Below are 144,179 nucleotides of genomic sequence, written 5' to 3'. Positions count from 1 at the left end.
AGAAGGTCCATGGGATACAGTAAACTTGAAGTGTTCCATCGGAATCTACAACTAGTGTCACAGGAATGGTTCAAAATATAGACAGTAAGGAGAGTCGGTCTTCTAGTACTTAAGTCGGCATTGTGCCATTTGTATTTATTTCCAATGCAATTTCTGTGTTTCAACGTCAATAAGAAGGTCAGAGGGATTCAGTAAACCTCAAGAGAAGCATCGGAATCTATAACTAGTGTCACAGGATTGGTTCAAGACAGTCAGTAGGAAGAGTCAGTCTTCTTGTACTTAAGTCGGCATTGTGCCTTTTGTGTTTAATTCCAATTCTATTTCTGTGTTTCATCGTCAATAAGAAGGTCAGAGGTATACAGTAAACCTGAAGTGAAGCATCGGAACCTATAACTAGTGTCACAGGAATGGTTCAAAACATAGACAAAAAGAAGGGTCAGTCTTCTAGTACGGAAGTCGGCATTGTGCCTTTTGTATGCAATTCCGATGCAATTTCTGTGTTTCATCGTCAAGAAGAAGGTCAGAAGGATACAGTAAACCTGAAGTGAAGCATCGGCATCAATAACCGGTGTCACAGGAATGGTTCAAAACATAGAGAACAAGAAATGTCAGTCTTCTTGTACTTAAGTCGGCATTATGCCTTTTTCAATTTAATTCCGATGCAATTATTGTGTTTCATCGTCAATATGAAGGTCAGAGGGATACAGCAAACCTGAAGTGAAGCATCGGTATCTCAAACTAGTGCCACAGGAATGTTTCAATACATAGTCAGTAAGAAGAGTCAGTCTTCTTGTACTTACGTCGGCATTGTGCCTTTTCAATTTAATTCCGATGTAATGTCTGTGTATCATCGTCAATAAGAAGGTCAGAGGGATACAGTAAACCTGAAGTGAAGCATCGGAATCTATAACTAGTGTCACAGGAATGGTTCAAAACATAGTCAGTAAGAAGAGTCAGTCTTCTTGTACTTATGTCGGCATTGTGCCTTTTCTATTTAATTCCGATGCAATATCTGTGTTTCATCGTCAATAAGAAGGTCCAAGGGATACAGTAAACCTGAAGTGAAGCATCGGAATTTATAACTAGTGTCACAGGAATGGTTCAAATCATAGTCAGTAAGAAGAGTCAGTCTTCTTGTAATTAAGTCGGCATTGTGCCCTTTTCAATTTAATTCCGATGCAATTACGGTGTTTCATCCTCACTACGAGGGTCAGAGGGATACACTAAACCTGAAGTGAAGCATGGGAATCTATAACTAGTGTCACAGGAATCTTCCAAACATAGACAGTAGGAAAAGTCAGTCCACATGTACTTAAGTCGGCATTGTGCCTTTTTGTATTTAATTCCGATGCGATTTCTGTGTTTCTTCGTCAATAAGAAGGTCAGAGGGATACACTAAACCTGAAGTGAAGCATCGGAATCTATAACTAGTGTCAAACGAATGGTTCAAAACATAGTCAGTAAGAAGAGTCAGTGTTCTTGTACTTAAGTCGGAATTTTGCCTTTTGTATTTAATTCCGATGCAAATTCTGTGTTTCATCGTCAGTAAGAAGGTCCAAGGGATACAGTAAACCTGAAGTGATGCATCGGAATCTATAACTAGTGTCACAGGAATGGTTCAAACCATAGTCAGTAAGAAGAGTCAGTCTTCTTGTAATTAAGTCGGCATTGTGCCCTTTTCAATTTAATTCCGATGCAATTACGGTGTTTCATCGTCAATACGAAGGTCAGAGGGATACAGTAAACCTGAAGTGAAGCATCGGAATCTCTAACTAGCGTCACAGGAATGGTTCAAAGCATAGACAGTTAGAAGAGTCAGTCTACTTGTACTTAAGTCGGCATTGTGCCTTTTCTATTTAATTCCGATGCAATTTTTGTGTTTCATCGTCAATGAAAAGGTCCAAGGGATACAGTAATCCTGAAGTGAAGCATCGGAATCAATAACTAGTGACACAGGAATGGTTCAAATATAGACAGTAAGAAGAGTCAGTCTTCTTGTACTTAAGACGGCATTGTGCCTTTTCTATTTAATTGCGATGCAATTTCTGCGTTTCATTGTCAATAAGAAGGTCACAGGGGTACAGAAAACCTGAAGTGAAGCATCGGAATTTATAACTAGTGTCACAGGAATGGTTAAAATCATAGTCGGTAAGAAGAGTCAGTCTTCTTGTAATTAAGTCGGCATTGTGCCCTTTTCAATTTAATTCCGATGCAATTACGGTGTTTCATCGTCAATACGAAGGTCAGAGGGATACAGTAAACCTGAAGTGAAGCATCTGAATCTCTAACTAGTGTCACAGGAATGGTTCATAATATAGTCAGTAAGAAGAGTCAGTCTTCTTGTACTTACGTCGGCATTGTGCCTTTTGAATTTAATTCCGATGCAATATCTGTGTTTCATCGTCAATAAGAAGGTCCAAGGGATACAGTAAACCTGAAGTGAAGCATTGGAATCTGTAACTAGCGTCACAGGAATGGTTCAAAACATAGTCAGGAAGAAGAGTCAGTCCTCTTGTACTTATGTCGGCATTGTGCCTTTTGTATTTAATTCCGATGCAATATCTGTGTTTCCTCGTCAATAAGAAGGTCCATGGGATACAGTAAACTTGAAGTGTTCCATCGGAATCTACAACTAGTGTCACAGGAATGGTTCAAAATATAGACAGTAAGGAGAGTCGGTCTTCTAGTACTTAAGTCGGCATTGTGCCATTTGTATTTATTTCCAATGCAATTTCTGTGTTTCAACGTCAATAAGAAGGTCAGAGGGATTCAGTAAACCTCAAGAGAAGCATCGGAATCTATAACTAGTGTCACAGGATTGGTTCAAGACAGTCAGTAGGAAGAGTCAGTCTTCTTGTACTTAAGTCGGCATTGTGCCTTTTGTGTTTAATTCCAATTCTATTTCTGTGTTTCATCGTCAATAAGAAGGTCAGAGGTATACAGTAAACCTGAAGTGAAGCATCGGAACCTATAACTAATGTCACAGGAATGGTTCAAAACATAGACAAAAAGAAGGGTCAGTCTTCTAGTACTGAAGTCGGCATTGTGCCTTTTGTATGCAATTCCGATGCAATTTCTGTGTTTCATCGTCAAGAAGAAGGTCAGAAGGATACAGTAAACCTGAAGTGAAGCATCGGCATCAATAACCGGTGTCACAGGAATGGTTCAAAACATAGAGAACAAGAAATGTCAGTCTTCTTGTACTTAAGTCGGCATTATGCCTTTTTCAATTTAATTCCGATGCAATTATTGTGTTTCATCGTCAATAAGAAGGTCAGAGGGATACAGCAAACCTGAAGTGAAGCATCGGTATCTCAAACTAGTGCCACAGGAATGTTTCAATACATAGTCAGTAAGAAGAGTCAGTCTTCTTGTACTTACGTCGGCATTGTGCCTTTTCAATTTAATTCCGATGTAATGTCTGTGTATCATCGTCAATAAGAAGGTCAGAGGGATACAGTAAACCTGAAGTGAAGCATCGGAATCTATAACTAGTGTCACAGGAATGGTTCAAAACATAGTCAGTAAGAAGAGTCAGTCTTCTTGTACTTATGTCGGCATTGTGCCTTTTCTATTTAATTCCGATGCAATATCTGTGTTTCATCGTCAATAAGAAGGTCCAAGGGATACAGTAAAACTGAGGTGAAGCATCGGAATCTATAACTAGTGTCACAGGAATGGTTCAAAACATAGACTGTAGGAAGAATAAGTCTTCTTGTACTTAAGTCAGCATTGTGCATTTTCTATTTAATTCCGATGCACTTTCTGTGTTTCATCGTCAATAAGAATGTCCAAGGGATACAGTAACCCTGAAATGAAGTATCGGAATCAATAACTAGTGTCACAAGAATGTTTCAAAACATAGACAGTAGGAAGAGTCAGTCTACTTGTACTTAAGTCGGCATTGTGCCTTTTGTATTTAATTCCGATGCAATTTCTGTGTTTCACCGTCAATAAGAAGGTGCAAGGGATACAGTAAACCTGAAGTGAAGCATCGGAATCTATAACTAGTGTCACAGGAATGGTTCAAAACATAGTCAGTAAACAGAGTCAGTCTTCTTGTACATAAGTCGGCATTGTGCCTTTTCTATTTAATTCCAATGCCATTTCTGTGTTTAATCGTCAATAAGAAGGTCCAAGGGATACAGTTAACCTGAAGTGAAGCATCGGAATCTATAACTAGTGTCACAGGATTGGTTCCATACATAGTCAGTAAGAAGAGTCAGTCTTCTTGTACTTATGTCGGCATTGTGCCTTTTCTATTTAATTCCGATGCAATTTCTGTGTTTCATCGTCAATAAGATGGTCCAAGGGATACAGTAAACCTGAAGTGAAGCATCGGAATCTATAACTAGTGTCACAGGAATGGTTCAAATTATAGACAGTAAGAAGAGTCGGACTTCTTGTACTTAAGTCGGCATTATGCCTTTTCAATTTAACTCCGATGCAATTACTGTGTTTCATCCACAATTAGAAGTTCAGAGGGATACAGTAAACCTGAAGTGTAGCATCGGAATCTATAACTAGTGTCACAGGAATGGTTCAAAACATAGACAAAGAGAAGGGTCAGTCTTCTTGTACTGAAGTCGGCATTGTGCATTTTGTATGTAATTCCGATGCAATTTCTGTGTTTCATCGTCAATAAGAAGGTCCAAGTGATAAAGTAAACCTGAAGTGAAGCTTCGGAATCTATAACTAGTGTCACAGGAATGGTTCAAAACAGTCAGTAAGAAGAGTCAGTCTTCTTGTAATTAAGTCGGCATTGTGCCTTTTGTATTTAATTCCGATGTAATTTCTGTGTTTCATCGTCAACAGGAGGGTCCAAGGGATACAGTAAATCTGAAATGAAGCGTCGTAATCTATAACTAGTGTCACAGGATTGGTTCAAACATAGACAGTAAGAAGAATCAGTCTTCCAGTACTTAAGTCGGCAATGTGCCTTTTGAATTTAATTCCGATCCAATTTCTGTGTTTCATCGTCAGTAAGAAGGTCCAAGGAATACAGTAAACCTCAAGTGAAGCATTGGAATCTATAACTAGTGCCACAGGAATGGTTCAAATCATAGACAGTAAGAAGAGTCAGACTTCTTGTACTTAAGTCGGCATTGCACCCTTTTCAATTTAAATCCGATGCAATTACTGTGTTTCATCGTCAATAAGAAGGTCAGAGGAATACAGTAAACCTGAAGTGAAGCATCGGAATCTCTAACTAGCGTCACAGGAATGTTTCCAAACATAGTCACTAAGAAGGGTCAGTCTTCTTGTACTTAAGTCGGCATTGTGCCTTTTCAATTAAACTCCGATGCAATTTCTGTGTTTCATCGTCAATAAGAAGGTCCAAGGGATACAGTTAACCTGAAGTGAAGCATCGGAATCTATAACTAGTGTCACAGGAATGGTTCAAAACATAGGCAAAATGAAGAGTCAGTCTTCTTGTACTTAAGTCGGCATTGTGATTTGTATTTAATTCCGATGCAATTTCTGTGATTCATCGTCAATAAGAAGGTCCAAGGGATACAGTAAACCTGAAGTGAAGCATTGTAATATATAACTAGTGTCACAGAAATGGTTCAAATCATAGACAGTAAGAAGAGTCAGTCTTCTTGAACTTAAGTCGGCATTGTGCCTTTTCTATTTAATTCCGATGCAATTTCTGTGTTTCATCGTCAATAAGAAGGTCAGAGGGATACAGTAAACCTGTTGTGAAGCATCGGAATCTCTAACTAGTGTTATAGGAATGGTTCCAAGCATAGTCAGTAAGAAGAGTCAGTCTTCTTGTACTTAAGTCGGCATTGTGCTTTTTCAATTTAACTCCGATGCAATTTCTGTGTTTCATCGTCAATAAGAGGGTCCAAGGGATACAGTTAACCTGATGTGAAGCATCGGAATCTATAACTAGTGTCACAGGAATGGTTCCAAACATATTCAGTAAGAAGAGTCAGTCTTCTTGTACTTAAGTCGGCATTGTGCCTTTTCAATTTAACTCCGATGCAATTTCTGTGTTTCATCGTCAATAAGAAGGTCCAAGGGATACAGTGAACCTGAAGTGAATCTTCGGAATCAATAACTAGTGTCACAGGAATGGTTCAAAACATAGTCAGTACGAAGAGTCAGTCTTCTTGTACTTAAGTCAGCATTGTGACTTTTGTATTTACTTCCGATGCAATTTCTGTGTTTCATCGTCAATAAGAATGTCCAAGGGATACAGTAAACCTGAAGTGAAGCATCGGAATCTCTAACTAGTGTCACAGGAATGGTTCAAAACATAGTCAGTAAGAAGAGTCAGTCTTCTTGTACTTAAGTCGGCATTGTGCCTTTTGTATTTAATTCCGATCCAATTTCTGTGTTTCATCGTCAATAATAAGGTCCAAGGGCTACAGTAAACCTGAAGTGAAGCATCGGAATCTATAACTAGTGTCACAGGAATGGTTCAAAACATAGAAAGTAAGAAGAGTCAGTCTTCTTGTACTTAAATCGTCATTGTGCCTTTTGTATTTAATTCCGATCCAATTTCTGTGTTTCATCGTCAATAAGAAGGTCAGAGGGCTACCGTAAACCGGAAGTGAAGCATCGGAATCTATAACTAGTGTCACAGGAATGGTTCAAGACATAGACAGTAGGAACAGTCAGTCTTCTTGTACTTAAGTCAGCATTGTGCCTTTTCTAATTAATTCCGATGCACTTTCTGTGTTTCATCGTCAATAAGATGGTCCAAGGCATACAGTGAACCTGAAATGAAGCATCGGAATCTATAACTAGTGTCACAGGAATGTTTCAAAACATAGACAGTAGGAAGAGACAGTGTACATGTACTTAAGTCGGCATTGTGCCTTTTGTATTCAATTCCGATGCAATTCCTGTGTTTCATCGTCAATACGAATGTCAGAGGGATACAGTAAACCTGAAGTGAAGCATCGGAATCAATAACTAGTGTCACAGGAATGGTTCAAAGCATAGTCAGTAAGAAGAGTCAGTCTTCTTGTACTTAAGTCGGCGTTGTGCCTTTTGTATTTAATTCCGATGCAATTTCAGTGTTTCATCGTCAATAAGAAGGTCCAAGGGATACAGTAAACCTGAAGTGAAGCATTGTAATCTATAACTAGTGTCACAGAAATGGTTCAAATCATAGACAATTAGAAGAGTCAGTCTTCTTGAACTTAAGTCGGCATTGTGCCTTTTCTATTTAATTCCGATGCAATTTCTGTGTTTCATCGTCAATAAGAAGGTCAGAGGGATACAGTGAACCTGTAGTGAAGCATCGGAATCTATAACTAGTGTCACAGGAAAGGTTCAAATCATAGTCAGTAAGAAGAGTCAGTCTTCTTGTACTTAAGTCGGCATTGTGCCTTTTCTATTTAATTCCGATGCAATATCTGTGTTTCATCGTCAATAAGACGGTCAGAGGGATACAGTAAACCTGAAGTGAAGCTTCGGAATCTATAACTAGTGTCACAGGGATATTTCAAAACCGTCAGTAAGGAGAGTCAGTCTTCTTGTACTAAGGCGGCATTGTGCCTTTTGTATTTAATTCCGATCCAATTTCTGTGTTTCATCGTCAATAAGTAGGTCCAAGGGATACAGTAAACCTGAAGTGAAGCATCGGAATCTATTACTAGTGTCAAAGGAATGATTCAAAACATAGACAGTAAGAAGAGTCAGTCTTCTTGTACTTAAGTCGGCATTGTGCCTTTTGTATTTAATTCCGATCCAATTACTGTGTTTCATCGTCAGTAAGAAGGTCCAAGGGATACAGTAAACCTGAAGTGAAGCATCGGAATCTATAACTACTGTCACAGGAATGGTTCAAATCATAGATTGTAAGAAGAGTCAGTCTTCTCTTACTTATGTCGGCGTTGTGCCCTTTTCAATTTAAATCAGATGCAATTACTGTGTTTCATCGTCAATAAGAAGGTCAGAGGGATACAGTAAACCTGAAGGGAAGCATCGGAATCTCTAACTAGTGTCACAGGAATGGTTCAAAACATAGTCAATATGAAGAGTCAGTCTTCCTGTACTTAAGTCGGCATTGTGCCTTTTGTATTTAATTCCGATGCAATTTCTATGTTTCATCGTCAATAAGAAGGTCCAAGGGATACGGTAAACCTAAAGTGAAGAATCGAAATCTGTAACAAGCGTCACAGGAATGATTCAAAACATAGACACTAAGAAGAGTCAGTCTGCTTGTACTTAAGACGGCATTGTGCCTTTTCTATTTAATTCCGATGCAATTTCTGTGTTTCATCGTCAATAAGAAGGTCAGATCGATACAGCGATCCTGAGGCGAAGCATCAGAATCTATAACTGGTGTCACAGGAATGGTTTATAACATAGACTGTAGGAAGAGTCAGTCTTCCTGTACTTAAGTCGGCATTGTGCCTTTTCTTTTTAATTCCGATGCAATTTCTGTGTTTCATAGTCAAAAAGAACGTCCTAGGGATACAGTAAACCTGAAGTGAAGCATCGGAATCAATAACTAGTGTCACAGGAATGGTTCAAAACATAGACAATGGGAAGAGTCAGTCTTCTTGTACTTAAGTCGGCATTGTGCCTTTTGTATTTAATTCCGATGCCATTTCTGTGTTTCATCGTCAATAAGAAGGTCCAAGGGATACGGTAATCCTGAAGTGAAGCATCGGAATCTATAACTAGTGTCACAGGAATGGTTCAAAATATAGACAGTAAGAAGAGTCAGACTTCTTGTACTTCAGTCTGCATTATGCCCTTTTCAATTTAATTCCGATGCAATTATTGTGTTTCATCGTCAATAAGAAGGACAGAGGGATACAGTAAACCTGAAGTGAAGCACCGGAATCTATAACTAGTGTCACAGGAATGGTTCAAAACATAGAGAGTAAGAGATTCAGTCTACATGTACTTAAGTCGGCATCGTGCCTTTTGTATATATTTCCGATGCAATTTCTGTGTTTCATCGTCAATAAGAAGGTCAGAGGGATACAGTAAACCTGAAGTGAAGCATCCGAAACTAAAACTAGTGTCACAGGAATGGTTCAAAGCATAGTCAGTAAGAAGAGTCAGTCTTCTTGTACTTAAGTCGGCATTATGCCTTTTGTATTTAATTCCGTTGCAATTTCTGTGTTTAATCGTCAATAAGAAGGTCAGAGGAATACAGTAAACCTGAAGGGAAGCATCGGATACTCTTACTAGTGGCACAGGAATGGTTCAAAACATAGTCAGTATGAAGAGTCAGTCTTCCTGTACTTAAGTCGGCATTGTGCCTTTTGTATTTAGTTCCGAAGCAATTTCTGTGTTTCATCGTCAATAAGAAGGTCCAAGGGATACAGTAAACCTAAAGTGAAGAATCGGAATCTGTAAGAAGCGTCACAGGAATGACTCAAAACATAGACACTAAGAAGAGTCGGTCTGCTTGTACTTTAGACGGCATTGTGTCTTTTCTATTCAATTCCGATGCAATTTCTGTGTTTCATCGTCAATAAGAAAGTCAGATCGATACAGCGAACTTGAGGCGAAGCATCGGAATCTATAACTGGTGTCACAGGAATGGTTCAAAACATAGTCAGTATGAACAGTCAGTCTTCCTGTACTTAAGTCGGCATTGTGCCTTTTCTATTTTATTCCGATGCAATATCTGAGTTTCATCGTCAATATGAAGGTCAGAGGGATACAGTAAACCTGAAGTGTAGCATCGGAATCTATAACCAGTGACACAGGAATAGTTCCAAACATAGTCAGTAAGAAGTGTCAGCCATCTTGTACTAAAGTTTTCATTGTGCCTTTTCTATTTAATTGAGATGCAATTTCTGTGTTTCATCGTCAATAAGAAGGTCCAAGGGATACAGTAAACCTGAAGTGCATCATCGGAATCTGTAACTAGTGTCACAGGAATGGTTCAAAACATAGACAGTAGGAAGATTCAGTCTACCTGTACTTAAGTCGGCTTCGTGTCTTTTGTATTTATTTCCGATGCAATTTCTGTGTTTCATCGTCAATAAGAAGTTCAGAGGGATACAGTAAACCTGAAGTGAAGCATCGGAATGTATAAATAGTGTCTTAGGAATGGTTCAAAACATAGACATTAGGAAGAGTCAGTCTTCTTGTACTTAAGTCGGTATTGTGCCTATTGTATTTAACTCCGATGCTCTATCTGTGATTCATCGTCAATAAGAAGATCCAAGGGATACAGTAAACCTGAAATGAAGCATCGGAATCTATAACTAGTGTCACAGGAAGCTTCCAAACATAGACAGTAGGAAGAGTCAGTCTACATGTACTTAAGTCGGCATTGTGCCTTTTGTATTTAATTCCGATGCGATATCTGTGTTTCATCGTCAATAAGAAGGTCCAAGGGATACAGTAAACCTGAAGTGATGCATCGGAATCTATTACTAGTGTCACACGAATGGTTCAAAACATAGTCAGTAAGAAGAGTCTGTCTTCTTGCACTTAAGTCGGCTTTGTGCGTTTTGTAATTATTTCCGATGCAATATCTGTGTTTCATCGTCAATAAGAAGGTCCAAGGGATACAGTTAACGTGAAGTGAAGCATCGGAATCTATATCTAGTGTCACAGGAAATGTTCAAAACATAGACAGTAAGGAGAGTCAGTCTTCTTGTACTTAAGTCGGCGTTGTGCCTTTTGTATTTAATTACGATGCAATTTCTGTGTTTCATCGTCAATAAGAGAGTCAGAGGGATACAGTAAACCTGAAGTGTAGCATCGGAATCTATAACTAGTGTCACAGGAATAGTTCAAAACATAGCCAGTAGGAAGAGTCAGTCTTCTTGTACTTAAGTCGGCATTGTGCCTTTTGTATTTAATTCCGATGCAATATCTGTGTTTCATCGTCAATAAGAAGGTCCAAGGGATACAGTAACCCTGAAGTGATGCATCGGAACCTATAGCTAGTGTCACAGGAGTGGTTCAAAGCATAGACAGTAAGAAAAGTCAGTCTTCTTGTACCTAAGTCGGCATTGTGCCTTTTGTTTTTAATTCCGATGCAATTTCTGTGTTTCATCGCCAATAAGAAGGTCAGAGGGATACAGTATACCTGAAGTGAAACATCGGAATCATTAACTAGTGTCACAGGAGTGGTTCAAAACATAGTCAGTAGGAAGAGTCAGTCTTCTTGTACTTAAGTCAGCATTGTGCATTTTCTATTTAATTCCGATGCACTTTCTGTGTTTCATCGTCAATAAGAATGTCCAAGGGATACAGTAAACCTGAAATGAAGCATCGGAATCAATAACTAGTGTCACAAGAATGTTTCAAAACATAGACAGTAGGAAGAGTCAGTCTACTTTTACTTAAGTCGGCATTGTGCCTTTTGTATTTAATTCCGATGCAATTTCTGTGTTTCACCGTATATAAGAAGGTGCAAGGGATACAGTAAACCTGAAGTGAAGCATCGGAATCTATAACTAGTGTCACAGGAATGGTTCAAAACATAGTCAGTAAACAGAGTCAGTCTTCTTGTACATAAGTCGGCATTGTGCCTTTTCTATTTAATTCCAATGCCATTTCTGTGTTTAATCGTCAATAAGAAGGTCCAAGGGATACAGTTAACCTGAAGTGAAGCATCGGAATCTATAACTAGTGTCACAGGATTGGTTCCATACATACTCAGTAAGAAGAGTCAGTCTTCTTGTACTTATGTCGGCATTGTGCCTTTTCTATTTAATTCCCATGCAATTTCTGTGTTTCATCGTCAATAAGATGGTCCAAGGGATACAGTAAACCTGAAGTGAAGCATCGGAATCTATAACTAGTGTCACAGGAATGGTTCAAATTATAGACAGTAAGAAGAGTCGGACTTCTTGTACTTAAGTCGGCATTATGCCTTTTCAATTTAATTCCGATGCAATTACTGTGTTTCATCCACAATTAGAAGTTCAGAGGGATACAGTAAACCTGAAGTGTAGCATCGGAATCTATAACTAGTGTCACAGGAATGGTTCAAAACATAGACAGTGGGAAGAGTCAGTCTTCTTGTACTTAAGTCGCCATTGTGCCTTTTCTATTTAATTCCGATGCAATTTCTGTGTTTCATCGTCAATATGAACGGCCAAGGGATACAGTAAACATGAGGTGAAGCATCGGAATCTATAAGTAGTGTCACAGGAATGCTTCAAATCATAAACAGTAGAAAGAGTCAGTCTACATATACTTAAGACGGCATTGAGCCTTTTGTATTTAATTCCGATGTAATTTCTGTGTGTCATCGTCAAGAAGAAGGTCAGAGGGATACAGTATAGGTGAAGTGAAGCATTGGAATCTATTACTAGTGTCACAGGAATGGTTCAAAACATAGTCAGTAAGCAGAGTCAGTCGTCTTGTACTTAAGTCGGCATTGTGCCTTTTGTATTTAATTCCGATGCAATTTCTGTGTTTCATCGTCAATAAGAAGGTCCAAGGGATACAGTAAACCTGAAGTGCAGCATCGGAATCTATAACTGGTGTCACAGGAATGGTTCAGAATATAGAGAGCAAGAAGAGGCAGTCTTCTTGTACATAAGTCGGCATTATGCCCTTTTCAATTTAATTCCTATGCAATTACTGTGTTTCATGGTCAATAAGAAGGTCAGAGGGATACAGTAAACCTGAAGTGAAGCATCGGAATCTATAACTGGTGTCACAGGAATGGTTTAAAACATAGAGAGCAAGAAGAGTCAGTCTTCTTGTACTTAAGTCGGCATTATGCCCTTTTCAATTTAATTCCGATGCAATTACTGTGTTTCATCGTCAATAAGAAGGTCAGAGGGATACAGTAAACCTGAAGTGAAGCATCGGTATCTCAAACTAGTGCCACAGGAATGTTTCAATACATAGTCAGTAAGAAGAGTCAGTCTTCTTGTACTTAAGTCGGCATTGTGGCTTTTGTATTTAATTCCGATGCAATATCTGTGTTTCATCGTCAATAAGAAGGTCCAAGGGATTCAGTACACCTGAAGTGAAGCATCGAAATCTGTAACTAGCGTCACAGGAATGGTTCAAAACATAGTCAGTAAGAAGAGTAAGTCTTATAGTACTAAAGTCGGCATTGTGCCTTTTCTATTTAATTCCGATGCAATTTCTGTGTTTCATAGTCAACAAGAACGTCCAAGGGATACAGTAAACATGAGGTGAAGCATCGGAATCTATAACTAGTGTCACAGGAATGGTTCAAAACATAGTCAGTAATAGGAGTCAGTCTTCTTGTACTTAAGTCGGCGTTGTGCCTTTTCTATTTAATTCCGATGCAATATCAGTGTTTCATCGTCAATAAGAAGGTCCAAGGGATACAGTAAACCTGAAGTGCATCATCGGAATCTACAACTAGTGTCACAGGAATGGTTCAAAACATAGACAGTAGGAAGATTCAGTCTACATGTACTTAAGTCGGCATCGTGCCTTTTGTACTTATTTCCGAAGCAGTTTCTGTGTTTCATCGTCAATTAGAAGATCAGAGGGATGCAGTAAACCTGAAGTGTAGCATCGGAATGAATAACTAGTGTCTTAGGAATGGTTCAAAACATAGACATTAGGAAGAGTCAGTCTTCTTGTACTTAAGTCGGTATTGTGCCTATTGTATTTAACTCCGATGCACTTTCTGTGTTTCATCGTCAATAAGAAGGTACAAGGGATACAGTAAACCTGAAGTGATGCATCGGAACCTATTACTAGTGTCACACGAATGGTTCAAAACATAGTCATTAAGAAGAGTCAGTCTTCTTGTACTTAAGTCGGCATTGTGCGTTTTGTAATTAATTCCGATGCAATATCTGTGTTTGATCGTCAATAAGAAGGTCCAAGGGATACAGTAAACCTGAAGTGAATCATCGGAATCTATAACTAGTGTCACAGGAATGGTTCAAAACATAGTCAGTACGAAGCGTCAGTTTTCATGTACATAAGTCGGCATTGTGCAGTTTGTATTTAATTCCGATGCAATTTCTAAGTTTCATCGTCAATAAGAAGGTCAGAGGGATACAGTAAACCTTAAGTGAAGCATCGGAATCTATAACTAGTGCCACAGGAATGGTTCAAAGCATAGACTGTAAGAAGCGTCAGTCTTCTTGTACTTAAGTCGGAATTGTGCCTTTTGTATTTAATTCCGATGCAATTTCTGTGTTTCATCGTAAATAAGAAGGTCCAAGAGATACAGTAAACCTGAAGTGAAGCATCAGAATCAATAACTAGTGTCACAGGAATGGTTCAAAACTTAGACAGTAGGAAGAGTCAGTCTTCTTGTACCTAAGTCGGAATTGTGCCTATTGTATTTAACTCCTATGCACTATCTGTGTTTCATCGTCAAGAAGTAGATCCTAGGGATACAGTAATCCTGAAATGAAGCATCGGAATCTATAACTAGTGACACAGGAATGGTTCAAAACATAGACAGTAGGAAGATTCAGTCTACATGTACTTAAGTCGGCATCGTGCCTTTTGTATTTATTTCCGATGCAATTTCTGTGTTTCATCGTCAATAAGATGGTCAGAGGGATACAGTAAACCTGAAGTGAAGCATCGGAATCTGAAACTAGCGTCACAGGAATGGTTCAAAGCATAGACACTAAGAAGAGTCAGTCTGCTTGTACCTAAGAAGGCATTGTGCCTTTTCTATTTAATTCCGATGCAATTTCTGTGTTTCATCGTCAATAAGAAGGTCAGAGGGATACAGTGAACCTGAGGTGAAGCATCGGAAACTATAACTAGTGTCACAGGAATGGTTCAAAGGATAGACAGTAGGAAGAGTCAGTCTTCTTGTACTTAAGTCGGCATTGTGCCTTTTGTATTTATTTCCGATGCAATTTCTGTGTTTCATCGTCAATAAGAAGGTCCAAGGGATAGAGTAAACTTGAAGTGAAGCATCGGAATCTGAAACTAGCGTCACAGGAATGGCTCAAAGCATAGACACTAAGAAGAGTCAGTCTGCTTGTACCTAAGAAGGCATTGTGCCTTTTCTATTTAATTCCGATGCAATTTCTGTGTTTCATCGTCAATAAGAAGGTCAGAGGGATACAGTGAACCTAAGGTGAAGCATCGGAAACTATAACTAGTGTCACAGGAATGGTTCAAAGGATAGACAGTAGGAAGATTCAGTCTTCTTGTACTTAAGTCGGCATGGTGCCTTTTATTTAATTTTGATGCAATTTCTGTGTTTCATCGTCATAAAGAAGGTCGGAGTGCTACAGTAAACCTGAAGTGAGGCATCGGAATCTATAACTAGTGTCACAGGAATGGTACAAACATAGACAGTAGGAAGATTCAGTTCTCTTGTACTTAAGTCGGCATTGTGCCTTTTGTATTTAATTCCGATGCAATATCTGCGTTTCATCGTCAATAAGAAGGTCCAAGGGATACAGTAAACCTGAAGTGAATCATCGGAATCTGTAACTAGCGTCACAGGAGTGGTTCAAAACAAAGACATTAAGAAGAGTCAGGCTTCTTGTACTTAAGTCGGCATTGTGCCTTTTCCATTTAATTCCGATGCAATATCTGTGTTTCATCGCCAATAAGAAGGACAGAGGGATACAGTAAACCTGAAGTGAAGCATCGGAATCTGTAACTTGCATCACAGGAATGGTTCAAAACATAGACAGTAAGAAGAGTCAGTCTTCTTGTACTTAAGTCGGCATTGTGCCTTTTCCATTAAATTCCGATGCAATTTCTGTGTTTCATCGTCAATAAGAAGGTCCAAGGTATACAGTAAACCTGAAGTGAAGCATCGGAATCTATATCTAGTGTCACAGGAATGGTTCAAAATATAGACAGTAAGGAGAGTCAGTCTTCTTGTACTTAAGGCGGCATTGTGCCATTTGTATTTATTTCCGATGCAATTTCTGTGTTTCAACGTCAATAAGAAGGTCAGAGGGATACAGTAAACCTGAAGTGAAGCATCGGTATCTCAAACTAGTGCCACAAGAATGTTTCAATACATAGTCAGTAAGAAGAGTCAGTCTTCTTGTACTTAAGTCGGCATTGTGACTTTTGTATTTAATTCCGATGCAATATCTGTGTTTCATCGTCAATAAGAAGGTCCAAGGGATGCAGTGAACCTGAAGTGCATCATCGGAATCTACAACTAGTGTCACAGGAATGGTTCAAAACATAGACAGTAGGAAGATTCAGTCTACATGTACTTAAGTCGGCATCGTGCCTTTTGTACTTATTTCCGAAGCAGTTTCTGTGTTTCATCGTCAATTGGAAGATCAGAGGGATGCAGTAAACCTGAAGTGAAGCATCGGAATGAATAACTAGTGTCTTAGGAGTGGTTCAATACATAGACATTAGGAAGAGTCAGACTTCTTGTACTTAAGTCGGTATTGTGCCTATTGTATTTAACTCCGATGCACTATCTGTGTTTCATCGTCAATAAGAAGGTACAAGGGATACAGTAAACCTGAAGTGATGCATCGGAACCTATTACTAGTGTCACACGAATGGTTCAAAACATAGTCATAAAGAAGAGTCAGTCTTCTTGTACTTAAGTCGGCATTGTGCGTTTTGTAATTAATTCCGATGCAATATCTGTGTTTCATCGTCAATAAGAAGGTCCAAGGGATACAGTAAACCTGAAGTGATGCATCGGAATCTATTACTAGTGTCACACGAATGGTTCAAAACATAGAGAGCAAGAAGAGTCAGTCTTCTTGTACTTAAGTCGGCATTATGCCTTTTTCAATTTCATTCCGATGCAATTACTGTGTTTCATCGTCAATAAGAAGGTCAGAGGGATACAGCAAACCTGAAGTGAAGCATCGGAATCTGTAACTTGCATCACAGGAATGGTTCAAAACATAGACAGTAAGAAGAGTCAGTCTTCTTGTACTTAAGTCGGCATTGTGCCATTTGTATTTATTTCCGATGCAATTTCAGTGTTTCAACGTCAATAAGAAGGTCAGAGGGATTCAGTAAACCCGAAGAGAAGCATCGGAATCTATAACTAGTGTCACAGAAATGGTTCAAGACAGTCAGTAAGAAGAGTCGGTCTTCTTGTACTTAAGTCGGCATTGTGCCTATTGTATTTAATTCCCATGCTATTTCTGTGTTTCATCGTCAATAAGAAGGTCAGAGGGATACAGTACACCAAAAGTGAAGCATCGGAATCTATAACTAGTGTCACAGGAATGGTTCAAAACATAGACAAAAAGAAGGGTCAGTCTTCTTGTACTGAAGTCGGCATTGTGCCTTTTGAATGTAATTCCGATGCAATTTCTGTGTTTCATCGTCAATAAGAAGGTCAGAGGGATACAGTAAACCTTAAGTGAAGCACCGGAATCTATAACTAGTGTCACAGGAATGGTTCAAAACGTAGACAGTAAGAAGGGTCTGTCTTCTTGTACTGAAGTCGGCATTGTGCCTTTTGAATGTAATTCCGATGCAATTTCTGTGTTTCATCGTCAATAAGAAGGTCAGAGGGATACAGTAAACCTGAAGTGAAGCATATAACTAGTGTCACAGGAATGGTTCAAAACATAGACAGTAAGAAGAGTCAGTCTTCATGTACTTATTTCGGCATTGTGCCTTATGTATTTAATTCCGATGCAGTTTCTGTGTTTCATCGTCAATAAGGAGGTACATGGGATACAGTAAACCTGAAGTGAAGTAACGGAATCTATAACTAGTGTCACAGGAATGGTTCAAAACATAGTCAGTAACAAGAGTCAGTCTTCTTGTACCTAAGTCGGCATTGTGCCTTTCCTATTTAATTCCGATGCAATTTCTGTGTTTCATCGTCAATAGGAAGGTCCAAGGGATACAGTAAACCTAAAGTGAAGCATCGGAATCTATAACTACTGTCACAGGAATGGTTCAAAACATAGACAGTTAGAAGAGTCAGACTTCTTGTACCTAAGTCGGCATTGTGCATTTTGTATTTAATTCCGATGCAATTTCTGTGTTTCATCGTCAATAAGAAGGTCAGAGGGATACAGTAAACCTGAAGTGAAGCATCGGAATCTATAACTAGTGTCACAGGAATGGTTCAAAACATAGACAGTAAGAAGAGTCAGTCTTCATGTACTTGAGTCGGCACTGTGCCTTTTGTATTAAATTCCGACACAATTTCTGTGTTTCATCGTCAATAAGAGGGTCCAAGGAATACAGTAAACCTGAAGTGAAGCATCGGAATCTATAACTAGTGTCACAGGAATGGTTCATAACATAGACTGTTAGAAGACTCAATCTTCTTGTACTTAAGTCGGCATTGTGCCTTTTCTATTCAATTCCGATGCAATTTCCTGTTTTTCATTGTCAATAAGAAGGTCAGAGTTATACAGTAAACCTGAAGTGGAGCAGCGGAATCTATAACTAGTCTCACAGGAATGGTTCAAAACGTAGTCAGTAAGAAGAGTCAGTCTTTTTGTACTTAAGTCGGCATTGTGCCTTTTGTATTTAATTCCGATGCAATTTCTGTCTTTCATCGTCAATAAGCAGGTCAGATGGATACAGTAACCCTGAAGTGAAGCATCAGAATCTATAACTAGTGTCACAGAAATGGCTCAAAACATAGGCAGTAAGAAGAGTCAGTCGTCTTGTACTTAAGTCGGCATTGTGCATTTTGTATTTAATTCCGATGCAATTTCTGTGTTTCATCGTCAACAAGGAGATCAGAGGGATACAGTAAACCTGATGTGAAGCATCGGAATCTATTACTAGTGTCACAGGAATGGTTCAAAACATAGACAGTAAGAAGAGACAGCCTTCTTGTACTTAAGTTGGCATTGTGCCTATTCTATATGATTCCGATGCAATATCTGTGTTTCATCGTCAATAAGAAGGTCAGAGGGATACAGTAAACCTGAAGTGAATCATCGGAATCTGTAACTAGTGTCACAGGAATGTTTCAAAACATAGTCAGTAAGAAGAGTCAGTCGTATTGTCCTTAAGTCGGCATTGTGCCTTTTGTATTTAATTCCGATGCAATTTTTGTGTTTCATCGTAACTAAGAAGGTCCAAGGGATACAGTAAACCTGGAGTGTACATCGGTATCTATAACTAGTGTCACAGGAATGGTTCAAAACATAGACAGTAAGAAGATACAGTCTTCTTGTACTTAAGTCGGCATTGTGCCTTTTGTATTTAATTCCGATGCAATTTCTGTGTTTCATCGTCAATAAGAAGGTCCACGGGATACAGTAAACCTGAAGTGAAGCATCGGAATCTATAACTAGTGTCAAACGAATGGTTCAATACATAGTCAGTGAGAAGAGTGAGTCTTCTTATACTTAAGTTGGCATTGTGCCTTTTCTATTTAATTCCGATGCCATTTCTGTGTTCATTGTCAATAAGAAAGTCCAAGGGAGACAGTAAACCTGGAGTGAAGCATCGGAATCTATAACTAGTGGCACAGGAATGGTTCAAAACATAGACAGTAAGAAGAGTCAGTCTTCTTGTACTTAATTCGGCAGTGTGCCTTTTCTATTTATTTCCGATAAAATTTGTGTGTTTCATCGTCAATAAGAAGGTCAGAGGGATACAGTAAACATGAAGTGAAGCATCGGAATCTATAACTAGTGTCACAGGAATGGTTCAAAACAAGTGTCAGTAAGAAGAGTCAGTCTTCCTGTCCTTAAGTGCGCATTGTGCCTTTTGTATTTAACTCCGATGCAATTTCTGTCTATCATCCTCAATAAGAAGTTCCAAGGGATACAGTAAACTTGAAGTGAAGCATCGGAACCTATAACTAGTGTCACAGGAATGGTACAAAACATAGACAGTAAGAAGAGTCAGTCTACATGTACTTACGTCGGCATTGTGCCTTATGTATTTAATTCCGATGCAATATCTGTGTTTCATCGTCAATAAGAAGATACATGGGATACAGTAAACCTGAAGTGAAGCAACGGAATCTATAACTAGTGTCACAGGAATGGTTCAAAACATAGTCAGCATCAAGAGTCCGTCTTCTTGTACCTAAGTCGGCATTGTGCCTTTTCTTTTTAATTCCGATGCAATTTCTGTGATTCATCGTCAATAAGAAGGTACATGGGATACAGTAAACCTGAAGTGAAGCAACGGAATCTATAACTAGTGTCGCAGGAATGGTTCAAAACATAGTCAGTAACAAGAGTCAGTCTTCTTGTACCTAAGTCGGCATTGTGCCTTTACTATTTAATTCCGATGCAATTTCTGTGTTTCATTGTCAATAAGAAGGTCAGAGGGTTACAGTAACCCTGAAGTGAAGCATCGGAATCTGTAACTAGTGTCACAGAAATGGTTCAAAACATAGACAGTAAGAAGAGTAAGTCTTCCTGTACTTAAGTCGGCATTGTGCATTTTGTATTTAATTCCGATGCAATTTCTGTGTTTCATCGCCAATAAGAAGGTCAGAGGGATACAGTAAACCTGAAGTGAAGCATCGGAATCTATAACTAGTGTCACAGGAATGGTTCAAAGCATAGACAGTAAGAAGAGTCAGTCTTCTTGTACTTGAGTCGGCATTGTGGCTTTTGTATTTAATTCCGATGCAATTCCTGTGCTTCATCGTAATTAAGAAGGTCCAAGGGATACAGTAAACCTGAAGTCAAGCATCGGAATCTATAACTAGTGCCAATGGAATGGTTCAAACATAGACAGTAGGAAGAGTCAGTCTTCTTGTACTTAAGTCTGCATTGTGCCCTTTGTATTTAATTCCAAGGCAATTTCTGTGTTACTTCGTTAATAAGAAGGTACAAGGGATACAGTAAACCTGAAGTGAAGCATCGGAATCCATAACTAGTGTCACAGGAATGGATCAAAGCATAGACAGTAAGAAGAGTCAGTCTTCTTGTACTTAAGTCGGCATTGTGCCTTTTGTATTTAATTCCGATGCAATTTCTGTGCTTCATCGTCAATAAGAAGGTAAGAGGGATTCAGTACACCTGAAGTGAAGCATCGGAATCTATAACTAGTGTCACAGAAATGGTTCAAAACATAGACAGTAAGAAGAGTCAGTCTTCTTGTACTTAAGTTGTCATTGTGCATTTTGTATTTATTTCCGATGCAATTTCTGTGTTTCATCGTCAATAAGAAGGTGAGAGGGATACAGTAACCTGAAGTGAAGCATCGGAATCTATAACTAGTGTCACAGAAATGGTTCAAAACATGGGCAGTAGAAGAGTCAGTCTTGTTGTATTTAGGTCGGAATTGTGCATTTTGTATTTAGTTCCGATGCAATTTCTGTTTTTAGGCGTCAATAAGGAGGTCAGAGGGATACAGTAAACCTGAAGTGAAACATCGGAATCTATAACTAGTGTCACAGGAATGTTTCAAATCATAGTCAGTAAGAAGAGTCAGTCGTCATGTCCTTAAGTCGGCATTGTGCCTTTTGTATTTAATTCCCATGCAATTTATGTGTTTCATCGTCACTAAGAAGGTCCAAGGGATACAGTAAACCTAAAGTGTACATCGGAATCTATTACTAGTGTCACAGGAATGGTTCAAAACATAGACAGTAAGAAGATACAGTCTTCTTGTACTTAAGTCGGCAGTGTGCCTTTTCTATTTAATTCCGATAAAATTTGTGTGTTTCATCGTCAATAAGAAGGTCAGAGGGATACAGTAAACATGAAGTGAAGCATCGGAATCTATAACTAGTGTCACAGGAATGGTTCAAAACAAGTGTCAGTAAGAAGAGTCAGTCTTCATGTACTTATGTCGGCATTGTGCCCTATGTATTCGATTCCGATGCAATTTCTGTGTTTCATCGTCAATAAGAAGGTACATGGGATACAGTAAACCTGAAGTGGAGCAACGGAATCTATAACTAGTGTCACTGGAATGGTTCAAAACATAGTCAGTAACAAGAGTCAGTCTTCTTGTACCTAAGTAGTCATTGTGCCTTTTCTATTTAATTCCGATGCAATTGCTGTGTTTTATCGTCAATAAGAAGTTCCAAGGGAAACAGTAATTCTGAAGTGAAGCATCGGAATCTATAACTAGTGTCAATGGAATGGTTCAAACATAGACAGTAGGAAGAGTTAGTCTTCTTGTACTTATGTCGGCATTGTGCCTTTTGTATTTAATTCCGAGGCAATTCCCGTGTTTCATCATCAATAAGAACGTCCAAGGGATACAGTAAACCTGAAGTGAAGCATCGGAATCTAAAACTAGTGTCACAGGAATGGTTCAAAACGTAGACAGTAAGAAGAGTCAGTCTTCTTGTACTTGGCGTTGTGCCTTTTGAATTCAATTCCGATGCAATTTCTGTGTTTCATTGTCAATATGAAGGTCAGAGGGTTACAGTAACCATGAAGTGAAGCATCGGAATCTATAACTAGTGTCACAGGAATGGATCAAAGCATAGGCAGTAAGAAGAGTCAGTCGTCTTGTACTTAAGTCGGCATTGTGCGTTTTGTATTTAATTCCGATGCAATTTCAGTGTTTCATCGTCAATAGGAAGGTAGGAGGGATTCAGTAAACCTGAAGTGAAGGATCGGAATCTATAACTAGTGTCACATAAATGGTTCAAAACATAGACAGTAAGAAGAGTCAGTCTTCTTGTACTTAAGTCGGCATTGTGCCTTTTGTATTTAATTCCGATGCAATTTCTGTGTTTCATCGTCAATAAGAAGGTCCAAGGGATACAGTAGACCTTAAGTGAAGCATCGGAATCTATAACTAGTGTCACAGGAATGGTTCAAAACATAGTCAGTAAGAAGAGTCAGTCTTCTTGTACTTGAGTCGGCATTGTGGCTTTTGTATTTAATTCCGATGCAATTTCTGTGCTTCATCGTCAATAAGAAGGTCCAAGGGATACTGTAAACCTGAAGTCAAGCATCGGAATCTATAACTAGTGTCACAGGAAACGTTCAAAACATAGGCAGTAAGAAGAGTCAGTCTTCTTGTCCTTAAGTCGACATTGTGCCGTTTGTATTAATTTCCGATGCAATTTCTGTGTTTCTTTGTCAATAAGATGGTCCAAGGGATACAGTAAACCTGAAGTGAAGCATCGGAATCTATAACTAGTGTCACAGGAATGGTTCAAAACATAGTCAGTAAGAAGAGTCAGCCTTTTTGTACTTACGTCGGCATTGTGCCTTTTGTATTTATTTCAGATGTAATTTCTGTGTTTCATCGTCAATAAGAAGGTCCAAATGATACAGTAAACCTGAAGTGAAGCTTCGGAATCTATAACTAGTGTCACAGGAATGGTTCAAAATATAGACAGTAAGAAGAGTCAGTCTTTTTGTACTTAAGTCTGCATTGTGCCTTTTGTATTTAATTCCGGTGCAATTTCTGTGTTCCATCGTCAATAAGAAGGTCAGAGGGATACAGTAAACCTGAAGTGAATCATCGGAATCTATAACTAGTGTCACAGGAATGTTTCAAACATAGTCAGTAAGAAGAGTCAGTCTTCTTGTCCTTAAGTCGGCATTGTGACTTTTGTATTTACTTCCGATGCAATTTTTGTGTTTCATCGTCAATAAGAAGGTCCAAGGGATACAGTAAACCTGGAGTGTACATCGGAATCTATAACTAGTGTCACAGGAATGGTTCAAATCATAGACAGTAAGAAGATACAGTCTTCTTGTACTTAAGTCAGCATTATGCCTTTTGTATTTAATGCCGATGCAATTTCTGTGTTTCTTCGTTAATAAGAAGGTACAAGGGATACAGTAAACCTGGAGTGTAGCATCGGAATCTGTAACTAGTGTCACAGGAATGGTTCAAAACATAGACAGTAAGAAGAGTCAGTCTTCTTGTACTTAAGTTGTCATTGTGCATTTTGTATTTAATTCCGATGCAATTTCTGTGTTTCATCGTCAATAAGAAGGTGAGAGGGATACAGTAACCTGAAGTGAAGCATCGGAATCTATAACTAGTGTCACAGAAATGGTTCAAAACATGGGCAGTAGAAGAGTCAGTCTTGTTGTATTTAGGTCGGAATTGTGCATTTTGTATTTAGTTCCGATGCAATTTCTGTTTTTAGGCGTCAATAAGGAGGTCAGAGGGATACAGTAAACCTGAAGTGAAACATCGGAATCTATAACTAGTGTCACAGGAATGTTTCAAATCATAGTCAGTAAGAAGAGTCAGTCGTCATGTCCTTAAGTCGGCATTGTGCCTTTTGTATTTAATTCCTATGCAATTTATGTGTTTCATCGTCACTAAGAAGGTCCAAGGGATACAGTAAACCTAAAGTGTACATCGGAATCTATTACTAGTGTCACAGGAATGGTTCAAAACATAGACAGTAAGAAGATACAGTCTTCTTGTACTTAAGTCGGCAGTGTGCCTTTTCTATTTAATTCCGATAAAATTTGTGTGTTTCATCGTCAATAAGAAGGTCAGAGGGATACAGTAAACATGAAGTGAAGCATCGGAATCTATAACTAGTGTCACAGGAATGGTTCAAAACAAGTGTCAGTAAGAAGAGTCAGTCTTCATGTACTTATGTCGGCATTGTGCCCTATGTATTCAATTCCGATGCAATTTCTGTGTTTCATCGTCAATAAGACGGTACATGGGATACAGTAAACCTGAAGTGGAGCAACGGAATCTATAACTAGTGTCACTGGAATGGTTCAAAACATAGTCAGTAACAAGAGTCAGTCTTCTTGTACCTAAGTAGTCATTGTGCCTTTTCTATTTAATTCCGATGCAATTGCTGTGTTTTATCGTCAATAAGAAGTTCCAAGGGAAACAGTAATTCTGAAGTGAAGCATCGGAATCTATAACTAGTGTCAATGGAATGGTTCCAACATAGACAGTAGGAAGAGTTAGTCTTCTTGTACTTATGTCGGCATTGTGCCTTTTGTATTTAATTCCGAGGCAATTCCCGTGTTTCATCATCAATAAGAATGTCCAAGGGATACAGTAAACCTGAAGTGAAGCATCGGAATCTATAACTAGTGTCACAGGAATGGTTCAAAACGTAGACAGTAAGAAGAGTCAGTCTTCTTGTACTTGGCGTTGTGCCTTTTGAATTCAATTCCGATGCAATTTCTGTGTTTCATTGTCAATATGAAGGTCAGAGGGTTACAGTAACCATGAAGTGAAGCATCGGAATCTATAACTAGTGTCACAGGAATGGATCAAAGCATAGGCAGTAAGAAGAGTCAGTCGTCTTGTACTTAAGTCGGCATTGTGCGTTTTGTATTTAATTCCGATGCAATTTCAGTGTTTCATCGTCAATAAGAAGGTAGGAGGGATTCAGTAAACCTGAAGTGAAGCATCGGAATCTATAACTAGTGTCACATAAATGGTTCAAAACATAGACAGTAAGAAGAGTCAGTCTGCTTGTACTTAAGTCGGCATTGTGCCTTTTGTATTTAATTCCGATGCAATTTCTGTGTTTCATCGTCAATAAGAAGGTCCAAGGGATACAGTAGACCTTAAGTGAAGCATCGGAATCTATGACTAGTGTCACAGGAATGGTTCAAAACATAGTCAGTAAGAAGAGTCAGTCTTCTTGTACTTGAGTCGGCATTGTGGCTTTTGTGTTTAATTCCGATGCAATTTCTGTGCTTCATCGTCAATAAGAAGGTCCAAGGGATACAGTAAACCTGAAGTCAAGCATCGGAATCTATAACTAGTGTCACAGGAAACGTTCAAAACATAGGCAGTAAGAAGAGTCAGTCTTCTTGTCCTTAAGTCGACATTGTGCCGTTTGTATTAATTTCCGATGCAATTTCTGTGTTTCATCGTCAATAAGATGGTCCAAGGGATACAGTAAACCTGAAGTGAAGCATCGGAATCTATAACTAGTGTCACAGGAATGGTTCAAAACATAGTCAGTAAGAAGAGTCAGCCTTTTTGTACTTACGTCGGCATTGTGCCTTTTGTATTTATTTCAGATGTAATTTCTGTGTTTCATCGTCAATAAGAAGGTCCAAATGATACAGTAAACCTGAAGTGAAGCTTCGGAATCTATAACTAGTGTCACAGGAATGGTTCAAAATATAGACAGTAAGAAGAGTCAGTCTTTTTGTACTTAAGTCGGCATTGTGCCTTTTGTATTTAATTCCGGTGCAATTTCTGTGTTCCATCGTCAATAAGAAGGTCAGAGGGATACAGTAAACCTGAAGTGAATCATCGGAATCTATAACTAGTGTCACAGGAATGTTTCAAACATAGTCAGTAAGAAGAGTCAGTCTTCTTGTCCTTAAGTCGGCATTGTGACTTTTGTATTTACTTCCGATGCAATTTTTGTGTTTCATCGTCAATAAGAATGTCCAAGGGATACAGTAAACCTGGAGTGTACATCGGAATCTATAACTAGTGTCACAGGAATGGTTCAAATCATAGACAGTAAGAAGATACAGTCTTCTTGTACTTAAGTCAGCATTATGCCTTTTGTATTTAATGCCGATGCAATTTCTGTGTTTCATCGTCAACAAGACGGTCCAAGGGATACAGTAAACCTGGAGTGTAGCATCGGAATCTGTAACTAGTGTCACAGGAATGGTTCAAAACATAGGCAGTAAGAAGGGTCAGTCTTCGTGTACCTAAGTCGGCATTGTGCCTTTTGTATTTAATTCCGATGCAATTTCTGTGTTTCATCGTCAATAAGAAGGTCCAAGGGATACAGTATACCTGAAGTGAAGCATCGGAATCTATAACTAGTGTCACAGGAATGGTTCAAAACATAGTCAGTAAGAAGGGTCAGTCGTAATGTACTTATGTCGGCATTGTGCCTTTTGTATTTAATTCCGATGCAATTTCTGTGTTTCATCGTCAATAAGAAGGTCCAAGGGAGACAGTAAACCTGTAGTGAAGTATCGGAATCTATAACTAGTGTCACAGGAATGGTTCAAAACATAGACAGTAAGAAGAGTCAGTCTTCTTGTACTTAAGTCGGCATTGTGCCTTTTCTATATAATTCCGATGCAAATTCTGTGTTTCAACGTTAATAAGAAGGTCAGAGGGATACAGTAAACCTGAAGTGAAGCATTGGAATCTATAATTAGTGTCACAGGAATGGTTCAAAACATAGTCAGAAACAAGAGTCAGTCTTTTTGTACTTAAGTCGGCATTGTGCTATTTGTATTTATTTCAGATGTAATTTCTGTGTTTCATCGTCAATAAGAAGGTCCAAATGATACAGTAGACCTGAAGTGAAGCATCGGAATCTATAACTAGTGTCACAGGAATGGTTCAAAACATAGACAGTAAGAAGAGTCAGGCTTTTTGTACTTATGTCGGCATTGTGCCTTTTGTATTTATTTCTGGTGCTATTTCTGTGTTTCATCGTCAACAAGACGGCCAGAGGGATACAGTAAACCTAAAGTGAATCATCGAAATCTATAACTAGTGTCACAGGAATGTTTTAAAACAGTCAGTAAGATGAGTCAGTCTTCTTGTCCTTAAGTCGGCATTGTGCCTTTTGTATTTAATTCCGATGCAATCTTTGTGTGTCATCGTCAATAAGAAGGTCCAAGGGATACAGTAAACCTGGAGTGTACAACGGAATCTATAACTAGTGTCACAGGAATGGTTCAAAACGTAGACAGTAAGAAGATACAGTCTTCTTGTACTTAAGTCGGCATTGTGCCTTTGTATTTAATCCCGATGCAATTTCTGTGTTTCATCGTCAATAAGAAGGTCCAAGGGATTCAGTAAACCTGAAGTGAAGTATCATAATCTATAACTAGTGTCACAGGAAAGGTTCTAAACATAGACAGTGAGGAGAGTCAGTCTCCTTGTACTTAAGTCATCATTGTGCATTTTGTATATAATTCCGATGCAATTTCTGTTTTTCATCGTCAATAAGAAGGTCAGAGGGATACAGTAAACCTGAAGTGAAGCATCGGAATCTATAACTAGTGTCATAGGAATGGTTCAAAGCATAGACAGTAAGAACAGTCAGTCTTCTTGTACTTGAGTCGGCATTGTGGCTTTTGTATTTAATTCCGATGCAATTTCTGTGTTTCATCGTCAATAAGAAGATCCAAGGGATACAGTAAACCTGAAGTGAAGCATCGGAATCTATAACTAGTGTCACAGGAATGGTTCAAAACATAGGCAGTAAGAAGAGTCAGTCTTCTTCTCCGTAAGTCGACTTTGTGCCTTTTGTATTTAATTCCGATGCAATTTCTGTGTTTCATCGTCAATAAGAATGTCCAAGGGATACAGTAAACCTGAAGTGGAGCATCGGAATCTATAACTAGTGTCACAGGAATGGTTCAATACATAGTCACTAAGAAGAGTCAGTCTTCATGTACTTAAGTCTTCATTGTGCCTTTTGTATTTGTTTCCGATGCAATTTCATTGTTTCATCGTCAATAAGAAGGTCCAAGGGATACAGTAAATCTGAAGTGAAGCATCGGAATCTATAACTAGTGTCAATGGAATGGTTCAAACATAGACAGTTGGAAGAGTCAGTCTTCGTGTACTTAAGTCTGCATTGTGAATTTTGTATTTAATTCCGAGGCAATTGATGTGTTTCATCGTCAATAAGAAGGTCCAAGGGATATAGTAAACCTAGAGTGAAGCATCGGAATCGATAACTAGTGTCACAGGAATGGTTCAAAACATAGACAGTAAGAAGAGTCAGTCTTCTTGTACGTGAGTCGGCATTGTGCCTTTTGTTTTAAATTCCGATGCAATTTCTGTGTTTCATCGTCAATAAGAGGGTCCAAGCAATACAGTAAACCTGAAGTGGAGCATCGGAATCTATAACTAGTGTCACAGGAATGGTTCATAACATAGACAGTAAGAAGAGTCAGTCTTCTTGTACGTAAGTCGGCATTGTGCCTTCTCTATTCAATTCCGATGCAATTTCTGTGTTTCATCGTCAATAAGGAGGTCAGAGGGATACAGTAAACCTGAAGTGAAGCATTGGAATCTACAACTAGTGTCACAGGAATGGTTCAAAACATAGTCAGTAAGAAGAGTCAGTCACTTTGTACTTAAGTCGGCATTGTGTATTTTGTATTTATTTCAGATGTAATTTCTGTGTTTCATCGTCAATAAGATGGTCCAAATGATACAGTAAACCTGAAGTGAAGCATCGGAATCTATAACTAGTGTCACAGGAATGGTTCAAAACATAGTCAGTAAGAAGAGTCGGTGTTCATGTACTTAAGTCGGCATTGGCCGTTTGTATTTAATTCCGGTGCAATTTCTGTGTTTCATCGTCAATAAGAAGGTCCAAGGGATACAGTAAACTTGAAGTGAAGCATCGGAATCTATAACTAGTGTCACAGGAATGGTTCAAAACATAGTCAGCAAGAAGAGTCAGTCTTCTTGTACTTAAGTCGGCATTGTGCCTTATCTATTTCATTCCGATGCAATTTCTGTGTTTCATCGTCAATAAGAAGGTCCAAGGGATACAGTAAACCTGGAGTGAAGTATCGGAATCTATAACTAGTGTCACAGGAATGGTTCGAAAATATAGACAGTAAGAAGATATAGTCTTCTTGCACTTAAGTCGGCATTGTGCCTTTTGTATTTAATTCCGATGCAATTTGTGTGTTTCATCGTCAACAAGAAGGGCCAATTGATACAGTATATCTGAAGTGAAGCATCGAAATCTATAACTAGTGTCACAGGAATGTTTTAAAACAGTCAGTAAGATGAGTCAGTCTTCTTGTCCTTAAGTCGGCATTGTGCCTTTTGTATTTAATTCCGATGCAATCTTTGTGTGTCATCGTCAATAAGAAGGTCCAAGGGATACAGTAAACCTGGAGTGTACAACGGAATCTATAACTAGTGTCACAGGAATGGTTCAAAACGTAGACAGTAAGAAGATACAGTCTTCTTGTACTTAAGTCGGCATTGTGCCTTTGTATTTAATCCCGATGCAATTTCTGTGTTTCATCGTCAATAAGAAGGTCCAAGGGATACAGTAAACCTGAAGTGAAGCATTGGAATCTATAATTAGTGTCACAGGAATGGTTCAAAACATAGTCAGTAACAAGAGTCAGTCTTTTTGCACTTAAGTCGGCATTGTGCCATTTGTATTTATTTCAGATGTAATTTCTGTGTTTCATCGTCAATAAGAAGGTCCAAATGATACAGTAGACCTGACGTGAAGCATCGGAATCTATAACTAGTGTCACAGGAATGGTTCAAAACATAGACAGTAAGAAGAGTCAGGCTTTTTGTACTTATGTCGGCATTGTGCCTTTTGTATTTATTTCTGGTGCAATTTCTGTGTTTCATCGGCAACAAGAAGGCCAGAGGGATACAGTAAACCTAAAGTGAATCATCGAAATCTATTACTAGTGTCACAGGAATGTTTTAAAGCAGTCAGTAAGAAGAGTCAGTCTTCTTGTCCTTAAGTCGGCATTGTGCCTTTTGTATTTAATTCCGATGCAATCTTTGTGTTTCATCGTCAATAAGAAGGTCCAAGGGATACAGTAAACCTGGAGTGTACAACGGAATCTATAACTAGTGTCACAGGAATGGTTCAAAACATAGACAGTAAGAAGATACAGTCTTCTTGTACTTAAGTCGGCATTTTGCCTTTGTATTTAATTCCGATGCAATTTCTATGTTTCTTCGTCAATAAGAAGGTCCAAGGGATTCAGTAAACCTGAAGTGAAGCTTCATAATCTATAACTAGTGTCACAGGAAAGGTTCTAAACATAGACAGTAAGAAGAGTCAGCCTTCTTGTACTTAAGTCGGCATTGTGCCTTTTGTATTTAATTCTGAAGCAATTTCTGTGTTTCATCGTCAATAAGAAGGTCCAAGGGATACAGTAAACCTGAAGTGAAGCCACGGAATCTATAACTAGTGTCACAGGAATGGTTGAAAACATAGACAGTAAGAAGAGTCAGTCTCCTTGTACTTAAGTTGGCATTGTGCCTTTTGTATTCAATTCCGATGCATTTTCTGTGTTTCATCGTCAATAAGAAGGTCAGAGGGTTACAGTAACCCTGAAGTGAAGCATCGGAATCTGTAACTAGTGTCACAGAAATGGTTCAAATCATAGACAGTGAGAAGAGTCAGTCTTCTTGTACTTAAGTCTTCATTGTGCCTTTTGTATTTGATTCCAATACAATTTCATTGTTTCTTCGTCAATAAGAAGGTCCAAGGGATACAGTAAACCTGAAGTGAAGCATCGGAATCTATAACTAGTGTCAATGGAATGGTTCAAACATAGACAGTAGGAAGAGTCAGTCTTCTTGTACTTAAGTCTGCATTGTGCCTTTTGTATTTAATTCCGAGGCAATTGATGTGTTTCATCGTCAATAAGAAGGTCCAAGGGATATAGTAAACCTAGAGTGAAGCATCGGAATCGATAACTAGTGTCACAGGAATGGATCAAAGCGTAGACTGTAAGAAGAGTCAGTCTTCTTGTACTCAAGTCGGCATTGTGCCTTTTGTATTTAATTCCGATGCAATTTCTGTGTTTCATCGTCAATAAGAAGGTAAGAGGGATTCAGTAAACCTGTAGTGAAGCATCGGAATCTATAACTAGTGTCACAGGATTGGTTCAAAACATAGACAGTAAGAAGAGTCAGTCTTCTTGTACATAAGTCGGCATTGTGCATTTTGTATTTAATTCCGATGCAATTTCTGTGTTTCATCGCCAATAAGAAGGTCAGAGGGATACAGTAAACCTGAAGTGAAGCATCGGAATCTATAACTAGTGTCACAGGAATGGTTCAAAACATAGACAGTAAGAAGAGTCAGTCTTCTTGTACGTGAGTCGGCATTGTGCCTTTTGTATTAAATTCCGATGCAATTTCTGTGTTTCATCGTCAATAAGAGGGTCCAAGGAATACAGTAAACCTGAAGTGGAGCATCGGAATCTATAACTAGGATCACAGGAATGGTTCATAACATAGACAGTAAGAAGAGTCAGTCTTCTTGTACTTAAGTCGGCATTGTGCCTTCTCTATTCAGTTCCGATGCAATTTCTGTGTTTCATCGTCAATAAGAAGGTCAAAGGGATACAGTAAACCTGAAGTGAAGCATGGGAAGCTACAACTAGTGTCACAGGATTGGATCAAAACATAGTCAGTAAGAAGAGTCAGTCTTTTTGTACTTAAGTCGGCATTGTGTATTTTGTATTTACTTCAGATGCTATTTCTGTGTTTCATCGTCAATATGAAGGTCCAAATGATACAGTAAACCTGAAGTGAAGCATCGGAATCTATAACTAGTGTCACTGGAATGGTCAAAACATAGTCAGTAGGAAGAGTCAGTCTTCATGTGCTTGTGTCGGCATTGTGCCTTTTGTATTTAATTCCGATGCAATTTCTGTGTTTCATCGTCAATAAGAAGGTCCAAGGAATACAGTAAACTTGAAGTGAGGCATCGGCTCCTATAACTAGTGTTACAGGAATGGTTCAAAACATAGTCAGTAAGAAGAGTCAGTCTTCTTGTACTTAAGTCGGCATTGTGCCTTATCTATTTAATTCCGATGCAATTTCTGTGTTTCATCGTCAACAAGAAGGTCCAAGGGATACAGTAAACCTGACGTGAAGCATCGGAATCTGTAACTAGCGTCACAGGAGTGGTTCAAACATAGTCAGTAAGAAGAGTCAGTCTTTTTGTACTTAAGTCGGCATTGTGTAATTTGTATTTGTTTCAGATGTAATTTCTGTGTTTCATCGTCAATAAGAAGGTCAGAGGGATACAGTAAACCTGAAGTGAAGCATCGGAATCTATAACTAGTGTCACAGGAATGGTTCAAAACATAGACATTAAGAAGAGTCAGTATTCTTGTACGTAAGTCGGCATTGTGCCTTTTGTATTAAATTCCGATGCAATTTCTGTGTTTCATCGTCAATAAGAGGGTCCAAGGAATACAGTAAACCTGAAGTGGGGCATCGGAATCTATAACTAGGGTCACAGGAATGGTTCATAGCATAGACAGTAAGAAGAGTCAGTCTTCTTGTACTTAAGTCGGCATTGTGCCTTCTCTATTCAGTTCCGATGCAATTTCTGTGTTTCATCGTCAATAAGAAGGTCAGAGGGATACAGTAAACCTGAAGTGAAGCATGGGAAGCTACAACTAGTGTCACAGGATTGGATCAAAGCATAGTCAGTAAGAAGAGTCAGTCTTTTTGTACTTAGGTCGGCATTGTGTATTTTGTATTTATTTCAGATGTAATTTCTGTGTTTCATCGTCAATATGAAGGTCCAAATGATACAGTAAACCTGAAGTGAAGCATCGGAATCTATAACTAGTGTCACAGGAATGGTTCAAAACATAGTCAGTAAGAAGAGTCGGTCTTCATGTACTTAAGTCGGCATTGGCCGTTTGTATTTAATTCCGGTGCAATTTCTGTGTTTCATCGTCAATAAGAAGGTCAGAGGGATACACTAAACCTGAAGTGAAGCATCGAAATCTATAACTAGTGTCACAGGATTGGTTCAAATCATAGTCAGTTAGAAGAGTCAGTCTTCTTGTCCTTAAGTCGGCATTGTGCCTTTTGTATTTAATTCCGGTTCAATTTCTGTGTTTCATCGTCAATAAGAAGGTCCAAGGGATACTCTAAACCTGCAGTGAAGTATCGGAATCTAAAACTAGTGTCACAGGAATGGTTCAAAACATAGACGGTAATAAGATACAGTCATCTTGTACTTAAGTCAGCATTGTGCCTTTTGTATTTAACTCCGATGCAATTTCTGTGTTTCATCGTCAATAAGAAGGTCCAAGGGATGCAGTAAACCTGAAGTGAAGCATCGGAATCTATAACTAGTAGCACAGGAATGGTTCAAAACATAGACAGTAAGAAGAGTCAGTCTTCTTGTACTTAAGTCGGCATTGTGCCTTTTGTATTTACTTCTGATGCAATTTCTGTGTTTCATCGTAAATAAGAAGGTCAGAGGGATACAGTAAACCTGAAGTGAAGCATCGGAATCTATAACTGGTGGCACAGGAACGGTTCAAAGCATAGACAGGAAGAAGAGTCAGTCTTCTTGTACTTGAGTCGGAATTGTGCCTTTTGTATTAAATTCCGATGCAATTTCTGTGTTTCATCGTCAATAAGGAGCTCCTAGGGATACAGTAAACCTGAAGTCAAGCAACGGAATCTGTAACTAGTGTCACAGGAATGGTTCAAAACATAAACAGTAAGAAGAGTCAGTCGTCTTGTAATTATGTCGGCATTGTGCCTTTTCTATTTAATTCCGATGCAATTTCTGTGTTTCATCGTCAATACGAAGGTCAGAGCGATACAGTAAACCTGAAGTGAAGCATGGTAATCTATAACTAGTGTCACAGGTATGGTTAAAAGCATAGTCAGAAGAAGAGTCAGTCTTATTGTCGTTAAGTCTTCATTGTGCCTTTTGTATTTAATTCTGATGCAATTTCTGTGTTTCATCGGCAATAAGAAGGACCAAGGGATACAGTAACTCTGGAGTGTAGCATCGGAATCTATAACAAGTGTCACAGGAATGGTTCAAAACATAGTCAGTAAGAAGAGTCAGTCTTCTTGTACTTATGCCGGCATTGTGCCTTTTGTATTTAATTTCGATGCAATTTCTGTGTTTCATCGTCAATAAGAAGGTCAGAGGGATACAGTAAACCTGAAGTGAAGCATCGGAATCTATAACTAGTGTCACAGGAATGTTTCAAATCATAGTCGGTAAGAAGAGTCAGTCTATTTGTACTTAAGTCGGCATTGTGCCTTTTGTATTTATTTCAGATGTAATTTCTGTGTATCATCGTCAATAAGAGGGTCCAAATGATACAGTAAACCTGAAGTGAAGCATCGGAATCTATAACTAGTGTCACAGGAATGGTTCAAAACATAGACAGTAAGAAGAGTCAGTCAATTTGTACTTAAGTCGGCATTGTGCCTTTTGTATTTAATTCCGGTGCAATTTCTGTGTTTCATCGTCAATAGGAAGGTCAGAGGGATACAGTAAAGCTGATGTGAATCATCGGAATCTATAACTAGTGTCACAGGAATGTTTCAAAACATAGTCAGTAAGAAGAGTCAGTCTCCTTGTCCTTAAGTCGGCATTGTGCATTTTGTATTTAATTCCGATGCAATTTTTGTGTTTCATCGTCAATAAGAAGGTCCATGGGATACAGTAAACCTGGAGTGTACATCGGAATATATAACTAGTGTCACAGGAATGGTTCAAAACATAGACAGTGAGAAGATACAGTCTTCTTGTACTTACGTCGGCATTGTGCCTTTTGTATTTAATGCCGATGCAATTTCTGTGTTTCATCGTCCATAAGAAGGTCCAAGGGATACAGTAAACCTGGAGTGTAGCATCGGAAACTATAACTAGTGGCACAGGAATGGATCAAATCATAGACAGTAAGAAGAGTCAGTCTTCGTGTACCTTATTCGGCATTGTGCCTTTTGTATTTAATTCCGATGCAATTTCTGTGTTTCATCGTCAATAAGAAGGTCCAAGGGATACCGTAGACCTGAAGTGAAGCATCGGAATCTATAACTAGTGTCACAGGAATGGTTAAAACATAGTCAGTAATAAGAGTCAGTCTTCATGTACTTATGTCGGCTTTGTGCCTTTTGTATTTTATTCCGATGCAATCTCTGTGTTTCATCGACAATAAGAAGGTCCAAGGGACACAGTAAACCTGAAGTGAAGCATTGGAATCTATAGCTAGTGTCACAGGAATGGTTCAAAACATAGTCAGTAAGAAGAGTCGGTCATTTTGTACTTAAGTCGGCATTGTGCCTTTTGTATTTATTTCAGATGTAATTTCTGTGTTTCATCGTCAAATAGAAGGTCCAAATGATACAGTAAACCTGAAGTGAAGCATCGGAATCTATAACTAGTGTCACAGGAATGTTTCAAAACATAGACAGTAAGAAGAGTCAGTCTTTCTGTACTTAAGTCGTCATTGTGCCTTTTGTATTTAATTACGGTGCAATTTCTGCGTTTCATCGTCAATAAGAAGGTCAGAGGGATACAGGAAACCTGAAGTGAATCATCGGAATCTATAACTAGTGTCACAGGAATGTTTCAAAACATAGTCAGTAAGAAGAGTCAGTCTTCTTGTCCTTATGTCGGCATTGTGACTTTTGTATTTAATTCCGATGCAATTTTTGTGTTTCATCGTCAATAAGGATACAGGGATACAGTAAACATGGAGTGTACATCGGAATCTATAACTAGTGTCACAGGAATGGTTCAAATCATAGACAGTAAGAACATACAGTCTTGTTGTACTTAAGTCGGCATTATGCCTTTTGTATTTAATTCCGATGAAATTTCTGTATTTCATCGTCAATAAGAAGGTCCATGGGATACAGTAAACCTGGAGTGTACATCGGAATATATAACAGGTGTCACAGGAATGGTTCAAAACATAGACAGTGAGAAGATACAGTCTTCTTGTACTTACGTCGGCATTGTGCCTTTTGTATTTAATGCCGATGCAATTTCTGTCTTTCATCGTCCATAAGAAGGTCCAAGGGATACAGTAAACCTGGAGTGTAGCATCGGAATCTATAACTAGTGGCACACGAATGGTTCAAATCATAGACAGTGAGAAGATACAGTCTTCTTGTACTTACGTCGGCATTGTGCCTTTTGTATTTAATGCCGATGCAATTTCTGTGTTTCATCGTCCATAAGAAGGTCCAAGGGATACAGTAAACCTGGAGTGTAGCATCGGAATCTATAACTAGTGGCACAGGAATGGTTCAAATCATAGACAGTAAGAAGAGTCAGTCTTCGTGTACCCTATTCGGCATTGTGCCTTTTGTATTTAATTCCGATGCAATTTCTGTGTTTCATCGTCAATAAGAAGGTCCAAGGGATACTGTAGACCTGAAGTGAAGCATCGGAATCTATAACTAGTGTCTCAGGAATGGTTAAAACATAGTCAGTAATAAGAGTCAGTCTTCATGTACTTATGTCGGCTTTGTGCCTTTTGTATTTAATTCCGTTGCAATCTCTGTGTTTCATCGTCAATAAGAAGGTCCAAGGGACACAGTAAACCTGAAGTGAAGCATTGGAATCTATAGCTAGTGTCAAAGGAGTGGTTCAAAACATAGTCAGTAAGAAGAGTCAGTCATTTTGTACTTAAGTCGGCATTGTGCCTTTTGTATTTATTTCAGATGTAATTTCTGTGTTTCATCGTCAATAAGAAGGTCCAAATGATACAGTAAACCTGAAGTGAAGCATCGGAATCTATAACTAGTGTCACAGGAATGTTTCAAAACATAGACAGTAAGAAGAGTCAGTCTTTTTGTACTTATGTCGTCATTGTGCCTTTTGTATTTAATTCCGGTGCAATTTCTGCGTATCATCGTCAATACGAAGGTCAGAGGGATACAGTAAACCTGAAGTGAATCATCGGAATCTATAACTAGTGTCACAGGAATGTTTCAAAACATAGTCAGTAAGAAGGGTCAGTCTTCTTGTCCTTATGTCGGCATTGTGACTTTTGTATTTAATTCCGATGCAATTTTTGTGTTTCATCGTCAATAAGAAGGTCCAAGGGATACAGTAAACATGGAGTGTACATCGGAATCTATATCTAGTGTCACAGGAATGGTTCAAATCATAGACAGTAAGAACATACAGTCTTGTTGTACTTAAGTCGGCATTATGCCTTTTGTATTTAAAGCCGATGCAATTTCTGTGTTTCATCGTGAATAAGAAGGTCCAAGTGATACACTAAACCTGGAGTGTAGCATCGGAATCTGTAACTAGTGTCACAGGAATGGTTCAAATCATAGACAGTAAGAAGAGCCAGTCTTCGTGTACCTAAGTCGGCATTGTGCCTTTTGTATTTAATTCCGATGCAATTTCTGTGTTTCATCGTCAATAAGAAGGTCCAAGGGATACGGTAGACCTGAAGTGAAGCATCGGAATCTATAACTAGTGTCACAGGAATGGTTCAAATTATAGTCATTAAGAAGAGTCAGTCTTCATGTACTTATGTCCTTATTGTGCCTTTTGTATTTAATTCCGATGCAATTTCTGTGTTTCATCGTCAATAAGAAGGTCCAAGGGAGACAGTAAACCTGTAGTGAAGCATCGGAATCTATAACTAGTGTCACAGGAATGGTTCAAAACATAGACAGTAAGAAGAGTCAGTCTTCTTGTACTTAAGTCGGCATTGTGCTTTTTCTATATAATTCCGATGCAATTTCTGTGTTTCATCGCCAATAAGAAGGTCAGAGCGATACAGTAAACCTGAAGTGAAGCATGGTAATCTATAACTAGTGTTACAGGTATGGTTAAAAGTATAGTCAGAAAGAAGAGTCAGTCTTGTTGTCGTTAAGTCTTCATTGTGCCTTTTGTATTTAGTTATGATGCAATTTCTGTGTTTCATCGTCAATAAGAAGGTCCAAGGGATACAGTAAACCTTAAGTGAAGCATCGGAATCTATAACTAGTGTCAAAGGAATGGTTCAAACATAGTCAGTAAGAAGAGTCGGTCTTCTTGTACTTAAGTCGACATTGTGCCTTTTGTATTTAATTCCGATGCAATTTCTGTGTTTGATCGTCAATGAGCAAGTCATATGGATACAGTAACCCTGAAGTGAAGCATCGGAATCCATAAGTAGTGTCACAGAAATGATTCAGAACATAGGCAGTAAGAAGAGTCTGTCTTCTTGTACATAAGTCGGCATTGTGCATTTTGTATTTAATTCCGATGCAATTTCTGTGTTTCATCGTCAATAAGGAGGTCAGAGGGATACAGTAAACCTGCAGTGAAGCATCGGAATCTATAACTAGTGTCACCGGAATGGTTCAAAACATAGACAGTAAGAAGAGTCAGTCTCCTTGTCCTTAAGTCGGCATTGTGGCTTTTGTATTTATTGCCGATGCAATTTCTGTGTTACTTTGTCCATAAGAAGGTCCAAGGGATACAGTAAACCTGGAGTGTAGCATCGGAATCTATAACTAGTGGCACAGGAACGGTTCAAATCATAGACAGTAAGAAGAGTCAGTCTTCGTGTACCTTATTCGGCATTGTGCCTTTTGTATTTATTTCAGATGTAATTTCTGTGTTTCATCGTCAATAAGAAGGTCCAAATGTTACAGTAAACCTGAAGTGAAGCATCGGAATCTATAACTAGTGTCACAGGAATCTTTCAAAACATAGACAGTAAGAAGAGTCAGTCTTTTTATACTTAAGTCGGCATTGTGCCTTTTGTATTTAATTCCGGTGCAATTTCTGCGTTTCATCGTCAATAAGAAGGTCAGAGGGATACAGTAAACCTGAAGTGAATCATCGGAATCTAAAACTAGTGTCACAGGAATGTTTCAAAACATAGTTAGTAAGAAGAGTCAGTCTTCTTGCCCTTATGTCGGAATTGTGACTTTTGTATTTAATTCCGATGCAATTTTTGTGTTTCTTCGTCAATAAGAAGGTCCAAGGGATACAGTAAACCTGGAGTGTACATCGGAATCTATAACTAGTGTCACAGGAATGGTTCAAATCATAGACAGTAAGAAGATACAGTCTTCTTGTACTTAAGTCGGCATTATGCCTTTTGTATTTAATGCCGATGCAATTTCTGTGTTTCATCGTCAATAAGAAGGTCCAAGGGATACAGTGAACGTGGAGTGTAGCATCGTAATCTGTAACTAGTGTCACAGGAATGTTTCAAATCATAGACAGCAAGAAGAGTCAGTCTTCGTGTACCTAATTCGGCATTGTGCCTTTTGTATTTAATTCCGATGCAATTTCTGTGTTTCATCGTCAATAAGAAGGTCCAAGGGATACAGTAGACCTGAAGTGAAGCATCGGAATCTATAACTAGTGTCACAGGAATGGTTCAAAACATAGTCATTAAGAAGAGTCAGTCTTCATGTACTTGTGTCGGCATTGTGCCTTTTGTATTTAATTCCGATGCAATTTCTGAGTTTCATCGTCAATAAGAAGGTCCAAGGGAGGCAGTAAGCCTGTAGTGAAGCATCGGAATCTATAACTAGTGTCACAGGAATGGTTCAAAACATAGACAGTAAGAAGAGTCAGTCTTCTTGTACTTATGTCGGCATTGTGCTTTTTCTATATAATTCCGATGCAAATTCTGTGTTTCATCGTTATTAAGAAGGTCAGAGGGATACAGTAAACCTGAAGTGAAGCATCGGAATCTATCATTAGTGTCACAGGAATGGTTCAAAACATAGTCAGTAAGACGAGTCAGTCTATTTGTATTTAAGTCGGCAGTGTGCCATTTGTATTTAGTTCAGATGTAATTTCTGTGTTTCATCGTCAATAAGAAAGTCCAAATGATACAGTAAACCTGAAGTGAAGCATCGGAATCTATAACTAGTGTCACAGGAATGGTTCAAAACACAGACAGTAAGAAGAGTCAGGCTTTTTGTACTTAAGTCGGCATTGTGCCTTTTGTATTTAATTCCGGTGCAATTTCTGTGTTTCATCGTCAATAGGAAGGTCAGAGGGATACAGTAAACCTGAAGTGAATCATCGGAATCTATAACTAGTGTCACAGGAATGTTTCAAAACATAGTCAGTAAGAAGGGTCAGTCTTCTTGTCCTTATGTCGGCATTGTGACTTTTGTATTTAATTCCGATGCAATTTTTGTGTTTCATCGTCAATAAGAAGGTCCAAGGGATACAGTAAACATGGAGTGTACATCGGAATCTATATCTAGTGTCACAGGAATGGTTCAAATCATAGACAGTAAGAACATACAGTCTTGTTGTACTTAAGTCGGCATTATGCCTTTTGTATTTAAAGCCGATGCAATTTCTGTGTTTCATCGTGAATAAGAAGGTCCAAGTGATACACTAAACCTGGAGTGTAGCATCGGAATCTGTAACTAGTGTCACAGGAATGGTTCAAATCATAGACAGTAAGAAGAGCCAGTCTTCGTGTACCTAAGTCGGCATTGTGCCTTTTGTATTTAATTCCGATGCAATTTCTGTGTTTCATCGTCAATAAGAAGGTCCAAGGGATACGGTAGACCTGAAGTGAAGCATCGGAATCTATAACTAGTGTCACAGGAATGGTTCAAATTATAGTCATTAAGAAGAGTCAGTCTTCATGTACTTATGTCCTTATTGTGCCTTTTGTATTTAATTCCGATGCAATTTCTGTGTTTCATCGTCAATAAGAAGGTCCAAGGGAGACAGTAAACCTGTAGTGAAGCATCGGAATCTATAACTAGTGTCACAGGAATGGTTCAAAACATAGACAGTAAGAAGAGTCAGTCTTCTTGTACTTAAGTCGGCATTGTGCTTTTTCTATATAATTCCGATGCAATTTCTGTGTTTCATCGCCAATAAGAAGGTCAGAGCGATACAGTAAACCTGAAGTGAAGCATGGTAATCTATAACTAGTGTTACAGGTATGGTTAAAAGTATAGTCAGAAAGAAGAGTCAGTCTTGTTGTCGTTAAGTCTTCATTGTGCCTTTTGTATTTAGTTATGATGCAATTTCTGTGTTTCATCGTCAATAAGAAGGTCCAAGGGATACAGTAAACCTTAAGTGAAGCATCGGAATCTATAACTAGTGTCAAAGGAATGGTTCAAACATAGTCAGTAAGAAGAGTCGGTCTTCTTGTACTTAAGTCGACATTGTGCCTTTTGTATTTAATTCCGATGCAATTTCTGTGTTTGATCGTCAATGAGCAAGTCATATGGATACAGTAACCCTGAAGTGAAGCATCGGAATACATAAGTAGTGTCACAGAAATGATTCAGAACATAGGCAGTAAGAAGAGTCTGTCTTCTTGTACATAAGTCGGCATTGTGCATTTTGTATTTAATTCCGATGCAATTTCTGTGTTTCATCGTCAATAAGGAGGTCAGAGGGATACAGTAAACCTGCAGTGAAGCATCGGAATCTATAACTAGTGTCACCGGAATGGTTCAAAACATAGACAGTAAGAAGAGTCAGTCTCCTTGTCCTTAAGTCGGCATTGTGGCTTTTGTATTTATTGCCGATGCAATTTCTGTGTTACTTTGTCCATAAGAAGGTCCAAGGGATACAGTAAACCTGGAGTGTAGCATCGGAATCTATAACTAGTGGCACAGGAACGGTTCAAATCATAGACAGTAAGAAGAGTCAGTCTTCGTGTACCTTATTCGGCATTGTGCCTTTTGTATTTATTTCAGATGTAATTTCTGTGTTTCATCGTCAATAAGAAGGTCCAAATGTTACAGTAAACCTGAAGTGAAGCATCGGAATCTATAACTAGTGTCACAGGAATCTTTCAAAACATAGACAGTAAGAAGAGTCAGTCTTTTTATACTTAAGTCGGCATTGTGCCTTTTGTATTTAATTCCGGTGCAATTTCTGCGTTTCATCGTCAATAAGAAGGTCAGAGGGATACAGTAAACCTGAAGTGAATCATCGGAATCTAAAACTAGTGGCACAGGAATGTTTCAAAACATAGTTAGTAAGAAGAGTCAGTCTTCTTGCCCTTATGTCGGAATTGTGACTTTTGTATTTAATTCCGATGCAATTTTTGTGTTTCTTCGTCAATAAGAAGGTCCAAGGGATACAGTAAACCTGGAGTGTACATCGGAATCTATAACTAGTGTCACAGGAATGGTTCAAATCATAGACAGTAAGAAGATACAGTCTTCTTGTACTTAAGTCGGCATTATGCCTTTTGTATTTAATGCCGATGCAATTTCTGTGTTTCATCGTCAATAAGAAGGTCCAAGGGATACAGTGAACGTGGAGTGTAGCATCGTAATCTGTAACTAGTGTCACAGGAATGTTTCAAATCATAGACAGCAAGAAGAGTCAGTCTTCGTGTACCTAATTCGGCATTGTGCCTTTTGTATTTAATTCCGATGCAATTTCTGTGTTTCATCGTCAATAAGAAGGTCCAAGGGATACAGTAGACCTGAAGTGAAGCATCGGAATCTATAACTAGTGTCACAGGAATGGTTCAAAACATAGTCATTAAGAAGAGTCAGTCTTCATGTACTTGTGTCGGCATTGTGCCTTTTGTATTTAATTCCGATGCAATTTCTGAGTTTCATCGTCAATAAGAAGGTCCAAGGGAGGCAGTAAGCCTGTAGTGAAGCATCGGAATCTATAACTAGTGTCACAGGAATGGTTCAAAACATAGACAGTAAGAAGAGTCAGTCTTCTTGTACTTATGTCGGCATTGTGCTTTTTCTATATAATTCCGATGCAAATTCTGTGTTTCATCGTTATTAAGAAGGTCAGAGGGATACAGTAAACCTGAAGTGAAGCATCGGAATCTATCATTAGTGTCACAGGAATGGTTCAAAACATAGTCAGTAAGACGAGTCAGTCTATTTGTATTTAAGTCGGCAGTGTGCCATTTGTATTTAGTTCAGATGTAATTTCTGTGTTTCATCGTCAATAAGAAAGTCCAAATGATACAGTAAACCTGAAGTGAAGCATCGGAATCTATAACTAGTGTCACAGGAATGGTTCAAAACACAGACAGTAAGAAGAGTCAGGCTTTTTGTACTTAAGTCGGCATTGTGCCTTTTGTATTTAATTCCGGTGCAATTTCTGTGTTTCATCGTCAATAGGAAGGCCAGAGGGATACAGCAAACCTGAAGTGAATCATCGGAATCTGTAACTAGTGTCACAGGAATGTTTCAAAACGTAGTCAGTAAGAAGAGTCAGTCTTCTTGTACTTGGCGTTGTGCCTTTTGAATTCAATTCCGATGCAATTTCTGTGTTTCATTGTCAATATGAAGGTCAGAGGGTTACAGTAACCATGAAGTGAAGCATCGGAATCTATAACTAGTGTCACAGGAATGGTTCAATACATAGTCAGTGAGGAGAGTGAGTCTTCTTGTACTTAAGTCGGCATTGTGCCTTTCCAACTTAATTCCGATGCAATTTCTGTGTTTCATCGTCAATAAGAAGGTCCAAGGGATACAGTAAACCTGAACTGAAGCATCGGAATCTATTACTAGTGTCACAGGAATGGTTCCAATTATAGGCAGTTAGAAGAGTCAATCATCTTGTGCTTAAGTCGGCATTGTGCTTTTTGTATTTAATTCCGATGCATTTTCAGTGTTTCATCGTCAATAAGAAGATCCAAGGGATACAGTAGACCTGGAGTGAAGCATCATAATCTATAACTAGTGTCACAGGAAAGGTTCTAAACATAGACAGTAAGAAGAGTCAGCCTTCTTGTACTTAAGTCGCCATTGTGCATTTTGTATTTAATTCTGATGCAATTTCTGTGTTTCATCGTCAATAAGAAGGTCCAAGGGATACAGTAAACCTGAAGAAAAGCAACGGAATCTATAACTAGTGTCACAGGAATGATTCAAAACATAGTCAGTAAGAAGACTCAGTCCTCTTGTACTTAAGTTGGCATTGTGCCTTTTTTATTGAATTCCGATGTGTTTCATCGTCAATAAGAAGGTCAGAGGGTTACAGTAACCCTGAAGTGAAGCATCGGAATCTGTAACTAGTGTCACAGAAATGGTTCAAAACATAGACAGTAAGAAGAGTCAGTCCTCTTGTACTTAAGTCGGCATTGTGAATTTTGTATTTAATTCCGATGCAATTTCTGTGTTTCATCGTCAATAAGAAGGTCAGAGGGATACAGTAAACCTGAAGTGAAGCATCGGAATCTATAACTAGTGTCACAGGAATGGTTCAAAACATAGTCATTAAGAAGAGTCAGTCTTCATGTACTTATATCGGCATTGTGCCTCTTGTATTTAATTCCGATGCAATTTCTGTGTTTCATCGTCAATAACAAGGTCCAAGTGATACAGTAGACCTGAAGTGAAGCATTGGAATCTATAACTAGTGTCACAGGAATGGTTCAAAACATAGTCATTAAGAAGAGTCAGTCTTCATCTACTTATGTCGGCATTTTGCCTTTTGTATTTAATTCCGATGCAATTTCTGTGTTTCATCGTCAATAAGAAGGTCCAAGGGAGACAGTAAACCTGTAGTGAAGCATCGGAATCTATAACTAGTGTCACAGGAATGGTTCAAACATAGTCAGTAAGAAGAGTCGGTCTTCTTGTACTTAAGTCGACATTGTGCCTTTTGTATTTAATTCCGATGCAATTTCTGTGTTTGATCGTCAATGAGCAAGTCATATGGATACAGTAACCCTGAAGTGAAGCATCGGAATCCATAAGTAGTATCACAGAAATGATTCAGAACATAGGCAGTAAGAAGAGTCTGTCTTCTTGTACATAAGTCGGCATTGTGCATTTTGTATTTAATTCCGATGCAATTTCTGTGTTTCATCGTCAATAAGGAGGTCAGAGGGATACAGTAAACCTGCAGTGAAGCATCGAAATCTATAACTAGTGTCACCGGAATGGTTCAAAACATAGACAGTAAGAAGAGTCAGTCTCCTTGTCCATAAGTCGGCATTGTGGCTTTTGTATTTATTGCCGATGCAATTTCTGTGTTACTTTGTCCATAAGAAGGTCCAAGGGATACAGTAAACCTGGAGTGTAGCATCGGAATCTATAACTAGTGGCACAGGAACGGTTCAAATCATAGACAGTAAGAAGAGTCAGTCTTCGTGTACCTTATTCGGCATTGTGCCTTTTGTATTTATTTCAGATGTAATTTCTGTGTTTCATCGTCAATAAGAAGGTCCAAATGTTACAGTAAACCTGAAGTGAAGCATCGGAATCTATAACTAGTGTCACAGGAATGTTTCAAAACATAGTTAGTAAGAAGAGTCAGTCTTCTTGCCCTTATGTCGGAATTGTGACTTTTGTATTTAATTCCGATGCAATTTTTGTGTTTCTTCGTCAATAAGAAGGTCCAAGGGATACAGTAAACCTGGAGAGTACATCGGAATCTATAACTAGTGTCACAGGAATGGTTCAAATCATAGACAGTAAGAAGATACATTCTTCTTGTACTTAAGTCGGCATTATGCCTTTTGTATTTAATGCCGATGCAATTTCTGTGTTTCATCGTCAATAAGAAGGTCCATGGGATACAGTGAACGTGGAGTGTAGCATCGTAATCTGTAACTAGTGTCACAGGAATGTTTCAAATCATAGACAGCAAGAAGAGTCAGTCTTCGTGTACCTAATTCGGCATTGTGCCTTTTGTATTTAATTCCGATGCAATTTCTGTGTTTCATCGTCAATAAGAAGGTCCAAGGGATACAGTAGACCTGAAGTGAATCATCGGAATCTATAACTAGTGTCACAGGAATGGTTCAAAACATAGTCATTAAGAAGAGTCAGTCTTCATGTACTTATGTCGGCATTGTGCCTTTTGTATTCAATTCCGATGCAATTTCTGTGTTTCATCGTCAATAAGAAGGTCCAAGGGAGGCAGTAAGCCTGTAGTGAAGCATTGGAATCTATAACTAGTGTCACAGGAATGGTTCAAAACATAGACAGTAAGAAGGGTCAGTCTTCTTGTACTTAAGTCGGCATTGTGCTTTTTCTATATAATTCCGATGCAAATTCTGTGTTTCATCGTTATTAAGAAGGTCAGAGGGATACAGTAAACCTGAAGTGAAGCATCGGAATCTATCATTAGTGTCACAGGAATGGTTCAAAACATAGTCAGTAAGACGAGTCAGTCTATTTGTATTTAAGTCGGCAGTGTGCCATTTGTATTTAGTTCAGATGTAATTTCTGTGTTTCATCGTCAATAAGAAAGTCCAAATGATACAGTAAACCTGAAGTGAAGCATCGGAATCTATAACTAGTGTCACAGGAATGGTTCAAAACACAGACAGTAAGAAGAGTCAGGCTTTTTGTACTTAAGTCGGCATTGTGCCTTTTGTATTTAATTCCGGTGCCATTTCTGTGTTTCATCGTCAATAGGAAGGCCAGAGGGATACAGTAAACCTGAAGTGAATCATCGGAATCTATAACTAGTGTCACAGGAATGTTTCAAAACGTAGTCAGTAAGAAGAGTCAGTCTTCTTGTCCTTAAGTCGGCATTGTGCCTTTTGTATTTAATTCTGATGCAATTTTTGTGTTTCATCGTCAATTAGAGGGTCCAAGGGATACAGTAAACCTGGAGTGTACATCGGAATCTATAACTAGTGTCACAGGAATGGTTTAAAACATAGACAGTAAGAAGATACAGTCTTCTTGTACTTAAGTCGGCATTGTGACTTTTGTATTTAATTCCGATGCAATTTTTGTGTTTCATCGTCAATAAGAAGGTCCAAGGGATACAGTAAACCTGAAGTGAAGCATCGGAATCTATAACTAGTGTCACAGGAATGTTTCAATACATAGTCAGTGGGGAGAGTGAGTCTTCTTGTACTTAAGTCGGCATTGTGCCTTTCCAACTTAATTCCGATGCAATTTCTGTGTTTCATCGTCAATAAGAAGGTCCAAGGGATACAGTAAACCTGAACTGAAGCATCGGAATCTATTACTAGTGTCACAGGAATGGTTCCAATTATAGGCAGTTAGAAGAGTCAATCATCTTGTGCTTAAGTCGGCATTGTGCTTTTTGTATTTAATTCCGATGCAATTTCAGTGTTTCATCGTCAATAAGAAGATCCAAGGGATACAGTAAACCTGGAGTGAAGCATCATAATCTATAACTAGTGTCACAGGAAAGGTTCCAAAACTTAGACAGTAAGAAGAGTCAGCCTTCTTGTACTTAAGTCGCCATTGTGCCTTTTGTATTTAATTCTGATGCAATTTCTGTGTTTCATCGTCAATAAGAAGGTCCAAGGGATACAGTAAACCTGAAGAAAATCAACGGAATCTATAACTAGTGTCACAGGAATGATTCAAAACATAGTCAGTAAGAAGACTCAGTCTTCTTGTACTTAAGTTGGCATTGTGCCTTTTTTATTGAATTCCGATGTGTTTCATCGTCAATAAGAAGGTCAGAGGGTTACAGTAACCCTGAAGTGAAGCATCGGAATCTGTAACTAGTGTCACAGAAATGGTTCAACACATAGACAGTAAGAAGAGTCAGTCCTCTTGTACTTAAGTCGGCATTGTGAATTTTGTATTGAATTCCGATGCAATTTCTGTGTTTCATCGTCAATAAGAAGGTCAGAGGGAAACAGTAAACCTGAAGTGAAGCATCGGAATCTATAACTAGTGTCACAGGAATGGTTCAAAACATAGTCATTAAGAAGAGTCAGTCTTCATGTACTTATATCGGCATTGTGCCTCTTGTATTTAATTCCGATGCAATTTCTGTGTTTCATCGTCAATAACAAGGTCCAAGTGATACAGTAGACCTGAAGTGAAGCATTGGAATCTATAACTAGTGTCACAGGAATGGTTCAAAACATAGTCATTAAGAAGAGTCAGTCTTCATCTACTTATGTCGGCATTTTGCCTTTTGTATTTAATTCCGATGCAATTTCTGTGTTTCATCGTCAATAAGAAGGTCCAAGGGAGACAGTAAACCTGTAGTGAAGCATCGGAATCTATGACTAGTGTCACAGGAATGGTTCAAAACTTAGACTGTAAGAAGAGTCAGTCTTCTTGTCCTTAAGTCGACATTGTGCCTTTTGTATTTAATTCCGATGCAATTTCTGTGTTTCATCGTCAATAAGAAGGTCAGAGGGAGACAGTAAACCTGAAGTGAAGCATCGGAATCCATAACTAGTGTCACAGGAATGGTTCAATACATAGTCAGTAAGAGGAGTCAGTCTTAATGTAGTTAAGTCGGCATTGTGCCGTTTGTATTTAATTCCGATGCAATTTCATTGTTTCATCGTCAATACGAAGGTAAGAGGGATTCAGTAAACTTGAAGTGAAGCATCGGAATCTATAACTAGTGTCACACGAATGGTTCAAAACATAGACAGTAAGAAGAGTCAGTCTTCTTGTACTGAAGTCGGCATTGTGCATTTTATATTTAATTCCGTTGCAATTTCTGTGTTTCATCGTCAATAAGAAGGTTAGAGGGATACAGTAAACATGAAGTGAAGCATCGGAATCTATAACTAGTGTCACAGGAATGGTTCAAAACATAGACAGTAAGAAGAGTCAGCCTTCTTGTACGTGAGTCGGCATTGTGCCTTTTGTAATAAATTCCGATGCAATTTCTGTGTTTCATCGTCAATAAGAGGGTCCAAGGAATACAGTAAACCTGAAGTGGAGCCTCGGAATCTATAACTAGTGTCACAGGAATGGTTCATAACATAGACAGTAAGAAGAGTCAGTGTTCTTGTACTTAAGTCGGCATTGAGCCTTCTCTATTCAATTCCGATGCAATATCTGTGTTTCATCGTCAATAAGAAGGTCAGAGGGATACAGTAAACCTGAAGTGAAGCATGGGAATCTACAACTAGTGTCACAGGAATGGTTCAATACATAGTCAGTAAGAAGAGTCAGTCTTTTTGTATTTAAGTCGGCATTGTGTATCTTGTATTTATTTCAGATGTAATTTCTGTGTTTCATCGTCAATAAGAAGGTCAAAATGATACACTAAACACGAAGTGAAGCGTCGGAATCTATAACTAGTGTCACAGGAATGGTTCAAAACATAGACAGTATGAAGAGTCAGTCTTTTTGTACTTATGTCGGCATTGTGAATTTTGTATTTAATTCCGGTGCAATTTCTGTGTTTCATCGTCAATAAGGAGGCCAGAGGGATACAGTAAACCTAAAGTGAATCATCGGAATCTATAACTAGTGTCACAGGAATGTTTCAAAACATAGTCAGTAAGAAGAGTAATTTTACTTGTCCTTAAGTCGGCATTGTGCCTTTTGGATTTAATTTCGATGCAATTTTTGTGTTTCATCGTCAATAAGAAGGTCCAAGGGAGACAGTAAACCTGAAGTGAAGCATCGGAATCTATAACTAGTGTCACAGGAATGGTCCAATACATAGTCAGTGAGGAGAGTGAGTCTTCTTGTACTTAAGTCGGCATTATGCCTTTTCTATTTAATTCCGATGCAATTTCTGTGTTTCATCGTCAATAAGAAGGTCCAAGGGATACAGTAAACTTGAACTGAAGCATCGGAATCTATTACTAGTGTCACAGGAATGGTTCCAATTATAGGCAGTTAGAAGAGTCAATCATCTTGTCCTTAAGTCGGCATTGTGCCTTTTGTATTTAATTCCGATGCAATTTCAGTGTTTCATCGTCAATAAGAAAATCCAAGGGATACAGTAAACCTGGAGTGAAGCATCATAATCTATAACTAGTGTCACAGGAAAGGTTCTAAACATAGACAGTAAGAAGAGTCAGCCTTCTTGTACTTATGTCGGCATTGTGCATTTTGTATTTAATTCTGATGCAATTTCTGTGTTTCGTCGTCAATAAGAAGGTCCAAAGGATACAGTAAACCTGATGTAAAGCAACGGAATCTATAACTAGTGTCACAGGAATGGTTCAAAACATAGTCAGTAAGAAGAGTCAGTCTTCTTGTACTTAAGTTGGCATTGTACCTTTTTTATTGAATTCCGATGTGTATCATCGTCAATAAGAAGGTCAGAGGGTTACAGTAACCCTGAAGTGAAGCATCGGAACCTGTAACTAGTGTCACAGAAATGGTTCAAAACATAGACAGTAAGAAGAGACAGTCTTCTTGTACTTAAGTCGGCATTGTGAATTTTGTAATTAATTCCGATGCAATTTCTGTGTTTCATCGTCAATAAGAAGGTCAGAGGGATACAGTAAACCTGAAGTGAAGCATCGGAATCTATAACTAGTGTCACAGGAATGGTTCAAAGCATAGACAGTAAGAAGAGTCAGTCGTCTTGTACTTGAGTCGGCATTGTGGCTTTTGTATTTCATTCCGATGCATTACTGTGTTACATCGTCAATAAGAAGGTCCAAGGGATACAGTAAAAATTGAGTAAAGCATCGGAATCTATAACTAGTGTCACAGGAATGGTTCAAAACATAGTCAGTAAGAAGAGTCAGTCTTCTTGTCCTTAAGTCGACATTGTGCCTTTTGTATTTAATTCCGATGCAATTTCTGTGTTTCATCGTCAATAAGAAGGTCAGAGGGATACAGTAAACCTGAAGTGAAGCATCGGAATCCATAACTAGTGTCACAGGAATGGTTCAATACATAGTCAGTAAGAAGAGTCAGTCTTAATGTAGTTAAGTCGGCATTGTGCCGTTTGTATTTAATTCCGATGCAATTTCATTGTTTCATCGTCAATAAGAAGGTCCAAGGTATACAGTAAACCTGAAGTGAAGCATCGGAATCTATAACTAGTGTCAATGGAATGGTTCAAACATAGACAGTAGGAAGAGTCAGTCTTCTAGTGCTTAAGACTGCATTGTGCCTTTTGTATTTAATTCCGAGGCAATTTCTGTGTTTCATCGTCATTAAGAAGGTCCAAGGGATACAGTAAACCTGAAGTGAAGCATCGGAATCGATAACTAGTGTCACAGGAATGGATCAAAGCATAGACAGTAAGAAGAGTCAGTCTTCTTGTACTGAAGTCGGCATTGTGCATTTTATATTTAATTCCGTTGCAATTTCTGTGTTTCATCGTCAATAAGAAGGTTAGAGGGATACAGTAAACCTGAAGTGAAGCATCGGAATCTATAACTAGTGTCACAGGAATGGTTCAAAACATAGACAGTAAGAAGAGTCAGCCTTCTTGTACGTGAGTCGGCATTGTGCCTTTTGTAATAAATTCCGATGCAATTTCTGTGTTTCATCGTCAATAAGAGGGTCCAAGGAATACAGTAAACCGGAAGTGGAGCATCGGAATCCATAACTAGTGTCACAGGAATGGTTCATAACATAGACAGTAAGAAGAGTCAGTGTTCTTGTACTTAAGTCGGCATTGAGCCTTCTCTATTCAATTCCGATGCAATATCTGTGTTTCATCGTCAATAAGAAGGTCAGAGGGATACAGTAAACCTGAAGTGAAGCATGGGAATCTACAACTAGTGTCACAGGAATGGTTCAATACATAGTCAGTAAGAAGAGTCAGTCTTTTTGTATTTAAGTCGGCATTGTGTATCTTGTATTTATTTCAGATGTAATTTCTGTGTTTCATCGTCAATAAGAAGGTCAAAATGATACACTAAACACGAAGTGAAGCGTCGGAATCTATAACTAGTGTCACAGGAATGGTTCAAAACATAGACAGTATGAAGAGTCAGTCTTTTTGTACTTATGTCGGCATTGTGAATTTTGTATTTAATTCCGGTGCAATTTCTGTGTTTCATCGTCAATAAGGAGGATAGAGGGATACAGTAAACCTAAAGTGAATCATCGGAATCTATAACTAGTGTCACAGGAATGTTTCAAAACATAGTCAGTAAGAAGAGTCATTTTACTTGTCCTTAAGTCGGCATTGTGCCTGTTGGATTTAATTTCGATGCAATTTTTGTGTTTCATCGTCAATAAGAAGGTCCAAGGGATACAGTAAACGTGGAGTGTAGCATCGGAATCTGTAACTAGTGTCACAGGAATGTTTCAAATCATAGACAGCAAGAAGAGTCAGTCTTCGTGTACCTAATTCGGCATTGTGCCTTTTGTATTTAATTCCGATGCAATTTCTGTGTTTCATCGTCAATAAGAAGGTCCAAGGGAGACAGTAAACCTGAAGTGAAGCATCGGAATCTATAACTAGTGTCACAGGAATGGTCCAATACATAGTCAGTGAGGAGAGTGAGTCTTCTTGTACTTAAGTCGGCATTATGCCTTTTCTATTTAATTCCGATGCAATTTCTGTGTTTCATCGTCAATAAGAAGGTCCAAGGGATACAGTAAACTTGAACTGAATCATCGGAATCTATTACTAGTGTCACAGGAATGGTTCCAATTATAGGCAGTTAGAAGAGTCAATCATCTTGTCCTTAAGTCGGCATTGTGCCTTTTGTATTTAATTCCGATGCAATTTCAGTGTTTCATCGTCAATAAGAAAATCCAAGGGATACAGTAAACCTGGAGTGAAGCATCATAATCTATAACTAGTGTCACAGGAAAGGTTCTAAACATAGATAGTAAGAAGAGTCAGCCTTCTTGTACTTATGTCGGCATTGTGCATTTTGTATTTAATTCTGATGCAATTTCTGTGTTTCATCGTCAATAAGAAGGTCCAAGGGATACAGTAAACCTGATGTAAAGCAACGGAATCTATAACTAGTGTCACAGGAATGGTTCAAAACATAGTCAGTAAGAAGAGTCAGTCTTCTTGTACTTAAGTTGGCATTGTGCCTTTTTTATTGAAATCCGATGTGTATCATCGTCAATAAGAAGGTCAGAGGGTTACAGTAACCCTGAAGTGAAGCATCGGAACCTGTAACTAGTGTCACAGAAATGGTTCAAAACATAGACAGTAAGAAGAGACAGTCTTCTTGTACTTAAGTCGGCATTGTGAATTTTGTAATTAATTCCGATGCAATTTCTGTGTTTCATCGTCAATAAGAAGGTCAGAGGGATACAGTAAACCTGAAGTGAAGCATCGGAATCTATAACTAGTGTCACAGGAATGGTTCAAAGCATAGACAGTAAGAAGAGTCAGTCGTCTTGTACTTGAGTCGGCATTGTGGCTTTTGTATTTCATTCCGATGCATTACTGTGTTACATCGTCAATAAGAAGGTCCAAGGGATACAGTAAAAATTGAGTAAAGCATCGGAATCTATAACTAGTGTCACAGGAATGGTTCAAAACATAGTCAGTAAGAAGAGTCAGTCTTCTTGTCCTTAAGTCGACATTGTGCCTTTTGTATTTAATTCCGATGCAATTTCTGTGTTTCATCGTCAATAAGAAGGTCAGAGGGATACAGTAAACCTGAAGTGAAGCATCGGAATCTATAACTAGTGTCACAGGAATGGTTCAATACAAAGTCAGTAAGAAGAGTCAGTCTTAATGTAGTTAAGTCGGCATTGTGCCGTTTGTATTTAATTCCGATGCAATTTCATTGTTTCATCGTCAATAAGAAGGTCCAAGGTATACAGTAAACCTGAAGTGAAGCATCGGAATCTATAACTAGTGTCAATGGAATGGTTCAAACATAGACAGTAGGAAGAGTCAGTCTTCATGTGCTTAAGACTGCATTGTGCCTTTTGTATTTAATTCCGAGGCAATTTCTGTGTTTCATCGTCATTAAGAAGGTCCAAGGGATACAGTAAACCTGAAGTGAAGCATCGGAACCGATAACTAGTGCCACAGGAATGGATCAAAGCATAGACAGTAAGAAGAGTCAGTCTTCTTGTACTTAAGTCGGCATTGTGCCTTTTGTATTTAATTCCGATGCATTACTGTGTTACATCGTCAATGAGAAGGTCCAAGGGATACAGTAAACCTGAAGTCAAGCATCGGAATCTATAACTAGTGCCACAGGAATGGTTCAAAACATAGTCAGTAAGAAGAGTCAGTCTTCTTGTCCTTAAGTCGACATTGTGCCTTTTGTATTTAATTCCGATGCAATTTCTGTGTTTCATCGTCAATAAGAAGGTCAGAGGGATACAGTAAACCTGAAGTGTAGCATCGGAATCTATAACTAGTGTCACAGGAATGGTTCAATACATAGTCAGTAAGAAGAGTCAGTCTTAATGTAGTTAAGTCTGCATTGTGCCTTTTGTATTTAATTCCGAGGCAATTTCTGTGTTTCATCGTCATTAAGAAGGTCGAAGGTATACAGTAAACCTGAAGTGAAGCATCGGAATCGATAATTAGTGTCACAGGAATGGATCAAAGCATAGACAGTAAGAAGAGTCAGTCTTCTTGTACTTAAGTCGGCATTGTGCCTTTTGTATTTAATTCCGATGCAATTTCTGTGCTTCATCGTCAATAAGAAGGTAAGAGGGATTCAGTAAACTTGAAGTGAAGCATCGGAATCTACAACTAGTGTCACACGAATGGTTCAAAACATAGACAGTAAGAAGAGTCAGTCTTCTTGTACTGCAGTCGGCATTGCGCATTTTATATTTAATTCCGTTGCAATTTCTGTGTTTCATCGTCAGTAAGAAGGTTAGAGGGATACAGTAAACCTGAAGTGAAGCATCGGAATCTATAACTAGTGTCACAGGAATGGTTCAAAACATAGACAGTAAGAAGAGTCAGCCTTCTTGTACGTGAGTCGGCATTGTGCCTTTTGTATTAATTTCCAATGCAATTTTTGTGTTTCATCGTCAATAAGAGGGTCCAAGGAAGACAGTAAACCTGAAGTGGAGCATCGAAATCTATAACTAGTGTCACAGGAATGGTTCATAACATAGACAGTAAGAAGAGTCAGTGTTCTTGTACTTAAGTCGGCATTGAGCCTTCTCTATTCAATTCCGATGCAATATCTGTGTTTCATCGTCAATAAGAAGGTCAGAGGGATACAGTAAACCTGAAGTGAAGCATGGGAATCTACAACTAGTGTCACAGGAATGGTTTAAAACATCGTCAGTAAGAAGGGTCAGTCTTTTTGTACTTAAGTCGGCATTGTGTATTTTGTATTTTTTTCAGATGCAATATCTGTGTTTCATCGTCAATAAGAAGGTCCAAATGAAACAGTAAACACGAAGTGAAGCATCGGAATCTATAACTAGTGTCACAGGAATGGTTCAAAACACAGACAGTATGAAGAGTCAGTCTTTTTGTACTTATGTCGGCATTGTGCCTTTTGTATTTAATTCCGGTGCAATTTCTGTGTTTCATCGTCAATAAGAAGGTCAGAGGGATACAGTAAACCTGAAGTGAATCATCGGAATCTATAACTAGTGTCACAGGAATGGTTCAAATCATAGACAGTAAGAAGATACAGTCTTCTTGTACTTATGTCGGCATTGTGCCTTTTGTATTCAATGCCGATGCAATTTCTGTATTTCATTGTCAATACTAAGGTCCAAGGGATGCAGTAAACCTGGAGTGTAGCATCGGAATCTGTAACTAGTGGCATAGGAATGGTTGAAATCATAGACAGTAAGAAGAGTCAGTCTTTTTGTACTGAAGTCGGCATTGTGCCATTTGTATTTATTTCAGATGTAATTTCTGTGTTTCATCGTCTATAAGAAAGTCCAAATGATATAGTAAACCTGAAGTAAAGCATCGGAATCTATAACTAGTGTCACAGGAATGGTTCAAAACACAGACAATAAGAAGTGTCAGGCTTTTTGTACTTAAGTCGGCATTGTGCCTTTTGTATTTAATTCCGGTGCAATTTCTGTGTTTCATCGTCAATAAGAAGGTCAGAGGGATACAGTAAACCTGAAGTGAATCATCGGAATCTATAACTAGTGTCACAGGAATGGTTCAAAACATAGTCAGTAAGACTAGTCAGTCTTTTTGTACTTAAGTCGGCATTGTGCCATTTGTATTTATTTCAGATGTAATTTCTGTGTTTCATCGTCAATAAGAAAGTCCAAATGATACAGTAAACCTGAAGTGAAGCATCGGAATCTATAACTAGTGTCACAGGAATGGTTCAAAACACAGACAGTAAGAAGAGTCAGGCTTTTTGTACTTAAGTCGGCATTGTGCCTTTTGTATTTAATTCCGGTGCAATTTTTGTGTTTCATCGTCAATAAGAAGGCCAGAGGGATACAGTAAACCTGAAGTGAATCATCGGAATCTATAACTAGTGTCACAGGAATGTTTCAAAACATAGTCAGTTAGAAGAGTCACTCTTCTTGTACTTAAGTCGGCATTGTGCATTTTGTATTTAATTCCGATGCAATTTCTGTGTTTCATCGTCAACAAGGAGATCAGAGGGATACAGTAAACCTGATGTGAAGCATCGGAATCTATTACTAGTGTCACAGGAATGGTTCAAAATATAGACAGTAAGAAGAGACAGCCTTCTTGTACTTAAGTCGGCATTGAGCCTTCTCTATTCAATTCCGATGCAATATCTGTGTTTCATCGTCAATAAGAAGGTCAGAGGGATACAGTAAACCTGAAGTGAAGCATGGGAATCTACAACTAGTGTCACAGGAATGGTTTAAAACATCGTCAGTAAGAAGGGTCAGTCTTTTTGTACTTAAGTCGGCATTGTGTATTTTGTATTTTTTTCAGATGCAATATCTGTGTTTCATCGTCAATAAGAAGGTCCAAATGAAACAGTAAACACGAAGTGAAGCATCGGAATCTATAACTAGTGTCACAGGAATGGTTCAAAACATAGACAGTATGAAGAGTCAGTCTTTTTGTACTTATGTCGGCATTGTGCCTTTTGTATTTAATTCCGGTGCAATTTCTGTGTTTCATCGTCAATAAGAAGGTCAGAGGGATACAGTAAACCTGAAGTGAATCATCGGAATCTATAACTAGTGTCACAGGAATGTTTCAAAACATAGTCAGTAAGAAGAGTCAGTCTTCTTGTCCTTAAGTCGGCATTGTGCCTTTTGTATTTAATTCCGATGCAATTTTTGTGTTTCATCGTCATTAAGAAGGTCCAAGGGATACAGTAAACGTGGAGTGTAGCATCGGAATCTGTAACTAGTGTCACAGGAATGTTTCAAATCATAGACAGCAAGAAGAGTCAGTTTTCGTGTACCTAATTCGGCATTGTGCCTTTTGTATTTAATTCCGATGCAAGTTCTGTGTTTCATCGTCAATAAGAAGGTCCAAGGGATACAGTAGACCTGAAGTGAAGCATCGGAATCTATAACTAGTGTCACAGGAATGGTTCAAAACATAGTCATTAAGAAGAGTCAGTCTTCATGTACTTATATCGGCATTGTGCCTTTTGTATTTAATTCCGATGCAATTTCTGTGTTTCATCGTCAATAAGAAGATCCAAGGGAGACAGTAAACCTGTAGTGAAGCATCGGAATCTATAACTAGTGTCACAGGAATGGTTCAAAACATAGACAGTAAGAAGAGTCAGTCTCCTTGTACTTAAGTCGGCATTGTGCTTTTTCTATATAATTCCGATGCAAATTCTGTGTTTCATCGTTATTAAGAAGGTCAGAGGGATACAGTAAACCTGAAGTGAAGCATCGGAATCTATCATTAGTGTCACAGGAATGGTTCAAAACATAGTCAGTAAGACGAGTCAGTCTTTTTCTACTTAAGTCGGCATTGTGCCATTTGTATTTATTTCAGATGTAATTTCTGTGTTTCATCGTCAATAAGAAAGTCCAAATGATACAGTAAACCTGAAGTGAAGCATCGGAATCTATAACTAGTGTCACAGGAATGGTTCAAAATGCAGACAGTAAGAAGGGTCAGGCTTTTTGTACTTAGATCGGCATTGTGCCTTTTATATTTAATTCCGGTGTAATTTCTGTGTTTCATCGTCAATAAGAAGGCCAGAGGGATACAGTAAACCTGAAGTGAATCTTCGGAATCTATAACTAGTGTCACAGGAATGTTTCAAAACATAGTCTGTAAGAGGAGTCAGTCTTCTTGTCCTTAAGTCAGCATTGTGCCTTTAGTATTTAATTCCGATGCAATTTTTGTGTTTCATCGTCAATAAGAAGGTCCAAGCGATACAGTAAACGTGGAGTGTAGCATCGGAATCTGTAACTAGTGTCACAGGAATGTTTCAAATCATAGCCAGCAAGAAGAGTCAGTCTTCGTGTACCGAATTCGGCATTGTGCCTTTTGTATTTAATTCCGATGCAATTTCTGTGTTTCATCGTCAATAACAAGGTCCAAGGGATACAGTAGACCTGAAGTGAAGCATTGGAATCTATAACTAGTGTCACAGGAATGGTTCAAAACATAGTCATTAAGAAGAGTCAGTCTTCACCTACTTATGTCGGCATTTTGCCTTTTGTATTTAATTCCGGTGCAATTTCTGTGTTTCATCGTCAACAAGAAGGTCCGAAGGAGACAGTAAACCTGTAGTGAAGCATCGGAATCTAATGCTAGTGTCACAGGAATGGTTCAAAACTTAGACTGTAAGAAGAGTCAGTCTTCTTGTCCTTAAGTCGACATTGTGCCTTTTGTATTTAATTCCGATGCAATTTCTGTGTTTCATCGTCAATAAGAAGGTCAGAGGGAGACAGTAAACCTGAAGTGAAGCATCGGAATCTATAACTAGTGTCACAGGAATGGTTCAATACATAGTCAGTAAGAAGAGTCAGTCTTAATGTAGTTAACTCGGCATTGTGCCGTTTGTATTTAATTCCGATGCAATTTCATTGTTTCATCGTCAATAAGAAGGTAAGAGGGATTCAGTAAACTTGATGTGAAGCATCGGAATCTATAACTAGTGTCACACGAATGGTTCAAAACATAGACAGTAAGAAGAGTCAGTCTTCTTGTACTGAAGTCGGCATTGTGCATTTTATATTTAATTCCGTTGCAATTTCTGTGTTTCATCGTCAATAAGAAGGTTAGAGGGATACAGTAAACCTAAAGTGAAGCATCGGAATCTATAACTAGTGTCACAGGAATGGTTCAAAACATAGACAGTAAGAAGAGTCAGCCTTCTTGTACGTGAGTCGGCATTGTGCCTTTTGTAATAAATTCCGATGCAATTTCTGTGTTTCATCGTCAATAAGAGGGTCCAAGGAATACAGTAAACCTGAAGTGGAGCATCGGAATCTATAACTAGTGTCACAGGAATGGTTCATAACATTGACAGTAAGAATAGTCAGTGTTCTTGTACTGAAGTCGGCATTGAGCCTTCTCTATTCAATTCCGATGCAATATCTGTGTTTCATCGTCAATAAGAAGGTCAGAGGGATACAGTAAACCTGAAGTGAAGCATGGGAATCTACAACTAGTGTCACAGGAATGGTTCAAAACATAGTCAGTAAGAAGAGTCAGTCTTTTTGTACTTAAGTCGGCATTGTGTATCTTGTATTTATTTCAGATGTAATTTCTGTGTTTCATCGTCAATAAGAAGGTCAAAATGATACAGTAAACACGAAGTGAAGCATCGGAATCTATAACTAGTGTCACAAGTATGGTTCAAAGCATAGACAGTATGAAGAGTCAGTCTTTTTGTACTTATGTCCTCATTGTGAATTTTGTATTTAATTCCGGTGCAATTTCTGTGTTTCATCGTCAATAAGAAGGTCAGAGGGATACAGTAAACCTGAAGTGAATCATCGGAATCTATAACTAGTGTCACAGGAATGGTTCAAATCATAGACAGTAAGAAGATACAGTCTTCTTGTACTTATGTCGGCATTGGGCCTTTTGTATTCAATGCCGATGCAATTTCTGTATTTCTTTGTCAATACTAAGGTCCAAGGGATGCAGTAAACCTGGAGTGTAGTATCGGAATCTGTAACTAGTGGCATAGGAATGGTTCAAATCATAGACAGTAAGAAGAGTCAGTCTTTTTGTACTTAAGTTGGCATTGTGCCAATTTGTATTTATTTCAGATGTAATTTCTGTGTTTCACCGTCAATAAGAAAGTCAAAATGATACAGTAAATCTGAAGTGAAGCATCGGAATCTATAACTAGTGTCACAGGAATGGTTCAAAACACAGACAGTAAGAAGAGCCAGGCTTTTTGAACTTAAGTCGGCATTGTGCCTTTTGTATTTAATTCCGGTGCAATCTCTGTGTTTCATCGTCAATAAGAAGGCCAGAGGGATACAGTAAACCTGAAGTGAATCATCGGAATCTATAACTAGTGTCACAGGAATGTTTCAAAACATAGTCAGTAAGAAGAGTCATTTTACTTGTCCTTAAGTCGGCATTGTGCCTTTTGGATTTAATTTCGATGCAATTTTTGTGTTTCATCGTCAATAAGAAGGTCCAAGGGATACAGTAAACGTGGAGTGTAGCATCGGAATCTGTAACTAGTGTCACAGGAATGTTTCAAATCATAGACAGCAAGAAGAGTCAGTCTTCGTGTACCTAATTCGGCATTGTGCCTTTTGTATTTAATTCCGATGCAATTTCTGTGTTTCATCGTCAATAAGAAGGTCCAAGGGAGACAGTAAACCTGAAGTGAAGCATCGGAATCTATAACTAGTGTCACAGGAATGGTCCAATACATAGTCAGTGAGGAGAGTGAGTCTTCTTGTACTTAAGTCGGCATTATGCCTTTTCTATTTAATTCCGATGCAATTTCTGTGTTTCATCGTCAATAAGAAGGTCCAAGGGATACAGTAAACCTGAACTGAAGCATCGGAATCTATTACTAGTGTCACAGGAATGGTTCCAATTATAGGCAGTTAGAAGAGTCAATCATCTTGTCCTTAAGTCGGCATTGTGCCTTTTGTATTTAATTCCGATGCAATTTCAGTGTTTCATCGTCAATAAGAAAATCCAAGGGATACAGTAAACCTGGAGTGAAGCATCATAATCTATAACTAGTGTCACACCAAAGGTTCTAATCATAGACAGTAAGAAGAGTCAGCCTTCTTGTACTTATGTCGGCATTGTGCATTTTGTATTTAATTCTGATGCAATTTCTGTGTTTCATCGTCAATAAGAAGGTCCAAGGGATACAGTAAACCTGATGTAAAGCAACGGAATCTATAACTAGTGTCACAGGAATGGTTCAAAACATAGTCAGTAAGAAGAGTCAGTCTTCTTGTACTTAAGTTGGCATTGTGCCTTTTTTATTGAATTCCGATGTGTATCATCGTCAATAAGAAGGTCAGAGGGTTACAGTAACCCTGAAGTGAAGCATCGGAATCTGTAACTAGTGTCACAGAAATGGTTCAAAACATAGACAGTAAGAAGAGTCAGTCTTCTTGTACTTAAGTCGGCATTGTGAATTTTGTAATTAATTCCGATGCAATTTCTATGTTTCATCGTCAATAAGAAGGTCAGAGGGATACAGTAAACCTGAAGTGAAGCATCGGAATCTATAACTAGTGTCACAGGAATGGTTCAAAGCATAGACAGTAAGAAGAGTCAGTCGTCTTGTACTTGAGTCGGCATTGTGGCTTTTGTATTTCATTCCGATGCATTACTGTGTTACATCGTCAATAAGAAGGTCCAAGGGATACAGTAAAAATTAAGTAAAGCATCGGAATCTATAACTAGTGTCACAGGAATGGTTCAAAACATAGTCAGTAAGAAGAGTCAGTCTTCTTGTCCTTAAGTCGACATTGTGCCTTTTGTATTTAATTCCGATGCAATTTCTGTGTTTCATCGTCAATAAGAACGTCAGAGGGATACAGTAAACCTGAAGTGAAGCATCGGAATCCATAACAAGTGTCACAGGAATGGTTCAACACATAGTCAGTAAGAAGAGTCAGTCTTAATGTAGTTAAGTCGGCATTGTGCCGTTTGTATTTAATTCCGATGCAATTTCATTGTTTCATCGTCAATAAGAAGGTCCAAGTTATACAGTAAACCTGAAGTGAAGCATCGGAATCTATAACTAGTGTCAATGGAAAGGTTCAAACATAGACAGTAGGAAGAGTCAGTCTTCTTGTGCTTAAGACTGCATAGTGCCTTTTGTATTTAATTCCGAGGCAATTTCTGTGTTTCATCGTCATTAAGAAGGTCCAAGGGATACAGTAAACCTGAAGTGAAGCATCGGAATCGATAACTAGTGTCACAGGAATGGATCAAAGCATAGACAGTAAGAAGAGTCAGTCTTCTTGTACTTAAGTCGGCATTGTGCCTTTTGTATTTAATTCCGATGCAATTTCTGTGCTTCATCGTCAATAAGAAGGTAAGAGGGATTCAGTAAACTTGAAGTGAAGCATCGGAATCTATAACTAGTGTCACACGAATGGTTCAAATCATAGACAGTAAGAAGAGTCAGTCTTCTTGTACTGAAGTCGGCATTGTGCATTTTATATTAAATTCCGATGCAATTTCTGTGTTTCATCGTCAATAAGAAGGTTAGAGGGATACAGTAAACCTGAAGTGAAGCATCGGAAACTATAACTAGTGTCACAGGAATGGTTCAAAACATAGACAGTAAGAAGAGTCAGCCTTCTTGTACGTGAGTCGGCATTGTGCCTTTTGTATTAAATTCCGATGCAATTTCTGTGTTTCATCGTCAATAAGAGGGTCCAAGGAATACAGTAAACCTGAAGTGGAGCATCGGAATCTATAACTAGTGTCACAGGAATGGTTCATAACATAGACAGTAAGAAGAGTCAGTCTTCTTGTACTTAAGCCGGCATTGAGCCTTCTCTATTCAATTCCGATGCAATATCTGCGTTTCATCGTCAATAAGAAGGTCAGAGGGATACAGTAAACCTGAAGTGAAGCATGGGAATCTACAACTAGTGTCACAGGAATGGTTCAAAGCATAGTCAGTGAGAAGAGTCAGTCTTTTTGTACTTAAGTCGGCATTGTGTATTTTGTATTTATTTCAGATGTAATTTCTGTGTTTCATCGTCAATAAGAAGGTCCAAATGATACAGTTAACACGAAGTGAAGCAACGGAATCTATAACTAGTGTCACAGGAATGGTTCAAAACATAGACAGTATGAAGAGTCAGTCTTTTTGTACTTATGTCGGCATTTTGCCTTTTGTATTTAATTCCGGTGCAATTTCTGTGTTTCATCGTCAATAAGAAGGTCAGAGGGATACAGTAAAGCTGAAGTGAATCATCGGAATTTATAACTAGTGTCATAGGAATAGTTCAAATCATAGGCAGTAAGAAGATACAGTCCTCTTGTACTTAAGTCGGCATTGTGCCTTTTGTATTCAATGCCGATGCAATTTCTGTATTTCATTGTCAATACTAAGGTGCAAGGGATGCAGAAAACCTGGAGTGTAGCATCGGAATCTATAACTAGTGGCATAGGAATGGTTCAAATCATGGACAGTAAGAAGAGTCAGTCTTCGTGTACCTCAGTCGGCATTGTGCCTTTTGTATTTAATTCCGATGCATTTTCTGTGTTTCATCGTCAATAAAAAGGTCTAAGGGATACAGTAGACCTGAAGTGAAGCATCGGAATCTATAACTAGTGTCACAGGAATGGTTCAAAACATAGTCAGTAAGAAGAGTCAGTCTTCATGTACTTATGTCGGCATTGTGCCTTTTGTATTTAGTTCCGATGCAATTTCTGTGTTTCATCGTCAATAAGAAGGACCAAGGGATACAGTAAACTTGAAGTGCAGCATCGGAATCTATAACTAATGCCACAGGAATGGTTCAAACATAGTCAGTAAGAAGAGTCAGTCTTTTTGTACTTAAGTCGGCATTGTGCCTTATCTATTTAATTCCGATGCAATTTCTGTGTTTCATCGTCAATAAGAAGGTCCAAGGGATACAGTAAACCTGGAGTGAAGTATCGGTATCTATAACTAGTGTCACAGGAATGGTTCGAAAATATAGACAGTAAGAAGATATAGTCTTCTTGTACTTAAGTCGGCATTGTGCCTTTTGTATTTATTTCAGATGTCATTTTTGTGTATCATCGTCAATAAGAAGGTCCAAATGATACAGTAAACCTAAAGTGAAGCATCGGAATCTATAACTAGTGTCACAGGAACGGTTCAAAACATAGACAGTAAGAAGAGTCAGTCATTTTGAACTTAAGTCGGCATTGTGCCATTTGTATTTACTTCCGATGCAATTTCTGTATTTCATCGTGAATAAGAAGTTCAGAGGGATACAGTAACCCTGAAGTGAAGCATCGGAATCTATAACTAGTGTCACAGAAATGGTTCAAAACATAGACAGGAAGAAGAGGCAGTCTTCTTGTACTTGAGTCGGCATTGTGACTTTTGTATTAAATTCCGATGCAATTTCTGTGTTCGTCGTCAATAAGGAGGTCCTAGGGATACAGTAAACCTGAAGTCAAGCATCGGAATCTATAACTAGTGTCACAGGAATGGTTCAAAACATAGACAGTAAAAGAGTCAGTCTTCTTGTACTTAAGTCGGCATTGTGCCTTTTCTATTTAATTCCGAAGCAAATTCTGTGTTTCATCGTCAAAAAGAAGGTTAGACCGATACAGTAAACTTGAAGCGAAGCATGGGAATCTATAACTAGTGTCACAGGTATGGCTAAAATCATAGTCAGAAGGAAGAGTCAGTCTTCTTGTTGTTAAGTCTTCATTGTGCCTTTTGTATTTAATTCTGATGCAATTTCTGTGATTCATCGTCAATGAGAAGGTCCAAGGGATACAGTAAACCAGGAGTGTAGCATCGGAATCTATAACTAGTGTCACAGGAATGGTTCAGAACATAGTCAGTAAGAAGAGTCAGTCTTCTTGTACTTAAGTCGGCATTGTGCTTTTCTATTTAATTCCGATGCAATTTTAATGTTTCATCTCAATAAGAAGGTCTAAGGGATACAGTATACCTGGAGTGAAGCATCGGAATCTATAACTAGTTTTTAATGGAATGGTTCAAAACATTGACAGTAAGAAGGGTCAGTCTTCTTGTACTTAAGTCGGCATTGTGCCTTTTGTATTTAATTGCGGTGCAATTTCTGTGTTTCATCGTCAATAAGAAGGTCAGAGCGATACAATAAACCTGAAGTGAAGCATCGGAATCTATAACTAGTGTCACAGGAATGGTTCAAAACATAGTAAGTAAGAAGAGTCAGTCTTCTTGTCCTTAAGTCAGCCTTGGGCCTTTTGTATTTAATTCCGATGCAATTTCTGTGTTTCATCGTCAATAAGAAGGTCCATGGGATAGAGTAAACATGCAGTGAAGCATCGGCATCTATAACTAGTGTCACATGAATGGTTCAATACATGGACAGTACTTAAGTGGGCATTGTGCTTTTATATTTAATTCCGAAGCAATTTCTGTGATTCATCGTCAATAAGAAGGTCCAAGGGATACAGTAAACCTGAAGTGAAGCATCGGAATCTATAACTAGTATCACAGGAATGGTTCAAAACATAGTCAGTAAGAAGAGTCGGTCTTCTTGTACTTAAGTCGGCATTGTGCCTTTTCTATTTAATTCCGTTGCAATTTCTGTGTTTCATCGTCAATAAGCAGGTCAGATGGATACAGTAACCCTGAAGTGAAGCATCGGAATCTGTAAGTAGTGTCACAGAAATGATTCAAAACATAGGCAGTAAGAAGAGTCAGTCTTCTTGTACATAAGTCGGCATTGTGCCTTTTCTATATAATTCCGATGCAATTTCTGTGTTTCATCGTCAATAAGAAGGTAAGAGGGATACAGTAAACCTGAAGTGAAGCATCGGAATCTATAACAAGTGTCACAGGAATGGTTCAAACATAGTCAGTAAGAAGAGTCAGACTTTTTGTACTTAAGTCGGCATTGTGCCTTTTGTATTTATTTCAGATGTAATTTCTGTGTATCATCGTCAACAAGAAGGTCCAAAGGATACAGTAAACCTGAAGTGAAGCATCGGAATCTATAACTAGTGTCACAGGAACGGTTCAAAACATAGACAGTAAGAAGAGTCGGTCATTTTGAACTTAAGTCGGCATTGTGCCATTTGTATTTACTTCCGATGCAATTTCTGTATTTCATCGTGAATAAGAAGTTCAGAGGGATACAGTAACCCTGAAGTGAAGCATCGGAATCTATAACTAGTGTCACAGAAATGGTTCAAAACATAGTCAGTCAGAAGAGTCAGTCTTCTTGTACGTAAATCGGCATTGTGCCTTTTGTATTTAATTCCGATGCAATTTCTGTGTTTCATCGTCAATAAGAAGGTCAGAGGAATACAGTAAACCCGAAGTGAAGCATCGTAATCTAAAGCTGGTCTCACAGGAATGGTTCAAATCATAGACAGGAAGAAGAGGCAGTCTTCTTGTACTTGAGTCGGCATTGTGCCTTTTGTATTAAATTCAGATGCAATTTCTGTGTTCGTCGTCAATAAGGAGGTCCTAGGGATACAGTAAACCTGAAGTCAAGCATCGGAGTCTATTACTAGTGTCACAGGAATGGTTCAAAACATAGACAGTAAAAAGAGTCAGTCTTCTTGTACTTAAGTCGCCATTGTGCCTTCTCTATTTAATTCCGATGCAATTTCTGTGTTTCATCGTCAAAAAGAAGGTCAGACCGATACAGTAAACCTGAAGCGAAGCATCGGAATCTATAACTAGTGTCACAGGTATGGCTAAAATCATAGTCAGAAAGAAGAGTCAGTCTTCTTGTTGTTAAGTCTAGATTGTGCCTTTTGTATTTAATTCTGATGCAATTTCTGTGATTCATCGTCAATGAGAAGGTCCAAGGGATACAGTAAACCTGATGTGAAGCATCGGAATCTACAACTAGTGTCACAGGAATGGTTCAAAACATAGTCAGGAAGAGGAGTAAGTCTTCATGTACTTATGTCGGCATTGTGCCTTTTGTACTTAATTCCGATGGAATTTCTGTGTTTCATCGCCAATAAGAAGGTCCAAGGGATACAGTAAACCTGAAGTGAAGCATCGCAATCTATAACTAGTGTCACAGGAACGGTTCAAAACATAGTCAGTAAGAAGAGTCACTCTTCTTGTACTTAAGTCGGCTATTTGCCTAATCTATTTAATTCCGATGCAATTTCAGTGTTTCATCGTCAATTAGAAGGTAAAAGGGATGCAGTAAACATGGAGTGAAGCATCGGAATCTATAACTAGTGTCAATGGAATTGTTGAAAACACAGATATTAAGAAGAGTCAGCCTTCTTGTGCTTAAGTCGGCATTGTGCCTTTTGTATTTAATTCAGGTGCAATTTCTGTGTTTCATCGTCAATAAGAAGGTCAGAGGGATACAGTAAACCTGAAGTGAAGCATCGGAATCTATAACTAGTGTCACAGGAATGGTTCAAAACATAGACAGTACATAAGTCGGCATTGTGCCTTTTGTATTTAATTCCGAAGCAATTTCTGTGTTTCATCGTCAATAAGAAGGTAGAAGGGATACAGTAAACCTGAAGTGAGGCATCGGAATCTATAACTAGTGTCACAGAAATGGTTCAAAACATAGTCAGTAAGAAGAGTCGGTCTTCATGTACTTAAGTCGGCATTGTGAATTTTGTATTGAATTCTGATGCAATTTCTGTGTTTCATCGTCAATGAGAATGTCCAAGGGATACAGTAAACCTGAAGTGAAGCATCAAAATCTATAACAAGTGTCACAGGAATGGTTCAAAGCATAGTCAGTAAGAAGAGTCAGTCTTCATGTACTTAAGTCGGCATTGTGCCTTTTGTATTTAAAACCGATGCAATTTCTGTGTTTCATCGTCAATAAGAAGGTCCAAGGGATACAGTAAACCTGAAGTTAAGCAGCGCAGTCTATAACTAGTGTAACAGGAATGGTTCAAACATAGAGAGTAAGAAGAGTCAGTCTTCTTCTACTTAAGTCGGCATTTTGTCTAATCTATTTAATTCCGATGCAATTTCAGTGTTTCATCGTCAATAAGATGGTAAAAATGACGCAGTAAACCTGGAGTGAAGCATCGGAATCTATAACTAGTGTCAATGGAATGGTTCAAAACATAGACAGTAAGAAGAGTCAGCCTTCGTGTACTTAAGTCGGCATTGTGCCTTTTGCATTTAATTCCGGTGCAATTTCTGTGTTTCATCGTCAATAAGAAGGTCAGAGGGATACAGTAAACCTGAAGTGAAGCATCCGAATCTATAACTAGTGTCACAGGAATGGTTCAAAACATAGTCAGTAAGAAGAGTCAGTCTTCTTGTCCTTAAGTTGGCATTGTGCCTTTTGTATTTAATTCGCATGCAATTTCTGTGTTTCATCGTCAATAAGAAGGTCCAAGGGATACAGTAAACCTGAAGTGTAGCATCGGAATCTATAACTAGTGTCACAGGAATGGTTCAAAACATAGTCAGTAAGAAGAGTCGGTCTTCATGTACTTAAGTCAGCATTGTGCCTTTTGTATATAATTCCGGCGCAATTTCTGTGTTTCATCGTTAATAAGAAGGTCAGAGGAATAGAGTAAACATGAAGTGAAGCATCAGAATATATAACTAGTGTCACAGGAATGGTTCAAAACATAGACAGTAGGAAGATACAGTCTTCTCGTACTTAAGTCGGCATTGTGCCTTTTGAATTTAATTCCGATGCAATTTCTGTGTTTCATCGTCAATAAGAAGGTCCAAGGGATACAGTATACCTAGAGTGAAGCATCGGAATCTATAACTAGTGTCACAGGAATGGTTCAAAACATAGACAGTAAGAAGATACAAACCTGTTGTACTTAAGTCGGCATTGTGCCTTTTGTATTTAATTCCGTTGCAATTTCTGTGTTTCATCGACAATAAGAAGGTCCAAGGGATACAGTAAACCTGAAGTGAAGCATCGGAATCTATAACTAGTGTCACAGGAATGGTTCAAAACATAGACAGTAAGGAGAGTCAGTCTTCTTGTACTTAAGTCGGCATTGTGCCTTTTGTATTTAATTCCGATGCAATTTCTGTGTTTCATCGTCAATAAGAAGGTCAGAGGAATACATTAATCCTGAATTGAAGCATCGGAATCTATAACTAGTGTCACAGGAATGGTTCAAAACATAGACAGAAAGAAGAGTCAGTCTTCTTGTACTTGAGTCGGCATTCTGCATTTTGTATTAAATTCCGATGCAATTTCTGTGTTTCATCGTCAATAAGAAGGTCCTAGGGATACAGTAAACCTGAAGTGAAGCATCGGAATCTATAACTAGTGTCACAGGAATGGTTCAAAACATAGTCAGAGAGAATAGTCAGTCTCCTTGTCCTTAAGTCGGCTTTGAGCCTTTTGTATTTAATTCCGATGCCATTTCTGTGTTTCATCGTCAATGAGAAGGTCCAAGGGATACAGTAAACCTGAAGTGAAGCATCGGAATCCACAACTAGTGTCACAGGAATGGTTCAAAACATAGTCAGGAAGAGGAGTAAGTCTTCATGTACTTATGTCGGCATTGTGCCTTTTGTACTTAATTCCGATGCAATTTCTGTGTTTCATCGTCAATAAGCAGGTCCAAGGATTACAGTAAACCTGAAGTGACACATCGCAATCTATAACTAGTGTCACAGGAATGGTTCAAAACATAGTCAGTAAGAAGAGTCAGTCTTCTTGTACTTAAGTCGGCTATTTGCCTAATCTATTTATTTCCGATGCAATTTCAGTATTTCATCGTCAATAAGAAGGTAAAAGGGATGCAGTAAACATGGAGTGAAGCATCGGAATCTGTAACTAGTGTCAATGGAATGGTTCAAAACATAGACAGTAAGAAGAGTCAGCTTTCTTGTACTTAAGTCGGCATTGTGCCTTTTGCATTTAATTCCGATGTAGTTTCTGTGTTTCATCGTCAATGAGAAAGTCCAAATGATACAGTAAACCTGAAGTGAAGCATCGGAATCTATAACTAGTGTCAATGGAATGGTTCAAAACATAGACAGTAAGAAGAGACAGTCTTCTTGTACTTAAGTCGGCATTGTGCCTTTTGTATTTAATTCCGGTGCAATTTCTGTGTTTCATCGTCAATAAGAAGGAGAGAGCGATACAGTAAACCTGAAGTGAAGCATCGGAATCTATAACTAGTGTCACAGGAGTAGTTCAAAACATAGTCAGAGAGAATAGTCAGTCTTCTTGTCCTTAAGTCGGCATTGTGCCTTTTGTATTTATTTCCGATGCCATTTCTGTGTTTCATCGTCAATGAGAAGGTCCAAGGGATACAGTAAACCTGAAGTGAAGCATCGGAATCTACAACTAGTGTCACAGGAATGGTTCAAAACATAGTCAGGAAGAGGAGTAAGTCTTCATGTACTTAAGTCGGCATTGTGCCTTTTGTACTTAATTCCGATGCAATTTCTGTGTTTCATCGTCAATAAGAAGGTCCAAGGATTACAGTAAACCTCAAGTGAAGCATCGCAATCTATACCTATTGTCACAGGATTGGTTCAAAACATAGTCAGTATGAGGAGTTAGTCTTCTTGTACTTAAGTCGGCTATTTGCCTAATCAATCTAATTCCGATGCAATTTCAGTGTTTCATCGTCAATAAGAAGGTAAAAGGGATGCAGTAAACATGGAGTGAAGCATCGGAATCTATAACTAGTGTCAATGGAATTGTTGAAAACACAGATAGTAAGAAAAGTCAGCCTTCTTGTGCTTAAGTCTGCATTGTGCCTTTTGTATTTAATTCAGGTGCAATTTCTGTGTTTCATCGTCAATAGGAAGGTCAGAGGGATACAATAAACCTGAAGTGAAGCATCGGAATCTATAACTAGTGTCACAGGAATGGTTAAAACATAGTCAGTAAGAAGAGTCAGTCTTCTTGTCCTTAAGTCGGCATTGTGCCTTTTGTATTTAATTCCGATGCAATTTCTGTGTTTCGTCGTCAATCAGAAGGTCCAAGGGATACAGTAAACCTGGAATGAAGCATCGGAATCTATAACTAGTGTCACAGGAATGGTTCAAAAAATAGACAGGAAGAAGAGTCAGTCTTCTTGTACTTGAGTCGGCATTCTGCCTTTTGTATTAAATTCCGATAAAATTTCTGTGTTTCATCGTCAATACGAAGGTCCTAGGGATACACTAATCCTGATGTCAAGCATCGGAATCTATAACTAGTGTCACAGGAATGGTTCAAACATAGACATTAAGATGATTCCGTCTTTTTGTACTTAAGTCAGCATTGTGCCTTTTGTATTTAATTCCGATGTAGTTTCTGTGTTTCATCGTCAATAAAAACGTCCAAATGATACAATAAACCTGAAGTGAAGCATCGGAATCTATAACTAGTGTCAATGGAATGGTTCAAAACATAGACAGTAAGAAGAGTCAGTCTTCTTGTACTTAAGTCGGCATTGTGCCTTTTGTACTTAATTCCGGTGCAATTTCTGTGTTTCATCGTCAATAAGAAGGTCAGAGCGATACGGTAAACCTGAAGTGAAGCATCGGAATCTATAACTAGTGTCACAGGAATGGTTCAAATCATAGACAGTACTTAAATCGGCATTGTGCCTTTTGTATTTAATTCCGAATCAATTTCTGTGCTTCATCGTCTATAAGAAGGTCCAAGAGATACAGTAAACCTGAAGTGAAGCATCTTAATCTATAACTAGTGTCACAGGAATGGTTCAAAACATAGTCAGTAAGAAGAGTCGGTCTTCATGTACTTAAGTCGGCATTGTGCCTTTTGTATTTAATTCCGATGCCATTTCTGTGTTTCATCGTCAATGAGAAGGTCCAATGGATACAGTAAACCTGATGTGAAGCATCGGAATCTACAACTAGTGTCACAGGAATGGTTCAAAACATAGTCAGGAAGAGGAGTAAGTCTTCATGTACTTAAGTCGGCATTGTGCCTTTTGTACTTAATTCCGATGGAATTTCTGTGTTTCATCGCCAATAAGAAGGTCCAAGGGATACAGTAAACCTGAAGTGAAGCATCGCAATCTATAACTAGTGTCACAGGAACGGTTCAAATTATAGTCAGTAAGAAGAGTCAGTCTTCTTGTACTTAAGTCGGCTATTTGCCTAATCTATTTAATTCCGATGCAATTTCAGTGTTTCATCGTCAATAAGAAGGTAAAAGGGATGCAGTAAACATGGAGTGAAGCATCGGAATCTATAACTAGTGTCAATGGAATTGTTGAAAACACAGATATTAAGAAGAGTCAGCCTTCTTGTGCTTAAGTCGGCATTGTGCCTTTTGTATTTAATTCAGGTGCAATTTCTGTGTTTCATCGTCAATAAGAAGGTCAGAGGGATACAGTAAACCTGAAGTGAAGCATCGGAATCTATAACTAGTGTCACAGGAATGGTTCAAAACATAGACAGTACATAAGTCGGCATTGTGCCTTTTGTATTTAATTCCGAAGCAATTTCTGTGTTTCATCGTCAATAAGAAGGTAGAAGGGATACAGTAAACCTGAAGTGAGGCATCGGAATCTATAACTAGTGTCACAGAAATGGTTCAAAACATAGTCAGTAAGAAGAGTCGGTCTTCATGTACTTAAGTCGGCATTGTGCCTTTTGTATTTAAAACCGATGCAATTTCTGTGTTTCATCGTCAATAAGAAGGTCCAAGGGATACAGTAAACCTGAAGTTAAGCAGCGCAGTCTATAACTAGTGTAACAGGAATGGTTCAAACATAGACAGTAAGAAGAGTCAGTCTTCTTCTACTTAAGTCGGCATTTTGTCTAATCTATTTAATTCCGATGCAATTTCAGTGTTTCATCGTCAATAAGATGGTAAAAATGACGCAGTAAACCTGGAGTGAAGCATCGGAATCTATAACTAGTGTCAATGGAATGGTTCAAAACATAGACAGTAAGAAGAGTCAGCCTTCTTGTACTTAAGTCGGCATTGTGCCTTTTGCATTTAATTCCGGTGCAATTTCTGTGTTTCATCGTCAATAAGAAGGTCAGAGGGATACAGTAAACCTGAAGTGAAGCATCCGAATCTATAACTAGTGTCACAGGAATGGTTCAAAACATAGTCAGTAAGAAGAGTCAGTCTTCTTGTCCTTAAGTTGGCATTGTGCCTTTTGTATTTAATTCGCATGCAATTTCTGTGTTTCATCGTCAATAAGAAGGTCCAAGGGATACAGTAAACCTGAAGTGTAGCATCGGAATCTATAACTAGTGTCACAGGAATGGTTCAAAACATAGTCAGTAAGAAGAGTCGGTCTTCATGTACTTAAGTCAGCATTGTGCCTTTTGTATATAATTCCGGCGCAATTTCTGTGTTTCATCGTTAATAAGAAGGTCAGAGGAATAGAGTAAACATGAAGTGAAGCATCAGAATCTATAACTAGTGTCACAGGAATGGTTCAAAACATAGACAGTAGGAAGATACAGTCTTCTCGTACTTAAGTCGGCATTGTGCCTTTTGAATTTAATTCCGATGCAATTTCTGTGTTTCATCGTCAATAAGAAGGTCCAAGGGATACAGTATACCTAGAGTGAAGCATCGGAATCTATAACTAGTGTCACAGGAATGGTTCAAAACATAGACAGTAAGAAGATACAAACCTGTTGTACTTAAGTCGGCATTGTGCCTTTTGTATTTAATTCCGTTGCAATTTCTGTGTTTCATCGACAATAAGAAGGTCCAAGGGATACAGTAAACCTGAAGTGAAGCATCGGAATCTATAACTAGTGTCACAGGAATGGTTCAAAACATAGACAGTAAGGAGAGTCAGTCTTCTTGTACTTAAGTCGGCATTGTGCCTTTTGTATTTAATTCCGATGCAATTTCTGTGTTTCATCGTCAATAAGAAGGTCAGAGGAATACATTAATCCTGAATTGAAGCATCGGAATCTATAACTAGTGTCACAGGAATGGTTCAAAACATAGACAGAAAGAAGAGTCAGTCTTCTTGTACTTGAGTCGGCATTCTGCATTTTGTATTAAATTCCGATGCAATTTCTGTGTTTCATCGTCAATAAGAAGGTCCTAGGGATACAGTAAACCTGAAGTGAAGCATCGGAATCTATAACTAGTGTCACAGGAATGGTTCAAAACATAGTCAGAGAGAATAGTCAGTCTCCTTGTCCTTAAGTCGGCTTTGAGCCTTTTGTATTTAATTCCGATGCCATTTCTGTGTTTCATCGTCAATGAGAAGGTCCAAGGGATACAGTAAACCTGAAGTGAAGCATCGGAATCCACAACTAGTGTCACAGGAATGGTTCAAAACATAGTCAGGAAGAGGAGTAAGTCTTCATGTACTTAAGTCGGCATTGTGCCTTTTGTACTTAATTCCGATGCAATTTCTGTGTTTCATCGTCAATAAGCAGGTCCAAGGATTACAGTAAACCTGAAGTGACACATCGCAATCTATAACTAGTGTCACAGGAATGGTTCAAAACATAGTCAGTAAGAAGAGTCAGTCTTCTTGTACTTAAGTCGGCTATTTGCCTAATCTATTTATTTCCGATGCAATTTCAGTGTTTCATCGTCAATAAGAAGGTAAAAGGGATGCAGTAAACATGGAGTGAAGCATCGGAATCTATAACTAGTGTCAATGGAATGGTTCAAAACATAGACAGTAAGAAGAGTCAGCCTTCTTGTACTTAAGTCGGCATTGTGCCTTTTGCATTTAATTCCGATGTAGTTTCTGTGTTTCATCGTCAATGAGAAAGTCCAAATGATACAGTAAACCTGAAGTGAAGCATCGGAATCTATAACTAGTGTCTATGGAATGGTTCAAAACATAGACAGTAAGAAGAGTCAGTCTTCTTGTACTTAAGTCGGCATTGTGCCTTTTGTATTTAATTCCGGTGCAATTTCTGTGTTTCATCGTCAATAAGAAGGAGAGAGCGATACAGTAAACCTGAAGTGAAGCATCGGAATCTATAACTAGTGTCACAGGAGTAGTTCAAAACATAGTCAGAGAGAATAGTCAGTCTTCTTGTCCTTAAGTCGGCATTGTGCCTTTTGTATTTATTTCCGATGCCATTTCTGTGTTTCATCGTCAATGAGAAGGTCCAAGGGATACAGTAAACCTGAAGTGAAGCATCGGAATCTACAACTAGTGTCACAGGAATGGTTCAAAACATAGTCAGGAAGAGGAGTAAGTCTTCATGTACTTAAGTCGGCATTGTGCCTTTTGTACTTAATTCCGATGCAATTTCTGTGTTTCATCGTCAATAAGAAGGTCCAAGGATTACAGTAAACCTCAAGTGAAGCATCGCAATCTATACCTAGTGTCACAGGATTGGTTCAAAACATAGTCAGTAAGAGGAGACAGTCTTCTTGTACTTAAGTCGGCTATTTGCCTAATCAATCTAATTCCGATGCAATTTCAGTGTTTCATCGTCAATAAGAAGGTAAAAGGGATGCAGTAAACATGGAGTGAAGCATCGGAATCTATAACTAGTGTCAATGGAATTGTTGAAAACACAGATAGTAAGAAAAGTCAGCCTTCTTGTGCTTAAGTCTGCATTGTGCCTTTTGTATTTAATTCAGGTGCAATTTCGGTGTTTCATCGTCAATAAGAAGGTCAGAGGGATACAGTAAACCTGAAGTGAAGCATCGGAATCTATAACTAGTGTCACAGGAATGGTTCAAAACATGGACAGTACATAAGTCGGCATTGTGCCTTTTGTACTTAATTCCGAAGCAATTTCAGTGTTTCATCGTCAATAAGAGGGTAGAAGGGATACAGTAAACCTGAAGTGAAGCATCGGAATCTATAACAAGTGTCACAGGAATGGTTCAAAACATAGTCAGTAAGAAGAGTGAGTCTTCATGTACTTAAGTCGGCATTGTGCCTTTTGTATTTAATTCCGATGCAATTTCTGTGTTTCATCGTCAATAAGAAGGTCAGAGGGATACAGTAAACCTGAAGTGAAGCATCGGAATCTATAACTAGTGTAACAGGAATGGTTCAAACATAGACAGTAAGAAGAGTCACTCTTCTTGTACTTAAGTCGGCATTTTGCCTAATCTATTTAATTCCGATGCAATTTCAGTGTTTCATCGTCAGTAAGATGGTAAAAGGGACGCAGTAAACCTGGAGTGAAGCATCGGAATCTATAACTGGTTTCAATGGAATGGTTCAAAACATAGACAGTAAGAAGAGTCAGTCTTCTTGTCCTTAAGTCGGCATTGTGCCTTTTGTATTTAATTCCCATGCAATTTCTGTGTTTCATCGTCGATAAGAAGGTCCAAGGGATACAGTAAACCTGAAGTGTAGCATCGGAATCTATAACTATTGTCACAGGAATGATTCAAAACATAGTCAGTAAGAAGAGTCGGTCTTCATGTACTTAAGTCAGCATTGTGCCTTTTGTATATAATTCCGGCGCAATTTCTGTGTTTCATCGTTAATATGAAGGTCAGAGGGATAGAGTAAACATGAAGTGAAGCATCGGAATCTATAACTAGTGTCACAGGAATGGTTCAAAACATAGACAGTAAGAAGATACAGTCTTCTTGTACTTAAGTCGGCATTGTGCCTTTTGAATTTAATTCCCATGCAATTTATGTGTTTCATCGTCAATAAGAAGGTCCAAGGGATACAGTATACCTGAAGTGAAGCATCGGAATCTATAACTAGTGTCACAGGAATGGTTCAAAACATAGATATTAAGAAGATACAGACTTGTTGTACTTAAGTCGGCATTGTGCCTTTTGTATTTAATTCCGATGTAATTTCTGTGTTTCATCGACAATAAGAAGGTCCAAGGGATACAGTAAACCTGAAGTGAAGCATCGGAATCTATAACTAGTGTTACAGGAATGGTTCAAAACATAGACAGTAAGGAGAGTCAGTCTTCTTGTACTTAAGTCGGCGTTGTGCCTTTTGTATTTAATTCCGATGCAATTTCTGTGTTTCATCGTCAATAAGAAGGTCCTAGGGATACAGTAATCCTGAAGTCAAGCATCGGAATCTATAACTAGTGTCACAGGAATGGTTCAAAACATAGACAATAAGAAGATTCAGTCTTTTTGTACTGAAGTCGGCATTGTGCCTTTTGTATTTAATTCCGATGTAGTCTCTGTGTTTCATCGTCAATGAGAAAGTCCAAATGATACAGTAAACCTGAAGTGAAGCATCGGAATCTATAACTAGTGTCAATGGAATGGTTCAAAACATAGACAGTAAGAAGAGTCAGTCTTCTTGTACTTAAGTCGGCATTGTGCCTTTTGTATTTAATTCCGGTGCAATTTCTGTGTTTCATCGTCAATAAGAAGGTGAGAGCTGTACAGTAAACCTGAAGTGAAGCATCGGAATCTATAACTAGTGTCACAGGAATGGTTCAAAACATAGTCAAAGAGAATAGTCAGTCTTCTTGTCCTTAAGTCGGCATTGTGCCTTTTGTATTTGATTCTGATGCAAGTTCTGTTTTTCATCGTCAATAAGAAGGTCCTAGGGATACAGTAAACCTGGAGTGTAGCATCGGAATCTGTAACTAGTGTCACAGGAATGGTTCAAAGCATAGTCAGTAAGAAGAGTCAGTTTTCATGTACTTAAGTCGGCATTGTGCCTTTTGTATTTGATTCCGATGCAATATCTGTATTTCATCGTCAATAAGAAGGTCCAAGGGATACAGTAAACCTGAAGTGAAGCAGCGGAATCTATAACTAGTGTCACAGGAATGGTTCAAAACATAGTCAGTAAGAAGAGTCGGTCTTCATGTACTTAAGTCGGCATTGTGCCTTTTGTATTTAATTCCGATGCAATTTCTGTGTTTCATCGTCAATGAGAAGGTCCAAGGGATACAGTAAACCTGAAGTGAAGCATCGGAATCTACAACTAGTGTCACAGGAATGGATCAAAACATAGTCAGGAAGAGGAGTAAGTCTTCATGTACTTAAGTCGGCATTATGCCTTTTGTATTTAATTCCGATGCAATTTCTGTGTTTCATCGTCAATAAGAAGGTCCAAGGGATACAGTAAACCTGAAGTGAAGCATCGCAATCTATAACTAGTGTCACAGGAATGGTTCAAAAAATAGTCAGTAAGAAGAGTCAGTCTTCTTGTACTTAAGTCGGCTATTTGCCTAATCTATTTAATTCCGATGCAATTTCAGTGTTTCATCGTCAATAAGAAGGTACAAGGGATGCAGTAAACATGGAGTGAAGCATCGGAATCTATAACTAGTGTCAATGGAATTGTTGAAAACACAGATAGTAAGAAGAGTCAGCTTTCTTGTGCTTAAGTCGGCATTGTGCCTTTTGTATTTAATTCAGGTGCAATATCTGTGTTTCATCGTCTATAAGAAGGTCAGAGGGATACAGTAAACCTGAAGTGAAGCATCGGAATCTATAACTAGTGTCACAGGTATGGTTCAAAACATAGACAGTACATAAGTCGGCATTGTGCCTTTTGTATTTAATTCCGAAGGTATTTCTGTGTTTCATCGTCAATAAGAAGGTAGAACTGATACAGTAAACCTGAAGTGAGGCATCGGAATCTATAACTAGTGTCACAGAAATGGATCAAAACATAGTCAGTAAGAAGAGTCGGTCTTCAAGTACTTAAGTCGGCATTGTGAATTTTGTATTGAATTCCGATGCAATTTCTGTGTTTCATCGTCAATGGAACGTCCAAAGGATACAGTAAACCTGAAGTGAAGCATCGGAATATATAACTAGTGTCAATGGAATGGTTCAAAACATAGACAGTAAGAAGAGTCAGTCTTCTTGTACTTAAGTCGGCATTGTGCCTTTTGTATTTAATTCCGGTGCAATTTCTGTGTTTCATCGTCAATAAGAAGGTGAGAGCGATACAGTAAACCTGAAGTGAAGCATCGGAATCTATAACTAGTGTCACAGGAATGGTTCAAAACATAGTCAAAGAGAATAGTCAGTCTTCTTGTCCTTAAGTCGGCATTGTGCCTTCTGTATTTAATTCTGATGCAAGTTCTGTGTTTCATCGTCAATAAGAAGGTCCAAGGGATACAGTATACCTGAAGTGAAGCATCGGAATCTATAACTAGTGTCACAGGAATGGTTCAAAACATAGATATTAAGTAGATACAGACTTGTTGTACTTAAGTCGGCATTGTGCCTTTTGTATTTAATTCCGATGTAATTTCTGTGTTTCATCGACAATAAGAAGGTCCAAGGGATACAGTAAACCTGAAGTGAAGCATCGGAATCTATAACTAGTGTCACAGGAATGGTTCAAAACATAGACAGTAAGGAGAGTCAGTCTTCTTGTACTTAAGTCGGCATTGTGCCTTTTGTATTTAATTCCGATGCAATTTCTGTGTTTCATCGTCAATAAGAAGGTCCTAGGGATACAGTAATCCTGAAGTCAAGCATCGGAATCTATAACATGTGTCAAAGGAATGGTTCAAAACATAGACAATAAGAAGATTCAGTCTTTTTGTACTGAAGTCGGCATTGTGCCTTTTGTATTTAATTCCGATGTAGTCTCTGTGTTTCATCGTCAATGAGAAAGTCCAAATGATACAGTAAACCTGAAGTGAAGCATCGGAATCTATAACTAGTGTCAATGGAATGGTTCAAAACATAGACAGTAAGAAGCGTCAGTCTTCTTGTACTTAAGTCGGCATTGTGCCTTTTGTATTTAATTCCGGTGCAATTTCTGTGTTTCATCGTCAATAAGAAGGTGAGAGCTGTACAGTACACCTGAAGTGAAGCATCGAAATCTATAACTAGTGTCACAGGAATGGTTCAAAACATAGTCAAAGAGAATAGTCAGTCTTCTTGTCCTTAACTCGGCATTGTGCCTTTTGTATTTGATTCTGATGCAAGTTCTGTGTTTCATCGTCAATAAGAAGGTCCTAGGGATACAGTAAACCTGGAGTGTAGCATCGGAATCTGTAACTAGTGTCACAGGAATGGTTCAAAGCATAGTCAGTAAGAAGAGTCAGTCTTCATGTACTTAAGTCGGCATTGTGCCTTTTGTATTTGATTCCGATGCAATATCTGTATTTCATCGTCAATAAGAAGGTCCAAGGGATACAGTAAACCTGAAGTGAAGCAGCGGAATCTATAACTAGTGTCACAGGAATGGTTCAAAACATAGTCAGTAAGAAGAGTCGGTCTTCATGTACTTAAGTCGGCATTGTGCCTTCTGTATTTAATTCCGATGCAATTTCTGTGTTTCATCGTCAATGAGAAGGTCCAAGGGATACAGTAAACCTGAAGTGAAGCATCGGAATCTACAACTAGTGTCACAGGAATGGATCAAAACATAGTCAGGAAGAGGAGTAAGTCTTCATGTACTTAAGTCGGCATTGTGCCTTTTGTATTTAATTCCGATGCAATTTCTGTGTTTCATCGTCAATAAGAAGGTCCAATGGATACAGTAAACCTGAAGTGAAGCATCGCAATCTATAACTAGTGTCACAGGAATGGTTCAAAAAATAGTCAGTAAGAAGAGTCAGTCTTCTTGTACTTAAGTCTGCTATTTGCCTAATCTATTTAATTCCGATGCAATTTCAGTGTTTCATCGTCAATAAGAAGGTACAAGGGATGCAGTAAACATGGAGTGAAGCATCGGAATCTATAACTAGTGTCAATGGAATTGTTGAAAACACAGATAGTAAGAAGAGTCAGCTTTCTTGTGCTTAAGTCGGCATTGTGCCTTTTGTATTTAATTCAGGTGCAATATCTGTGTTTCATCGTCTATAAGAAGGTCAGAGGGATACAGTAAACCTGAAGTGAAGCATCGGAATCTATAACTAGTGTCACAGGTATGGTTCAAAACATAGACAGTACATAAGTCGGCATTGTGCCTTTTGTATTTAATTCCGAAGTAATTTCTGTGTTTCATCGTCAATAAGAAGGTAGAAGGGATACAGTAAACCTGAAGTGAGGCATCGGAATCTATAACTAGTGTCACAGAAATGGATCAAAACATAGTCAGAAAGAAGAGTCGGTCTTCAAGTACTTAAGTCGGCATTGTGAATTTTGTATTGAATTCCGATCAATTTCTGTGTTTCATCGTCAATGGAACATCCAAAGGATACAGTAAACCTGAAGTGAAGCATCGGAATATATAACTAGTGTCAATGGAATGGTTCAAAACATAGACAGTAAGAAGAGTCAGTCTTCTTGTACTTAAGTCGGCATTGTGCCTTTTGTATTTAATTCCGGTGCAATTTCTGTGTTTCATCGTCAATAAGAAGGTGAGAGCGATACAGTAAACCTGAAGTGAAGCATCGGAATCTATAACTAGTGTCACAGGAATGGTTCAAAACATAGTCAAAGAGAATAGTCAGTCTTCTTGTCCTTAAGTCGGCATTGTGCCTTTTGTATTTTATTCTGATGCAAGTTCTGTGTTTCATCGTCAATAAGAAGGTCCTAGGGATACAGTAAACCTGGAGTGTAGCATCGGAATCTGTAACTAGTGTCACAGGAATGGTTCAAAACATAGTCAGTAAGAAGAGTCAGTCTTCATGTACTTAAGTCGGCATTGTGCCTTTTGTATTTGATTCCGATGCAATTTCTGTGTTTCATCGTCAATAAGGAGGTCCAAGGGATACAGTAAACCTGAAGTGAAGCATCGGAATCTATAACTAGTGTCACAGGAAAGGTTCAAAACATAGTCAGTAAGAAGAGTCGGTCTTCATGTACTTAAGTCGGCATTGTGCCTTTTGTATTTAATTCCGATGCAATTTCTGTGTTTCATCGTCAATGAGAAGGTCCAAGGGATACAGTAAACCTGAAGTGAAGCATCGGAATCTACAACTAGTGTCACAGGAATGGATCAAAACATAGTCAGGAAGAGGAGTAAGTCTTCATGTACTTAAGACGGCATTGTGCCTTTTGTATTTAATTCCGATGCAATTTCTGTTTTTCATCGTCAATAAGAAGGTCCAAGGGATACAGTACACCTGAAGTGAAGCATCGCAATCTATAACTAGTGTCACAGGAATGGTTCAAAACATAGTCAGTAAGAAGAGTCAGTCTTCTTGTAGTTATGTCGGCTATTTGCCTAATCTATTTAATTCCGATGCAATTTCAGTGTTTCATCGTCAATAAGAAGGTAAAAGGGATGCAGTAAACATGGAGTGAAGCACCGGAATCTATAACTAGTGTCAATGGAATTGTTGAAAACACAGAGAGTAAGAAGAGTCAGCTATCTTGTGCTTAAGTCGGCATTGTGCCTTTTGTATTTAATTCAGGTGCAATTTCTGTGTTTCATCGTCAATAAGAAGGTCAGAGGGATACAGTAAACCTGAAGTGAAGCATCGGAATCTATAACTAGTGTCACAGGAATGGTTCATAGCATAGACAGTACATAAGTCGGCATTGTGCCTTTTGTATTTAATTCCGATGCAATTTCTGTGTTTCATCGTCAATAAGAAGGTAGATGGGATACAGTAAACCAGAAGTGAGGCATCGGAATCTATAACTAGTGTCACAGAAATGGTTCAAAACATAGTCAGTAAGAAGAGTCGGTCTTCATGTACTTAAGTCGGCATTGTGAATTTTGTATTGAATTCGGATGCAATTTCTGTGTTTCATCGTCAATGAGATGGTCCAAAGGATACAGTAAACCTCAAGTGAAGCATCGGAAACTATAACTAGTGTCACAGGAATGGTTCAAAACATAGTCAGTAAGAAGAGTCGGTCTTCATGTACTTAAGTCGGCATTGTGCCTTTTGTATTTAATTCCGATGCAATTTCTGTGTTTCATCGTCAATGAGAAGGTCCAAGGGATACAGTAAACCTGAAGTGAAGCATCGGAATCTACAACTAGTGTCACATGAATGGTTCAAAACATAGTCAGTGAGAAGAGTCAGCCTTCTTGTACTTAATTCGGCATTTTGCCTAATCTAATTAATTCCGATGCAATTTCAGTGTTTCATCGTCATTAAGATGGTAAAAGGGACGCAGTAAACCTGGAGTGAAGCATCGGAATCTATAACTAGTGTCAATGGAATGGTTCAAAACATAGACAGTAAGCAGTGTCAGTCTTCTTGTACTTAAGTCGGCATTGTGCCTTTTGCATTTAATTCCGGTGCAATTTCTGTGTTTCATCGTCAATAAGAAGGTCAGAGGGATACAGTAAACCTGAAGTGAAGCATCGGAATCTATAACTAGTGTCACAGGAATGGTTCAAAACATATTCAGTAAGAAGAGTCAGTCTTCTTGTCCATAAGTCGGCATTGTGCCTTTTGTATTTAATTCCCATGCAATTTCTGTGTTTCATCGTCAATAAGAAGGTCCAAGGGATACAGTAAACTTGAAGTGTAGCATCGGAATCTATAACTAGTGTCACATCAATGGTTCAAAGCATAGTCAGTAAGAAGAGTCGGTCTTCATGTACTTAAGTCAGAATTGTGCCTTTTGTATATAATTCGGGCGCAATTTCTGTGTTTCATCGTTACTAAGAAGGTCAGAGGGATAGAGTAAACATGAAGTTAAGCATCGGAATCTATAACTACTGTCACAGGAATGGTTCAGGACATAGACAGTAAGAAGATACAGTATTCTTGTACTTATGTCGGCATTGTGCCTTTTGAATTTAATTCCGATGCTATTTCTGTGTTTCATCGTCAATACGAAGGTCCAAGGCATACAGTATACCTGAAGTGAAGCATCGGAATCTATAACTAGTGTCACAGGAATGGTTCAAAACATAGACAGTAAGAAGATACAGACTTGTTGTACTTAAGTAGGCATTGTGCCTTTTGTATGAAATTCCGATGCAATTTCTGTGTTTCATCGACAATAAGAAGGTCCAAGGGATACAGTAAACCTGAAGTGAAGCATCGGAATTTATAACTAGTGTCACAGGAATGGTTCAAAACATAGACAGTAAGGAGAATCAGTCTTCTTGTACTTAAGTCGGCATTGTGCCTTTTGTATTTAATTCCGATGCAATTTCTGTATTTCATCGTCAATAAGAAGGTCAGGGGAATACAGTAAACCTGAAGTGAAGCATCGGAATCTATAACTAGTGTCACAGGAATGGTTCAAAACATAGACAGGAAGAAGAGTCAGTCTTCTTGTACTTGAGTCGGCATTCTGCATTTTTTATTAAATTCCGATGCAATTTCTGTGTTTCATAGTCAATAAGAAGGTCCTAGGGATAGAGTAATCCTGAAGTCAAGCATCGGAATCTATAACTAGTGTCACAGGAATGGTTCAAAACATAGACAATAAGAAGATTCAGTCTTTTTGTACTGAAGTCGGCATTGTGCCTTTTGTATTTAATTCCGATGTAGTTTCTGTGTTTCATCGTCAATAAGAAAGTCCAAATGATACAGTAAACCTGAAGTGAAGCATCGGAAACTATAACTAGTGTCAATGGAATGGTTCAAAACATAGACAGTAAGAAGAGTCAGTCTTCTTGTACTTAAGTCGGCATTGTGCCTTTTGTATTTAATTCCGGTGCAATTTCTGTGTTTCATCGTCAATAAGAAGGTGTGAGCGATACAGTAAACCTGAAGTGAAGCATCGGAATCTATAACTAGTGTCACAGGAATGGTTCAAACATAGTCAGAGAGAATAGTCAGTCTTCTTGTCCTTAAGTCGGCATTGTGCCATTTGTATTTAATTCCGATGCAATTTCTGTGTTTCATCGTCAATAAGAAGGTCCAAGGGATACAGTAAACCTGAAGTGAAGCATCGGAATCTATAACTAGTGTCACAGGAATGGTTCTAAACATAGCCAGTAAGAAGAGTCAGTTTTCTTGTACTTAAGTCAGCATTGTGCCTTTTCTATTTAATTCCGTGCAATTTCAGTGTTTCATCGTCAATAAGAAGGTCCAAGGGATACAGTAAACCTGTTTTGAAGCATCGGAATCTATAACTAGTGTCAATGGAATGGTTCAAAAGATAGACAGTAAGAAGAGTCAGTCATCTTGTCCTTAAGTCGGCCTTGTGCCTTTTGTATTTAATTCCGAAGCAATTTCTGTGTTTCATCGTCAATGAGAAGGTCCAAGGGATACAGTAAACCTGAAGTGAAGCATCGGAATCTGTAACTAGTGTCACAGGAATGGTTCAAAACATAGTCAGTAAGAAGCGCCGGTCTTCATGCACTTATGTCGGCATTGTGCCTATTGTATTTAATTCCGGTGCAATTTCAGTGTTTCATCGTCAATAGGAAGGTCCCAGGGATACAGTAAACCTGGAGTGAAGCATTATAATCTATAAATAGTGTAACAGGAATGGTTCGAAACATAGTCAGTAAGAAGAGTCAATCATCTTGTCCTTAAGTCGGCCTTGTGCCTTTTGTATTTAATTCCGAAGCAATTTCTGTGTTTCATCGTCAATGAGAAGGTCCAAGGGTACAGTAAACCTGAAGTGAAGCATCGGAATCTATAACTAGTGTCACAGGAATGGTTCAAAACATAGTCAGTAAGAAGAGCCGGTCTTCATGCACTTATGTCGGCATTGTGCCTTTTGTATCTAATTCCGATGCAATTTCTGAGTTTCATCCTCAATAAGAAGGTCTAAGGGATAAAGTAAACCTGAAGTGAAGCATCGGAATCTATAACTAGTGCTACATTAATGGTTCAAAACATAGTCAGTAAGAAGAGTCAGTCTTCATGTTCTTATGTCGGCATTGTGCCTTTTGCATTTAATTCCGATGCAATTTCTGTGTTTCATTGTCAATAAGAAGGTCCAAGGGTTACAGTAAACATGAAGTGAAGCATCGGAATCTATAACTAGTGTCACAGGAATGGTTCCAAACATAGTCTGTAGGAAGAGTCAGTCTTCTTGTACGTAAGTCATCATTTTCCCTAATCTATTTACTTCCGATGCAATTTCAGTGTTTCATTGTCAATAGGAAGGTACAAATGGCGCAGTAAACCTGGAGTAAAGCATCGGAATCTATAACTAGTGTCACAGGAATGGTTCAAAACATAGTCAGTAAGAAGAGTCTGTCTTCATGTAATTAAGTCGGCATTGTGCCTTTTGTATTTAATTCCGATGCAATTTCTGAGTTTCATCGTCAATAAGAAGGTCCAAGGGATACAGTAAACCTGAAGTGAAGCATCGGAATCTATAATTAGTGTCACAGGAATGGTTCATAACATAGACAGTAAGAAGAGTCAGTCTTCTTGTACTTACGTCGGCATTGTGCCTCTTGTATTTAATTCCGATGCAATTTCTGTGTTTCATCGTCAATAAGAAGGTCAGAGGGATACAGTAACCCTGAAGTGAAGCATCGGAATCTATAACTAGTGTCACAGGAATGGTTCGAAACATAGGCAGTAGGAAGAGTCAGTCTTCTTGTACTTAAATCGGCATTGTGCCATTTGTATTTAATTCCGATGCAATTTCTGTGTTTCATCGTCAATAAGAAGGTCCAAGGGATACAGTAAACCTGAAGTGAAGCATCGGAATCTATAACTAGTGTCACAGGAATGGTAAAAAGATAGGCAGTAAGAAGAGTCAGTCTTCTTGTACTTAAGTCGTCATTGTGACTTTTCTGTTTAATTCCGATGCAATTTCTGTGTTTCATCGTCAATAAGAAGGTCAGAGGGATACAGTAAACCTGAAGTGAAGCATGGGAATCTATAACTAGTGTCACAGGAGTGGTTCAAAACATAGACAGTAAGAAGAGTTAGTCTTCTTGTACTTAAGTCGGCATTGTGCCTTTTCTATTTAATTCCGATGCAATTTCTGTGTTTCATCGTCAATACGAAGGTCAGAGGGATACAGTAAACATGAAGTGAAGCATCGGAATCTATAACTAGTGTCACGGGAATGGTTCAAAACATAATCAGTAAGAAGAGTCGGTCTTCACGTATTTAAGTCGGCATTGTGCCTTTTGTATTTAAATCCGGTGCAATTTCTGTGTTTCGTCGTCAATGAGAAGGTCAGAGGGAGACAGTAAACATGAAGTGAAGCATCGGAATCTATAACTAGTGTCACAGGAATGGTTCAAAACATAGACAGTAAGAAGAGTTAGTCTTCTTGTACTTAAGTCGGCATTGTGCCTTTTCTATTTAATTCCGATGCACTTTGTGTGTTTCATCGTCAATAAGAAGGTCAGAGGGATACAGTAAACATGAAGTGAAGCATCGGAATCTATAACTAGTGTCACAGGAATGGTTCAAAACATAGACAGTAAGAAGAGTTAGTCTTCTTGTACTTAAGTCGACATTGTGCCTTTTCTATTTAATTCCGATGCAATTTCTGTGTTTCATCGTCAATAAGAAGGTCAGAGGGAGACAGTAAACGTGAAGTGAAGCATCGGAATCTATAACTAGTGTCACAGGAATGGTTCAAAACATAGTCAGTAAGAATAGTCAGTCTTCTTGTCCTTAAGTCGGCATTGTACCTTTTGTATTTAATTCCTATACAATTTCTGTGTTTCATCGTCAATAAGAAGGTCCAAGCGATACAGCAAACCTGAAGTGAAGCATCGGAATCTATAACTAGAGTCACAGGAATGGTTCAGAACATAGACAGTAAGAAGATACAGTCTTCTTGTACTTAAGTTGGCATTGTGCCTTTTGTATTTAATTCCAATGCAATTTCTGTGTTTCATCGTCAATGAGAAGGTCCAAGGGATACAGTAAACCTGAAGTGAAGAATCGGGATCTATAACTAGTGTCACAGGAATGGCTCAAATCATAGGCAGTAAGAAGAGTCAGTCTTCGTGTACTTAAGTCGGCATTGTGCCTTTTCTATTTAATTCCGATGGAGCTTCAGTGTTTCATCGTCAATATGAAGGTCCAAGTGATTCAGTAAACCTGGAGTGAAGCATCGGAATCCATATATAGTGACAATGGAATGGTTCAAAACATAGACAGTAAGAAGAGTCAGTCTTCTTGTACTTAAGTCGGCATTGTGCCTTTTGTATTTAATTCCGGTGCCATTTCTGTGTTTCATCGTCAATAAGAAGGTCAGAGGGATATAGTAAACCTGAAGTGAAGCATCGGAATCTATAACTAGTGTCACAGAAATGGTTCAAAACATAGTCAGCAAGAAGAGTTAGTCTTCTTGTCCTTAAGTCGGCCTTGTGCCTTTTGTATTTAATTTCGATGCAATTTCGGTGTTTCATCGTCAATAAGAAGGTCCAACGGATACAGTACACCTGGAGTGAAGCATCGGAATCAATAACTAGTGTCACAGGAATGGTTCAAAACATAGACAGTTAGAAGAGTCGGTCTTCATGTACTTAATTCGGCATTGTGCCTTTTGTATTTAATTCCGATGCAATTTCTGTGTTTCATCGTCAATAAGAAGGTCCAAGGTATACAGTAAACCTGAAGTGTAGCATCGGAATCTATAACTACTGCCACAGGAATGGTTCAAAGCATAGTCAGTAAGATGAGTCAGTCTTCATGTACTTAAGTCGCCATTGTGCCTTTTGTATTTAATTCCGATGCAATATCTGTGTTTCATCGTCAATAAGAAGGTCAGAGGAATATAGTAAACCTGAAGTGAAGCATCGGAATCTATAACTAGTGTCACAGAAATGCTTCAAAACATAGTTAGTAAGAAGAGTCAGTCTTCTTGTCCTTAAGTCGGCCTGGTGCCTTTTGTATTCAATTCCGATGCAATTTTGGTGTTTCATCGTCAATAAGAAGGTCCAAGGGATACAGTAAACCTGAAGTGAAGCATCGGAATCTATAACTAGTGCCACAGGAATGGTTCAAAGCGTAGTCAGTAAGATGAGTCAGTCTTCATGTACTTAAGTCGCCATTGTGCCTTTTGTATTTAATTCCGATGCAATTTCTGTGTTTCATCGTCAATAAGAAGGTCCAAGGGAATACAGTAAACCTGGAGTGAAGCATAGGAATCTATAACTAGTTTCACAGGAATGGGTCAAAACATAGTCAGTACTTTAGTCGGCATTGTGCCTATTGTATTTAATTCCGATGCAATATCTGTGTTTCATCGTCAATAAGAAGGTCAGAGGAATATAGTAAACCTGAAGTGAAGCATCGGAATCTATAACTAGTGTCACAGAAATGCTTCAAAACATAGTTAGTAAGAAGAGTCAGTCTTCTTGTCCTTAAGTCGGCCTGGTGCCTTTTGTATTTAATTCCGATGCAATTTCTGTGTTCATCGTCAATAAGAAGGTCCAAGGGATACAGTAAACATGGAGTGAAGCATCGGAATCTATAACTAGTATCTTAGGAATGGTTCAAATCATAGACATTAAGAAGATACCGTCTTGTTGTACTTAAGTCGGCATTGTGCCTTTTGTATTTAATTCCGATGCAATTTCTGAGTTTCATCGTCAATAAGAAAGTCCAAGGAATACAGTAAACCTGAAGTGAAGCAAGGGAATCTATAACTAGTGTCACAGGAATGGTTCATAACATAGACAGTAAGAAGAGTCAGTCTTCTTGTACTTACGTCGGCATTGTGCCTTTTGTATTTAATTCCGATACAATTTCTGTGTTTCATCGTCAATAAGAAGGTCGGAGGGATACAGTAAACCTGAAGTGAAGCATCGGGATCTATAACTAGTGTCACAGGAATGGTTCAAAGCATAGGCAGTAGGAAGAGTCAGTCTTCTTGTACTTAAACGGCATTGTGCAATTTGTATTTAATTCCGATGCAATTTCTGTGTTTCATCGTCAATAAGAAGGTGCAAGGGATACAGTAAACCTGAAGTGAAGCATCGGAATCTATAACTAGTGTCACAGGAATGGTAAAAACATAGGCAGTAAGGAGAGTCAGTCTTCATGTACTTAAGTCGTCTTTGTGACTTTTCTATTTAATTTCGATGCAATTTCTGTGTTTCATCGTCAATAAGAAGGTCAGAGGGATACAGTAAACCTGAAGTGAAGCATGGGAATCTATAATTAGTGTCACAGGAATGGATCAAAACATAGACAGTGAGAAGAGATAGTCTTCTTGTACTTAAGTCGGCATTGTGCCTTTTCTATTTAATTCCGATGCAATTTCTGTGTTTCATCGTCAATAAGAAGGTCAGAGGGATACAGTAAACATGAAGTGAAGCATCGGAATCTATAACTAGTGTCACAGGAATGGTTCAAAACATAGTCAGTAAGAAGAGTCGGTCTTCACGTATTTAAGTCGGCATTGTGCCTTCTGTATTTAAATCCGGTGCAATTTCTGTGTTTCATCGTCAATAAGAAGGTCAGAGGGAGACAGTAAACCTGAAGTGAAGCATCGGAATCTATAACTAGTGTCACAGGAATGGTTAAAAACATAGTCAGTAAGAACAGTCAGTCTTCTTGTCCTTAAGTCGGCATTGTGCCTTTTGTATTTAATTCCTATGCAATTTCTGTGTTTCATCGTCAATAAGAAGGTCCAAGCGATACAGCAAACCTGAAGTGAAGCATCGGAATCTATAACTAGAGTCACAGGAATGATTCAGAACATAGACAGTAAGAAAATACAGTCTTCTTCTACTTAAGTTGGCATTGTGCCTTTTGTATTTAATTGCGATGCAATTTCTGTGTTTCATCGTCAATGAGAAGGTCCAAGAAATACAGTAAACCTGAAGTGAAGCATCGGGATCTATAACTAGTGTCACAGGAATGGCTCAAATCATAGGCAGTAAGAAGAGTCAGTCTTCGTGTACTTAAGTCGGCATTGTGCTTTTTCTATTTAATTCCGATGGAGCTTCAGTGTTTCATCGTCAATATGAAGGTCCAAGTGATTCAGTAAACCTGGTGTGAAGCATCCGAATCCATAACTAGTGACAATGGAATGGTTCAAAAGATAGACAGTAAGAAGAGTCAGTCTTCTTGTACTTAAGTCGGCATTGTGCCTTTTGCATTTAATTCCGGTGCCATTTCTGTGTTTCATCGTCAATAAGAAGGTCCAAGGGATACAGTACACCTGGAGTGAAGCATCGGAATCAATAACTAGTGTCACAGGAATGGTTCAAAACATAGTCAGCAAGCAGAGTCAGTCTTCTTGTCCTTAAGTCGGCCTTGTGCCTTTTGTATTTAATTCCGATACAATTTCGGTGTTTCATCGTCAATTAGAAGGTCCAAGGGATACAGTACACCTGGAGTGAAGCATCGGAATCAATAACTAGTGTCACAGGAATGGTTCAAAACATAGACAGTTAGAAGAGTCGGTCTTCATGTACTTAAGTCGGCATTGTGCCTTTTGTATTTAATTCCGATGCAATTTCTGTGTTGCATCGTCAATAAGAAGGTCCAAGGGATACAGTAAACCTGAAGTGTAGCATCGGAATCTATAACTACTGCCACAGGAATGGTTCAAAGCATAGTCAGTAAGATGAGTCAGTCTTCATGTACTTAAGTCGCCATTGTGCCTTTTGTATATAATTCCGATGCAATATCTGTGTTTCATCGTCAATAAGAAGGTCAGAGGGATATAGTAAACCTGAAGTGAAGCATCGGAATCTATAACTAGTGTCACAGAAATGGTTCAAAACATGGTAAGTAAGAGGAGTCAGTCTTCTTGTCCTTAAGTTGGCCTGGTGCGTTTTGTATTCAATTCCGATGCAATTTCGGTGTTTCATCGTCAATAAGAAGGTCCAAGGGATACAGTAAACCTGAAGTGAAGCATCAGAATCTATAACTAGTGCCACAGGAATGGTTCAAAGCGTAGTCAGTAAGATGAGTTAGTCTTCATGGACTTAAGTCGCCATTGTGCCTTTTGTATTTAATTCCGATGCAATTTCTGTGTTTCATCGTCAATCAGAAGGTCCAAGGGATACAGTAAACCTGGAGTGAAGCACAGGAATCTATAACTAGTGTCACAGGAATGGGTCAGAACATAGTCAGTACTTAAGTCGGCATTGTGCCTATTGTATTTCATTCCGATGCAATTTCTGTGTTTCATCGCCAATAAGAAGGTCCAAGGGATACAGTAAACCTGAAGTGAAGCATCGGAATCTATAACTAGTGTCACAGGAAAGGCTCAAATCATAGGCAGTAAGAAGAGTCAGTCTTCGTGTACTTAAGTCGGCATCGTGCCTTTTCTATTTAATTCCGATGGAGCTTCAGTGTTTCATCGTCAATATGAAGGTCCAAGTGATTCAGTAAACCTGGAGTGAAGCATCGGAATCCATAACTAGTTACAATGGAATGGTTCAAAGCATAGACAGTAAGAAGAGTCAGTCTTCTTGTACTTGAGTCGGCATTGTGCCTTTTGTATATAATTCCGATGCAATTTCTGAGTTTCATCGTCAATAAGAAGGTCCAAGGGATTCAGTAAACCGGAAGTGAAGCATCGGAATCTATAACTAGTGTCACAGGAATGGTTCAAAACATAGTCAGTAAGAAGAGTCGGTCTTCATGTACTTAAGTCGGCATTGTGCCTTTTGTATTTAATCCCGATGCAATTTCTGTGTTTCATTGTCAATACGAAGGTCCAAGGGATACAGTGAACCTGAAGTGAAGCATCGGAATCTATAACTAGTGCCATAGGAATGGTTCAAAACATAGACAGTAAGAAGAGTCAGTCTTCTTGTACTTGAGTCGGCATTGTGCCTTTTGTATTTAATTCCGATGCAATTTCTGTGTTTCATCGTCAATAAGAAGGTCCAAGGGATACAGTGAACCTGAAGTGATGCATCGGAATCTATAACTAGTGTCATAGGAATGTATCAAATCATAGACAGTAAGAAGAGTCAGTCTTCTTGTACTTGAGTCAGCATTGTGCTTTTGTATTCAATTCCGATGCAGTTTCTGTGTTTCATCGTCAATAAGAAGGTCCAAGGCATACAGTAAACCTGAAGTGAAGCATCGGAATCAATAACTAGTGTCATAGGAATGGTTCAAATCATAGACAGTAAGAATAGTCAGTCTTCTTGTCCTTAAGTCGGCATTGAGCCTTTTGCATTTAATTCCGATGCAATTTCGGTGTTTCATCGTCGATAAGAAGGTCCAAGGGATACAGTAAACCTGGAGTGAAGCATCGGAATCTATAACTAGTGTCACAGGAATGGTTCAAAACATAGTCAGTAAGAAGAGTCGGACTTCATGTACTTAAGTCGGCATTGTACCTTTTGTATTTAATTCCGATGCAATTTCTGTGTTTCATCGTCAATAAGAAGGTCCAAGAGATACAGTAAACCTGAACTGAAGCATCGGGATCTATAACTAGTGTCACAGGGATGGTTCAAAACATAGTCAGTAAGAAGAGTCGGTCTTCATGTACTTAAGTCGGCATTGTGCCTTTTGTATTTAATTCCGATGCAATTTCTGTGTTTCATCGTCAATAAGAAGGTCCAAGGGATACAGAAAACCTGAAGTGAAGCATCGGAATCTATAACTAGTGTCACAGGAATGGTTCAAAACATAGTCAGTAAGAGGAGTCGGTCTTCACGTATTTAAGTCGGCATTGTGCCTTTTGTATTTAATTCCGGTACAATTTCTGTGTTTCAACGTCAATAAAAAGGTCAGAGGGAGACAGTAAACCTGAAGTAAAGCATCGGAATCTATAACTAGTGTCACAGGAATCGTTAAAAACATAGTAAGAACAGTCAGTCTTCTTGTCCTTAAGTCGGCATTGTGCCTTTTGTATTTAATTCCAATGCAATTTCTGTGTTTCATCGCCAATAAGAAGGTCCAAGCGATACAGTAAACCTGAAGTGAAGCATCGGAATCTATAACTAGTGTCACAGGAATGGTTCAGAACATAGACAGTAAGAAGATACAGTCTTCTTCTACTTAAGTTGGCATTGTGCCTTTTGTATTTAATTCCGATGCAATATCTGTGTTTCATCGTCAATAAGAAGGTCCAAGGGATACAGTAAACCTGAAGTGAAGCATCGGAATCTATAACTAGTGTCACAGGAAAGGCTCAAATCATAGGCAGTAAGAAGAGTCAGTCTTCGTGTACTTAAGTCGGCATTGTGCCTTTTCTATTTAATTCCGATGGAACTTCAGTGTTTCATCGTCAATATGAAGGTCCAAGTGATTCAGTAAACCTGGAGTGAAGCATCGGAATCTATAACTAGTGACAATGGAATGGTTCAAAACATAGACAGTAAAAAGAGTCAGTCTTCTTGTACTTAAGTCGGCCTTGTGCCTTCTGTATTTAATTCCGATGCAATTTCGGTGATTCATTGTCAATAAGAAGGTCCAAGGGATACAGTACACCTAGAGTGAATCATCGGAATCTATAACTAGTGTCACAGGAATGGTTCAAAACATAGTCAGTAAGAAGAGTCGGTCTTCGTGTACTTAAGTCGGCATTGTGCTTTTGTATTTAATTCCGATGCAATTTCTGTGTTTCATCGTCAGTAAGAAGGTCCAAGGGATACAGTAAACCTGAAGTGAAGCATCGGAATCTATAACTAGTGCCACAGGAATGGTTCAAAGCATAGTCAGTAAGATGAGTCAGTCTTCATGTACTTAAGTCGCCATTGTGCCTTTTGTATTTAATTCCAATGCAATTTCTGTGGTTCAACATCAATAAGAAGGTCCAAGGGATACAGTAAACCTGAAGTGAAGCCTCGGAATCTATAACTAGTGTCACAGGAATGGCTCAAATCATAGGCAGTAAGAAGAGTCAGTCTTCGTGTACTTAAGTCGGCATTGTGCCTTTTCTATTTAATTCCGATGGAGCTTCAGTGTTTCATCGTCAATATGAAGATCCAAGTGATTCAGTAAACCTGGAGTGAAGCATCGGAATCTATAACTAGTGTCACAGGAATGGTTCCAAACATAGTCAGTAAGAAGAGTCAGTCTTCATGTACTTAAGTCGCCATTGTGCCTTTTGTATTTATTTCCGATGCAATTTCTGTGTTTCATCGTCAATAAGAAGGTCAGAGGGATACAGTAAAACTGAAGTGAAGCATCGGAATCAATAACTAGTGTCATAGGAGTGGTTAAAAACATAGACAGTAAGAAGAGTAAGTCTTCTTGCACTTGAGTCGGCATTGTGCCTTTTGTATTTAATTCCGATGCAACTTCTGTGTTTCATCGTCACTAAGAAGGTCCAAGGGGAACAGTAAACCTGAAGTGAAGCATCGGAATCTATAACTAGTGTCACAGGAATGGTTCAAAGCATAGTCAGTAATAACAGTCAGATTTAATTCCGATGCAATTTCTGTGTTTCATCGTCAATAAGAAGGTCCAAGGGATACAGTAAACCTGAAGTGAAGCATCGGAATCTATAACTAGTGTCACAGGAATGGTTTCTAAACATAGTCAGTAAGAAGAGTCAGTCTTCTTGTCCTTAAGTCGGCCTTGTTCCTTTTGTATTTAATTCCGATGCAATTTCGGCGTTTCATCGTCAATAAGAAGGTCCAAGGGATACAGTAAACCTGGAGTGAAGCATCTGAATCTACAACTAGTGCCACAGGAATGGTTCAAAACATAGTCAGTAAGAAGAGTCGGTCTTCATGTACTTAAGTCGGCATTGTGCCTTTTGTATTTAATTCCGATGCAATTTCTGTGTTTCATCGTCAATAAGAAGGTCCAACTGATAAAGTAAACCTGAAGTGAAGCATCGGAATCTATAACTAGTGTCACAGGAATGGTTCAAAACATAGTCAGTAAGATGAGTCAGTCTTCATGTACTTAAGTCGCCATTGTGCCTTTTGTACTTAATTCCGATGCAATTTCTGTGTTTCATCGTCAATAAGAAGGTCAGAGGGATACAGTAAGCCTGAAGTGAAGCATCGGAATCGATAACTAGTGTCATAGGAATGGTTCAAAACATAGACAGTAAGAAGAGTCAGTCTTCTTGTACTTGAGACGGCATTGTGCCTTTTGTATTAAATTCCAATGCAATTTCTGTGTTTCATCGTCATAAAGAAGGTCCAAGGGATACAGTAAACCTGAAGGCAAGCATCGGAATCTATAACTAGTGCCACAGGAATGGTTCAAAACATAGTCAGTACTTAAGTCGGCATTCTGACTTTTGTATTTCATTCCGATGCAATTTCTGTGTTTCATCGTCAATAAGAAGGTCCAAGGGATACAGTAAACCTGAAGTCAAGCATTGGAATGTATAACTAGTGTCACAGGAATGGTTCAAAATATAGTCAGTACTTAAGTCGGCATTGTGCCTTTTGTATTTCATTCCGATGCAATTTCTGTGTTTCATCGTCAATAAGAAGGTCCAAGGTATACAGTAAACCTGAAGTGAAGCATCGGAATCTATAACTAGTGTCACAGGAATGGTTCAAAACATAGTCAGTAAGACGAGTCAGTCTTCTTGTCCTTAAGTCGGCATTGTGTCTTTTGTATTTAATACCGATGCAACTTCTGTGTTTCATCGTTTATAAGAAGGTACACGGGGTACAGTAAACCTGAAGTGAAGCATCGGAATCTGTAACTAGTGTCATAGGAATGGTTCAAAACATAGACAGTAAGAAGAGTCAGTCTTCTTGTACTTCAGTCGGCATTGGGCCTTTTGTATTTAATTCCGATGCAATTTCTGTGTTTCATCGTCAATAAGAAGGTCCAAGGGATACAGTAAACCTAAAGTGAAGCATCGGAATCGATGACTAGTGTCAATGGAATGGTTCAAAACATATACAGTAAGAAGAGTCAGTCTTCTTGTACTTAAGTCGGCATTGTGCCTTTTGTATATAATTTCGGCGCAATTTCTGTGTTTAATCGTTATTAAGGAGCTCAGAGGGACACAGTAAACCTGAAGTGAAGCATTGGAATCTATAACTAGTGTCACAGGAATGGTTCAAAACATAGTCAGTAAGAAGAGTCAGTCTTCTTGTCCTTAAGTCGGCCTTGTGCCTTTTGTATTTAATTTCGATGCAATTTCTGAGTTTCATCGTCAATAAGAAGGTCCAAGGGATACAGTTAACCTGGAGTGAAGCATCGGAATCTATAACTAGTGTCACAGGAATGTTTCAAAACATAGTCAGTAAGAAGAGTCGGTCTTCATGTACGTAAGTCGGCATTGTGCCTTTTTTATTTAATTCCGACGCAATTTCTGTGTTTCATCGTCAATAAGAAGGTCCAAGGGATACAGTAAACCTGAAGTGAAGCATCGGAATCTATAACTAGTGTCACAGGAATGGTTCAAAACATAGTAAGTAAGAAGAGTCGGTCTTCATATACTTAAGTCGGCATTGTGCCTTTTGTATTTAATTCCGATGCAATTTCAGTGTTTCATCGTCAATACGAAGGTCCAAGGGATACAGTAAACGTTGAGTGAAGCATCGGAATCTATAACTAGTATCAGAGGAATGGTTAAAAACGTAGGCAGTAAGAAGAGTCAGTCTAAATGTACTTAAGTCGCCATTGTGCCTTTTGTATTTAATTCCGATGCAATTTCTGTGTTTCATCGTCAATAAGAAGGTCAGAGGGAAACAGTAAACCGGAAGTGAAGCATCGGAATCTATAACTAGTGTCACAGGAATGGTTCAAAACATAGTCAGTAAGAGGAGTCAGTCTTCTTGTTGTTAAGTCTGCCTTACGCCTTTTGTATTTAATTCCGATGCAATTTCTGTGTTTCATCGTCAATACGAAGGTCCAAGGGATACAGTAAACCTGGAGTGAAGCATCGGAAACTATAACTAGTGTTACAGGAATGGTTCAAAGCATAGACAGTAAGAAGATACAGTCTTCTTGTACTTAAGTCGGCATTGTGCCTTTTGTATTTAATTCCGATGCAATTTCTGTGTTTCATCGTCAATACGAATGTCAGAGGGATACAGTAAACCTGAAGTGAAGCATCGCAATCTATAACTAGTGTCACAGGAATGGTTCAAAACATAGTCAGTAAGACGAGTCAGTCTTCTTGTCCTTAAGTCGGCATTGTGCCTTTTGTATTTAATCCCGATGCAATTTCTGTGTTTCATCGTCAATAAGAAGGTCTAAGGGATACAGTTAACCTGGAGTGTAGCAACGGAATCTGTAACTAATGTCACAGGAATGGTTCAAACATAGACAGTAAGAAGAGTCAGTCTTCATGTACCTATGTCGGCATTATGCCTTTTCTATTTAATTCCGATGCAATTTCAATGTTTCATCGTCAATAAGAAGGTCCAAGGGATACAGTAAACGTGGAGTGACGCTCCGAAACCTATAACTAGTATCAATGGAATGGTTCAAAACATAGACATTAAGAAGAGTCAGTCTTCTTGTACTTAAGTTGGCATTGTGCCCTTTGCATTTAATACCGATGCAATTTCTGTGTTTCATCGTCAATAAGAAGGTCAGAGGGAAACAGTAAACCTGAAGTGAAGCATCGGAATCTATAACTAGTGTCACAGGATTGGTTCAAAGCATAGTCAGTAAGAGGAGTCAGTCTTCTTGTTGTTAAGTCGGCCTTACGCCTTTTGTATTTAATTCCGATGCAATTTCTGTGTTTCATCGTCAATAAGAAGGTCCAAGGGATACAGTAAACCTGGAGTGAAGCATCGGAATCTATAGCTATTGGCACAGGAGTGGTTCAAAACATAGTCAGTAAGAAGAGTCAGTCTTCTTGTCCTTAAGTCGGCATTGTGCTTTTTGTATTTAATTCCGATGCAATTTCTGTGTTTCATCGTCAATAAGAAGGTCCAAGGGATACAGTAAACCTGGAGTGAAGCATCGGAAACTATAACTAGTGTTACAGGAATGGTTCAAAGCATAGACAGTAAGAAGATACAGTCTTCTTGTACTTAAGTCGGCATTGTGCCTTTTGTATTAAATTCCGATGCAATTTCTGTGTTTCATCGTCAATAAGAAGGTCCAAGGGATACAGTAAACCTGAAGTGATGCATCGCAATCTATAACTAGTGTCACAGGAATGGTTAAAAGCATAGTCAATAAGACGAGTCAGTCTTCTTGTCCTTAAGTCGGCATTGAGCCTTTTGTATTTAATTCCGATGCAATTTCTGTGTTTCATCGTCAATAAGAAGTTCCAAGGGATAAAGTAAACCTGAAGTGAAGCATCGGAATCTATAACTAGTGTCATAGGAATGGTTCAAAACATAGACAGTAAGAAGAGTCAGTCTTCTTGTACTTGAGACGGCATTGTGCCTTTTGTATTAAATTCGAATGGAATTTCTGTGTTTCATCGTCAATAAGAAGGTCCAAGGGATACAGTAAACCTGAAGTCAAGCATCGGAATCTATAGCTATTGGCACAGGAATGGTTCAAAACATAGTCAGTAAGAAGAGTCAGTCTTCTTGTCCTTAAGTCGGCATTGTGCTTTTTGTATTTAATTCCGATGCAATTTCTGTGTTTCATCGTCAATAAGAAGGTCCAAGGGATACAGTAAACCTGGAGTGAAGCATCGGAAACTATAACTAGTGTTACAGGAATGGTTCAAAGCATAGACAGTAAGAAGATACAGTCTTCTTGTACTTAAGTCGGCATTGTGCCTTTTGTATTTAATTCCGATGCAATTTCTGTGTTTCATCGTCAATAAGAAGGTCCAAGGGATACAGTAAACCTGAAGTGAAGCATCGCAATCTATAACTAGTGTCACAGAAATGGTTAAAAGCATAGTCAGTAAGACGAGTCAGTCGTCTTGTCCTTAAGTCGGCATTGTGCCTTTTGTATTTAATTCCGATGCAATTTCTGTGTTTCATCGTCAATAAGAAGTTCCAAGGGATAAAGTAAACCTGAAGTGAAGCATCGGAATCTATAACTAGTGTCATAGGATTGGTTCAAAACATAGACAGTAAGAAGAGTCAGTCTTCTTGTACTTGAGACGGCTTTGTGCCTTTTGTATTAAATTCCAATGCAATTTCTGTGTTTCATCGTCAATAAAAAGGTCCAAGGGATACAGTAAACCTGAAGTCAAGCATCGGAATCGATGACTAGTGTCAATGGAATGGTTCAAAACCTATACAGTAAGAAGAGTCAGTCTTCTTGTACTTAAGTCGCCGTTGTGCCTTTTGTAATTGATTCCGATGCAATTTCTGTGTTTCATCGTCAATAAGAAGGTCCAAGGGATGCAGTAAACCTGGAGTGATGCATCGGTATTTATAGCTAGTGTCACAGGAATGGTTTAAAACATAGACAGTAAGAGGATACAGTCTTCATGCACTTATGTCGGCATTGTGCCTTTTGTATTTTATTCCGATGCAATTTCTATGTTTCATCGTCAATAAGAAGGTCAGAGGGATACAGTAAACCTGAAGTGAAGCATAGCAATCTATAACTTGTGTCACAGGAATGGTTCAAAACATAGACAGTTATAAAAGTCAGTCTTCATGTACCTAAGTCGGCATTGTGCTTTTGTATTTAATTCCGATGCAATTTCTGTGTTTCATCGTCAATAAGAAGGTCCAATGGATACAGTAAACCTGAAGTGAAGCATCGGAATCTATAACAAGTGTCACAGGAATGGTTCACAATATAGTCAGTAAGAAGACTCAGTCTTCTTGTACTTAAGTAGGCATTGTGCCTTTTCTATTTAATTCCGATGCAATTTCAGTGTTTCATCGCCAATACGAAGGTCCAAGGGATACAGTAAACGTTGAGTGAAGCCTCGAAACCTATAACTAGTATCAATGGAATGGTTCAAAACATAGACAGTAAGAAGAGTCAGTCTTCTTGTACTTAAGTCGGCATTGTGCCCTTTGTATTTAATTCCGATGCAATTTCTGTGTTTCATCGTTAATAAGAAGGTCAGAGGGAAACAGTAAACCTGAAGTGAAGCATCGGAATGTATAACTAGTGTCACAGGACTTGTTCAAAACATAGTCAGTAAGAGGAGTCAGTCTTCTTGTTGTTAAGTCGGCCTTACGCCTTTTGTATTTAATTCCGATGCAATTTCTGTGTTTCAACGTCAATAAGAAGGTCCAAGGGATACAGTAAACCTGGAGTGAAGCATCGGAATCTATAGCTATTGGCACACGAATGGTTCAAAACATAGTCAGTTAGAAGAGTCAGTCTTCTTGTCCTTAAGTCGGCATTGTGCTTTTTGTATTTAATTCCGATGCAATTTCTGTGTTTCATCGTCAATAAGAAGGTCCAAGGGATACAGTAAACCTGGAGTGAAGCATCGGAAACTATAACTAGTGTTACAGGTATGGATCAAAGCATAGACAGTAAGAAGATACAGTCTTCTTGTACTTAAGTCAGCATTGTACCTTTTGTATTTAATTCCGATGCAATTTCTGTGTTTCATCGTCAATAAGAAGGTCAGAGGGATACAGTAAACCTGAAGTGGAGCATCGCAATCTATAACTAGTGTCACAGGAATCGTTCAAAACATAGTCAGTAAGACGAGTCAGTCTTGTTGTCCTTAAGTCGGCATTGTGCCTTTTGTATTTAATTCCGATGCAATTTCTGTGTTTCATCGTCAATAAGAAGGTCTAAGGGATACAGTAAACCTGGAGTGTAGGAACGGAATCTGTAACTAGTGTCACAGGAATGGTTCAAACATAGACAGTAAAAAGATTTAGTCTTCATGTACCTATGTCTGCATTGTGCCTTTTCTATTTAATTCCGATGCAAATTCAGTGTTTCATCGTCAATAAGAAGGTCCAAGGGATACAGTAAACGTGGAGTGAAGCATCGAAACATATAACTAGTATCAATGGAATGGTTCAAAACATAGACAGTAAGAAGAGTCAGTCTTCTTGTACTTAAGTCGGCATTGTGCCCTTTGTATTTAATTACGATGCAATTTCTGTGTTTCATCGTCAATAAGAAGGTCAGAGTGAAACAGTAAACCTGAAGTGAAGCATCGGAATCTATAACTAGTGTCATAGGAATGGTTCAAAACATAGTCAGTAAGAGGAGTCAGTCTTCTTGTTGCTAAGTCGGCCTTACGCCTTTTGTATTTAATTCCGATGCAATTTCTGTGTTTCATCGTCAATAAGAAGGTCCAAGGGATACAGTAAACCTGGAGTGAAGCATCGGAATCTATAGCTATTGGCACACGAATGGTTCAAAACATAGTCAGTAAGAAGAGTCAGTCTGCTTGCCCTTAAGTCGGCATTGTGCCTTTTATATTTAATTCCGATGCAATTTCAGTGTTTCATCGTCAATAAGAAGGTCCAAGGGATACAGTAAACGTGGAGTGAAGCATCGAAACCTATAACTAGTATCAATGGAATGGTTCAAAACATATACAGTAAGAAGAGTCAGTCTTCTTGTACTTAAGTCGGCATTGTGCCCTTTGTATTTAATTCCGATGCAATTTCTGTGTTTCATCGTTAATAAGAAGGTCAGAGGGAAACAGTAAACCTGAAGTGAAGCATCGGAATGTATAACTAGTGTCACAGGAATTGTTCAAAACATAGTCAGTAAGAGGAGTCAGTCTTCTTGTTGTTAAGTCGGCCTTACGCCTTTTGTATTTAATTCCGATGCAATTTCTGTGTTTCAACGTCAATAAGAAGGTCCAAGGGATACAGTAAACCTGGAGTGAAGCATCGGAATCTATAGCTATTGGCACACGAATGGTTCAAAACATAGTCAGTTAGAAGAGTCAGTCTTCTTGTCCTTAAGTCGGCATTGTGCTTTTTGTATTTAATTCCGATGCAATTTCTGTGTTTCATCGTCAATAAGAAGGTCCAAGGGATACAGTAAACCTGGAGTGAAGCATCGGAAACTATAACTAGTGTTACAGGTATGGATCAAAGCATAGACAGTAAGAAGATACAGTCTTCTTGTACTTAAGTCGGCATTGTACCTTTTGTATTTAATTCCGATGCAATTTCTGTGTTTCATCGTCAATAAGAAGGTCAGAGGGATACAGTAAACCTGAAGTGGAGCATCGCAATCTATAACTTGTGTCACAGGAATGGTTCAAAACATAGACAGTTATAAAAGTCAGTCTTCATGTACCTAAGTCGGCATTGTGCTTTTGTATTTAATTCCGATGCAATTTCTGTGTTTCATCGTCAATAAGAAGGTCCAATGGATACAGTAAACCTGAAGTGAAGCATCGGAATCTATAACAAGTGTCACAGGAATGGTTCACAATATAGTCAGTAAGAAGACTCTGTCTCCTTGTACTTAAGTAGGCATTGTGCCTTTTCTATTTAATTCCGATGCAATTTCAGTGTTTCATCGTCAATACGAAGGTCCAAGGGATACAGTAAACGTTGAGTGAAGCCTCGAAACCTATAACTAGTATCAATGGAATGGTTCAAAACATAGACAGTAAGAAGAGTCAGTCTTCTTGTACTTAAGTCGGCATTGTGCCCTTTGTATTTAATTCCGATGCAATTTCTGTGTTTCATCGTTAATAAGAAGGTCAGAGGGAAACAGTAAACCTGAAGTGAAGCATCGGAATGTATAACTAGTGTCACAGGAATTGTTCAAAACATAGTCAGTAAGAGGAGTCAGTCTTCTTGTTGTTAAGTCGGCCTTACGCCTTTTGTATTTAATTCCGATGCAATTTCTGTGTTTCAACGTCAATAAGAAGGTCCAAGGGATACAGTAAACCTGGAGTGAAGCATCGGAATCTATAGCTATTGGCACACGAATGGTTCAAAACATAGTCAGTTAGAAGAGTCAGTCTTCTTGTCCTTAAGTCGGCATTGTGCTTTTTGTATTTAATTCCGATGCAATTTCTGTGTTTCATCGTCAATAAGAAGGTCCAAGGGATACAGTAAACCTGGAGTGAAGCATCGGAAACTATAACTAGTGTTACAGGTATGGATCAAAGCATAGACAGTAAGAAGATACAGTCTTCTTGTACTTAAGTCGGCATTGTACCTTTTGTATTTAATTCCGATGCAATTTCTGTGTTTCATCGTCAATAAGAAGGTCAGAGGGATACAGTAAACCTGAAGTGGAGCATCGCAATCTATAACTAGTGTCACAGGAATCGTTCAAAACATAGTCAGTAAGACGAGTCAGTCTTCTTGTCCTTAAGTCGGCATTGTGCCTTTTGTATTTAATTCCGATGCAATTTCTGTGTTTCATCTTCAATAAGAAGGTCCAAGGGATACAGTAAACCTGAAGTGAAGCATCGGAATCTATAACTAGTGTCACAGGAATGGTTCAAAACATAGTCAGTAAGAAGAGTCAGTCTTCATGTACTTAAGTCGCCGTTGTGCCTTTTGTAATTGATTCCGATGCAATTTCTGTGTTTCATCGTCAATAAGAAGGTCCAAGGGATGCAGTAAACCTGGAGTGATGCATCGGTATTTATAACTAGTGTCACAGGAATGGTTTAAAACATAGACAGTAAGAGGATACAGTCTTCTTGTACTTATGTCGGCATTGTGCCTTTTGTATTTAATTCCGATGCAATTTCTGTGTTTCATCGTCAATAAGAAGGTCAGAGGGATACAGTAAACCTGAAGTGAAGCATAGCAATCTATAACTTGTGTCACAGGAATGGTTCAAAACATAGACAGTTATAAAAGTCAGTCTTCATGTACCTAAGTCGGCATTGTGCTTTTGTATTTAATTCCGATGCAATTTCTGTGTTTCATCGTCAATAAGAAGGTCCAATGGATACAGTAAACCTGAAGTGAAGCATCGGAATCTATAACAAGTGTCACAGGAATGGTTCACAATATAGTCAGTAAGAAGACTCTGTCTCCTTGTACTTAAGTAGGCATTGTGCCTTTTCTATTTAATTCCGATGCAATTTCAGTGTTTCATCGTCAATACGAAGGTCCAAGGGATACAGTAAACGTTGAGTGAAGCCTCGAAACCTATAACTAGTATCAATGGAATGGTTCAAAACATAGACAGTAAGAAGAGTCAGTCTTCTTGTACTTAAGTCGGCATTGTGCCCTTTGTATTTAATTCCGATGCAATTTCTGTGTTTCATCGTTAATAAGAAGGTCAGAGGGAAACAGTAAACCTGAAGTGAAGCATCGGAATGTATAACTAGTGTCACAGGAATTGTTCAAAACATAGTCAGTAAGAGGAGTCAGTCTTCTTGTTGTTAAGTCGGCCTTACGCCTTTTGTATTTAATTCCGATGCAATTTCTGTGTTTCAACGTCAATAAGAAGGTCCAAGGGATACAGTAAACCTGGAGTGAAGCATCGGAATCTATAGCTATTGGCACACGAATGGTTCAAAACATAGTCAGTTAGAAGAGTCAGTCTTCTTGTCCTTAAGTCGGCATTGTGCTTTTTGTATTTAATTCCGATGCAATTTCTGTGTTTCAACGTCAATAAGAAGGTCCAAGGGATACAGTAAACCTGGAGTGAAGCATCGGAATCTATAGCTATTGGCACACGAATGGTTCAAAACATAGTCAGTTAGAAGAGTCAGTCTTCTTGTCCTTAAGTCGGCATTGTGCTTTTTGTATTTAATTCCGATGCAATTTCTGTGTTTCATCGTCAATAAGAAGGTCCAAGGGATACAGTAAACCTGGAGTGAAGCATCGGAAACTATAACTAGTGTTACAGGTATGGATCAAAGCATAGACAGTAAGAAGATACAGTCTTCTTGTACTTAAGTCGGCATTGTACCTTTTGTATTTAATTCCGATGCAATTTCTGTGTTTCATCGTCAATAAGAAGGTCAGAGGGATACAGTAAACCTGAAGTGGAGCATCGCAATCTATAACTTGTGTCACAGGAATGGTTCAAAACATAGACAGTTATAAAAGTCAGTCTTCATGTACCTAAGTCGGCATTGTGCTTTTGTATTTAATTCCGATGCAATCTCTGTGTTTCATCGTCAATAAGAAGGTCCAATGGATACAGTAAACCTGAAGTGAAGCATCGGAATCTATAACAAGTGTCACAGGAATGGTTCACAATATAGTCAGTAAGAAGACTCAGTCTTCTTGTACTTAAGTAGGCATTGTGCCTTTTCTATTTAATTCCGATGCAATTTCAGTGTTTCATCGTCAATACGAAGGACCAAGGGATACAGTAAACGTTGAGTGAAGCCTCGAAACCTATAACTAGTATCAATGGAATGGTTCAAAACATAGACAGTAAGAAGAGTCAGTCTTCTTGTACTTAAGTCGGCATTGTGCCCTTTGTATTTAATTCCGATGCAATTTCTGTGTTTCATCGTTAATAAGATGGTCAGAGGGAAACAGTAAACCTGAAGTGAAGCATCGGAATGTATAACTAGTGTCACAGGAATTGTTCAAAACATAGTCAGTAAGAGGAGTCAGTCTTCTTGTTGTTAAGTCGGCCTTACGCCTTTTGTATTTAATTCCGATGCAATTTCTGTGTTTCAACGTCAATAAGAAGGTCCAAGGGATACAGTAAACCTGGCTTGAAGCATCGGAATCTATAGCTATTGGCACACGAATGGTTCAAAACATAGACAGTTAGAAGAGTCAGTCTTCTTGTCCTTAAGTCGGCATTGTGCTTTTTGTATTTAATTCCGATGCAATTTCTGTGTTTCATCGTCAATAAGAAGGTCCAAGGGATACAGTAAACCTGGAGTGAAGCATCGGAAACTATAACTAGTGTTACAGGTATGGATCAAAGCATAGACAGTAAGAAGATACAGTCTTCTTGTACTTAAGTCGGCATTGTACCTTTTGTATTTAATTCCGATGCAATTTCTGTGTTTCATCGTCAATAAGAAGGTCAGAGGGATACAGTAAACCTGAAGTGGAGCATCGCAATCTATAACTAGTGTCACAGGAATCGTTCAAAACATAGTCAGTAAGACGAGTCAGTCTTCTTGTCCTTAAGTCGGCATTGTGCCTTTTGTATTTAATTCCGATGCAATTTCTGTGTTTCATCGTCAATAAGAAGGTCTAAGGGATACAGTAAACCTGGAGTGTAGGAACGGAATCTGTAACTAGTGTCACAGGAATGGTTCAAACATAGACAGTAAAAAGATTTAGTCTTCATGTACCTATGTCTGCATTGTGCCTTTTCTATTTAATTCCGATGCAAATTCAGTGTTTCATCGTCAATAAGAAGGTCCAAGGGATACAGTAAACGTGGAGTGAAGCATCGAAACATATAACTAGTATCAATGGAATGGTTCAAAACATAGACAGTAAGAAGAGTCAGTCTTCTTGTACTTAAGTCGGCTTTGTGCCCTTTGTATTTAATTACGATGCAATTTCTGTGTTTCATCGTCAATAAGAAGGTCAGAGTGAAACAGTAAACCTGAAGTGAAGCATCGGAATCTATAACTAGTGTCATAGGAATGGTTCAAAACATAGTCAGTAAGAGGAGTCAGTCTTCTTGTTGCTAAGTCGGCCTTACGCCTTTTGTATTTAATTCCGATGCAATTTCTGTGTTTCATCGTCAATAAGAAGGTCCAAGGGATACAGTAAACCTGGAGTGAAGCATCGGAATCTATAGCTATTGGCACACGAATGGTTCAAAACATAGTCAGTAAGAAGAGTCAGTCTGCTTGTCCTTAAGTCGGCATTGTGCCTTTTATATTTAATTCCGATGCAATTTCAGTGTTTCATCGTCAATAAGAAGGTCCAAGGGATACAGTAAACGTGGAGTGAAGCATCGAAACCTATAACTAGTATCAATGGAATGGTTCAAAACATATACAGTAAGAAGAGTCAGTCTTCTTGTACTTAAGTCGGCATTGTGCCCTTTGTATTTAATTCCGATGCAATTTCTGTGTTTCATCGTCAATAGGAAGGTCCAAGGGATACAGTAAAACTGGAGTGAAGCATCGGAATGTATAACTAGTGTCACAGGAATTGTTCAAAACATAGTCAGTAAGAGGAGTCAGTCTTCTTGTTGTTAAGTCGGCCTTACGCCTTTTGTATTTAATTCCGATGCAATTTCTGTGTTTCAACGTCAATAAGAAGGTCCAAGGGATACAGTAAACCTGGAGTGAAGCATCGGAATCTATAGCTATTGGCACACGAATGGTTCAAAACATAGTCAGTTAGAAGAGTCAGTCTTCTTGTCCTTAAGTCGGCATTGTGCTTTTTGTATTTAATTCCGATGCAATTTCTGTGTTTCATCGTCAATACGAAGGTCCAAGGGATACAGTAAACCTGGAGTGAAGCATCGGAAACTATAACTAGTGTTACAGGTATGGATCAAAGCATAGACAGTAAGAAGATACAGTCTTCTTGTACTTAAGTCGGCATTGTACCTTTTGTATTTAATTCCGATGCAATTTCTGTGTTTCATCGTCAATAAGAAGGTCAGAGGGATACAGTAAACCTGAAGTGGAGCATCGTAATCTATAACTAGTGTCACAGGAATCGTTCAAAACATAGTCAGTAAGACGAGTCAGTCTTCTTGTCCTTAAGTCGGCATTGTGCCTTTTGTATTTAATTCCGATGCAATTTCTGTGTTTCATCGTCAATAGAAGGTCTAAGGGATACAGTAAACCTGGAGTGTAGGAACGGAATCTGTAACTAGTGTCACAGGAATGGTTCAAACATAGACAGTAAAAAGATTTAGTCTTCATGTACCTATGTCTGCATTGTGCCTTTTCTATTTAATTCCGATGCAAATTCAGTGTTTCATCGTCAATAAGAAGGTCCAAGGGATACAGTAAACGTGGAGTGAAGCATCAAAACATATAACTAGTATCAATGGAATGGTTCAAAACATAGACAGTAAGAAGAGTCAGTCTTCTTGTACTTAAGTCGGCATTGTGCCCTTTGTATTTAATTACGATGCAATTTCTGTGTTTCATCGTCAATAAGAAGGTCAGAGTGAAACAGTAAACCTGAAGTGAAGCATCGGAATCTATAACTAGTGTCATAGGAATGGTTCAAAACATAGTCAGTAAGAGGAGTCAGTCTTCTTGTTGCTAAGTCGGCCTTACGCCTTTTGTATTTAATTCCGATGCAATTTCTGTGTTTCATCGTCAATAAGAAGGTCCAAGGGATACAGTAAACCTGGAGTGAAGCATCGGAATCTATAGCTATTGGCACACGAATGGTTCAAAACATAGTCAGTAAGAAGAGTCAGTCTGCTTGTCCTTAAGTCGGCATTGTGCCTTTTATATTTAATTCCGATGCAATTTCAGTGTTTCATCGTCAATAAGAAGGTCCAAGGGATACAGTAAACGTGGAGTGAAGCATCGAAACCTATAACTAGTATCAATGGAATGGTTCAAAACATATACAGTAAGAAGAGTCAGTCTTCTTGTACTTAAGTCGGCATTGTGCCCTTTGTATTTAATTCCGATGCAATTTCTGTGTTTCATCGTTAATAAGAAGGTCAGAGGGAAACAGTAAACCTGAAGTGAAGCATCGGAATGTATAACTAGTGTCACAGGAATTGTTCAAAACATAGTCAGTAAGAGGAGTCAGTCTTCTTGTTGTTAAGTCGGCCTTACGCCTTTTGTATTTAATTCCGATGCAATTTCTGTGTTTCAACGTCAATAAGAAGGTCCAAGGGATACAGTAAACCTGGAGTGAAGCATCGGAATCTATAGCTATTGGCACACGAATGGTTCAAAACATAGTCAGTTAGAAGAGTCAGTCTTCTTGTCCTTAAGTCGGCATTGTGCTTTTTGTATTTAATTCCGATGCAATTTCTGTGTTTCATCGTCAATAAGAAGGTCCAAGGGATACAGTAAACCTGGAGTGAAGCATCGGAAACTATAACTAGTGTTACAGGTATGGATCAAAGCATAGACAGTAAGAAGATACAGTCTTCCTGTACTTAAGTCGGCATTGTACCTTTTGTATTTAATTCCGATGCAATTTCTGTGTTTCATCGTCAATAAGAAGGTCAGAGGGATACAGTAAACCTGAAGTGGAGCATCGCAATCTATAACTTGTGTCACAGGAATGGTTCAAAACATAGACAGTTATAAAAGTCAGTCTTCATGTACCTAAGTCGGCATTGTGCTTTTGTATTTAATTCCGATGCAATTTCTGTGTTTCATCGTCAATAAGAAGGTCCAATGGATACAGTAAACCTGAAGTGAAGCATCGGAATCTATAACAAGTGTCACAGGAATGGTTCACAATATAGTCAGTAAGAAGACTCAGTCTTCTTGTACTTAAGTAGGCATTGTGCCTTTTCTATTTAATTCCGATGCAATTTCAGTGTTTCATCGTCAATACGAAGGACCAAGGGATACAGTAAACGTTGAGTGAAGCCTCGAAACCTATAACTAGTATCAATGGAATGGTTCAAAACATAGACAGTAAGAAGAGTCAGTCTTCTTGTACTTAAGTCGGCATTGTGCCCTTTGTATTTAATTCCGATGCAATTTCTGTGTTTCATCGTTAATAAGATGGTCAGAGGGAAACAGTAAACCTGAAGTGAAGCATCGGAATGTATAACTAGTGTCACAGGAATTGTTCAAAACATAGTCAGTAAGAGGAGTCAGTCTTCTTGTTGTTAAGTCGGCCTTACGCCTTTTGTATTTAATTCCGATGCAATTTCTGTGTTTCAACGTCAATAAGAAGGTCCAAGGGATACAGTAAACCTGGCTTGAAGCATCGGAATCTATAGCTATTGGCACACGAATGGTTCAAAACATAGACAGTTAGAAGAGTCAGTCTTCTTGTCCTTAAGTCGGCATTGTGCTTTTTGTATTTAATTCCGATGCAATTTCTGTGTTTCATCGTCAATAAGAAAGTCCAAGGGATACAGTAAACCTGGAGTGAAGCATCGGAAACTATAACTAGTGTTACAGGTATGGATCAAAGCATAGACAGTAAGAAGATACAGTCTTCTTGTACTTAAGTCGGCATTATACCTTTTGTATTTAATTCCGATGCAATTTCTGTGTTTCATCGTCAATAAGAAGGTCAGAGGGATACAGTAAACCTGAAGTGGAGCATCGCAATCTATAACTAGTGTCACAGGAATCGTTCAAAACATAGTCAGTAAGACGAGTCAGTCTTCTTGTCCTTAAGTCGGCATTGTGCCTTTTGTATTTAATTCCGATGCAATTTCTGTGTTTCATCGTCAATAAGAAGGTCTAAGGGATACAGTAAACCTGGAGTGTAGGAACGGAATCTGTAACTAGTGTCACAGGAATGGTTCAAACATAGACAGTAAAAAGATTTAGTCTTCATGTACCTATGTCTGCATTGTGCCTTTTCTATTTAATTCCGATGCAAATTCAGTGTTTCATCGTCAATAAGAAGGTCCAAGGGATACAGTAAACGTGGAGTGAAGCATCGAAACATATAACTAGTATCAATGGAATGGTTCAAAACATAGACAGTAAGAAGAGTCAGTCTTCTTGTACTTAAGTCGGCTTTGTGCCCTTTGTATTTAATTACGATGCAATTTCTGTGTTTCATCGTCAATAAGAAGGTCAGAGTGAAACAGTAAACCTGAAGTGAAGCATCGGAATCTATAACTAGTGTCATAGGAATGGTTCAAAACATAGTCAGTAAGAGGAGTCAGTCTTCTTGTTGCTAAGTCGGCCTTACGCCTTTTGTATTTAATTCCGATGCAATTTCTGTGTTTCATCGTCAATAAGAAGGTCCAAGGGATACAGTAAACCTGGAGTGAAGCATCGGAATCTATAGCTATTGGCACACGAATGGTTCAAAACATAGTCAGTAAGAAGAGTCAGTCTGCTTGTCCTTAAGTCGGCATTGTGCCTTTTATATTTAATTCCGATGCAATTTCAGTGTTTCATCGTCAATAAGAAGGTCCAAGGGATACAGTAAACGTGGAGTGAAGCATCGAAACCTATAACTAGTATCAATGGAATGGTTCAAAACATATACAGTAAGAAGAGTCAGTCTTCTTGTACTTAAGTCGGCATTGTGCCCTTTGTATTTAATTCCGATGCAATTTCTGTGTTTCATCGTTAATAAGAAGGTCAAAGGGAAACAGTAAACCTGAAGTGAAGCATCGGAATGTATAACTAGTGTCACAGGAATTGTTCAAAACATAGTCAGTAAGAGGAGTCAGTCTTCTTGTTGTTAAGTCGGCCTTACGCCTTTTGTATTTAATTCCGATGCAATTTCTGTGTTTCAACGTCAATAAGAAGGTCCAAGGGATACAGTAAACCTGGAGTGAAGCATCGGAATCTATAGCTATTGGCACACGAATGGTTCAAAACATAGTCAGTTAGAAGAGTCAGTCTTCTTGTCCTTAAGTCGGCATTGTGCTTTTTGTATTTAATTCCGATGCAATTTCTGTGTTTCATCGTCAATAAGAAGGTCCAAGGGATACAGTAAACCTGGAGTGAAGCATCGGAAACTATAACTAGTGTTACAGGTATGGATCAAAGCATAGACAGTAAGAAGATACAGTCTTCTTGTACTTAAGTCGGCATTGTACCTTTTGTATTTAATTCCGATGCAATTTCTGTGTTTCATCGTCAATAAGAAGGTCAGAGGGATACAGTAAACCTGAAGTGGAGCATCGCAATCTATAACTTGTGTCACAGGAATGGTTCAAAACATAGACAGTTATAAAAGTCAGTCTTCATGTACCTAAGTCGGCATTGTGCTTTTGTATTTAATTCCGATGCAATTTCTGTGTTTCATCGTCAATAAGAAGGTCCAATGGATACAGTAAACCTGAAGTGAAGCATCGGAATCTATAACAAGTGTCACAGGAATGGTTCACAATATAGTCAGTAAGAAGACTCAGTCTTCTTGTACTTAAGTAGGCATTGTGCCTTTTCTATGTAATTCCGATGCAATTTCAGTGTTTCATCGTCAATACGAAGGACCAAGGGATACAGTAAACGTTGAGTGAAGCCTCGAAACCTATAACTAGTATCAATGGAATGGTTCAAAACATAGACAGTAAGAAGAGTCAGTCTTCTTGTACTTAAGTCGGCATTGTGCCCTTTGTATTTAATTCCGATGCAATTTCTGTGTTTCATCGTTAATAAGATGGTCAGAGGGAAACAGTAAACCTGAAGTGAAGCATCGGAATGTATAACTAGTGTCACAGGAATTGTTCAAAACATAGTCAGTAAGAGGAGTCAGTCTTCTTGTTGTTAAGTCGGCCTTACGCCTTTTGTATTTAATTCCGATGCAATTTCTGTGTTTCAACGTCAATAAGAAGGTCCAAGGGATACAGTAAACCTGGCTTGAAGCATCGGAATCTATAGCTATTGGCACACGAATGGTTCAAAACATAGACAGTTAGAAGAGTCAGTCTTCTTGTCCTTAAGTCGGCATTGTGCTTTTTGTATTTAATTCCGATGCAATTTCTGTGTTTCATCGTCAATAAGAAGGTCCAAGGGATACAGTAAACCTGGAGTGAAGCATCGGAAACTATAACTAGTGTTACAGGTATGGATCAAAGCATAGACAGTAAGAAGATACAGTCTTCTTGTACTTAAGTCGGCATTGTACCTTTTGTATTTAATTCCGATGCAATTTCTGTGTTTCATCGTCAATAAGAAGGTCAGAGGGATACAGTAAACCTGAAGTGGAGCATCGCAATCTATAACTAGTGTCACAGGAATCGTTCAAAACATAGTCAGTAAGACGAGTCAGTCTTCTTGTCCTTAAGTCGGCATTGTGCCTTTTGTATTTAATTCCGATGCAATTTCTGTGTTTCATCGTCAATAAGAAGGTCTAAGGGATACAGTAAACCTGGAGTGTAGGAACGGAATCTGTAACTAGTGTCACAGGAATGGTTCAAACATAGACAGTAAAAAGATTTAGTCTTCATGTACCTATGTCTGCATTGTGCCTTTTCTATTTAATTCCGATGCAAATTCAGTGTTTCATCGTCAATATGAAGGTCCAAGGGATACAGTAAACGTGGAGTGAAGCATCGAAACATATAACTAGTATCAATGGAATGGTTCAAAACATAGACAGTAAGAAGAGTCAGTCTTCTTGTACTTAAGTCGGCATTGTGCCCTTTGTATTTAATTACGATGCAATTTCTGTGTTTCATCGTCAATAAGAAGGTCAGAGTGAAACAGTAAACCTGAAGTGAAGCATCGGAATCTATAACTAGTGTCATAGGAATGGTTCAAAACATAGTCAGTAAGAGGAGTCAGTCTTCTTGTTGCTAAGTCGGCCTTACGCCTTTTGTATTTAATTCCGATGCAATTTCTGTGTTTCATCGTCAATAAGAAGGTCCAAGGGATACAGTAAACCTGGAGTGAAGCATCGGAATCTGTAGCTATTGGCACACGAATGGTTTAAAACATAGTCAGTTAGAAGAGTCAGTCTTCTTGTCCTTAAGTCGGCATTGTGCCATTTGTATTTAATTCCGATGCAATTTCTGTCTCATCGTCAATAAGTAGGTCCAAGGGATACAGTAAACCTGAAGTGAAGCATCGGAATCTATAACTAGTGACACGGGAATGGTTCAAAACATAGTCAGTAAGAAGAGTCGGTCTTCATGTACATAAGTCGGCATTGTGGCTTTTGTATTTAATTCCGATGCAATTTCTGTGTTTCATCTCCAATAAGAAGGTCCAAGGGATACAGTAAACCTGAAGTGAAGCATCGGAATCTATAACTAGTGTCACAGGAATGGTTCAAAACATAGTCAGTAAGAAGAGTCAGTCTTCATGTACTTAAGTCGCCGTTGTGCCTTTTGTAATTGATTCCGATGCAATTTCTGTGTTTCATCGTCAATAAGAAGGTCCAAGGGATGCAGTAAACCTGGAGTGATGCATCGGTATTTATAACTAGTGTCACAGGAATGGTTTAAAACATAGACAGTAAGAGGATACAGTCTTCTTGTACTTATGTCGGCATTGTGCCTTTTGTATTTAATTCCGATGCAATTTCTGTGTTTCATCGTCAATAAGAAGGTCAGAGGGATACAGTAAACCTGAAGTGAAGCATAGCAATCTATAACTTGTGTCACAGGAATGGTTCAAAACATAGACAGTTATAAAAGTCAGTCTTCATGTACCTAAGTCGGCATTGTGCTTTTGTATTTAATTCCGATGCAATTTCTGTGTTTCATCGTCAATGAGAAGGTCCAATGGATACAGTAAACCTGAAGTGAAGCATCGGAATCTATAACAAGTGTCACAGGAATGGTTCACAATATAGTCAGTAAGAAGACTCAGTCTTCTTGTACTTAAGTAGGCATTGTGCCTTTTCTATTTAATTCCGATGCAATTTCAGTGTTTCATCGCCAATACGAAGGTCCAAGGGATACAGTAAACGTTGAGTGAAGCCTCGAAACCTATAACTAGTATCAATGGAATGGTTCAAAACATAGACAGTAAGAAGAGTCAGTCTTCTTGTACTTAAGTCGGCATTGTGCCCTTTGTATTTAATTCCGATGCAATTTCTGTGTTTCATCGTTAATAAGAAGGTCAGAGGGAAACAGTAAACCTGAAGTGAAGCATCGGAATGTATAACTAGTGTCACAGGACTTGTTCAAAACATAGTCAGTAAGAGGAGTCAGTCTTCTTGTTGTTAAGTCGGCCTTACGCCTTTTGTATTTAATTCCGATGCAATTTCTGTGTTTCAACGTCAATAAGAAGGTCCAAGGGATACAGTAAACCTGGAGTGAAGCATCGGAATCTATAGCTATTGGCACACGAATGGTTCAAAACATAGTCAGTTAGAAGAGTCAGTCTTCTTGTCCTTAAGTCGGCATTGTGCTTTTTGTATTTAATTCCGATGCGATTTCTGTGTTTCATCGTCAATAAGAAGGTCCAAGGGATACAGTAAACCTGGAGTGAAGCATCGGAAACTATAACTAGTGTTACAGGTATTGATCAAAGCATAGACAGTAAGAAGATACAGTCTTCTTGTACTTAAGTCGGCATTGTACCTTTTGTATTTAATTCCGATGCAATTTCTGTGTTTCATCGTCAATAAGAAGGTCAGAGGGATACAGTAAACCTGAAGTGGAGCATCGCAATCTATAACTAGTGTCACAGGAATCGTTCAAAACATAGTCAGTAAGACGAGTCAGTCTTCTTGTCCTTAAGTCGGCATTGTGCCTTTTGTATTTAATTCCGATGCAATTTCTGTGTTTCATCGTCAATAAGAAGGTCTAAGGGATACAGTAAACCTGGAGTGTAGGAACGGAATCTGTAACTAGTGTCACAGGAATGGTTCAAACATAGACAGTAAAAAGATTTAGTCTTCATGTACCTATGTCTGCATTGTGCCTTTTCTGTTTAATTCCGATGCAAATTCAGTGTTTCATCGTCAATAAGAAGGTCCAAGGGATACAGTAAACGTGGAGTGAAGCATCGAAACATATAACTAGTATCAATGGAATGGTTCAAAACATAGACAGTAAGAAGAGTCAGTCTTCTTGTACTTAAGTCGGCTTTGTGCCCTTTGTATTTAATTACGATGCAATTTCTGTGTTTCATCGTCAATAAGAAGGTCAGAGTGAAACAGTAAACCTGAAGTGAAGCATCGGAATCTATAACTAGTGTCATAGGAATGGTTCAAAACATAGTCAGTAAGAGGAGTCAGTCTTCTTGTTGCTAAGTCGGCCTTACGCCTTTTGTATTTAATTCCGATGCAATTTCTGTGTTTCATCGTCAATAAGAAGGTCCAAGGGATACAGTAAACCTGGAGTGAAGCATCGGAATCTATAGCTATTGGCACACGAATGGTTCAAAACATAGTCAGTAAGAAGAGTCAGTCTGCTTGTCCTTAAGTCGGCATTGTGCCTTTTATATTTAATTCCGATGCAATTTCAGTGTTTCATCGTCAAGAAGAAGGTCCAAGGGATACAGTAAACGTGGAGTGAAGCATCGAAACCTATAACTAGTATCAATGGAATGGTTCAAAACATATACAGTAAGAAGAGTCAGTCTTCTTGTACTTAAGTCGGCATTGTGCCCTTTGTATTTAATTCCGATGCAATTTCTGTGTTTCATCGTCAATAGGAAGGTCCAAGGGATACAGTAAACCTGGAGTGAAGCATCGGAATCTATAGCTATTGGCACAGGAATGGTTCAAAACATAGTCAGTAAGAAGAGTCAGTCTTCTTGTCCTTAAGTCGGCATTGTGCTTTTTGTATTTAATCCCGATGCAATTTCTGTGTTTCATCGTCTATAAGAAGGTCCAAGGGATACAGTAAACCTGGAGTGAAGCATCGGAAACTATAGCTAGTGTTACAGGAATGGTTCAAAGCATAGACAGTAAGAAGATACAGTCTTCTTGTACTTAAGTCGGCATTGTGCCTTTTGTATTTAATTCCGATGCAATTTCTGTGTTTCATCGTCAATAAGAAGGTCAGAGGGATACAGTAAACCTGAAGTGGAGCATCGCAATCTATAACTAGTGTCACAGGAATGGTTCAAAGCATAGTCAGTAAGACGAGTCAGTCTTCTTGTCCTTAAGTCGGCATTGTGCCTTTTGTATTTAATTCCGATGCAATTTCTGTGTTTCATCGTCAATACGAAGGTCTAAGGGATACAGTAAACCTGGAGTGTAGCAACGGAATCTGTAACTAGTGTCACAGGAATGGTTCAAACATAGACAGTAAGAAGAGTCAGTCTTCATGTACCTATGTCGGCATTGTGCCTTTTCTATTTAATTCCGATGCAATTTCAGTGTTTCATCGTCAATAAGAAGGTCCAAGGGATACAGTAAACGTGGAGTGAAGCATCGAAACCTATAACTAGTATCAATGGAATGGTTCAAAACATAGACAGTAAGAAGAGTCAGTCTTCTTGTACTTAAGTCGGCATTGTGCCCTTTGTATTTAATTCCGATGCAATTTCTGTGTTTCATCGTCAAGAAGAAGGTTAGAGGGAAACAGTAAACCTGAAGTGAAGCATCGGAATCTATAACTGGTATCACAGGAATGGTTCAAACATAGTCAGTAAGAGGAGTCAGTCTTCTTGTTGTTAAGTCGGCCTTACGCCTTTTGTATTTAATTCCGATGCAATTTCTGTGTTTCATCGTCAATAAGAAGGTCCAAGGGATACAGTAAACCTGGAGTGAGTCATCGGAATCTATAGCTATTGGCACACGAATGGTTCAAAGCATAGTCAGTAAGAAGAGTCAGTCTTCTTGTCCTTAAGTCGGCATTGTGCTTTTTGTATTTAATTCCGATGCAATTTCTGTGTTTCATCGTCAATAAGAAGGTCCAAGGGATACAGTAAAGCTGGAGTGAAGCATCGGAAACTACAACTAGTGTTACAGGAATGGATCAAAGCATAGACAGTAAGAAGATACAGTCTTCTTGTACTTAAGTCGGCATTGTGCCTTTTGTATTTAATTCCGATGCAATTTCTGTGTTTCATCGCCAATAAGAAAGTTAGAGGGATACAGTAAACCTGAAGTGGAGCATCGCAATCTATAACTAGTGTCACAGGAATGGTTCAAAACGTAGTCAGTAAGACGAGTCAGTCTTCTTGTCCTTAAGTCGGCATTGTGCCTTTTGTATTTAATTCCGATGCAATTTCTGTGTTTCATCGTCAATAAGAAGGTCTAAGGGATACAGTAAACCTGGAGTGTAGCAACGGAATCTGTAACTAGTGTCACAGGAATGGTTCAAACATAGACAGTAAGAAGAGTCAGTCTCCATGTACCTATGTCGGCATTGTGCCTTTTCTATTTAATTCCGATGCAATTTCAGTGTTTCATCGTCAATAAGAAGGTCCAAGGGATACAGTAAACGTGGAGTGAAGCATCGAAGCCTATAACTAGTATCAATGGAATGGTTCAAAACATAGACAGTAAGAAGAGTCAGTCTTCTTGTACTTAAGTCGGCATTGTGCCCTTTGTAATTAATTCCGATGCAATTTCTGTGTTTCATCGTCAATAAGGAGGTCAGAGGGAAACAGTAAACCTGAAGTGAAGCATCGGGATCTATAACTAGTATCACAGGAATGGTTCAAAACATAGTCAGTAAGAGGAGTCAGTCTTCTTGTTGTTAAGTCGGCCTTACGCCTTTTGTAATTAATTCCGATGCAATTTCTGTGTGTCATCGTCAATAAGAAGGTCCAAGGGATACAGTAAACCTGGAGTGAAGCATCGGAATCTATAGCTATTGGCACAGGAATGGTTCAAAACATAGTCAGTAAGAAGAGTCAGTCTTCTTGTCCTTAAGTCGGCATTGTGCTTTTTGTATTTAATCCCGATGCAATTTCTGTGTTTCATCGTCAATAAGAAGGTCCAAGGGATACAGTAAACCTGGAGTGAAGCATCGGAAACTATAACTAGTGTTACAGGAATGGTTCAAAGCATAGACAGTAAGAAGATACAGTCTTCCTGTACTTAAGTCGGCATTGTGCTTTTTGTATTTAATTCCGATGCAATTTCTGTGTTTCATCGTCAATAAGAAGGTCAGAGGGATACAGTAGACCTGAAGTGAAGCATCGCAATCTATAACTAGTGTCACAGGAATGGTTCAAAACATAGTCAGTAAGACGAGTCAGTCTTCTTGTCCTTAAGTCGGCATTGTGCCTTTTGTATTTAATTCAGATGCAATTTCTGTGTTTCATCGTCAATAAGAAGGTCTAAGGGATACTGTAAACCTGGAGTGTAGCAACGGAATCTGTAACTAGTGTCACAGGAATGGTTCAAACATAGACTGTAAGAAGAGTCAGTCTTCATGTACCTATGACGGCATTGTGCCTTTTCTAATTAATTCCGATGCAGTTTCAGTGTTTCATCGTCAATAAGAAGGTCCAAGCGATACAGTAAACGTGGAGTGAAGCATCGAAACCTATAACTAGTATCAATGGAATGGTTCAAAACATAGACATTAAGAAGAGTCAGTCTTCTTGTACTTAAGTCTGCATTGTGCCCTTTGTATTTAATTCCGATGCAATTTCTGTGTTTCATCGTCAATAAGAAGGTCAGAGGGAAACAGTAAACCTGAAGTGAAGCATCGGACTCTATAACTAGTGTCACAGGAATGGTTCAAAGCATAGTCAGTAAGAGGAGTCAGTCTTCTTGTTGTTAAGTCGGCCTTACGCCTTTTGTATTTAATTCCGATGCAATTTCTGGGTTTCATCGTCAATAAGAAGGTCAAAGGGATACAGTAAACCTGGAGTGAAGCATCGGAATCTATAGCTATTGGCACAGGAATGGTTCAAAACATAGTCAGTAAGAAGAGTCAGTCTTCTTGTCCGTAAGTCGGCTTTGTGCTTTTTGTATTTAATTCCGATGCAATTTCTGTGTTTCATCGTCAATAAGAAGGTCCAAGGGATACAGTAAACCTGGAGTGAAGCATCGGAAACTATAACTAGTTTTACAGGAATGGTTCAAAGCATAGACAGTAAGAAGATACAGTCTTCTTGTACTTAAGTCGGCATTGTGCCTTTTGTATTTAATTCCGATGCAATTTCTGTGTTTCATCGCCAATAAGAAGGTTCAAGGGATACAGTAAACCAGAAGTGAAGCCTCGGAATCTGTAACTAGTGTCACAGGAATGGTTCAAACATAGTCGGTAAGTAGAGTCAGTCTTCTTGTACTTAAGCCGGCATTGTGCCTTTTCTATTTAATTTCGATGCAATTTCAGTGTCTCATCGTCAATAAGGAGGTCCAAGGGATACAGTAAACGTGGAGTGAAGCATCGGAGTCAATAACTAGTGTCACAGGAAAGTATCAAAGCATAGACAGTAAGATGAGTCAGTCTTCTTGTCGTTAAGTCGGCCTTATGCCTTATGTATTTAATTCCGATGCAATTTCTGTTTTTCATCGTCAATAAGAAGGTCCAAGGGATACAGCAAACTTGGAGTGAAGCATCGGAATCTATAACTAGTGTCACAGGAATGGTTAATAATATAGACAGTACTTAAGTCGGCATTGTGCCTTTTGTATATAATTTCGATGCAATATCTGTGTTTCATCGTCAATAAGAAGGCCCAATGGACACAGTAAACCTGAAGTGAAGCATCGGAATCTACAACTAGTGTCACAGGAATGGTTCAAAACATAGTCAGTACGAAGAGTCATTCTTCTTGTACTTAAGTCGGCATTGTGCCTTTTGTATTTAATTCCGATGCAATTTCTGTGTTTCATCGTCAATAAGAAGGTCCAAGGGATACAGTAAACCTGGAGTGAAGCATCGGAAACTATAACTAGTTTTACAGGAATGGTTCAAAGCATAGACAGTAAGAAGATACAGTCTTCTTGTACTTAAGTCGGCATTGTGCCTTTTGTATTTAATTCCGATGCAATTTCTGTGTTTCATCGTCAATAAGAGGGTCCATGGGATACAGTAAACCTGAAGGGAAGCATCGGAATGTATAACTAGTGTCACAGGACTGGTTCAAAACATAGTTAGTAAGAAGAGACAGTCTCTTGTACTTAAGTCGGCATTGTGTCTTTTCTATTTAATTCCGATGCAATTTCTGTGTTTCATCGTCAATAAGAAGGTCCAGGGGATGCAGTAAAACTGAAGTCCAGCATCGGAATCCATAACTTGTGTCGCAGGAGTGGTTCAAAACATAGACTGTAAGAAGAGTCAGTCATCTTGTACTTAAGTCGGCATTGTGCCTTTTCTATTTAATTCCGATGCAATTTGTGTGTTTCATCGTCAATAAGAAGGTCAGAGGGATACAGTAAACCTCAAGTGAAGCATATGAATCTATAACTAGCGTCACAGGAATGGTTCAAAGCATAGTCAGTAAGAAGAGTCAGTCTTCTTCTACTTAAGTAGGCATAGTGCCTTTTGTATTTAATTCCGATGCAATTTCTGTGTTTCATCGTCAATTAGAAGGTCAGAGGGATACAGTAAACCTGAACTGAAGCATCGGAATCTATAACTAGTGTTACAGGAATGGTTCAAAACATAGTCAGTAAGATGAGTCAGTCTTTTTGTACTAAAGTCGGCATTGTGCCTTTTGTATTTAATTCCGATGCAATTTCTGTGATTCATCGTCAATAAGAAGGACCGAAGGGATACAGTAAACCTGAAGTGAAGCATCGGAATCTATAACTAGTGTCACAGGATTGGTTCAAAACGTAGACAGTAAGAAGAGTCAGTCTTCTTGTACTTAAGTCGGCATTGTGCATTTTGTATTTAATTCCGATGCCATTTCTGTGTTTCATCGTCAATAAGAAGGTCCAAGGGATACAGTAAAACTGAAGTCAAGCATCGGAATCGATAACTAGTGTCACAGGAATGGTTCAAAACATAGACAGTAAGAAGAGTCAGTCCTCTTGTACTTAAGTCGACATTGTGCCTTTTCTAACTAATTCCGATGCAATTTCTGTGTTTCATCGTCAATAAGAAGGAACGACGGGGTACAGTAGACCTGAAATGAAGCATCGGAATCTATAACTAGTGTCACAGGATTGGTTCAAAGCATAGACTGTAAGGAGAGTCAGTCTTCTTGTACTTAAGTCGGCATTCTGCCTTTTGTATTTAATTCCGATGCAATTTCTGTGTTTCATCGTCAATACGAAGGTCCAATGGATACAGTAAACCTGAAGTGAACCATCGGAATCTATAACTAGTGTCACAGGAATGGTTCGAATCATAGTCAGTACGAAGAGTCAGTCTTCTTGTACTTAAGTCGTCATTGTGCCTTTTCTATTTAATTCCGATGCAATTTCAGTGTTTCATCGTCAATAAGAAGGCCAAGGGATACAGTAAACCTGGAGTGAAGCATTGGAATCCATGACTAGTGTCAATGGAATGGTTCAAAACATAGACAGTAAGAAGAGTCAGTCTTCTTGTACTTAAGTCGGCATTGTGCCTTTTGTATTTAGTTCCGATGCAATTTCTGTGTTTCATCGTCAATACGAAGGTCCAAGGGATATATTAACCCTGATGTGAAGCATCGGAATCTATAACTAGTATCACAGGAATGGTTCAAAACAATGACAGTAGGAAGAGTCAGTCTTCTTGTACTTAAGACGGCATTGTTCCTTTTGTATCTAATTCCGATTCAATTTCTGTGTTTCATCGTCAATAAGAAGGTCCAAGGGTCACAGTAAACCTGAAGTGAAGCATCGGAATCAAAAACTAGTGGCACAGGATTTTTTCAAGTCATAGACAGTCAGAAGAGTCAGACTTCTTGTACTTAAGTCGGCATTGTGCCTTTTCTATTTAATTCCGATGCATTTTCTGTGCTTCATCGTCAATAAGAAGGTCAGAGGGATACAGTAAACCTGAAGTGAAGCATCGGAATCTATAACTAGTTTCACAGGAATGGTTCAAACATAGTCAGTAAGAAAAGTCAGTCTTCTTATACTTAAGTCGGCTTTGTGCCATTTATATTTAATTCCGATGCAATTTCTGTGTTTCATCGTCAATAAGAAGGTCAGAGGGAAACAGTAAACCTTAAGTGAAGCATCGGAATCAATAACTAGTGTCACAGGAATGGATCAAAACATAGTCACTAAGAAGAGTCAGTCTCTTGTACTTAAGTCGGCATTGTGCCTTTTGTATTTAATTCCGATGCAATTTCTGTGTTTCATCATCAATAAGAAGGTCCAAGGGATACAGCAAACTGAAGTCAAGCATCGGAGTCTATAACTAGTGTTACAGGAATGGTTCAAAACATAGTCAGTGAGAAGAGTCAGTCTTTTTGTACTAAAGTCGGCATCGTGCCTTTTGTATTTAATTCCGATGCAATTTCTGTGATTCATCGTCAATCAGAAGGACCGAAGGGATACAGTAAACCTGAAGTGAAGCATCGGAATCTATAACTAGTGTCACAGAATTGGTTCAAAACGTAGACAGTAAGAAGAGCCAGTCTTCTTGTACTTAAGTCGGCATTGTGCATTTTGTATTTAATTCCAATGCAATTTCTGTGTTTCATCGTCAATAAGAAGGTCCAAGGGATACAGTAAAACTGAAGTCAAGCATCGGAATCTATAACTAGTGTGATAGGAATGGTTCAAAACACAGACAGTAAGAAGAGTCAGTCTTCTCGTACTTAAGTCGACATTGTGCCTTTTCTAACTAATTCCGATGCAATTTCTGTGTTTCATCGTCAATAAGAAGGAACGAAGGGGTACAGTAAACCTGAAATGAAGCATCGGAATCTATAACTAGTGTCACAGGTTTGGTTCAAAGCATAGACTGTAAGAAGAGTCAGTCTTCTTGTACTGAAGTCGGCATTGTGCCTTTTGTATTTAATTCCGATGCAATTTCTGTGATTCATCGTCAATACAAAGGTCCAATGGATACAGTAAACCAGATGTGAACCATCGGAATCTATAACTAGTGTCACAGGAATGGTTCAAATCATAGTCAGTACGAAGAGTCTGTCTTCTTGTACGTAAGTCGTCATTGTGCCTTTTCTATTTAATTCCGATGCAATTTCAGTGTTTCATCGTCAATAAGAAGGCCAAGGGATACTGTAAACCTGGAGTGAAGCATTGGAATCTATGACTAGTGTCAATGGAATGGTTCAAAACATAGACAGTAAGAAGAGTCAGTCTTCTTGTACTTAAGTCGGCATTGTGCCTTTTGTATTTAATTCCGGTGCAATTTCTGTGTTTCATCGTCAATAAGAAGGTCAGAGGGATACAGTAAACCGGAAGTGAAGCATCGGAATCTATAACTAGTGTCACAGGAATGGTTCAAAACATAGTCAGTAAGAAGAGTCAGTCTTTTTGTCCTTAAGTAATCCTTATGAATTTTGTATTTAATTCCGATGCAATTTCTGTGTTTCATCGTCAATAAGAAGGACCGAAGGGATACAGTACACCTGAAGTAAAGCATCGGAATCTGTAACTAGTGTCACAGGATTGGTTCAAAAGATAGACAGTAAGAAGAGTCAGTCTTCTTGTACTTAAGTCAGCATTGTGCATTTTGTATTTTATTCCGATGCAATTTCTGTGTTTCATCGTCAATAAGAAGGTAAAAGGGATACTGTAAAACTGAAGTCAAGCATCGGAATCTATAACTAGTGTCACAGGAATGGTTCAAAACATATACAGTAAGAAGAGTCAGTCTTCCTGTACTTAAGTCGACATTGTGCCTTATCTAATTAATTCCGATGCAATTTCTGTGTTTCATCGTCAATAAGAAGGACCGAAGCGTACAGTAAACCTGAAGTGAAGCATCGGAAACTATAACTTGTGTCACAGGATTGGTTCAAAACATAGACTGTAAGAAGAGTCAGTCTGCTTGTACTTAAGTCGGCATTGTGCCTTTTGTATTCAATTACGATGCAATTTCTGTGGTTCATCGTCAATACGAAGGTCCAATGAATACAGTAAACCTGAAGTGAAGCATCGGAATCTATAAATAGTGTCACAGAAATGGTTCAAATCATAGTCAGTAAGAAGAGTCAGTCTTCTTGTACTTAAGTCGGCATTGTGCCTTTTCTATTTAATTCCGATGCAATTTCAGTGTTTCATCGTCAATAAGAAGGCCAAGGGATACAGTAAACCTGGAGTGAAGCATTGGAATCTATAACTAGTGTCAATGGAATGGTTCAAAACGTAGACAGTAAGAAGAGTCAGTCTTCTTGTACTTGAGTCGGCATTGTGCCTTTTGTATTTGATTCCGGTGCAATTTCTGTGTTTCATCGTCGATAAGAAGGTCAGAGGGATACAGTAAACCTAAAGTGAAGCATCGGAATCTATAACTAGTGTCACAGGAATGGTTCAAAACATAGTCAGTAAGAAGAGCCAGTCTTCTTGTCCTTAAGTCATCCTTACGCCTTTTGTATTTACTTCCGATGCAATTTCTGGGTTTCATCGTCAATAAGAAGGTCAGAGGGATACAGTAAACCTGGAGTAAAGCATCGTAATCTATAACTAGTGTCACAGGAATGGTTCAACACATAGACAGTACTTAAGTCGGCATTGTGCCTTTTGTATTTAGTTCCGATGCAATTTCTGTGTTTCATCGTCAATACGAAGGTCCAAGGGATATATTAACCCTGATGTGAAGCATCGGAATCTATAACTAGTATCACAGGAATGGTTCAAAACAATGACAGTAGGAAGAGTCAGTCTTCTTGTACTTAAGTCGGCATTGTTCCTTTTGTATCTAATTCCGATTCAATTTCTGTGTTTCATCGTCAATAAGAAGGTCCAAGGGTCACAGTAAACCTGAAGTGAAGCATCGGAATCAAAAACTAGTGTCACAGGATTGGTTCAAGATATAGACAGTCAGAAGAGTCAGTCTTCTTGTACTTAAGTCGGCATTGTGCCTTTTCTATTTCATTCCGATGAATTTTCTGTGCTTCATCGTCAATAAGAAGGTCAGAGGGATACAGTAAACCTGAAGTGAAGCATCGGAATCTATAACTAGTGTCACAGGAATGGTTCAAACATAGTCAGTAAGAAAAGTCAGTGTTCTTATACTTAAGTCATCTTTGTGCCATTTATATTTAATTCCGATGCAATTTCTGTGTTTCATCGTCAATAAGAAGGTCAGAGGGAAACAGTAAACCTTAAGTGAAGCATCGGAATCAATAACTAGTGTCACAGGAATGGATCAAAACATAGTCACTAAGAAGAGTCAGTCTCTTGTACTTAAGTCGGCATTGTGCCTTTTGTATTTAATTCCGATGCAATTTCTGTGTTTCATCATCAATAAGAAGGTCCAAATGATACAGTAAAACATAAGTCAAGCATCGGAATCTATAACTAGTGTTACAGGAATGGTTCAAAACATAGTCAGTGAGAAGAGTCAGTCTTTTTGTACTAAAGTCGGCATCGTGCCTTTTGTATTTAATTCCGATGCAATTTCTGTGTTTCATCGTCAATAAGAAGTTCCAAGGGATACAGTAAAACTGAAGTCAAGCATCGGAATCTATAACTAGTGTGACAGGAATGGTTCAAAACACAGACAGTAAGAAGAGTCAGTCTTCTCGTCCTTAAGTCGACATTGTGCCTTTTCTAACTAATTCCGATGCAATTTCTGTGTTTCATCGTCAATAAGAAGGAACGAAGGGGTACAGTAAACCTGAAATGAAGCATCGGAATCTATAACTAGTGTCACAGGTTTGGTTCAAAGCATAGACTGTAAGAAGAGTCAGTCTTCTTGTACTTAAGTCGGCATTGTGCCTTTTGTATTTAATTCCGATGCAATTTCTGTGTTTCATCGTCAATACAAAGCTCCAATGGATACAGTAAACCTGAAGTGAACCATCGGAATCTATAACTAGTGTCACCGGAATGGTTCAAATCATAGTCAGTACGAAGAGTCAGTCTTCTTGTACATAAGTCGGCATTGTGCCTTTTCTATTTAATTCCGATGCAATTTCAGTGTTTCATCGTCAATAAGAAGGCCAAGGGATACAGTAAACCTGGAGTGAAGCATTGGAACCTATGACTAGTGTCAATGGAATGGTTCAAAGCATAGACAGTAAGAAGAGTCAGTCTTCTTGTACTTAAGTCGGCATTGTGCCATTTGTATTTAATTCCGGTGCTATTTCTGTGTTTCATCGTCAATAAGAAGGTCAGAGGGATACAGTAAACCTGAAGTGAAGCATCGGAATCTATAACTAGTGTCACAGGAATGGTTCAAAGCATAGTCAGTAAGAAGAGTCAGTCTTTTTGTCCTTAAGTCATCCTTATGAATTTTGTATTTAATTCCGATGCAATTTCTGTGTTTCATCGTTAATAAGAAGGACCGAAGGTATACAGTACACCTGAAGTGAAGCATCGGAATCTGTAACCAGTGTTACAGGAATGGTTCAAAACATAGTCAGTAATTAGCGTCAGTCTCTTTGTACTTAAGTCGGCATTGTGTCTTTTCGATTTAATTCCGATGCAATTTCTGTGTTTCACCGTCAATAAGAAGGTCAGAGGGATACAGTAAACCTGAAGTGAAGCATCGGAATCTATAACTAGTGTCACAGGAATGGTTCAAAACATAGTCAGTAAGAAGAGTCAGTATTCTTGTACTTAAGTCGGCATTGTTCCTTTTGTATATAATTCCGATGCAAATTCTGTGTTTCATCGTCAATATGAAGGTCGGAGGGATACAGTAAACCTGAAGTGATGCATCGGAATCTATAACTAGTGTCACAGGAATGGTTCAAAACATAGTCAGTAAGAAGTGTCAGTCTTTTTGTACTGAAGTCGGCATTGTGCCTTTAGTATTTAATTCCGATGCAATTTCTGTGTTTCATCGTTAATAAGAATTTCCAAGGGATACAGTAAACCTGAAGTGAAGCGTCGGAATCTATAACTAGTGTCACAGGATTGGTTCAAAACATAGACAGTAAAAAGAGTCAGTCTATTTGTACTTCAGTCGGCATTGTGCCTTTTGTATTTAATTCCGATGCAATTTCTGTGTTTCATCGTCAATAAGAAGGTCAAAGGGATACAGTAAACCTGAAGTGAAGCATCGGAATCTATAACTAGTGTCACAGGAATGGTTAAAAAAATAGACATTAAGAAGAGTCAGTCTCTTGTACTTAAGTCGGCATTGTGCCTTTTGTATTAAATTCCGATGCAATTTCTGTGTTTCGTCGTCAATAAGAAGGTCCAGGGGATACAGTAAAACTGAAGTCAAGCATCGGAATCTATAACTAGTGTCACAAGAGATTTTCAAAACATAGACAGTAAGAAGAGTCAGTCATCCAGTACATAAGTCGACATTGTGCCTTTTCTAATTAATTCCGATGCAATTTCTGTGTTTCATCGTCAATAAAAAGGACCGAAGGGGTACAGTAAACCTGAAGTGAAGCATCGGAAACTATAACTTGTGCCACAGGATTGGTTCAAAACATAGACTGTATGAAGAGTCAGTCTGCATGTACTTAAGTCGGCATTGTGCCTTTTGTATTTAATTCCGATGCGATTTCTGTGTTTCATCGTCTACACGAGGGTCCAATGGATACAGTAAACCTGAAGTGAAGCATCGGAATCTATAACTAGTGTCACAGGAATGGTTCAAATCATAGTCAGTAAGAAGAGTCAGTCTTCTTGTCCTTAAGTCATCCTTACGCCTTTTGTATTTAATTCCGATGCAATTTCTGGGTTTCATCGTCAATAAGGAGGTCAGAGGGATACAGTAAACCTGAAGTGAAGCATCGGAATCCATAACTTGTATCAATGGAATGGTTCAAATCATAGACAGTACTTAAGTCGGCATTGTGCCCTTTGTATTTAGTTCCGATGCAATTTCAGTGTTTCATCGTCAATACGAACGTCCAAGGGATATATTAACCCTGAAGTGAAGCATCGGAATCTATAACTAGTATCACAGGAATGGTTCAGAACAACGACAGTAGGAAGAGTCAGTCTTCTTGTACTTAAGTCGGCATTGTGCCTTTTGTCTCTAATTCCGATGCAATTTCTGTGTTTCATCGTCAATAAGAAGGTCCAAGGGATACAGTAAACCTGGAGTGAAGCATCGTAATCTATATCTAGTGTCACAGGAATGGTTCAAAACATAGACAGTACTTAAGTCGGCATTGTGCCTTTTGTATTTAGTTCCGATGCAATTTCTGTGTTTCATCGTCAATACGAAGGTCCAAGGGATATATCAACCCTGAAGTGAAGCATCGGAATCTATAACTAGTATCACAGGAATGGTTCAGAACAATGACAGTAGGAAGTGTCAGTCTTCTTGTACTTAAGTCGGCATTGTGCTTTTTGTATCTAATTCCGATGCAATTTCTGTGTTTCATCGTCAATAAGAACGTCCAAGGGATACAGTAAACCTGAAGTGAAGCATCGGAATCTATAACTAGTGTCACTGGAATGGTTCAAAACATAGACAGTAAGAAGAGCCAATCTTCTTGTACTTAAGTCGGCATTGTGCCTTTTCTATTTATTTCCGATGCATTTTCTGTCTTTCATCGTCAATAAGAAGGTCAGAGGGATACAGTAAACCTGAAGTGAAGCATCGGAATCTATAACTAGTGTCACAGGAATGGTTCAAACATAGTCAGTATGAAAAGTCAGTCTTCTTATACTTAAATCGGCTTTGTGCCTTTTATATTTAATTCCGATGCAATTTCTGTGTTTGATCGGCAATAAGAAGGTCAGAGGGAAACAGTAAACCTTAAGTGAAGCATCGGAATCTATAACTAGTGTCACAGGAATGGTTCAAAACATAATCACTAAGAAGAGTCAGTCTCTTGTACTTTAGTCGGCATTGTGCCTTTTGTATTTAATTCCGACGCAATTTCTGTGTTTCATCGTCAATACGAAGGTCCAAGGGATACAGTAAACCTGAAGTGAAGCGTCGGAATCTATAACTAGTGTCACAGGATTGGTTCAAAACATAGACAGTAAAAAGAGTCAATCTATTTGTACTTATGTCGGCATTGTGCCTTTTGTATTTAATTCCGATGCAATTTCTGTGTTTCATCGTTAATAAGAAGGTCCAAGGGATACAGTAAACCTGAAGTGAAGCATCGGAATCTGTAACTAGTGACACAGGAATGGTTCAAAAAATAGACTGTAAGAAGAGTCAGTCTGCCTGCACTTAAGTCGGCATTGTGCCTTTTGTATTTAATTCCGATGCGATTTCTGTGTTTCATCGTCAACACGAAGGTCCAATGGATACAGTAAACCTGAAGTGAAGCATCGGAATCTATAACTAGTGTCACAATATGGTTCAAATCATAGTCAGTAAGAAGAGCCAGTCTTCTTGTACTTAAGTCGGCATTGTGCCTGTTCTATTTAATTCCGATGCAATTTCAGTGTTTCATCGTCAATAAGAAGGCCAAGGGATACAGTAAACCTTGAGTGAAGCATTGGAATCTATAACTAGTGTCAATGGAATGGTTCAAAACATAGACAGTAAGAAGAGTCAGTCTTCTTGTACTTAAGTCGGCATTGTGCCTTTTATATTTAATTCCGATGCAATTTCTGTGTTTCGTCGTCAATAAGAACGTCCAAGGGATACAGCAAAACTGAAGACAAGCATCGGAATCTATAACTAGTGTCACAGGAATGGTTCAAAACATAGACAGTAAGAAGTGTCAGTCTTCTTGTACTTAAGTCGGAATTGTGTCTTTTCTATTTAATTCCGATGCAATTTCTGTGTTTCACCGTCAATAAGAAGGTCAGAGGGATACAGTAAACCTGAAGTGAAGCATCGGAATCTATAACTATTGTCACAGGAATGGTTCAAAACATAGTCAGCAAGAAGAGTCAGTATTCTTGTACTTAAGTCGGCATTGTGCCTTTTGTATATATTTCCGATGCAAATTCTGTGTTTCATCGTCAATATGAAGGTCGGAGGGATACAGTAAACCTGAAGTGATGCATCGGAAACTATAACTAGTGTCATAGGAATGGTTCAGAACATAGTCAGTAAGAAGAGACAGCCTTCTTGTACTTAAGTCGGCATTGTGCCTTTTCTATTTAATTCCGATGCAATTTCTGTGTTTCATCGTCAATAAGGTCAGAGGGATACAGTAAACCTGAAGTGAAGCATCGGAATTTATAACTAGTGTCACAGGAATGGTTCAAAACATAGACAGTAAGAAGAGTCAGTCTTCATGTACTTAAGTCGGCATTGTGCCTTTTGTATTTAATTCCGATACAATTTCGGTGTTTCATCGTCAATAAGAAGGTCCAAGGGATACAGTAAACATGAAGTGAAGCGTCGGAATCTATAACTAGTGTCACAGGATTGGTTCAAAACATAGACAGTAAAAAGAGTCAGTCTATTTGTACTTCAGTCGGCATTGTGCCTTTTGTATTTAATTCCGATGCAATTTCTGTGTTTCATCGTCAATAAGAAGGTCAAAGGGATACAGTAAACCTGAAGTGAAGCATCGGAATCTATAACTAGTGTCACAGGAATGGTTCAAAAAATAGACATTAAGAAGAGTCAGTCTCTTGTACTTAAGTCGGCATTGTGCCTTTTGTATTAAATTCCGATGCAATTTCTGTGTTTCGTCGTCAATAAGAAGGTCCAGGGGATACAGTAAAACTGAAGTCAAGCATCGGAATCTATAACTAGTGTCACAAGAAATTTTCAAAACATAGACAGTAAGAAGAGTCAGTCATCCAGTACTTAAGTCGACATTGTGCCTTTTCTAATTAATTCCGATGCAATTTCTGTGTTTCATCGTCAATAAGATGGACCGAAGGGGTACAGTAAACCTGAAGTGAAGCATCGGAAACTATAACTTGTGCCACAGGATTGGTTCAAAACATAGACTGTATGAAGAGTCAGTCTGCATGTACTTAAGTCGGCATTGTGCCTTTAGTATTTAATTCCGATGCGATTTCTGTGTTTCATTGTCTACACGAAGGTCCAATGGATACAGTAAACCTGAAGTGAAGCATCGGAATCTATAACTAGTGTCACAGGAATGGTTCAAATCATAGTCAGTAAGAAGAGTCAGTCTTCTTGTCCTTAAGTCATCCTTACGCCTTTTGTATTTAATTCCGATGCAATTTCTGGGTTTCATCGTCAATAAGAAGGTCAGAGGGATACAGTAAACCTGAAGTGAAGCATCGGAATCCATAACTTGTATCAATGGAATGGTTCAAATCATAGACAGTACTTAAGTCGGCATTGTGCCCTTTGTATTTAGTTCCGATGCAATTTCAGTGTTTCATCGTCAATACGAACGTCCAAGGGATATATTAACCCTGAAGTGAAGCATCGGAATCTATAACTAGTATCACAGGAATGGTTCAGAACAATGACAGTAGGAAGAGTCAGTCTTCTTGTACTTAAGTCGGCATTGTGCCTTTTGTCTCTAATTCCGATGCAATTTGTGTGTTTCATCGTCAATAAGAAGGTCCAAGGGATACAGTAAACCTGGAGTGAAGCATCGTAATCTATATCTAGTGTCACAGGAATGGTTCAAAACATAGACAGCACTTAAGTCGCCATTGTGCCTTTTGTATTTAGTTCCGATGCAATTTCTGTGTTTCATCGTCAATACGAAGGTCCAAGGGATATATCAACCCTGAAGTGAAGCATCGGAATCTATAACTAGTATCACAGGAATGGTTCAGAACAATGACAGTAGGAAGTGTCAGTCTTCTTGTACTTAAGTCGGCATTGTGCTTTTTGTATCTAATTCCGATGCAATTTCTGTGTTTCATCGTCAATAAGAACGTCCAAGGGATACAGTAAACCTGAAGTGAAGCATCGGAATCTATAACTAGTGTCACTGGAATGGTTCAAAACATAGACAGTAAGAAGAGTCAATCTTCTTGTACTTAAGCCGGCATTGTGCCATTTGTATTTAATTCCGGTGCAATTTCTGTGTTTCATCGTCAATAAGAAGGTCAGAGGGATACAGTAAACCTGAAGTGAAGCATCGGAATCTATAACTAGTGTCACAGGAATGGTTCAAAACATAGACAGTAAGAAGAGTCAGTCTTCTTGTACTTAAGTCGGCATTGTGCCATTTGTATTTAATTCCGGTGCAATTTCTGTGTTTCATCGTCAATAAGAAGGTCAGAGGGATACAGTAAACCTGAAGTGAAGCATCGGAATCTATAACTAGTGTCACAGGAATGGTTCAAAGCATAGTCAGTAAGAAGAGTCAGTCTTTTTGTCCTTAAGTCATCCTTATGAATTTTGTATTTAATTCCGATGCAATTTCTGTGTTTCATCGTCAATAAGAAGGACCGAAAGTATACAGTACACCTGAAGTGAAGCATCGGAATCTGTAACTAGTGTTACAGGAATGGTTCAAAACATAGTCAGTAATTAGCGTCAGTCTCTTTGTACTTAAGTCGGCATTGTGCATTTTGTATTTAATTCCGATACAATTTCTGTGTTTCATCGTCAATAAGAAGATCCAAGGGTCACAGTAAACCTGAAGTGAAGCATCGGAATCAAAAACTAGTGTCACAGGATTGATTCAAGACATAGACAGTAAGAGGAGTCAGTCTTCTTGTACTTAAGTCGGCATTGTGCCTTTTGTATTTAATTCCGATGCAATTACTGTTTTTCATCGTCAATAAGAACGTCCAAGGGATACAGTAAACTTGAAGTGAATCATCGGAATCTATAACTAGTGTCACTGGAATGGTTCAAACATAAACAGTAAGAAGAGTCAATCTTCTTGTACTTAAGTCGGCATTGTGTCTTTTCTATTTATTTCCGATGCATTTTCTGTGTTTCATCGTCAATAAGAAGGTCAGAGGGATACAGTAAACCTGAAGTGAAGCATCGGAATCTATAACTAGTGTCACAGGAATGGTTAAACATAGTCAGTAAGAAAAGTCAGTCTTCTTATACTTAAATCGGCTTTGTGCCTTTTATATTTAATTCCGATGCAATTTCTGTGTTTCATCGTCAATAAGAACGTCCAACGGATACAGTAAAACTGAAGTCAAGCATCGGAATCTATAACTAGTGTCACAGGAATGGTTCAAAACATAGACAGTAAGAAGTGTCAGTCTTCTTGTACTTAAGTCGGAATTGTGTCTTTTCGATTTAATTCCTATGCAATTTCTGTGTTTCACCGTCAATAAGAAGGTCAGAGGGATACAGTAAACCTGAAGTGAAGCATCGGAATCTATAACTAGTGTCACAGGAATGGTTCAAAACATAGTCAGTAAGAAGAGTCAGTATTCTTGTACTTAAGTCGGCATTGTTCCTTTTGTATATAATTCCGATGCAAATTCTGTGTTTCATCGTCAATATGAAGGTCGGAGGGATACAGTAAACCTGAAGTGATGCATCGGAATCTATAACTAGTGTCACAGGAATGGTTCAAAACATAGTCAGTAAGAAGTGTCAGTCTTTTTGTACTGAAGTCGGCATTGTGCCTTTAGTATTAATTTCCGATGCAATTTCTGTGTTTCATCGTTAATAAGAAGGTCCAAGTGATACAGTAAACCTGAAGTGAAGCGTCGGAATCTATAACTAGTGTCACAGGATTGGTTCAAAACATAGACAGTAAAAAGAGTCAGTCTATTTGTACTTCAGTCGGCATTGTGCCTTTTGTATTTAATTCTGATGCAATTTCTGTGTTTCATCGTCAATAAGAAGGTCAAAGGGATACAGTAAACCTGAAGTGAAGCATCGGAATCTATAACTAGTGTCACAGGAATGGTTCAAAAAATAGACATTAAGAAATGTCAGTCTCTTGTACTTAAGTCGGCATTGTGCCTTTTGTATTAAATTCCGATGCAATTTCTGTGTTTCGTCGTCAATAAGAAGGTCCAGGGGATACAGTAAAACTGAAGTCAAGCATCGGAAACTATAACTTGTGCCACAGAATTGGTTCAAAACATAGACTGTATGAAGAGTCAGTCTGCATGTACTTAAGTCGGCATTGTGCTTTTTGTATTTAATTCCGATGCGATTTCTGTGTTTCATCGTCTACACGAAGGTCCAATGGATACAGTAAACCTGAAGTGAAGCATCGGAATCTATAACTAGTGTCACAGGAATGGTTCAAATCATAGTCAGTAAGAAGAGTCAGTCTTCTTGTCCTTAAGTTATCCTTACGCCTTTTGTATTTAATTCCGATGCAATTTCTGGGTTTCATCGTCAATAAGAAGATCAGAGGGATACAGTAAACCTGAAGTGAAGCATCGGAATCCATAACTTGTATCAATGGAATGGTTCAAATCATAGACAGTACTTAAGTCGGCATTGTGCCCTTTGTATTTAGTTCCGATGCAATATCAGTGTTTCATCGTCAATACGAACGTCCAAGGGATATATTAACCCTGAAGTGAAGCATCGGAATCTATAACTAGTATCACAGGAATGGTTCAGAACAATGACAGTAGGAAGAGTTAGTCTTCTTGTACTTAAGTCGGCATTGTGCCTTTTGTCTCTAATTCCGATGCAATTTCTGTGTTTCATCGTCAATAAGAAGGTCCAAGGGATACAGTAAACCTGGAGTGAAGCATCGTAATCTATATCTAGTGTCACAGGAATGGTTCAAAACATAGACAGTACTTAAGTCGGCATTGTGCCTTTTGTATTTAGTTCCGATGCAATTTCTGTGTTTCATCGTCAATACGAAGGTCCAAGGGATATATCAACCCTGAAGTGAAGCATCGGAATCTATAACTAGTATCACAGGAATGGTTCAGAACAATGACAGTAGGAAGTGTCAGTCTTCTTGTACTTAAGTCGGCATTGTGCTTTTTGTATCTAATTCCGATGCAATTTCTGTGTTTCATCGTCAATAAGAACGTCCAAGGGATACAGTAAACCTGAAGTGAAGCATCGGAATCTATAACTAGTGTCACTGGAATGGTTCAAAACATAGACAGTAAGAAGAGTCAATCTTCTTGTACTTAAGTCGGCATTGTGCCTTTTCTATTTATTTCCGATGCATTTTCTGTCTTTCATCGTCAATAAGAAGGTCAGAGGGATACAGTAAACCTGAAGTGAAGCATCGGAATCTATAACTAGTGTCACAGGAATGGTTCAAACATAGTCAGTATGAAAAGTCAGTCTTCTTATACTTAAATCGGCTTTGTGCCTTTTATATTTAATTCCGATGCAATTTCTGTGTTTCATCGGCAATAAGAAGGTCAGAGGGAAACAGTAAACCTTAAGTGAAGCATCGGAATCTATAACTAGTGTCGCAGGAATGGTTCAAAACATAATCACTAAGAAGAGTCAGTGTCTTGTACTTTAGTCGGCATTGTGCCTTTTGTATTTAATTCCGACGCAATTTCTGTGTTTCGTCGTCAATACGAAGGTCCAAGGGATACAGTAAACCTGAAGTGAAGCGTCGGAATCTATAGCTAGTGTCACAGGTTTGGTTCAAAACATAGACAGTAAAAAGAGTCAATCTATTTGTACTTATGTCGGCATTGTGCCTTTTGTATTTAATTCCGATGCAATTTCTGTGTTTCATCGTTATTAAGAAGGTCCAAGGGATACAGTAAACCTGAAGTGAAGCATCGGAATCTGTAACTAGTGACACAGGAATGGTTCAAAAAATAGACTGTAAGAAGAGTCAGTCTGCTTGCACTTAAGTCGGCATTGTGCCTTTTGTATTTAATTCCGATGCGATTTCTGTGTTTCATCGTCAACACGAAGGTCTAATGATTACAGTAAACCTGAAGTGAAGCATCGGAATCTATAACTAGTGTCACAATATGGTTCAAATCATAGTCAGTAAGAAGAGCCAGTCTTCTTGTACTTAAGTCGGCATTGTGCCTGTTCTATTTAATTCCGATGCAATTTCAGTGTTTCATCGTCAATAAGAAGGCCAAGGGAAACAGTAAACCTTGAGTGAAGCATTGGAATCTATAACTAGTGTCAATGGAATGGTTCAAAACATAGACAGTAAGAAGAGTCAGTCTTCTTGTACTTAAGTCGGCATTGTGCCTTTTATATTTAATTCCGATGCAATTTCTGTGTTTCGTCGTCAATAAGAACGTCCAAGGGATACAGCAAAACTGAAGACAAGCATCGGAATCTATAACTAGTGTCACAGGAATGGTTTAAAACATAGACAGTAAGAAGTGTCAGTCTTCTTGTACTTAAGTCGGAATTGTGTCTTTTCTATTTAATTCCGATGCAATTTCTGTGTTTCACCGTCAATAAGAAGGTCAGAGGGATACAGTAAACCTGAAGTGAAGCATCGGAATCTATAACTATTGTCACAGGAATGGTTCAAAACATAGTCAGCAAGAAGAGTCAGTATTCTTGTACTTAAGTCGGCATTGTGCCTTTTGTATATATTTCCGATGCAAATTCTGTGTTTCATCGTCAATATGAAGGTCGGAGGGATACAGTAAACCTGAAGTGATGCATCGGAAACTATAACTAGTGTCATAGGAATGGTTCAAAACATAGTCAGTAAGAAGAGTCAGTCTTTTTGTTCTTAAGTCGGCATTGTGCCTTTTGTATTTAATTCCGATGCAATTTCTGTGTTTCATCGTCAATAAGAAGGTCCAAGGGATACCGTAAACCTGAAGTGAAGCGTCGGAATCTATAACTAGTGTCACAGGATTGGTTCAAAACATAGACAGTAAAAAGATTCAGTCTATTTGTACTTAAGTCGGCATTGTGCATTTTGTATTTAATTCCGATGCAATTTCTGTGTTTCATAGTCATTAAGTAGGTACAAGGGATACAGTAAAGCTGAAGTGAAGCATCGGAATCTATAACTAGTGTCACAGGAATGGTTCAAAACATAGACAGTAAGAAGAGTCAGTCTCTTGTACTTAAGTCGGCATTGTGCCTTTTGTATTTAATTCCGATGCAATTTCTGTGTTTCATTGTCAATAAGAAGGTCCAAGTGATACAGTAAAACTGAAGTCAAGCATCGGAATGTATAACTAGTGTCGCAGGAATAGTTCAAAAGATAGACAGTAAGAAGAGTCAGTCTTCTTGTACTTAAGTCGGCATTGTGCCTTTTGTATTTAATTCCGATGCAATTTCTGTGATTCATCGTCAATTAGAAGGTCCATGGGATACAGTAAACTTGAAGTGAAGCATTGGCATCTATAACTCTTGTCACAGGAATGGTTCAAAACATAGACAGTAAGAAGAATCAGTCTTCTTGTACTTAAGTCGGCATTGTGCCTTTTGTATTTACTTCCGATGCGATTTCTGTGTTTCATCGTCAATAAGAAGGTCCAAGGGATACAATAAACCTGACGTGAATCATCGGACTCTGTAATTAGTGTCACAGGAATAGTTCAAAATATACACAGTAGGAAGAGTCAGTCTTTTTGTACTTAAGTCGGCATTGTGCCTTTTGTATTTAATTCCGATGAAATTTCTGTGTTTCATCGTCAATAAGAAGGTCCAAGTGATAAAGTAAAACTGAAGTCAAGCATCGGAATGTATAACTAGTGTCGCAGGAATGGTTCACAAGATAGACAGTAAGGAGAGTCAGTCTTTTTGTACTTAAGTCGGCATTGTGCCGTTTGTATTTAATTCCTATGCAATTTCTGTGTTTCATCGTCAATAAGGTCAGAGGGATACAGTAAACCTGAAGTGAAGCATCGGAATCTATAACTAGTTTCACAGGAATGGTTCAGAACATAGTCAGTAAGAAGAGACAGCCTTCTTGTACTTAAGTCGGCATTGTGCCTTTTCTATTTAATTCCGATGCATATTCTGTGTTTCATCGTCAATAAGAAGGTCCAAGGGATACAGTAAACCTGGAGTGAAGCATCGGAATCTATAACTAGTGTCACAGGAATGGTTCAAAACATAGACAGTAAGAAGAGTCAGTCTTCCTGTCCTTAAGTCGGCATTGTGCCTTATGTATTTAATTCCGATGCAATTTCTGTGTTTCATCGTCAATAAGGTCAGAGGGATACAGTAAACCTGAAGTGAAGCATCGGAATTTATAACTAGTGTCACAGGAATGGTTCAAAACATAGACAATAAGAAGAGTCAGTCTTCATGTACTTAAGTCGGCATTGTGCCTTTTGTATTTAATTCCGATACAATTTCGGTGTTTCATCGTCAATAAGAAGGTCCAAGGGATACAGTAAACCTGAAGTGAAGCGTCGGAATCTATAACTAGTGTCACAGGATTGGTTCAAAACATAGACAGTAAAAAGAGTCAGTCTATTTGTACTTCAGTCGGCATTGTGCCTTTTGTATTTAATTTCGATGCAATTTCTGTGTTTCATCGTCAATAAGAAGGTCAAAGGGATACAGTAAACCTGAAGTGAAGCATCGGAATCTATAACTAGTGTCACAGGAATGGTTCAAAAAATAGACATTAAGAAGAGTCAGTCTCTTGTACTTAAGTCGGCATTGTGCCTTTTGTATTAAATTCCGATGCAATTTCTGTGTTTCGTCGTCAATAAGAAGGTCCAGGGGATCAGTAAAACTGAAGTCAAGCATCGGAATCTATAACTAGTGTCACAAGAAATTTTCAAACATAGACAGTAAGAAGAGTCAGTCATCCAGTACTTAAGTCGACATTGTGCCTTTTCTAATTAATTCCGATGCAATTTCTGTGTTTCATCGTCAATAAGATGGACCGAAGGGGTACAGTAAACCTGAAGTGAAGCATCGGAAACTATAACTTGTGCCACAGGATTGGTTCAAAACATAGACTGTATGAAGAGTCAGTCTGCATGTACTTAAGTCGGCATTGTGCCTTTTGTATTTAATTCCGATGCGATTTCTGTGTTTCATCGTCTACATGAAGGTCCAATGGATACAGTGAACCTGAAGTGAAGCATCGGAATCTATAACTAGTGTCACAGGAATGGTTCAAATCATAGTCAGTAAGAAGAGTCAGTCTTCTTGTCCTTAAGTCATCCTTACGCCTTTTGTATTTAATTCCGATGCAATTTCTGGGTTTCATCGTCAATAAGAAGGTAAGAGGGATACAGTAAACCTGAAGTGAAGCATCGGAATCCATAACTTGTATCAATGGAATGGTTCAAATCATAGACAGTACTTAAGTCGGCATTGTGCCCTTTGTATTTAGTTCCGATACAATTTCAGTGTTTCATCGTCAATACGATCGTCCAAGGGATATATTAACCCTGAAGTGAAGCATCGGAATCTATAACTAGTATCACAGGAATGGTTCAGAACAATGACAGTAGGAAGAGTCAGTCTTCTTGTACTTAAGTCGGCATTGTGCCTTTTGTCTCTAATTCCGATGCAATTTCTGTGTTTCATCGTCAATAAGAAGGTCCAAGGGATACAGTAAACCTGGAGTGAAGCATCGTAATCTATATCTAGTGTCACAGGAATGGTTCAAAACATAGACAGTACTTAAGTCGGCATTGTGCCTTTTGTATTTAGTTCCGATGCAATTTCTGTGTTTCATCGTCAATACGAAGGTCCAAGGGATATATCAACCCTGAAGTGAAGCATCGGAATCTATAACTAGTATCACAGGAATGGTTCAGAACAATGACAGTAGGAAGTGTCAGTCTTCTTGTACTTAAGTCGGCATTGTGCTTTTTGTATCTAATTCCGATGCAATTTCTGTGTTTCATCGTCAATAAGAACGTCCAAGGGATACAGTAAACCTGAAGTGAAGCATCGGAATCTATAACTAGTGTCACTGGAATGGTTCAAAACATAGACAGTAAGAAGAGTCAATCTTTATGTACTTAAGTCGGCATTGTGCCTTTTCTATTTATTTCCGATGCATTTTCTGTCTTTCATCGTCAATAAGAAGGTCAGAGGGATACAGTAAACCTGAAGTGAAGCATCGGAATCTATAACTAGTGTCACAGGAATGGTTCAAACATAGTCAGTATGAAAAGTCAGTCTTCTTATACTTAAATCGGCTTTGTGCCTTTTATATTTAATTCCGATGCAATTTCTATGTTTCATCGGCAATAAGAAGGTCAGAGGGAAACAGTAAACCTTAAGTGAAGCATCGGAATCTATAACTAGTGTCACAGGAATGGTTCAAAACATAATCACTAAGAAGAGTCAGTCTCTTGTACTTTAGTCGGCATTGTGCCTTTTGTATTTAATTCCGACGCCATTTCTGTGTTTCATCGTCAATACGAAGGTCCAAGGGATACAGTAAACCTTAAGTGAAGCGTCGGAATCTATAACTAGTGTCACAGGATTGGTTCAAAACATAGACACTAAAAAGAGTCAATCTATTTGTACTTATGTCGGCATTGTGCCTTTTGTATTTAATTCCGATGCAATTTCTGTGTTTCATCGTTAATAAGAAGGTCCAAGGGATACAGTAAACCTGAAGTGAAGCATCGGAATCTGTAACTAGTGACACAGGAATGGTTCAAAAAATAGACTGTAAGAAGAGTCAGTCTGCTTGCACTTAAGTCGGCATTGTGCCTTTTGTATTTAATTCCGATGCGATATCTGTGTTTCATCGTCAACACGAAGGTCCAATGGATACAGTAAACCTGAAGTGAAGCATCGGAATCTATAACTAGTGTCACAATATGGTTCAAATCATAGTCAGTAAGAAGAGCCAGTCTTCTTGTACTTAAGTCGGCATTGTGCCTGTTCTATTTAATTCCGATGCAATTTCAGTGTTTCATCGTCAATAAGAAGGCCAAGGGGTACAGTAAACCTTGAGTGAAGCTTTGGAATCTATAACTAGTGTCAATGGAATGGTTCAAAACATAGACAGTAAGAAGAGTCAGTCTTCTTGTACTTAAGTCGGCATTGTGCCTTTTGAATTTAATTCCGATGCAATTTCTGTGTTTCGTCGTCAATAAGAACGTCCAAGGGATACAGCAAAACTGAAGACAAGCATCGGAATCTAAAACTAGTGTCACAGGAATGGTTCAAAACATAGACAGTAAGAAGTGTCAGTCTTCTTGTACTTAAGTCGGAATTGTGTCTTTTCTATTTAATTCCGATGCAATTTCTGTGTTTCACCGTCAATAAGAAGGTCAGAGGGATACAGCAAACCTGAAGTGAAGCATCGGAATCTATAACTATTGTCACAGGAATGGTTCAAAACATAGTCAGCAAGAAGAGTCAGTATTCTTGTACTTAAGTCGGCATTGTGCCTTTTGTATTTAATTCCGATGCAATTTCTGTGTTTCATTGTCAATAAGAAGGTCCAAGTGATACAGTAAAACTGAAGTCAAGCATCGGAATGTATAACTAGTGTCGCAGGAATGGTTCAAAAGATAGACAGTAAGAAGAGTCAGTCTTCTTGTACTTAAGTCGGCATTGTGCCTTTTGTATTTAATTCCGATGCAATTTCTGTGTTTCATCGTCAATAAGAAGGTCCAAGGGATACCGTAAACCTGAAGTGAAGCGTCGGAATCTATAACTAGTGTCCCAGGATTGGTTCAAAACATAGACAGTAAAAAGATTCAGTCTATTTGTACTTAAGTCGGCATTGTGCATTTTGTATTTAATTCCGATGCAATTTCTGTGTTTCATAGTCATTAAATAGGTACAAGGGATACAGTAAACCTGAAGTGAAGCATCGGAATCTATAACTAGTGTCACAGGAATGGTTCAAAACATAGACAGTAAGAAGAGTCAGTCTCTTGTACTTAAGTCGGCATTGTGCCTTTTGTATTTAATTCCGATGCAATTTCTGTGTTTCATTGTCAATAAGAAGGTCCAAGTGATACAGTAAAACTGAAGTCAAGCATCGGAATGTATAACTAGTGTCGCAGGAATGGTTCAAAAGATAGACAGTGAGAAGAGTCAGTCTTCTTGTACTTAAGTCGGCATTGTGCCTTTTGTATTTAATTCCGATGCAATTTCTGTGATTCATCGTCAATTAGAAGGTCCATGGGATACAGTAAACTTGAAGTGAAGCATTGGAATCTATAACTCTTGTCACAGGAATGGTTCAAAACATAGACAGTAAGAAGAATCAGTCTTCTAGTACTTAAGTCGGCATTGTGCCTTTTGTATTTACTTCCGATGCGATTTCTGTGTTTCATCGTCAATAAGAAGGTCCAAGGGATACAATAAACCTGACGTGAAGCATCGGACACTGTAATTAGTGTCACAGGAATAGTTCAAAATATACACAGTAGGAAGAGTCAGTCTTTTTGTACTTAAGTCGGCATTGTGCCTTTTGTATTTAATTCCGATGAAATTTCTGTGTTTCATCGTCAATAAGAAGGTCCAAGTGATAAAGTAAAACTGAAGTCAAGCATCGGAATGTATAACTAGTGTCGCAGGAATGGTTCAAAAGATAGACAGTATGGAGAGTCAGTCTTTTTGTACTTAAGTCGGCATTGTGCCGTTTGTATTTAATTCCTATGCAATTTCTGTGTTTCATCGTCAATAAGGTCAGAGGGATACAGTAAACCTGAAGTGAAGCATAGGAATCTATAACTAGTTTCACAGGAATGGTTCAGAACATAGTCAGTAAGAAGAGACAGCCTTCTTGTACTTACGTCGGCATTGTGCCTTTTCTATTTAATTCCGATGCATATTCTGTGTTTCATCGTCAATAAGAAGGTGCAAGGGATACAGTAAACCTGGAGTGAAGCATCGGAATCTATAACTAGTGTCACAGGAATGGTTCAAAACATAGACAGTAAGAAGAGTCAGTCTTCCTGTCCTTAAGTCGGCATTGTGCCTTTTGTATTTAATTCCGATGCAATTTCTGTGTTTCATCGTCAATAAGGTCAGAGGGATACAGTAAACCTGAAGTGAAGCATCGGAATTTATAACTAGTGTCACAGGAATGAATCAAAACATAGACAGTAAGAAGAGTCAGTCTTCATGTACTTAAGTCGGCATTGTGCCTTTTGTATTTAATTCCGATACAATTTCGGTGTTTCATCGTCAATAAGAAGGTCCAAGGGATACAGTAAACCTGAAGTGTAGCATCGGTATCTATAATTTGTGTCACAGGAATGGTTCAAAACATAGTCAGCAAGAAGATTCAGTCTTCTTGTACTTAAGTCAGCACTGTGCCTTTTCTATTTAATTCCGATGCAATGTCAGTGTTTCATCGTCAATAAGAAGGTCCAAGGGATACAGTAAACCTGGAGAGAAGCATCGGAATCTATAACTAATGTCAAAGGAATGGTTCAATACATATACAGTAAGAAGAGTCAGTCTTCTTGTACTTAAGTCGGCCTTATCCTTTTGTAATTAATTCCGATGCAATTTCTGTGTTTCATCGTCAATAAGAAGGTCCAAGGGATACAGTAATCCTGGAGTGAAGCATCGGAATCTATAACTAGTGTCACAGGAATGGTTCAAAACATAGACAGTACTTAAGTCGGCATTGTGCCTTTTGTATTTAATTCCGATGCAATTTCTGTGTTTCATTGTCAATAAGAGGGTCCAAGGGATACAGTAAACCTAAAGTGAAGCATCGGAATCTATAACTAGTGTCACAGGAATGGTTCAAAACATAGTCAGTAAGAAGAGTCGGTCTTCATGTACTTAGGTCGGCATTGTGCCTTTTGTAATTAATTCCGATGCAATCTCTGTGATTCATCGTCAATGCGAAGGTCCAAGGGATACAGTAAACCTGAAGTGAAGCATCGGAATCTATAACTATTGTCACTGGAATGGTTCAAAACATAGTCAGTAACAAGAGTCAGTCTCTTGTACTTAATTCGGCATTGTGCCTTTTGTATTTAATACCGATGCAATTTCTGTGTTTCATCGTCAATAAGAAGGTCAGAGGGATACAGTAAAGCTGAAGTGAAGCATCGGAATCTATAACTAGTGTCACAGGAACGGTTCATAACATAGTCAGTA

Source organism: Schistocerca americana, unplaced genomic scaffold, assembly GCF_021461395.2.
Source record: "Schistocerca americana isolate TAMUIC-IGC-003095 unplaced genomic scaffold, iqSchAmer2.1 HiC_scaffold_24, whole genome shotgun sequence".
In the NCBI taxonomy this organism is placed as follows: domain Eukaryota; kingdom Metazoa; phylum Arthropoda; class Insecta; order Orthoptera; family Acrididae; genus Schistocerca; species Schistocerca americana.
The sequence above is the reverse complement of the archived record's forward strand: the minus strand, read 5'-3'. Positions refer to the sequence as shown.